This window comes from Pygocentrus nattereri, chromosome 27, assembly GCF_015220715.1.
Source record: "Pygocentrus nattereri isolate fPygNat1 chromosome 27, fPygNat1.pri, whole genome shotgun sequence".
NCBI lineage: Eukaryota > Metazoa > Chordata > Actinopteri > Characiformes > Serrasalmidae > Pygocentrus > Pygocentrus nattereri.
The window spans coordinates 15,581,510-15,723,143 of NC_051237.1; the positions used below are offsets into that span (position 1 = coordinate 15,581,510).

The window sequence follows — 141,634 nt, forward strand, 5'->3', positions numbered from 1 at the left end:
GTACTTTAATGCCTAGTGGATTTGAGGTTTGCAGCAGAGTGAAAATCATTAAAATGCTGAACAGTTAGAGCAAACCTGAACCCCGTTCAGGCTAGAAAATGGTGTCCTTTTCCGTGCGCGCAGGCCCCGATTCTATGGTTCTTCCCTTTTGACCTGTTCACTGATTTTTAAGTCAAAAGCATGCAGGGCGACTCTGAGGTGCAGCGAGGGACCCGGCAGGCCGAAGCATATTGAAAAATCTCACATGACAAGTTGCCCTCGTGCAGTGCAAGAGGGATATGTTTACCCTTTACCCTGCCTCTATGGTTATATTTAGAGTTCAACATGAGGGAGAGTGTAAACGTACTTCCACTGGTATCTGACACAAGTCACAGGTGGAGCACTCTTCTATGACCATTCCTTCCCGTAGAGGCTTGGCATGCTATCAGAGCGCGCACTTTATCGCAGACCTCTGCTTTCACCGTTCGGCAGATTTCTGTTGTGGTTATGTAGAAAGCGCTTTCTCGGATCATTTCAAATAAGATAGCTTTGGGGCAGTTTTATTTCCGTCATTTAAAGAATCTCTGACCTCGATTGAACCGCGCTCTGAATGCGGGGTCTCCGTTTTTCCTCACAGCAGTGACAATGAGGAGCGCCAGCCTCCTGCACTGTCGTTTAAAACTCATTTCCCGAGTTAAGGAACCACCTGCCTTGCTGTGGGACATTTATCAGACCTTCAAGAAATATTCATGTTTCCTTCTCACAAGGTCATGTTTAACTTCATTAAGCACCATGTGGTGTGGTCGCCATAGCTGCTGGTAGACTGGAGGACTGTTCTGTGCAGCAGCGGCAACAGCAGTCCTTCACATGATTGCCAGACCCTGGAGACAAGCCACCTGATGATTCAGCACCAAGCTCCACGGTGCTTCGCAGCCTGCTCCTACATGCAGGCCTGGGAGTAATAGCTCCAATTAAGTCCCACACTGAAGATTTGCTGTAAAACTCCAGAGCCAACAATAGACATTGGACTTTCCCACTACTTGTAGACCATAGAGTACATGTAGATGTGGAAAAACAGGACACTAAGCAATAAAAGCAAAGTCAGTGTGTATTGCATGCAGCAGTTAGATCAGGACAATGCTATGAATGTCTATGAGCTGGCTTTGTGAGATGTCTCTGTAGCTGCTGCTCCCGCATTTAGAGAAAATTGGGTTGTGACATTATGAGATGCCAATGGGAACTGCTACAGTTATTTATTACAATTGAATTCAGCATAATAAGCAATATGTCGCTGTCACATCACAAGCTCATAACTTACAAATAACTCAGAGTTACAAATAGGTGCCGGCAGTATGACCATATTTAGTTATTGCAATAAATTCTGTCCCATTATGCTACAATATGCTTTCCTAGCATACCGTGGCTATCATCAATGCCTGTAGAACACTGAGCAACTGTATGTTTCAATACAAAAAAGGCATAATTAGGCCTGTTTAATTGGATTTAGTGCAGTGCAGTATGTGAAACTTTGAATTAAATGAATGTACTCAGGTTTTTAGTTTTTTTTAACGTGGCATTACTGGTTCTTTTTTCTCTGTTCGAACGTCTTCAACCTCTGAAAAATGACAGTTGTAATAGTGAAGTTCTTTAAAGCATTCTGACGCCATATCACCCACCCCTAGTTACAAAATATGGTGCCCATCTGCTGTGTATATGGGCAAATATTAACCCAGCATGAATGGATACGGTCCCACTTATGCATATCTTACAGACTGTTGTGTGGTTTGGTTGTCTAGTTTTGCTGGTGGGCTTTCTATACAGGGCGTGCATGGATTTGGCTGATCAAATTGACTTGGAGGCAATCACGAGCCTATCATGCACTAGCTACAAACTCCCATGATACGGCAGATTGCCGATTGGCATCTCGGTAGACTCTGTGCTCCAACAAACCCAACACTTACAAACCCTGAAGGGAGGGTATTCAGAATGCCTCAGTCAGTTCCTCTTAAAAGCAGGCAATCTGATGGCAGCCCTCAAACAAGGAGAAGTCTAGTTAAAAGATGAAAATCGTTGATTCTGTAGGTAAAACTTGGTATAATTAGATGTTCACACACAAACGGTATAAATGTGATGAGTTTGTAAAAAAGTAAGGAATGCCTGCCATAAGTTTTCATTTAAACTTCAGCTTGTTCTTGTTAAAGGCGTTATTCGTTTGTGCCATTAGTACCTTTCTAACTGTGTGAAAGATCAAAAGAGTTGAGAAATTCTTAGCAAAATGCTGACTGGCAATACTGACTGAGTGTCTTGCAAGACTTGAATTTTATGGCCCATGCATCCCTTTTCCTGTGAGGGGATCACCCCACAGCAAGCCATTAGTCTGCATTCTTTGTCACTGTGGTGCTCTTTCTGCATGGTAGAAGAGCACCCGTTGCTTTGGTGAGTCATGAGGTCGAGGAGGAGGAGAGAGCTACACTTCGGGCAGAGACGAAGCATGCCTGAACGGTAAAGCCTAGCAGCCTGGCTCCTAACTAGAACCACATGCAAGCCCTTTCACAGCCAAGCCAAATGAATGAATGTCTGTTCCGAACAAAAGCCGGGCCTAGTTCCCTGCACCGGTGTGCTTAGCAGTGATCCGATATTCATTTGCGAAAGCGTTATTCGCATCGCTGACGTTTTTCTCACATTCAGTACATTTCCACTGGGAAGATCCGCAGGTTATAATGGAATCTCACAGCGGCGATCCCCCAGTCACAGCCCCGGCAAATTTACTCGGCTGTTGAGGCAGGAGCCTTTATCAAAGGGAAATGAGAAAATAAGGCAGGGCACATCGCTTTTGTGTCAGACAAGTGTTTCATCCCACTAAATAGATTTATGGATTTAGTGTGTAAGGTGAAGGCAAGAGGACAAGATGTGCATACCTAATTTGGGAGAGCATGATGAACAGTTGGATCCCAGTGGGCACTTAAAGATCAATTGGTTCTCATTTCCCCCAGCTAGTATAAATGACCGGGAAATGGGAAGAGTTAGATTGTTCCTCCTTTAGGCACTGGCTCATTGTTAAGCATGACTGGGTTGGGGTTGTAATAGACTCATATTAGGTTTTTTTTCCCCAGTAATAAAGAACGTCAGTCTAACGCTGCTGTCGGAAGAAAGCCTCGTATCTCCGTTTTTGTTGTTTTCCAGTTTTTGACACGATTTGAAAATGCCTGTTGTCCTTTGCATTGTGTGTAAATTTCATGATGACTGGACCAAAAGCAATGGCCCAAATTGACTTTGGGGGGGGGGGGGGTCTTACATTAAAAGTAAAGTATGTCTTGTCCGTCACCTGTAAAGTTGCCATTTTGGAGATATGAGGTTTTCTTCCGACAGCAGGGATAAGCACATCCTTGAATCAGACGAAAATGTGTTGCTTTGTTGTGAAGAACTCATGATAAACCAAAGCAAACGAAATATAATAGAGTAGAAATGAAATAGAGTAGAAGTATCTATAATGCAGATTTCCCAGTATGTCACATGAGTTATATCAGGGTATGTCACTTGTATCCACATGGGATGAAAGTAAGAATGGCAAATTTCCAAGAAGGATGAATTTTGTCTTTTTTGGACTCTTTTTTTTCTTTTAGACTGGGGCGCACCCCCCCCCCCCCCCCCCCCAAAAAAAAATAAAGCCTTTCTTGTAGATTTGAAACAGGTGAGACAGGTTAAGGCATGAGTCATCACTCACAGAGGAACAGGGGAACCTTTCCTGAACGTTTTCCCAGCCTTTAACAAGTTCAGACATTAACTACGCCATTAAAATCAAACTTCTCATATCCATGTTCATTAGTGATTTGCTCAGTCATGTCCATGAGAATTATCTCCCTATACAGTTGCATTTTTAAAAAAATTGAGTACCTACTTAAGCAAGTGCTCAAAAGACGGCTGTAAACGCGTTTTGAATCATATTTATGAGATTTCTCGGGCTACTGGTATATCCAGTTACACAGTGAGTTTTCTGTTACTAAACATAGGTCTGGTTTCTTAGCCCCAGATTAAGCCGGAGCCTAGACTAATAAGGATTGTTAGAGATGAGTCACCATAGGAATTGCAGTTTAGTCTAAAAGTAGACTTGGTGTACTTTCAGGAATCAAGCCCTAGACGTTTTTGAGGACCGATATCTCACATTTGCATTGTTTTATCCACTTATGACATTCGTGTGGTTTTATACACCAAAATCACTCCCACATTGTTGTCACATGACCATTTTAACCACTTTTTCCCCTTGGAAAAAAAATTCAACAGGCTGTTTTCGTATCTATGCCTTTATGAACAGCGATTATATCATCGCTCGTTGAACAAAACTGTATGCCACAAAAATTCATTCATAATCCATACAAACCAGGCTGTTTGCATAGCTTAATTTCGATGAACTGAAGAGTGAAGTGTTTGAATTATGTTTCCAGTGGTTGAAATGTTTCAGCTGTTTCAGATTTTGTATAGACGTTGATATCAGCGTGTATAGATAGTCTCACATCTCTTTAAGCTCCTCTAACACTGGCTCTTTATCACTTTTCCATATTCTGTATAACATTCATTGTATGTGCAGCATACTTGGTGAAATGAAGTGATTCTGATGCTGATTCTGAAATCGATTTGCTATGATATTGTGATCTTTTAAATGAATTCTATGGAGATTTAGAGCCTGATCAAGCCTCAAGAGCAGTCACTCAAATGTGAAGAATGCACATTTAGTTCAGTAAAAAATAACTTTGTTCATGCAACATGATGTACTATAGACACTAAATGGACACATAGTTCACGGGAGAATGGAACAAGTGTTTGAAACGTGCAAGACGCAAGGTTTTTACCCAGAACGATTTAACATGAGTCATGAGACCACAGGTGTGGTGATGCAACCGCACGTACAACCAGGTTGCTATGCTCCACAAGGCAAACTTCTTGGCGCTGACAGATACTCTTTCGTGGCACAGTTTGCCAAGTTGGGAGCAGAAAGAGCTCCATATGCCACCTATGCTCTCCAGACGCCTGCATTGGATCCATCTCTCAGGATGGGAGAGCCACAGCAAACCGTGATCAGATTACTCCAATTAAACCACGGCCAGCCCCACCAAGTGGCTCAATTGTGTGGTGCTGCCCAGTACAACTGGGGGATTAGAACAGATTTAGTCACAAAGAAGACACAAGAAAAATAACTAAGTCGTTTGATTGGTCCTGCAATCCTCTTTTTCAAAGCCCATTTAATACCCATATTTCCTCTAAACACACCACGTAGAGCTTCATGCTTTCAAGTGCTGAACAATAAACCATGAAAGTAATTATGTGCTCTGCTGTTATGAAGCTAAATGTCTAGGAGGATTTACACACAGCTTCAAAATTACACAGTAGTCTACTTTACAGACTACTTACACAGCAATTACGACCCACCCCCTCAATTTAAAGCTCCACTAAGGTGAAGCGGCCACTGAGACTTGCCTAAATATGAAGCAAATTATTTAATGATGGTAGTACGTACCACACTGAGAAGTGAAGGTACGTGATGTGCTGGGAAAATGTCCCAAATGGCATATTAGATTAAATTAGTAACAAAAACATAGTGTACACATTTTTAAAGCAAGTTCCTTCTGTTGTTGGGGAAGACTTGAAACAGCACTTCACACTGTCTCTTAAGGGCATTTCACCATTAGGCTGCTTTTTACGTTCACTTCTACACTGTGCTCAATCAAGAGCACTTGTAATTACTTGAAATAGAACGTAAAAGCATGTTAGAGGGTCTTTTGGTGCCCTTGCGTCGCCCAGTGCGTACTTTGTCAAGACCAGAGTGGAATTGCCAGGCTTGCATTCTTCTCAATTATGTGAAAAGTCATATGACAAACCATGTGACTAGCCGTTCGCCACTAATATGTTTTATGCGGCTGAAGTACGGAAGAATCTGAGACGAGCTAAGGCTATGCAACTGAGTATAACACATTTGCCTGCACTAATATTTGTTTACTTCAATCTGTAAAAGATGTTATATTGGTATGTGTGTAAAGTAACCATGTAATCCTTTGTCTCATCATCTCTGACATGATGTCCTTTCTATTTTTTTTTACTGTTCCACTCTTTCTTTTGTCTGCGTTCCATTAAACACGCACTTGCAAGAACCTACTTGAGTAATTTCTTGTAACTCCCACCAGCTATTGTGTCACATTTGCTTTAAAAGATTATTGCATAAAGTCACTGGAGAGCTTCTTTCCCAACAGGCTTATGGCACACACAAGCATATTTCTTTATTAGGATGATGGGAACTTGTATGTATTGGAGCTTCGGCTGCAATATTCCTCACAATCCAGCTCTGAGCCCCATGCCTGTTGGAGATGCAGTGAGGTAATTTCATACACAAGGAGTTAAATTAGGTCTGATAAGAAACGCCATTGTCTCCTGCCAGTCACATACAATTTTAAGATGCTCTCAAGGGAAGTAAACAAGCAAACATGCAGACGTGAAATTAAGAGCCCCTTCTGTCCCCCAGCCATGTGACCGCAGAGGCATATGACTTCCATAACTTCCCCGCTCATTATCTGGTGATGGCAGGGCACAATTGAGTGAGTGTTTGTGGAGCTTGGCCCAGATACCCATGTTCCAGCGCCTGCTTGGGCGTCCCGGCAGACTCCCCTCTTCCTCCCTCTCTCTTTCTCTCTCTCTCTTGCTCTCTCTCTCTCTCAGACGGCTTCACCCTGCCTGACAACACACTGCGAGGCACTTCACATGAGAGTCCCATGCGAGCAAGGAGAAAAAATGGGATACAAAGGGCACTACTATCCAAGTGAATATGACTTTTATCAGCATGCACCACTCCGCTAGGCAGTCGCTCAGCAAACACAACCGTATCATAATTCAATTAAAACATCTAGAGCTTGAATGTATAATCAGGTTATTTTTATAGCTGTGGAAGATGTTTCAAGGCAGATGTTCCTGGTTGCTCTTTAGTGGCTGTGTAAGGGGTGGACTGGCTTCAACCCACACTCAAGTAACTGTATTATAGCTTATTTGAAATAGTGAAAAAATACCTTTTTAAAAAAGGGTAAGAAGTAGAGCTCCAGGTCTAACAGACATGGAGCTCCAACTACATCCAGTGTGTACTAGCAAATCACTTGAAGTTTGTTAGGTGCTACTCTTTTCTTTTCAAGATCTATTTTTGGCCTACAATAAGATGATAAACCTTGAAAGTGAGCTATGCAACCAATTGTAAAGTAACAACAGATGCTATGACCAGTGTAACAGGAATTAAAGACAAAATGTTACGGACTAAAATGTAACTAAGCAAAAAGGAGATCATGTTCCTCACAAATGTACTTCAGTAGAAGTAGTATTATGACTCAAAATGCACGAATACATTACATTTTAGCCTAACTGAGTACATGTAACTGAGGAAATGTCACTAGTTGTCCTATTTCTCCATTTCTGTACACTGAGTGACCAAACCTAAGAGGTCAAGATGAGGGCAAAATGAGGAAAATGCACTTCTGAACTGTGAGGGGGGGACACGTGGCTAAGAATTGCTCTTCTCTATTAACCGTCAGTCACTGCAACACATCTGAAGTGTTTAACCTTTGGCTTAAAATCCACATAACACTGGTTCTTCAAGGGTTCTTTAGGAAATGCAGTGGCTCTATAGAGAACCATGAACACTCAAAGAAGTGTTTTGGTTCTTTGCGTGGTGAGATGGCTCTTCAGAGTAAGAATGTGTTATATATGAATCTATATCTATAAAGCATCTGCTATGGTTAGGATGTCAAGCTTGTGACAATAGCAGAACCCTTTTTGGTGCTATATAGAACCATTTTCAAAAAGGCTCTACAACACATTCATCAGTCTGAAGAACCATTTCACAATGCAGTGAGCCAGTAGCCATGCAAATGGTTCTTTATGCCTTCATGATTCTATATAGAACTATTGTCTTTGCCTAAAAAACCCTGGAGGAACCATCTCTTCAAAGAGCGTACAAAGCTCAAATGGGCTCAAAGCGCATTTGGATGTAATGAGATGATTGGCCATTTAGCCAAACGATACCATAAATGAGTTAATCATGCCATATTTTCAATAATATTATGTTAATATGCTGTAAAGTTCCAACTGCCTGTCAAATAAAATTCAAATATGGAAAACATGGTCTGCTGTGTCAGTTACGTGCTGGGTTGCCTGGTCTTTGTTATCACATTAGTGAGTAGAGGGCTCCCTCTACTGGCAGCTCTGTGTTCCTCTCACCATCATTCACTAATTAGCCTTCAGGTGGGCACCACATTCCATGACTCCCGTTTAAAACTGCATTTCATTGTAGAGAAACTGAGAAGTGCATGATACTTATTGCAGTTATGTGTCATCATCCGCTAACAGAGCGACCAGCACAAAAGGAGCTCGGGTCTTCATGTAGTGTACTAGATGGTCAATAGGGGGCGCTCGCCGCACCCCAAATTCTTACAAGGAACATCAGCTCCACAAGGCTAAACATTCCCCGCATTCCCCGCATCTTACCGCATTCATTATGTTTAGAGCGAGCAGCTCACCACGCCAGCTATGGTAACATTCACACTCCCGTAGCCGTCCATTCATCCCGAGGGGCGTTAGAGCCAGAGAGACCGAGCGGATGGCATGTGAATGAACGGCTAACGTATCCGCCCTGGAGCCGTGTGGGTCCGAGGAAAAGAGAAGACAGCCTGTTAAAGTGCCACTCCACTGATTTAGAACCAAATCTACATAAGTCAGTAGTTGAGATGTAAGCAAAGTCATTTAGAGCGGTTTGCTGTGAGATGCTTATAGCCACAGTGGCCGTGGTTGGATTGGAACCACGCCCATCTCTAAAAGCTGGTTATTATGGTATGTATTGCCTGAAGCTTTGAGATAAAGTTTTGACTTATAATGCATTTGAATGGGTATGTGCAGGGTGTTGTAAGGCAAAATAGTGCCCAATAAAATGCTTTTTCTTTTACGATTTATGAATATTTTACCAACATTACTTATAAAACCTAGTGGTTTTGTAGTAAATAAAACTATATGTGTTCTAGACATGATGACCCCTGGTTCCCATCGCCACCTCTGTAAAGAAATCTGAGTCGATGAGTTTCTCTACAGTGAGTAATGTTTACATCTGAATTATTCCGGAATTTTGAAACATTTGGTGGAATTCCCCATTAAGACATGGCTTATTTTCAAAGCATGAAGAAGGCACAGACTCGTTGGGAGTGACAAGGATGGACAGGATTAGAAATGAGCAGATCAGAGGGACAGTGAAGGTGGAGCAGTTTGGAGATAAAGCCAGAGAGGCCAGGTTGAGATGGTTTGGACATGTGTTGAGGAGGAATAGTGGATATATTGGTCAAAGAATGTTGGAGATGGAGCTGCCGGGTAGAAGGAGAAGAGGTAGACCTCAGAGAAGGTTTCTGGATGTAGTGAAGGTGGACATGGAGACAGTTGGTGTGAAAGAAGAGGAGGCAGTGGATAGAGCAAGATGGAGGCAGATGATCCACTGTGGCGACCCCTAAAGGGAGAAGCCAAAAGAAGAAGAAGAAGAAGGCACAGACACTCTAGAGCATTGCTGAAGACCTCTAATGATGCTTAACGGCCTAATCAGAGCAGCTCATGTTATCAGCAAAAGTGATAAGTGTGATAATGTATTATTTAGAGGGTGCAGGCTTGTAGTATTTTTTAATGCGCAGCCAGTTGCAGTATTACTGAGTTTTGGAGTCTCCACTGCAAAACTAAGGAAGCAAAAGTTGGACACCAAGCATGTCTTGGCCCATCGACTCCATCTGGGGTAAGGGAAAAACTGTGCTGATTAAAATCTTTATCTAATGTGACTTAGTGAGGTCTAAGGTTTTGTCGTAAAGGCCTCGATTTACAAGAAGTCATTAAAATGTGGAGTTGTACAACCACATTGTGAAACCTGGATTATGCTGGCTGTCCATTACAGCTTCTCGGTCAGCAGTATCAATTTACTATTAAAAGACTAGGATACTTTACTTAGACTTGGGATAAAGTTTTAACTGCCTGTTTCCTGTAAGATCTTCAGCTTTTTTCCACTTTTTCATGGGAATGTTACTCGAGTTTTTAAACGGGGGGGTAGCATTCAACAGTGAGACGACTGTTCCTAAAGGATACTGTTGTGAACTTGAGCCTTCTGATCCGACTTCTAGCTGATAGACATCCTTGGAACACAAGAAACTTTGTCCCTTTGCCCTTCATAACCCACACTGGCACTGAACAGATGTGAATTCATTCAGTTAGGACTAAAATGCAGGTGATGCCACTTTACATTTATGTCATTTGGCAGACACTCTTATCCAGAGCGACTTACAATTTGATCATTTTACACAGGTAGGCGAAGGCGGTGTTAGGAGTCTTGCCCAAGGACTCTTATTGGTTGAGTGTAGGGTGTTTACCCAGTTGGGGATTGAACCCCAGTCTACAGTGTAGAAGGCAGAGGTGTTAACCACTACACCAACCAACCACTTTATTTGGATGGTTCTCTATAGGTTCCTCAGATAAATCTAACAATCTATTTGATGAAGCTGATCTGATGACTCTTATAATTGTCTAGGAGATTAGGGCTAAGATTTAACCAGGTTTAGGGATAGGATTGGGATTCGACTCCTTGTTAAAGCTGGGGTTACATTAAGTGTTATATTAAGGGTAAAGGAAAAGTTGTGGACCGTAAAAATAGTGTGTTTCCCAAAAAATAAAGAAAGTCAGCAGAGTTGATCTCATTAATATTTCATATTAATGCGATACATTACTGCAGATCAGGTTTGCTTTCAGCTGCTATTCGGTTCTCCTGGCTGATGCACATGATCTTGGAAGATTGCCGGAGTATGCACACACTGACTCAAGCTGGCTATTTATTCACTGTCTGGCACAGAAGGTATGTAAGTGGAAACAACAGCAGATTGCAAAGGGTTCATCACTACTGCTAAAACTATTGTCCCAGTCTTGTTTTGCCTCAAATGGTCGCTGAAGAACACAAAAACATGAATGCTTGTAGTTGTTTCAGTTTATTTATTTCCAAAGAATTGAAAAAAGAATGGTCATTTATGTATAAAAACATTATAACAACTAATGATTATGCTTTGTATATATGAACACACTATGCAGTGGATCTGTCTGAAAAAGTAGATAGAAGGAACACACAAATCAGTATATATTGCAGGTGGGATGTACACATCCGCACATAAAGTCTGGCCAAAGGGCGTATTTCTTGTTGAAAGGAGAATTTCTTAGGCACATGGCTGCTTCTCTGTCACATTGGCAGAGGATCTTTTCACATTTGTCTTCAAGGGAATCTGGAGAGAAGCCACATCCAAACACATCAGCACCGTCTTCATTAAAAAGTATTCTGGAAAACTCATGAAATTGACTCACATTATATTTACACAAACAATGACACTCTGGCATTTAAGCCTTATCGCCTATACGAACTTGCAAAAATAGACATGTGCAATGGTTAGACAGCCCCTGGTCAAATGAAATGCGCTGTTGATTTTTCTATCTATTTCTTACATTTGGCATTTTTCTGCAAATTTCAGTGTGCAAGTTCTGTTTATCTGCTGAGTTTAACATACATAAATAATAATAATAACAAACATAAAATACAAAATGTGCCATAACTTTTGCACAAGCTGCATTTTATGCCTTATTTTCCCCCAATATGTTAAATCATGCAAATAAACAGTACATTTACATTAACATGTGCAGTTGCGTGTTCTCTGTGGAGGATGTGTTGACTTATTTTCACTTAGACTGAAAAAACTATTTTACCAGGGGCGCCCAAACTTTTGTCTTCAACTTTCCATGTTGCAAATACAGTTACAGTTACCCCACCCGATCAAATTGAGCGTGCAAAACACGAAGGAAACCTTTTTTGCTTCCCAAAGTAATGTGCACCACATATTAAAAGATCTGCTGCTTTCTAAAGCGTAAACAGTCAACATCCTAATGAGTGTAGCTTTCACCATGTGTTTAGATGTTCTGTCATTACTGGGCTTAAAATACCATGAGGTATGGGTGCAGAACTACCCTACTTGGCCGGAGTCCCACAGCAGCCACCCATTTATTATAATAGACGTACTGTTTGTCTATTACGTCCTGAACGGGAATTACTAACGAGGAGATTCAGGGCAGTCAGGGATTTTGTTGTTGCTGAATTACTGTTTACCTTTGCTGGTTCTCTTGAATTTAGACAGCTATTTTCAGCGCTTATCTGAATTCAGTTATCACATACCAAAGCTCTTGTGCTATTTAGCCTTTATATAAGGCCTTTAGTTTTCATGCTTCAACTACAACACATACCACAGTCAGCCTCCTTGCCCTCACAAGTCCACTGATATTTGTGGGTCCTCGTTTCACAGCCTGCGAATTCGGCATCCCCGTAGCAGCAGTCGTGTTTGTGGCAACACCTACAATTCCAGGAGGAAAGAGACTGCAGTTTAAATTCAGTTATTTATGGTGGGATAGGACAAAAGAAATAACTCTACTTATAATATCAGCATGACACTGCTATACATAATACCTTCCAATAGAGTTTCGCTTTAGAAACTTTGTAGAGGTGAATCTGACTGACTGTGGCACCTGCATGGATAATAAATGCATAACTTAGAATAGCGCTCAATTGTGTGGCTAAAGTGGGTTGTTAACAGAAAAAAAAAGTTTTTTTGACATATGCAGGTTTTTGTAGCTGCATTATGAATATGAAAGTTCCTTAAAGACAATATTATTTTGTTACAAGAGAAATTTAATTAACTGTAGCCTAAGGTATATTATCAGAACCTTTAGCCAACTATGTTTTGCACACAGAGGAATTAGACCTCTGCATTTAACCCATCCATGCAGTGAAACACACACACTCGCCTGGAGCAGTGGGCAGCCTTATCCACAGTGCCCTGGGAGCAGCCACGTACTGTCAGCTGAGAGAATCGAACCGTTGACCTTCTGGTCACAAGGCTGGTTCCCTAACCTCTAGCCCAAGACTGCCCCTTACTGGATATTTTGAGACATAATTTGGTGGATTTTTTTAGTTCTCCTTTTAGTTCAGTGGCACACTATTTTTTTAAGTCATATACACACTATAGTTAAAATGTTTACAATCATATATTAATTCATATTCATCATTTTATTTATTTAAATTAAATAGCAATGATGGTTATTTGAAACACTAACATAGACTCATAAAACTAATTACGGCTGTTCTCTTAATGTGCTGGTGAAGAAAAAATGGTCTAACAGTGTTTATGGAGAAGTGTGTATCCTCTGAAATACATTGCCAGATAAGGGGTAGATGTTGGTCAGTGTGTAGTATTCAAAAATTTGTTTCAAACAGGAAGACATGTTAATATTCAATTCAAAAACAGATATTATCATGCACAGGTATGTACATTATGACACTATAACCCTATGGTAGCGTATTGCTACTCGCCATGCAGGAGATGTGGCCATGCAAAGCAGCCATGCACAAAGCTCTGCCACACTGGGCAGGGCAACACATCTCTGTCTCTCTTGTCTGTGGCACCTTGAGGAAGGGGATTCGGCCCTGACAGCAGACTGGGGGCGCTCGTGGCCAAGAAATGCACCCCTGGGCTTCTGCTTGAACTCTGTGAGGTCACTGGGACGGCTAACCATAACTGTGTAGCGCCCCACTGCTGGCTCACATGGCCAGTAACGCACACAGGCTTCTCAGAAGAGCGAGTTTTATTGTAAATGAATGCTATTGCCTTGGATATTACATGTACAACAATGCTGTTGGTGCCATTCTGTGCAGGAGATGATAGATCAGAATTTCAGCTTTTATTTCCTGATATGTTAACCAACCAAATTGGCACCTTTGGTGGCAAACCACCAGTTTTTAGCTAACAAGCTTTAGGTGAGCAAAAGTAGTTTGGATTTGCCAGCCTTTGTTGCGTTGGCAGTGTTTTTGGGCCATTGTCTTGCTGTAGGATCAAGTTCCTACTGATTAGATTGGATGCATTTCACTGTATATTAGCAGGCAGAATGTTTCTGTAGACCTCTGAATTCATTCTGCAGCTACCCTCATGAGTTGCATCATCAATAAAGATGAGTGAACCCATTCCAGAAGCAACCATACTAGCCATAACACTACCTCCACTGTGCTTGACCGATGAGTTTGTTGTTATGGATCAAAAGCCGATCCTTTCTTTCTCCACACTTTGCCTTTATATCGCTTTATATCACATCTTGGTCTTATTAACCCATAAAACTGTGTATTAGAACATATTTCTGGTTGTAAGTGTTGTCTTTCTTTTTCAGGACATTCCAAATTGTTGAACTGGCCATGGCCAATGCTTGTGCCGTGGCTAGATTTTGCAGTGATAGATTTTTTTGTCTTTTCTCAGCTTCAAAATGACTTGCTGTTCACCATGGACAACTTTCTCGTCTTCATTTTAACAGCAAATGCAGTGTTCAGAGATGAGACTAAGGGCTCCTTCCAAGAGCAAGCATTCAGAGCTATTAAATAAAGTAAAAATACACTACTTAGATCCCACGTACAGTGGTGCTGTGATCACTGTGTCAAAGGTAAGCTGATCTTTGCTGAAGGAGCAGCATTATCTCCTATCAAAACCAAATGTTGAGGGATAAAACATTTTCCCACACTGAGAACATTCTTTTCTTCTCATTCATTCTTTTATGACTGTTATCTCAGGAGGACTGGTTGACAGTACAAAAAAGATCATCTGCAGACAGACTGATATGAGCCAAGGCCAAGGGACTATCTTGTCCTAAATACGCTGTGACTTGAGCATTCGCTTAGTTTCCATTCTAGACTATACTGCATCCTTGCCAACAAAGGAAAAACAAACTTATCATTCAGCTCACATATGCAGCCTGTCATCTACTTTTATGAAGTCGTTGTTGTTTGGCACTGTACATCTGTGAGGAGGAGTGAAAATGAGTCCCTTTGTTCTAAACTGAGGCTAAAAGATACTTTGAGTTAATGGCTTAGTGTATTGCAATGCTGTGATTAGGAAGCCAAGGGACAAAAAAAGTGCCATTTTGTTTGTGGTGAGTGCTGGGTGGAGTTACTTATAGACGGCCGAGGCCCGGCCGCAGACTGAGTTTCAGTTGTCTCAGTCGTAAACAGTAAGTTCAGGAACTGGCATCATATATTTGACATTGTCACAGAAGGTCCCTATCATCATGGTTCTCATTAAGGCACTACAACTGCATTATAATTCTAATTAAAAGTCATAGACACTTGCTAAGGCCTTACCAGTCTGCCCTGTCTCTGGGCCAGCCTTGCCCTCCGAGGCCACAGTAACAGCCGTACATCATATAGGCCAAGGCTGACCTCCCCGTGCTGCATTTGATGACTCCAGCTAGCTCCAGCAGCCCTCTCTTATTCCGTATGGGCCTCTGGGGCACCAGCGAGGCCATACTGACTAGAACAGAAACAACATTGTCTAGGTGAGACCAGCTCTACGTCCATGAGGAGGCACTGCCAAGCATCGTCCAGTGAAATGAGAGACTGCAAATGTACTCGAATAATGGTATCTACCTGCACGTACTCTTAAAAATAAAAGGTTTCTAAATGGTTCTCGATTTGGATGTTTGATTATAGGACAAAACAGAATCCTTATATCATGCAGAGGTTCTTTAACTTTAAAAAAACATTCATCAGTGTCACACATTTTATTTTAAACATGTATTTTAAAGAACCATTTATTTAAAGCTTCTAAAAGTGGTTATTTCCTATGGTATTGCTCCATAAAAACCCTATGTACACTTCTAATTTTAAGAGTGCACTGTGTAATGTTTATGTTTACTTCTAATATATTTTTGACTTGTGTATGACTTGGCTGGTATTTTAACTTCAAACTGTAAGCTACTGTTTTAGACAAAACCTTTCACTACTTAGTATTTTTTAAATATAAGATCAGGTGGATTTACATGCCAAGAGAAATAACACCATCATGAATGGCTTTTCATTTCTCTGTAAGTGAAAATAAGTTAACACATCCTCTACAGAGAATACAGTTAAAAGTAACATTTTTCTTGCACTATTTCTATAAATTTGTTCCACATATTGGGGAAAAAAATAGAAAACAAATATAAAAAATGCCATAATTTTTGCACAGGCCACATTGTATGCTTTATTTCTTTATACATGTTATAATATGGTAGATATGTGCACTAAAACATGTAGAATGTGCTCTCACTAGAGGATATGTTAAATTATCTTCACATAGAGAGCAACTGTATATATATGATGCACACTGAACCATATGAAACTCCACAGAGTAAGAGTGTTTACTTAGTTCTAATCCATCAGCACTTGATCTTTACTGTCCCAAGATTAAAAGTGCAGCCAACGGAGAGGCAGTAAAGCTGCACTCTTCATCACAGGCCTGAATAAATATTAGCTCTAGATGGCCAACATAGACTTCACAGTAGGTAGTAACTCATTTTCATTACTGATGATTGTTACCTGGCAGGTACCCAAACCATTTAACATGTCACTTAACAGAACCTGGCAGGTGGAATGTAGCCTACAAATTGCACAAGAATCTTTTTTTTAAAAATCAGCTCATTACACTCATCTGAAGGTTTTCCAATACAAACAGCACTAAACATTTTCTTTCACCTGTTGCTTAGGCCTCAGCATAAAACTATTTCAACAACTCTCTCGTATTTACCAGAGTTAGCACCAGCTGTCTAGCCTGTGCCTTTTAGGAAAAACAGAGGTTATAAAATCTTAAAAGACTAACCTGAGAAAAGCAGGAAGGTTCGGTACAGCGCTGTCATTGTGCAGACGTCTCAGAGCAGAGCTGGTGTATTTACACAGGCCTGTACAGGCTCTCAGTTCCAGGTTTTTTTTAGCTGCTGTCTCGTATAATCTCCTGAGCATCACTCCATTCAGAGCTCCTCCTGTAATCCTTTCACTTTCCTCTCACACTTGATTTGCTTCTGCTGTCTCCTCACGGAAACCCTCGAGAATGCTCACATTTCAGGGAATGCGCTTAGGCGTGTGCATAAGCTGCACTTTCACTGGGTGAGCTCAGGTTATATTTTTAAGGACAGCCCACATGGCATCTGGCAGCTTAGACTGCCTCTAGACTGAGACTTTTTTTTGTCAAGTTTGTTATTAGCACTGAAAAAAGAGAGTGCGGTTTCTCCACCTGAAAGACTAAATGAAGGAAATTAAATATTAAAAGCCAAGAATATGTGGACAGCCCACCTAATTACTGAGTTCAGTTGTTTTAGCCCCACTCATTGCTAACAGGTGTATAAAATCAAGCACATAACCGTGCATTCTCCATACACTGGCAGTAGATTGGGGCATACTGAAGAGCTCAGTGAATTTAAACATGGCACTGTTATAGGACGCCACAATTATTACAAATCAGTTCATCAAATTTATGCCCTGCTAGATCTGCCCCTGTCAACTGCAAGTGCTGTTACATGAAATGGAAGCTTCTAGGAGCAACAACCGTTCAGCCATGAAGTGACAGACCACATAATCTCTCAGTGCTGTAATGTGTAGCAAGTAAAAATTCCCTATTCTCTATTACAGAGTTCCAAACTGCATCTAGAAGCAACATCGGCACAAGACCTGTGTGTCAGGAGCAAAATGGGTTTGATGGCTGAGCAGCTTCACACCTGTCTAAGATCACTATGTGCAAGGCCAAATGTTGGCTGGAGTGGTGTAAGGCACACCGCCACTGGACTATAGAGCAAGAAATGTGATCTCTGGAGTGATGAATGATGTCTTACTGTCTGTCTTATTCCAGCAAGGTTGATGGTTTGATGAGTTTGGTGTGACCTCAACACTGCCAAACACCTTTGGAATGAATTGGAACACTGATTGCCAGGTGTTTTTATCTAACACACTGCTCTTCTGACAGTCCAAAGTCTTGAGGAAAGCCTTTTCAGAAGAATGCAGGCTTATATAGCTGAGAAGGAGGGCCATCACCATATTAATGCCCTTGGTTTGGAATAGGATGTCCAACAAACTCACACCTAACACCCTAACACAATGGATTTGAAGTGGTTTTCCAGGGGTTTTGGTGTTTTTGAGGTCACCAGTGCATTTTTTCTTTTTAAGAATCCACTAAATTGTTGACCTAGCCACTTCTAAAGTTTCTGCTATCTCTATGATGGGTTTGTTTTGGTTTTTTTCAGCCTAAAGATGGCCCCCTTCACTTTCATCAACACCTCTTTAGACCAGTTATTGAGGTTTCCCAAGAACAGCTACCTAATGCATATATTCAACACTTGGATTCAATTCTAGACCTTGTATCTCATGAAATAACAAGGGAGCAGGACAATTTAGTATGTGTAAATTGCTGTTGTAACACATGTAGAAAGTGGCTTGGTGCTGTCATGCTGAAATAAGCATGGACATCTCTGAAAAAGATGTCATTTAGAAGGCAGCACGTGTTCCTCCAAAATGTGTTCAGGATTAAGATGTGCAAGTTATCCACTAATACCCCATACCATGACAAGCCCTGATTTTGACTTTTACGCTGGGAACAGTCTGGTCCTTTTCTTCTATGGTCCAGGTAACATGACATCCATCATTTCCATAAACAATCTGAAATGTTGAATGAGCAATAATACAATAAACAATGTTGATAATGCACATTATGTATCTAGTCATTGAACTGTTTTTGTCTAAAAGACATTTATTTTCATTAATCCTGCAGGGAAACTGCAGTGTTACATTAGTGTCACGATTGGCCCCTCCCAGTCCTGTCCATGTGTGTTTTTGTTTTGGTTTAGTCCAGCCCCTTGTTTTGTAACTCCGCCCCTGATTGTTTTCACCTGTCCCTTGTTTTCCCTGTGTATTTAAGTCCTGTGTTTGCTGGTCTTTGTTTGATGTATTGGTCTATGTTTGCTCGTCGTGTTTGTACTGTAGGTTGTATTCTGGTCTATGTCATGTCTGCCCCGCGATTTCTCCATATTGTCTCTATGACCCTGGACTGTTCTGACCATGACCCTGGATTTGCCCTCAATATAAGTCACTTACCTCCGCACATGCATCCGCTACCTCGCTCCCCGTTACAAGTAGCAAGATATATAATTGAGCATAAACTTACCTATATTCAGCAGAAATAAAAATAGAAATATAGAAAAATAGACATTAAAAATAGAAATTAGAGTTACTCTGAGAGAGTAAGAATAGAAGTATATCTATTTGCATATTTACATATAAGACAGATTTGTTGTATTTACATGACAGCAATAAGTGGTGTGAAGTAGTTAAAGCACAATTAGTATAAACATTACTAGGAGTAACAGTAGTATTTACAGTGCCCAGTGAAAGTGTCATTACAGTACCGGTGATTATATATTGCACAGTGTGTATTAACAACAGAGGTAATATAGTGATGTGATTCAGCACAGTTCAGATAGTAGGAGGGCAGTACCATCTCTGCCGTAAGGAGAGAAATTGCAGAGCAATTTTGTATTGCCTTATAGCAGCAAAAACAGGTTAAAGTAGATTTATAAATCACTGCTTTCTCTTTATTTTCATTCATCTATTTATTTTTTACATTTTACCTACGGTTCTAACTTTGGAATTGGGTATGTACTGTACATTCGATTTGATAAAGGCCTGTAATCATTAATAATTTAATGTTTCCATATATATGTATGTTTATTAGAGCATTTAACATTATAAACATAAAATGAAATGATGTCTGAAACTTTAGAATGGCACAGTGGAGTTTTGCTGGATCCATTCAGCTTGTTAGCAACACTGAACCAAAAGAAACGCGTTCATGTAGCAAAACCAAATCAAACAAAATGAAATGTGGCATTGTAATGTAGCGTTTAATGACCACAGCATCTCATGTTTAAACTGTTCAATTCTAGGATCACTGACTGACAGAGATGGGTGATGTGCGCACGGATGGGTGGATATGCCACTGCAGCCATGAGCTAACATTCCAGCCCTGAGCCAGCACACTAATCAAGAGCTAAAGTACTAATCCTAACTAACACACTAATGTGCTAGCTAATGTGCAAAGTGCAAGCTAACACACTGGTCTCAAGCCAAGTCACCTTAGCCAACAACGGGCAACTGGGAATTTTACCTACTAAGAAGAAGAGCAAGTAAACCTTAAGCCTTATGCTGAGATATAAATTTTACACTATATGTGGACACCTATACATCGCACCCATATGGGCTTGTTGGACATCCTGTTCCAAAACCATAGAGATTAATATAGTGTTGGCCTCCTTTACTTCTATGACAGCCTCCACTCCTCTGGGAAGGCGTTCTACAAGATATTTAAGTGTGTCTGTGGAAATACATCCCCATTCAGTCAAAAGAGGATTTGCGAGGTTGGACACGGATGTTGGGCAAGAAGGTCTGGCTCACAAGTGATGTTCCAGTTCATCCCAAAGGTGTCCAATAGAGTTGAGATTAGGGCTCTGCGCAGGCCACTGGAGTTCCTCCACACCAAACACATCATACTGCAGGGGCACAGTCATGTGCTGGAACAGGAAAGGGTCCTCCCCATGTCTTTGTATGTTGCAGCATTACAACTGATGCCTGGAGTTGCATGTTTTGATCTAAGGCTTGTGTGTAGCTGCTTGGCCGTAGAAACTCATTTAATGAAACTCCCATTCAACAAAGGATACGCGCTATGAGCGTCAGTGCTTGGTGACCTCGCTCTGTGTGTCTGCATGGTCTGCTGCTGTGAGGCTGAACTGTTGTCACTTCTAGACGATTGACTGGGGCAGATCTATCAGGACAGAAATTTCACAAACTGACTTGTGGCAAAGGTGTTATGTTATAACAGTCCTATCCTATAACTGAACCATTCTACGGCCAGTGTTTGTCTATCAAGATTGCATGGCTGTGGGCTTAATTTTATCCACCCGTTAGCAATGGGTGTGGCTGAAATGCCTGAACTCAATAATAAGTATGTCAACATACTGTTAGTGGTGTATATATTAGTCATTGCTGACATAAATGAATTTTAAGGGTAGCCATTATTTAGCTAGCCTGCACTATTAAAGCACTACGCCATATTGCTGTTGTAAGCTTGAGATATAAATTTCATTTTCCATGTTGCAGGACTGATTTTTTAGACTTGTTCTATTATAGTTTTATAACAGAAACTCTTAAGAAGAAAGTTCTGGACTGTGGAGCAGCTAGAATCCTACATCAGACAAGACTGGGCCAACATTCCTCTCCCAGAACTCCAGCAATTGATGCGTTGCTGCCATCAAGTTCAAAATGAGTTAATATGTTTTATGAAATGGTAAAATGTCTCACTTTCAACATCTGATATGTGTTCTAGGTTCTGTTGTGAATAAAATATGGGTCTATGAAATTTGCAAAACATTGCTTTCTGGTTTTATTTACATTTTACACAACATCCCAACTATTTTGGAAGTGGGGTTGTATTTTACAAGCTCGCTATGTGTCCTCATTGCACACTCATAGTGTTGCTCTTTATACTACACTACTGTAGGTCCTAGATACAGTTTTAGCTGCCAGCCGTTGCCATTACATAGAAATGTTTAATGCAAAACCTTTTAAATTCACTTTCAGAGTTATTTCACAAGAGCTAGAAAACAGCTACTTTAAATGTCTATACATACAGCCATAAATATTCCATTTGAAATATTATAAGAAACGTTTCACAATCAAATCAGATCTGTGTCCACATCAACACTACATATCTATTTAATATAAACCATTGATTCTAAGTGAAATATAATATCTTAAAGTATACTTGGACTTTTTATTGCTTACGGACATAAACCATTGTCATACCAGATTGTGTGACATAATGAAGAGCAACAACCTTTAAACCCCCATCAGATACTGAAAAATCTGAAAGCTGGTAATACTGATAATTTGTAGTTAACTCTTCACTGAACTGATCAACCTGCTCTAATGAGAGCAGAATACAGAGAATACAGAATATAGACCAGTGTAAAGAGTTAGTTAGCGAGAGCTGGAGATGCAGCAGTGACAAATTCTTCACCTGGTTGCACTTTAATAGGCGCGGATTTCAAAGTTAAGCGCACAGTGAAAATGGTTTGCCTTACTTTAGCTGTTCGGCTGAAACTGTTTAGCTTGTAAGTGAGAGGCGTGTTTAACTGTGTTGCTATGCGTGGTCATGTTTATTGCTCTTGTTCTTATCATTTTGTTTAGTTTAGTTTGGTTTACTGACAAAGTCTTGTTATTCATCTTTTCCCTTTTCTTCCACTCTCGTCCGTTTAGCATGTGGTCAGTGAAGGCTCATACAGGACATAAAAACGCGTGAGAAATGTAGAGTGTTGCACGACGGAGTGAGTTTAGACCCACATGCGTAAGTCTCATGGTCAAAGCTTGAGACTCGGCTGCCCTGAAATTGGACTTTCAATGTTAGTCAATCTCATTAGATTAAAATTACACATCACTAATGTAAATACGTGTAAACATGCTTTGTCAAGTATATTACTAATCAATGCTCTCTACCATTTGCCTTCTATTTAAACCTGCTTCATGTCTGTCTAACAATAAGATGAATTTAGGCAGGAAAATAGGTTAACTTCATTTCCCTTAGGAGTGGATTGGGGGAAACAGTCACAGCACACCTTCTAATTAAATTTCCTTCTGAACACAAATTCATACTTTTCTTCTCAAAAGATGTGATGAAAGTGAGTGATGTTGAGTCTGACTAAATAAAGGTACTAGTCAAACATAAAGTGAAGTTAACTATGTCAACCAGGGTATGTACATAAATGTTTTCATATTTTAGCTATGGAAAGGTGGTTGGGATAGTGTAGTGGGTAACACCTCTGCCTTCAACACTGTAGGCTGGGGTTCAAACCCCAACCTGGGTAAGCACCTTACAATATACCAATAAGAGTCCTTGGGCAAGACTCCTAACACTACCTTGGCCTACCTGTGTAAAATGATCAGATTGTAAGATTCTCTCTGGAAAAGAGCGTCAGCCAAATGCCATAAATGTAAATGAAAGGGAGCTTCTGCGTGATGGACCGAGAGACCTCATGTAGTTAAACCACATTTCTTGAGGTATTCATTAGGAATAGTTTATACTCAGATCTTAAAAACACAAAATAGACCTCAGATTAGGATCAAGATTAAACTCATATATAAGCCTATCTAATGTTTCTGGGTTGCACTCACTGTCTTCATTAATAAAAATACAATATAATAACCACTAAAGGTGGAATGATATTTTCATCATAAACACAAAGTATCTACAGACTGAAACAAGCCCACAAAGGGCTGGGCCCCATATAGAGAGAGATCCTATGGGATGTCCAGTTTAAACACATGTGCTTTTCTGGGCAGCCCAACTGGAACCCAGTAGCAACCCATGTACAAACCCACTCGGCCCAGGAGGAGTGAAAGGTATATTTTTATAGGTTTGCACAGTAAAACTTTTCAAGTGTCAACAATGCAAGAAAAAAATGTTTTCCATGAAATGGCCTCTGAAATAGACAACTAATGGCTGTCAGTTGCTTTGGCCTGTTTCGCAGAGCCAGGTGTGCAGACCCTGCTGAAGAAAAACAGCACAGAACAGCAAACATTTCACGTTGGTCTATGCTGGTCTATGCTGCTATACTGTTGGTCTAGTTCTGGTTTAGCTGTTCACCCCAGCAGGGTCATGCTGGTTAACTAGCATCCCAGCAACAAAACACAACACATCGCTGTTGTCGGAAGAAAACCTCGTATCTCCAAAATTAGAACTTTACAGCAGAAAGAAAAAATATACTGTAGTTTTAATGCAAGTTAATGGAACCAGACATCTTTCCAAGTCATTTTGGGCCGTTTCTTTTACTCCGTTCATGATGAAATTTACACACAATGTAAAGAACAACAGATCCTTTGAAATTATGTCAAAAACTGAAAAATGGAGATACAAGGTTTTCTTCCAACAGCAGCGATATGTTGGTTTTGCTGGTGGCCAGCCACGAGGGTGTCCAGACGCTGTCCTACGTGGACATGGACTCTATTACTTCAGCTTTTTTTTTTTTTTTTTGGTCTTTGCACATATAGGACCAAGGAAATGATTGTTGATCCAAAGAGGAAGCGGGAGCTACACACACCCCTGTATGTTGGTGAGACTGAGGTGGAGAGGGTGAAAACCTTCAAATTCCTCGGCATCCACATCAGTGAGGATCTCACCTGGTCTCACAATACACACCTCATCATCAGGAAGTCCCAGCAGCGACTGTACTTTCTGAGAAGGCTGAGGAAATTTGGCATGTCAGTCAAAATTCTCAGTACCTTCTACAGGAGTACGATGGAGAGTGTTCTTAACAGCTCCATCACGGTCTGGTATGGAAACTGCACTGCTCAGGACAGGAAGGCTCTCCAGCGTGTGATCAAAACTGCACAGTCCATCTCAGGAGCAGCCTTCCCCTCACTACAGCACATTTATCACACCAGGGTCATCAGAAAGGCACAAAACATCATCAGGGACAGTACAGACTCTTCACACTCCTACCTTCAGGCAGACGCTACAGGAGTGTGAAGTCCAGGAAAACTAGACTGATCAACAGTTTCTACTCACAGGCCATCAGGCTGGTGAACACCTCACTCACTACCCCCCCTTCCATTCTGAACTGGTTTAACTTCTGGTCAACCCTGCACTCAGCAACTGCACCTTACCTACACTGTACTGCTGCTGTTAGAACAACACTGTTTACATCTATTACTGCACAGAGTAATATTGTTTACTGTTTATAACTGTTTTCATCTGTCACTTGATGCACTTTATGATCAGCTGCTCCACATATTTGCACATACGCACGTGTAACTTTAATTTTATTTCAACTTTGCACATACTGTACACTTATTTGCTTTTACCTTTTACTACGGTTTTTAGAGTTATTCTTATATTTTCTTTTTTTATTCTCTTAAGAGTTTATATGGTGAGTGGAGGAACAGCAAAGTAAGAATTTCATTGTACAGTGCAGCTGCCTGTTCTGCTGTGCCCATGACAATAAAACTCTTGAATCTTAAATATATTTCTCTCATAAGATCTCTTTAGCCACTGCCCCGTTAGCGCCCCCTGCTGAAGAACAGTCAAACAGTCCTAAAGTTATTTGCTGGTGCTGTTTGGAAAAGTATGATTGGGAATGTGACGATGATTGTTTCTATGTGATGAGCTGATCCTTCTGTGAATAAAGTAAACAGTGAAGGTTTATTGAGTTTACAGGGTTTACACAGCATGTAAGGATCATATTCCTCTATCATAGCTGGACTGCTGGTATCAATGCTACACCTCCAGCAGTTTCTCCATAAATGCAATCTGTTTCAACACCATAGGCTTAATTCAGGTGAGAACACCTGAACCACTGAAGTCATCAATACAAGTTGTTGTTGTTGTTGTTATTATTATTATTATTATTATTGTTGTAAATGTGGGTTTTGATGTAAGGCATTTGGAGCACTCTTGACTTGTAAAGACAGCAGGATGGAGCCGGATAATTCTGCAGTGGTATTTCTAATGGTCGAGCCTTCTCAAACCAACCGTGAAAATAAAGCATATTCATTTTTATTCTTTTTTTTTTCTTTTTACCACAATAAAAGTCTTTCCATATGAAAGAATAAAGCTTTTAATACTATTCAGTGCATTAACCCAAATAAAAAATAATACATTAATTAGATCATTATTAAATAAAATATTTTTTATCTGGATATATTTTCATAGGTTGCAGTGTTCTTTGGTTTATTGTAAAAATATCGTGGGGTATTTTTCATGTCGTCCATGAGCAGATATATGTGTGAAATGTGCAGGTCCGAAGAGGTGAAACGACTGCGTGTACGTGTAATAAACGCACCAACTTGACACCGCGCGTTCATCGTGTGGCGCCCGCTGTCAGTTGGCTGTAAAGCCGCAGTGGTCGTTCTCGGCTGTGGTCAGCAGGGGGCGCGCTTTCCTTCCTCTCTGCAGACCATCACACCACACCGAGAGGACCAAGCGTCACACGTAGCAGCAGATCACACTGCCTGAGCCGAGGAGAGCGGGCAGCTCAGTTATAAAGCGGCTCGGGCTTTATATCCTCCCCCCGCACTGAGGGACTTTTCACACAGGTGGGTCAACAATCAGAGCAACACAGTGACGGAGACTCCGCGGCGGCTGAGCATTAACGGGCATCCTAGCCCGGGAGCGCGGCTGCTGTACCGCCCGCCAGCTGCGTTGTCGGTGAAAGCCTGCTAACAGCCGTTAGCATTAGCAGCTAAGCTAGCACAGCCGCGGACAGGGTCGGGGGTCTCCGCGTATCACGGGAGTTTCAGTGCTCTTCCCTCTGAATGCTGTGCAGTAAATCTGAAGAAAGGCGACAGGGGCCGCTCCCCCAGCGCCGCGGAGCGGTCGTGTTTTCTTTAGCAGCGCTAGCTAGCCAACTGCTAGGAATGTGCTAGCTAGGTTAGCTGGGTTAGCTGGGCTAGGTTCTCAGCCTTTCACTTCCCTGTCCATCACCTGCGGTGAGCTGGTGATTTCCCTGGAATCCGTACAGCATTCCCGGACCGTAGTTGTTGGTCTCGATAGCTCATTTCGGAGAGAATGCGGGTGAATTTATAGCAGTAATGACCTGCGCTCCAAAGCGCTGTGCAGGTATTCGGAGGTGTGCGTGGTGGATAAAGAAGGGCCACCAACTTGTTCCTCCAGCTTTCTCCACACTGCAAACGCAGCCCGTCAGGTAGGAGCAACGGGAAGTCAGTTTAACGGCAGCTGCGTATGTTGGATAACGCCAGTCAGCCGGTGCTCCAGCGGTTTGTCCTGCCAAGCACGTCCGAGTCAGTAACATAGCGCAGAAAGTTGCGTTGTTCTGACTGATCTAGCCGGTCTGAATATATCGTGACTGTTCTTCTGCGCCGATCTAGCCGGTCTGAATATATCGTGGCTGTTCTTCTGCTCGATCTAGCCGGTCTGAATATATCGTGGCTGTTCTTCTGCGGCGATCTAGCCGGTCTGAATATATCGTGACTGTTCTTCTGCTCGATCTAGCCGGTCTGAATATATCGTGGCTGTTCTTCTGCTCGATCTAGCCGGTCTGAATATATCGTGGCTGTTCTTCTGCGGCGATTTAGCCGGTCTGAATATATCGTGGCTGTTCTTCTGCGGCGATTTAGCCGGTCTGAATATATCGTGGCTGTTCTTCTGCGGCGATTTAGCCGGTCTGAATATATCGTGGCTGTTCTTCTGCGGCGATCTAGCCGGTCTGAATATATCGTGACTGTTCTTCTGCTCGATCTAGCCGGTCTGAATATATCGTGGCTGTTCTTCTGCGCCGATCTAGCCGGTCTGAATATATCGTGGCTGTACTTCTGCGCCGATCTAGCCGGTCTGGATATATCGTGGCTGTACTTCTGCGCCGATCTAGCCGGTCTGGATATATCGTGGCTGTTCTTCTGCGGCGATTTCGCCGGTCTGGATATATCGTGGCTGTTCTTCTGCGGCGATTTAGCCGGTCTGAATATATCGTGGCTGTTCTTCTGCGGCGATCTAGCCGGTCTGAATATATCGTGGCTGTTCTTCTGCGGCGATCTAGCCGGTCTGGATATATCGTGGCTGTTCTTCTGCGGCGATCTAGCCGGTCTGGATATATCGTGGCTGTTCTTCTGCGGCGATCTAGCCGGTCTGGATATATCGTGGCTGTTCTTCTGCGGCGATTTAGCCGGTCTGAATATATCGTGGCTGTTCTTCTGCGGCGATCTAGCCGGTCTGAATATATCGTGGCTGTTCTTCTGCGGCGATCTAGCCGGTCTGAATATATCGTGGCTGTTCTTCTGCAGCGATTTAGCCGGTCTGAATATATCGTGGCTGTTCTTCTGCGGCGATCTAGCCGGTCTGAATATATCGTGGCTGTTCTTCTGCGGCGATCTAGCCGGTCTGAATATATCGTGGCTGTTCTTCTGCGGCGATCTAGCCGGTCTGAATATATCGTGGCTGTTCTTCTGCGGCGATCTAGCCGGTCTGAATATATCGTGGCTGTTCTTTTAATGTGGGTGGTGTTTTCTGATGGGGTGATTTAGGCTCCTACCTGTAGTTTCCTGTAGTGTGCTGCCTGTATGTTATGCCCTGTGGTGGAACATTTTAATAAGGTAGCACAGTTTGTCTGAACATGGTCAACGCTTGGTACATGGAGTCTGTACATTCAGTTTTCAGGGAATGAAGACGTTTTTGAAGGAACTCTCAAAGAGCCGTATACTGTTTCCTGTCAGGTTTGGACTGCAGTCTTCGATGAGCAAGGAAGCATGTCGAGCGTGTGTCAGGACCGAAGCAGCCGATGGCAAGAAATTGAGAAAGGGCTCCAGTTCATCCAGTAAGTTGTTTTTTTAACCTCTGCCTTAGCCTTAGCTAAGATAACCTTAGCCTTATGTTTAGACATTTTACCCTTCTGTATAATTGTTTTGTATGTAGAAAGTGCCGTTGGATTGCTGCTCAATTTCGTTGTACGCTGTCCAATGACAAACTCATCGCATCGCGCGTTATCTTGTGTCTTGTTTCGGCAACGTTTCACCGCGCGTTCCGGTCACCGGACTCGTTTCACCACAGTGACAAATTAGTAGCACTTGGCAACAAAGTGAATTCCCATAACTATTTATTTACTAAGTGGGTTGTTGGGAACCTCCCATGTGTTACAGGCAGGACCTGTCTTGTTATATAAGAATAACTTAGTTATTATACGGATGATTGCTGAAAACGCGTAGAACACAGCAAAGCCCTGGGAATTAACAGGATCTAAACAGGCTGCCATGTAGGCCTTGAAAAGCATGTATACCAATCATAGCACTACCCATTGTTATCAGTAGGCCTGTGCCGGCAAGAGAGTCTAGGTATTCAGGGAGCTCTGTGGACAGTAACCGTGCTAGATGCTTAAACTGGACTTCAGGGTATTTTTCTCTTTGCTTTACCTTTTTTTTTTTTTTTTTTTTTTCTCTGGTAATTTTGCGACAATCCCTTACACGAACACAGTGATGAGAAGTAGCAAAGGACAGAATTTCAAATGTCACTTGAACTTTACCATTTGAGAGTTTGTTGCTTAGTCCTTTGCATTGTTCTTTGAAACTGTTTTGCTTGAGGCTGTTTTTAAACGGCCCATCACGTGATGTACGAGAGCTGAGGCTTGACTTTACTCCTGTTTTCCCTGAGACCTTATCTGATGTCTTGAACCTGATGTTATGATCTACTAGCAGTGCTGTGGAACCAAAACAACACAGAAACGTGTTACTGTTCGAATAGTCCTGAAGCTCATTGTTCATGTGGAGCTCAGTGCCTCTAAACAAACTCCACATCTCACCTTTTCTGTTTGTAGGTCCACCCTGCCTTTTCCCGGCCCTCAAGAACAGTATGAGGTTAGCTGCTTTTATTCTCATCATTAGGAAATTAATGTATTTATTCTGTGTGATTAAATGAATTTACATGACACCTGTTTGTTGTAGATATTCATTCAGGACCTGGTGAAGAACCTGTTTGGGGAGGGAAACGATGTGTTTCATGAAGGCGAATGGGCACGGTCTGTTGAGATGTACACTGAGGCCTTAAATATAGCAGAATATGCAGATTCAGAAGATATCAGCATAGCTTGTGCAATTAGAGAGAAGCTCCACGCTAATCGTGCTGCATCATACTTAAATATTGTGAGTATATACTGTGCTGGCTATACAAAATGTAGCCATTTTTACATTTCCTTTGTATTAGCACGTAGATGTTGAAACACTGCGTTTGCTGTTGTGGAGTAGGGCCTGCATGACCAAGCCTTGGACGACTGTGAAAAATCTCTTCAGCTGAATGAGAATAACCACAGAGCACTGTATCGGAAAGCCAGGTCCCTGAAGGAAATGAGAAGGCATCAGGAGGCCTATGAGGCTGTCGCGAAGTGTTCTTTGGCAGTGCCTCAGGTTAGTCCATTTACTTGACCTTCCTTGAGCATTTATGAAAATGTCTTTTGTTTTCCAGGTTGTATGAGTACGTCTGTTATAATTTATAGGATGCCAGTGTAATTCAGTTGACTCAGGAGCTTGCCAAAATGTTGGGACTGAAGATACGTAAAGCTTATGTCAGAGGCAAGGTATGGTATTAATTTATTCAGTGGGTGTTTTCTTAAACTAAATATCTCTTCCTGTGTTATATTCCTATGTTAGATTGGGCGTTAACAACGTCTGTGGCATGTTTGTGGTTGCACTCTTTCTAATTATCCTTGTATGGTTGATTATACAAGCTGCTGATATTCTGATTTATAAAAGGCTTGTTTTTCTTTCAACAGCCTGCCTTAAATGTATTGTCTGGCGCAAGTATATCAGGTGTAGCAAGCGAAAAGGTAGGGTTATTTATTTATTTATTTTTAGGTTAGTGAAGTTTTGTAAAAGTGAGCTTTATTTAACTCATTACGTTTTTTGTGTTTTTAAAAGTATTCACAGATCTCTGCTTCAGTGGAGGACATTGAAACAGGTAAACTGGATTATGCTGGGATGATTTGTTTCTGGCCACTGACGACACCGAAGTTGATTACTCAACCCTTTTTTGTTTCTCAGATGAGAGCCAGCCTAACCAGGGCATTGCTGCTTCATTGCCTGTAAGCATGACAGTGTCCCCCCCCATGTGTGAGAACGTAGAAGTGGAGCCTCAGCCTTCCTCTGTCGCCATCATGTCCACTGTACCCCCTATTGAGCCACATAATCCTGAGCCTGTTCCTTTGACTTTACATATGCCTTTGATGAATGGATCCAGACCCAGTGAGCCTTACCCAGCACCAGAGCCACAGTTAGACTTTGATACAGAGATTATTGGTGATGACCTGGATGAACTGCTAGACAGTGCAGCTCCTGCTGACTCTTCTGTGGTAAGTTTCTAAACTGAGGCCCCGTTTCTGTTCTTCTCTTGAACTTGCCCTCACCCTCTTTGACTCATCAAATGGATGTGTGCCAAACCAGTGTTAGACAAGTGGCAGAGGGGACAGGGAGCAGCAGGTTAATTAAATGGAACGTGTTTGCCCTCAGCAGATTAGCCTAAGTGAGTTAATCGGCTGGCCATGCAAACTTGAGCATAACATGCATAGCATGAGAGTAATAGCTCTGTCTGGCTTGTTGTAGAACTGCAGTGGAGTACCTGTGTGTTTGCTGTTTTTAGCCGGGTAGGACTCAGAAGGCTAATGAGCCAGCTAGTAGAAGTAAGTGATGTTGTATAATCAGTCTTGTATAACAGATGGGGTAGTTTATAACTTAAATCCCAGTGAATCGAGTTTTGAAAGGTTTTTAAATATTAACCATGTTGAAGTACCTAATTGCTAAGGCTTGTGAACAGTTTTGTGTGCCATGGGAAACGCATCAGGTTGCACTGACTTCTGGGCAAATTCTGGTGCTGAAGTTGACGGTAGAGTTCGTGCATTCGCTCGCCTCTGATCATACACCCTTCGCTTGAGCGCGTTTAGCTCAAATAAAGGGTGGAGCTTCATATTATTCAGTTTGAAAACATGTGGAATGGATGCAGCATGGCACTGTACTTTATGATTCCAAAGTTGGACCATTCTGTCTCGTGGGAAGTTTAAAAGGAAGTTAATATTCTTGATTTTGTTTGTTTTCTGTTTTCTTTCTCCACATAAGGTGATTCCTACAGTGACGGGCCCTCTTCCTTTACCTACCAGTATTGCGACTGCGAGTTCCTTGTCCGCTTCTCTTCACTTACCTTCCCACCTAAGCCATTCAATGCTTGTGACGTCTCCGTGCACAGTGAATCTGCCTGCACCGTATAACAAGCCAGTCTCCTCAGGCTACTCCCTCGGCCTGGACTCTTTCACCTCTGCACTGGATTCGCTGGACAGCTTGTCTATTTCAGAATCTCAGCCAGGTGTGCTGGTTTCTGTCTTGTACATTTGATTGTTATTTGTTTGAGGGTGAAAATGTTGAAGTAACTTTCTGCTTTCTTGTTAAAACCCTTTGAAATTGGGCTTTTTATTTAAATGGCTTGATTTGATGTTTTAAAATTGCTTGTTCTTTATTCCAAATGATCCTGAAATACTGCCCATGGGAACAGGCTTTGGCCAGCATACCTTCATGGTAACTCTTTGTTCTTTCATATGTAATTTCTAAGGAATTTAATTGTTTAAGGTATTTTTGACATTGGAACGTAATTTTAATGTTCTCACATTCAGATGGGAAACAATGAAAGAACCTTGCCTTCCTTGCCGCCCATGGGAATGGCCTTTGGCATGCTGGATGGCAGCAGTTATACCCAGGATCTTACACAGCAAGTGGACTTGGCCAAAAATCCTCTTGCCGACACTCATGAGTTTAAACAAGCCTGCTCTACGTGCTTCAGAATTGGTAAGAGACCTGTGCAGTTGCTAAGCAACATTGCTTTGCATGACTTTATGACCATTGTTTGCATGTCTAGCCCTCCACATTACATGGCTCTTGTGTGCCTGCAGGTCCTGGAGTACTAGATTACACACATCATCCCGAGGACCACAAATGTAAAAAGGACCTGTTGCTTGGGAGAATCATACATTCAGATAACCCTACATGGAAACTGATTCGACCGAGGCCCACAAAAAACCAGTATGTGGGGCCATATTATATTTGCAAAGGTGAGAACAACTCTTTTTTTCCCTCTTAACTTTTTACCATTTGACCATGAACTATCAAAGCAGAAAGATTGAATCCAAGGGAAAAACAGCAGACTGGAGCTACAGGCTTGTAATGTGAATGTGGTCTTAGGCCCAATCCCATTTCTTCTTTTTACCCCTACCCCTTACTTTCAAGTGTCACCCTAACCCACTTGGAAAAGAGTTACAAGGAATAGTGGTTGAAATCTTGCCCTACAAAATGCCCTACTGCTGGGCTTTAGTTACATTTAGGGCATCATATGCTTTCAGAGAGGGGGTGCAAGACAATTATTGGGTTTCTTTGGTCGCTCTTGCAGCCATCTTGCTGTTTTTTTGATAACACTTTGCCCAACCCCTCTATCTCAAGTGAAATTGGGACACCCTAACCCCAAACGTACACATGCAAAACAGAGGGTTAAGTGGTAGGGCAAGGGGTGAAATGGGATTGGGCCTTCGTGTCTGTACAGAGTGATGCAAGTCATTCACAGTAGTTTTTTGGTTGTCCATTCAGACCTTCTCAGTGTTATTCTCCAAACATGTTCAGTTGTGCCATGATACTGGGTTGATGATGGTAGGTCATGCATTCATAAGGCCTAAGCCAAAGCAGTGCTGAAATTATTACAGTGCATCACAAAAGTGAGTACACCCCTAAATGTCCAAATTGAGCACTGCTTGTAATTTTCCCTCCAAAATGTCATGTGACTCGTTAGTGTTACTAGGTCTCAGGTGTGCATAGGGAGCAGGTGTGTTCAAATCTGTAGTACAGCTCTCACACTCTCTCATACTGGTCACTGAAAGTTCCACCATGGCACCTCATGGCAAAGAACTCTCGGAGGATCTTAAAAGACGAATTGTTGCGCTACATGAAGATGGCCAAGGCTACAAAAAGATTGCCAACTCCCTGAAACTGAGCTGCAGCACAGTGGCCAAGATCATCCCGCATTTGAAGAGGTGGGGGGTCAGCCTGTCAGTGCTCAGACTATACGCCGCACACTACATCAAATTGGTCTGCATGGCTGTCACCACAGAAGGAAGCCTCTTCTGAAGTCTGTACACAAGAAAGCCCGCAAACAGTTTGCTGAAGACATGTCAACAAAGGATATGGACTACTGGAACCACGTCCTTTGGTCTGATGCGACCAAGATTAATTTGTTTGGTTCAGATGGTCTCAAGCATGTGTGGCGGCAATCAGGTGAGGTGTACAAAGATAAGTGTGTCATGCCTACAGTCAAGCATGGTGGTGGGAATGTCATGGTCTGGGGCTGCATGAGTGCAGCAGGTGTTGGGGAATTACATTTCATTGAGGGACACATGAACTCCAATATGTACTGTGAAATACTGAAGTAGAGCGTGATCCCCTCCCTCCGGAAACTGGGTCGCAGGGCAGTGTTTCAGCATGATTTGGGGGCAGTCGTGGCCTGGAGGTTAGGGAATTGGCCCTGTAACCGGAAGGTTGCCGGTTTGATCCCCAGCACCGACAGCACATGACTGAGGTGTCCTTGAGCAAGACACCTAACCCCCAACTGCTCCCCGGGCGCTGTGGATTGGGCTGCCCACCGCTCCGGGCAAGTGTGCTCACTGCCCCCTAGTGTGTGTCTATTCACTAGTGTGTATGTGGTGTTTCACTTCACGGACGGGTTAAATGCGGAGGTGAAATTTCCCCATTGTGGGACTAATAAGGGTCACTTAACTTAATGATAATGACCCCAAACACACCTCTAAGATGATCACTGCTTTATTGAAGAGGCTAAGAGTAAAGGTGATGGACTGGCCAAGCATGTCTCCAGACCTAAACCCAATAGCGGAAGGTGGAGGAGCGCAAAGTCTCGATTATCCACCAGCTCTGTGATGTCATCATGGAGGAGTGGCAACCTGTGAAGCTCTGGTGAACTCCATGCCCAGGAGAGTTAAGGCAGTTCTGGAAATTAATGGTGGAAACACAAAATATTGACACTTTAGGAGCTGTCTCTTAGGGGTGTACTCACTTTTGTTGCCGGTGGTTTAGACATCAATGGCTGTATATTGAGTTATTTTGAGGGAAGAATAAATTTACACTGTTATATAAGCTGCACACAGACGACTTTTCATTGTGTATAAGTGTGATTTTGTCAGTGTTGTCCCATGAAAAGATATATACTTAAATATCTGCAGAAATGTGAGGGGTGTACTCACTTTGGTGATACACTGCCTAGGTGTGTTAAGATGATGCAGAGCAGTGATTTTTAAAACAATTTCAGTTACTTTTGGTGCTTAAAGATAGACTAGAGATGGACAGGTCAGTACTGATTGCCAGTTATCCTTTAGCGCAATCATTTAATGCGATTCCAATTAGGTATCCGATGACGTGACATAACCACCTGGGCAACAACACCAAACATGTTTTAAGTTGGTTTAAATGCTTATATGCCTATATGCTTACATACAATACATAACTATGCAATATTTGGCATACAGGAGTCTCTCAAACCTATTAAAGTTTGGGCAATAGATTAAAATATTTTAACATATGGGCATATTGTTATACTATGACTCTGAACTTACCATTGAGCATCAAGGGCATATCCTTTGTGCTTTTTTCCCTAGAAATGAATAAGTTTCCCTAAAGTTCTTAACAATGACCTTGAACCTGTTGTCTTCTCAGGAGCACCCTGCAGGTTCTACCCAGCTAGTCATTCTATCTTATCAAAATTTTGCAGATGAAGTGCCAATTTAGAGTAAATAGTTGGTAGTTGCATATGTGCACAAGAACTTGGCAGAAGAAACCAAAGCTTCTTTCAACATTCTCTTAGCAGAGCTGTGTCATAGAATACTTCAACATATTCAGTTGTAGAAAGTGAATTATGTCTTTGGCTGATAATTGTGTGTGATTAGCTGTGGAAAGGTACCTAATGTTAAAACGGTACCTAATATTAGCAGCTCATGGCCTTAGAAATATAAAGTTCTGTCTGCATTCAGAGGCATTGTGAGAGATTGGGGATCAAAGATTTCACTTTCAACATGGCATAACTCTTATGCATTTAATTTAGCATTCACACCTGAATAAAGTAATTGCCTTGATATACGTTTTTTTGTAAGATGATAATTTAGCTAGCTGGCTACCAGTTTGACTAAAATTAGCACAGGGTATCGCTCACTTCTAACTTGGAGAACCAAAAAAAGCATATTTTAGATTTTTTTGGTCAGTTGGAACACCCACAACCTTCTCGACGTACCTTTTGCCACTATGATTTTCTGCTAAAGCCTAAAACCTTTTTACTTTAGTGGTTTGTGAGGATAGCCAAACTAATAGCCAAACCATTAAGCCTTCCAAGCAGCCTACTGCTAAATTTGGAGACGTAGGATTCCTTTTAATGGGCTTTCCTATGTTTATCAGCCACATTCATTAAACTGCAGATAGACCTGTAAAATAAGTTGAATAAATCACCACAGCAACAATGATTGACTTGGCTGACATTGTCAAAACTAGAACCTTATTCTAAGCCCTAAACTGTGCCTTGAACTTCTAAACTGTGAAATCATCAGTTAACTTGGGCTTTTGGGTTGTTTTGTATACCTTTTTGAACATTTCAAGTTTGCAGAATAGCAAAGAATTACCTCAAAATATATACTCTATATTGCCAAAAGTATTCGCTCGTCCGCTTTCACACTCGTATGAAGTTGAATGACCTCCCATTCTTAATCCATAGGGTTTAATATGATGTTGGCCCACCCTTTCCAGATATAACAGCTTCAACTCTTCTAAGAAGGCTTTCCACAAGGGTTAGGAGTGTTTATGGGAATTTTTGATCATTCTTCCAGAAGCTCATTTGTGAGGTTAGACACTGGTGTTTTATCGGGTTGAGGTCAGGACTCTGTGCAGGCCAGTCACGTTCTTCCACGCCAAACTCGCTCATTCATGTCTTTATGGACCTGCTTTGTGCACGGTCATGTTGGAACAGGAAGGGGCGATTCGTCACTCCAGAGAACACGGCTCCACTGCTCTAGAGTCCAGTGGTGGCGCTTTCCACCACTGCATTCGACGCTTTGCATTGTGCTTGGTGATGTAAGGCTTGGATGCAGCTGCTCAGCCTTGGAAACCCATTCCATGAAGCTCTCTACGCTGTTCTTGAGCTAATCTGAAGGCCGCTTGAAGTTTGGAGGTCTGTAGTGATTGACTCTGCAGAAAGTTGCCGACCTCTGCGCACTATACGCCTCAGCATCCACTGACCCCACTCTGTCATTTTACGTGGCCTACCGCTTTGTGGCCAAGTTATTGTCGTTCCCAATTGCTTTCACTTTGTTATAATACCAGTGACAGTTGACTGTGGAATATTTAGTACTGAGGAAATTGGTAGCATCCTATCATGGTAGCATCCTATCACGGTACCATGCTGGAATTCACTGAGCTCCTGAGAGCGACCCATTGATTCACTAATGTCTGTAGAAGCAGTCTGCAGGACTAGGTGCTTGGTTTTATACACCAGTGGCCATGGAAGTGATTGGAACACCTGAATTCAATGATTTGAATGGGTGACTGAATACTTTTGGAAATATAGCCCAAATTGGCACAATGAGGCCTTCTGCCATTTGACCAGCAAGGCCTAAGCCTGTTTGGGCTTTATTTACAGAAAGAGAAAAAATGCAATGAAGTCAGAGTTTATTAAGAAACCTACATTTGCCATAATTTTTGAGCAGGGGTCTTGAAACATAATACATGCCTAATTTCAAAGTATTGTATAACATTATGAAGATTGTCAACATGTATGATAAAAATACATGCCATAATGAGGCCCAATGCAAGAGGCCTTTTTGGCATATAGGAGCTAAGTGAAAGTGAGCTAAGTGAAAGTGAGCTAAGTGAAAGTGAGCTAAGTGAAAGTGAGCTAAGTGAAAGTGAGCTAAGTGAAAGTGAGCTAAGTGAAAGTGAGCTAAGTGAAAGTGAGCTAAGTGAAAGTGAGCTAAGTGAAAGTGAGCTAAGTGAAAGTGAGCTAAGTGAAAGTGAGTCAGAATTTGTCAAAAGGTCTGCATATGTTAATTTTATTCATCAGGGGCCTACAGCAAAGATGTTTTGTTAAGCGTTTTATTCAGATTGACCTTCTGACCTTGGTGTAATAAGCTGCAGTCTTTGAATGAATAAGCCAAAAACCACATATGTAATTACAGAGTTATTCAGGTCTGAGAACTGAATCAAACAGCACATATAGTCTGTCTGTGGAGCGGATAATTTCGTCCTAATAGGAATTTTAATGATTTTAAGTGTTTTTGTGGACTAAGGCAGCCCCAGAAGGCCAATCTGGACCAAACTTTGCACAGTTTTAAATAATCAGACCAGTTGCTCAGGAGTAAATGTTAGAAATGCCGTGGCCTTAATGATTAATTGATGGAGGGAGACAATAATGAGTAAAAAAAAAAAAAAAAAAACCTCAGCTTTTTTCTGTTGTGAGAAGCTACAGAATCCACCAAATGTGAACTTGGAAGTAGGTAAGTGCAGCGCTCGGACAGTCTCTGGCAGCACATAACAAAATCTCACTTGGTGAGCGAGAAATCCGGCCGGCACACTGTGTTAAAGCCAGGTTCAGTCAGGAGTCGCAACCCAAATGTTCAGAAGAGCCATTTTGTCCTTTCAACAAAAATCAGACCAACTTGCAGCCACAGCGTTTGTCCAGTATGTCTGTGTTTGCTGGTGTCCTAGTATAGACTAAAAAAATAATGAATGAAGACACAGACTTACATTGCTCTGCTTTAAGCTTCAGCTCAGCTATAGCCGCTTTCCTCTTGTCTGCCAGAAAACTTTTCCTCAGAAGTAGAGCAAATTATTGTAAAATGTCTCTCATCTCTCGGCTGCTTCACGAGGCTGAAGTCGCTTCTTATTCTCCAGCTTAAATGAGTCCATCTTAAATGACTGAGGCGCTGATTGTAAATGCGGCACCATTTAAGGTGGAACAGGAAAATTCAAAAGAGAAGCGACTTCAGCTTCACAGCTTTTCAGTGTTTGACAGTCTCTCGTTGCAGATTTAATGTTGCTGGAAACCAACTAAGGTGCTTATAAATGAGAATAAATCTCCAAATGTTCGTCTTGGTTAAATCTCTCTCTGCCTTTTCATTCGCTGCTAGCCAGGAGAGACTGTGTTGCTAAGTGACCTGCAATCTCGTTGAGAAACGGGGCTTTCGTGCCATGTTACACACATTCCGTCTCGCAGATACTTTACTGACCGTGTCCCCTGGCTCTCTACAACACGACCAAATTCGGAGTTAGAAAATTGCTAGATAAAGTGGGCAGGACAGCTGTAACGTGCTGCGTGTCCATCCATTATCACTGGGTCTTATTTCACCGTAACTGTGCATTTTATCGTAGATGAGTGGCAGCAGCGTTTAAATGTGCTCCAAACAGCAGCGAATGAGAGCCTTTCAGTTTACTTACATCACTTCCATTTGATGGATAATAACAGATACTGGAAGTAAAATCATTGTAGATCATTACAAATACTTTGCTTTAAACGTGTCAAGTTGTCACACAGTCAGAAAAAAGATCCTGTATAGAAAAAAAGATGCATCGATGCAGCCCTCTGAATCGTAATCCGATCGTGAGGTGCCAAGAAATTCCCACTCCTAGTGTACCGTTAGTGTAGTACCAGTGTAATGGTGATGGTGCACCCTGTTGTGTTACACTTGCATCTGACATTGAGAAGTTTGGCCACTGTGGGAAGTTCCCCAACTGTTGCACAAAGAATGTACCATCTTTTCCTGTGTATAACTAAACTTGTCCACACACATGGAACAAAATGACATCATCTACTGTGTAACAAATCAGGCCATTACAAGCTATAACTTGCAAATTTCCTGAACCCAATGAAACGCATGCTAAGTAGGTCACTTAAAAAGTGAGTTTTCAGCTCTGAAGCTATATTTAGTAAGATCTGTGGCACTCAAAGTAACTTCTACATGTGATGGAGCGCTAATACTACACACAATCAAAATCTTGTTGCAAGAAAGTGGAACGTTTTTTTTTTTTTTGTAATGAAAGATTCTTAGATTTGTTAATGTTTATATTTATAATGTGATTACTGTTAAGCATTCACAGTTTACATCATTACGTTGCAAATTATCCTTAAGGTTTCTTTGATGTTGAGCATTAACCCAATTGAATAATAAGCAGCGAGGTTTAGAGTGCGCATACAGAGAATGGCAAAAATGATGAAAAGGGCCAAACCTCAAAAATTCATAACTAAAGTAGAACTTGGAGTAGAGCTGTAGGATTTTGCATCGCATTCATTTAATAAAAGTATTAACTTTTTTCCCCAAGAAAATCCATGATATGAACTGAAAGGGCAGATTGAGTTGGCATGGAATGACCCACTTAATTACTTACATTTCCTTAATAATAAAGGAACAGAGAGATATTTAGGATGCTGATTCATGCTGTCATACGATGTTCTTTCTAGAATGATTTCTGCACTACATTTACATCTCTATCACGTAATGAGCTTAGATGCATAAGAAATAAGATATTTTATAAGGTTCTTTGCGAAGTCTTGTATCTCCTCCATTGTAACACCTTTTATTTTCTGGCCCGTTTTGCTAAACATATAAATGGTCCAATCTCTTATGCAGATGTAGCTAATGGAGAAGAATGCAAGTACCGTGGCCACTGTACGTTTGCTTATTGCCAAGAGGAGATTGATGTCTGGACCCTGGAGCGCAAGGGCTTCATCTCTAGAGACCTGCTGTGTGATCCGTACGGGTCCAGAATGAAGGTCAATTTGACTGTCCCCAAAATTCTACAGGAGCACCATGGGATATTCATGTTCCTCTGTGAGGTGAGATCATGCATGTGATGTTACTGATGTGTAGATGCCTGCATTATTTGGCTGCAATTAACCGGTGACGTGCAAAATATTTGAATAACATTATAGAATGAAACCTAAACTGCAATGAAAGCATGGAACAACTGCAGCGCATCAGCTGGCATGACTGGCAGCATTTGCTTATTTGCTGTAGTTCCAAAGAAGAGCTGCATTCGTTTGAAGTTGGAAAGTCGTCTAATGAGTTTGTGTGGTCTCTAGGTGTGCTTTGATCACAAACCCAGAATAATCAGCAAACTCAATAAGGACAACCCCAGTCTCTGCTCTCATTCAGTGACAAAGCATGTGTTTGAAGAGAACAAGTAAGCATCTCTTTTCATAGATGTAAATATGAACACCAGCTTGGTGATCAAACGGTGAAATGTGAAGCAGATAACCACTGTTTTTTGTGAAGCCGTAATACATTCTCAACAATGCCTTGATGTTTGGTCAGGTGCCTGGTTCATATTTTGAAGGAGAACACCCTGAGGTACTCCAAAATCCGCCCATACAGTTCAAACTGTCAGCTAGATCTCTGTAGGCATGCAGCACGCTACGGCTGCCAGCGAGAGGATTTCTGCTTCTATGCCCACAGCCTCATTGAGCTCAAAGTGTGGGTGATGCAGCGTGAACAAGGTAGGCCCAAAACTCTGCTGCATTGGTGGAATGTGCCAAAAAGAGCTGCCTGTTGCAGGTATTCAATTACTATTTTTTTGTTCGTTCTGCTCATTTTCTTTAAGGCATTACCCATGAAAGTATTGTCCAGGAGGCTAAGAAGTATTGGAATATTGAGGCCAGCTCACAAGTACAGGTATTTTATTTTTCCTTGCTTAATTGCATATGTACCTACAGCCCTGTTTTCCAGAAAGTTGAGATGCTCAGTCCCATGAAAATAACAAAATAGATTGCAGATATGCAGATCATATCAACTCTCTGTTTAATTGTAAATAGTACAAAGACAGCATAATGAAACGTACTGTTTTTTGAAAAATACATGCGAATTTGCCAGCAACATGTTCCAAAAAAGTTGGCACAGGAGCATATTTACCACTGTGCTTAATCACCTCTTCTTTAACAGACCAGTTGCTGTAGTTATGAAAGTGAATCTTTCCCTGTTCTTTCCTGGTACAGGATTTCAGCTGCTCATCAGTTCAGGAGCTCATTTGTTGTATTTTTCAATTTATAATGCACCAAATGTTTTCAGTGTGTGACCGGTCTGGACTGCAGGCAGGCCAGTTTAGCAACCTAGCTCTCTTATTACAACAGCATGGCTCCATAGTATGTGCAGAATGTGGTTTGACATTGTCTTACTGAAATAAGCAAGACCTTCCCTGAAAAAGATGTCATCTGTTTGTTTATTTAGCGTTTTTGTTATTTCAGCTTGCGCTTGAATCTCCCTATATATTGTTCCCTCAGGAGCTGCCGCCTGTCTTAAAGAAGTTTGGTCCTCCTAACCTTAAGATGCAGTTTGTTTGTGGGCAGTGCTGGAGAAATGGTCAAGTCAGTGAGCCTGACAAGCAAAAGAAGTACTGCAGTGCTAAGGCCAGGCATATGTGAGTTTTGCTTTCTTTCTGTCACTTCTTACACTACCTGTTCTGGTGTGCCTCAGTGGTTGATGGGAAATACTGATACAGAGTTATTAATAAGCCATGGCTTTTGCCTTGTTTTGTCCAGGTGGGCCAAAGATAGGCAAGTGGTCTTGGTTAGTTCAGTTGAAAGAAAGAAGTGGACACACGTTCGTCCTCTCCCAACAAGAAAGCCTGCCCCTTCTCAATTTGAGGTAAATGGGTTTGTTTTTTTCTAGATCTGTGTCAGAATTATCGCTTTTTGACATTGATGATGACGTCAGAATGAACGTTTGGGGAAGGACCATCTGTTGTTCAAGTAACAAAAAAATCTGATGGACATGAATTATGTCAAGAGTGGTGTGATTTTTGCATGATAATATGGGTGCTGTCAATGAGGCCGTTGGGTGCCTAACCTATTAGAGAGGAAATGAATGAGCCTTTTTTTTTTTTTTTTGTCCGGAGAGCTCATATAATAAGTGAATATTTTTCTCATGATTTGTTCTCTTCCAACGTCAGATTTGTATGCATGTGGCTGCTGGCAAGAAGTGCCAGTACATTGGAAATTGCACTTTTGCCCACAGCGCAGAGGAAAAAGAGGTCTGGACATACATGAAAGAAAACAATAGTAAGTTCACAAACCTGATGAATGAACATACTGAATTTTATCAAGTGACGTCTAAAAGAGAATAATTAAGTATACAATTCGTGTGTGTGTGTGTGTAGTTGCAGACATGGAGCAGCTTTATGAGCTGTGGTTACAATCACAGAAGCCAGGCTCTGGTGAACAGAGCTCCATCAGCGTTTCTAAGGAGAATGGGAAGCAGATTCACATGCCCACAGACTACGCAGAGGAAGTGGTATGGAACCTCACACACCATATGCTTATCATTTTACATCAGGCTTTTTAATTGACGCCTGCACATTTGCATCACTGTGACTTGCCTGCCCTACGCTGCTTATGTTAATAATCTCATTTGTACCAGGCTTCTGTTTTTCTGATAAATTACTTATGCTCTTTATTAGCAATCGTGGGCACAATCACATTCAGACAAAAAAGCTGACCATAATAAAAGAAATAATAAGTAAACAAAAAAATGCAGGGAGCAGCCAGTAACCTTTTAATATTTAATCTTCTACAGCCATGCCCGTAATGCGTTGGTAGTTCCTCTTCGTCCATGTTCGGGGTAGTTGTTTTCCAGATTTGCCTATTTTTACGGAAAGCTAGTTCCTAAGGCCGGAGTTTCACTAAATGACTTCTACCCTGATTTGAGTCTGGGCTGGTTGGCTCTAGTTTGCAGATTTTGAGGTTGTTGGAGTCAACAGTAGTCAAGTAGTGTGTGAGGGACGTAGAGATTTTTGCCTCCCAATGGTGTATGACTAGTCAGAAATATCAAACATTCGATTTTATTCAACCTGACTGAGCATAATCTGGTAATGTAAACTGGTCAGTGACTAAATGGGCTTCTCCAGCCAATGAAAACTGAACTAGAGCGAGAAAGAAGAAAACATAGCAAAAAAAAAAAAAAGCACAATTGAGTGCATGTACCTGTAAAACGTGCATCCATGACCTTCATGTCAGTGTCTGTAGCTGTTGCTTTATTACTGTGTAAAAAGAAGCAGCAGCTCAGCATTTATTTTGCATCTATTAGTTACGGGAGTTCAGTAAGTTTGGTTCAGCAAGAACTTTGTTTTTAGTTGTGTTGTGTGTGTGTGTGTGTGTGTGTGTGTGTGTGTGTGTGTGTGTGTGTGTGTGTGTGTGTGTGTGTGTGTGTGTGAGTTTCAGTAACAATGTTTCAGTAACCAAAAAAATCTGCAGCATCCAGTCAGATAGTGAGAGAAGTCACTATTTTATTTTTTTTATCTGTTAGGACTTTGTCACACAGTGTATCCAAGGCTTAAAAGAGCGTAAAGAGAATGTGAAGTTGCAGAGTTGTCCTTCTGTCACATGTTCAGCAAACATTTCTGGCCGTTAGCAGATGCTCTTGTCAAGAACGGCTTACAAAAGTGCTTTGTTGTCCACTCCAGGACTGTATTTAGCTGATACGGAGGTTAGAGTCTGAAATGAAAATGAGCTGAGACTCTGCCCGAAACAAGTCGGTGCTGATGAATAGTAAATATATATTGTATACAAAAAAGCATAGCATGAGTTAGATTAGTGCACCATCTTCCCAAACAATTTACTGATGTGTTTTCGTTTTTTCATTTATTTGCCAGGCCGGCAATCACTGTTGGTTGTGTGGGAAGAACTGCAACAGCGACAAACAGTGGCAGCAGCATATTACTTCAGAGAAACATAAGGATCGCTTGTTCAACTCCGAGGATGACCAGAACTGCTGGCAGTATCGCTTTCCTACAGGAACCTTCAAAGTCTGCGAACGGTCAGTAAAATGTGATTCTTCAGCATCCATGTTGTTGGTGGTGTTGACATTGATGACATCCTTCTCTCTGGACCCAGGTTCCAAAAGGGCTCGTGTCTGGACGGGGAGCTGTGTAAACTGGCTCACGGAGAGGAGGAGCTAAAGGAATGGAAGGACCGGAGAGAATTCCTATTGATGAGACTCGCCAAAGCCCGAAGTGATCACTTGCTAGCACCAAATGATAATGACTTTGGCAAATATAGTTTTCTGCTTAAAGATTTAAACTAATTTTTTAAAATTAATTTGGCAGTCTTCCTGAGGTGTTCTGAAAAAAAAATGTGTTGAGGGAATACAGTATTGAAGCAGATGAGCTTACGTGAAGCTCCCTGCAGTTAAAGAGGGGGAAATGGCCCCCTTTCTCTTTCTCTGTAGAGTTTAATGGAAAGCACAGAGCTGGCCTTGTGTTCTGTGTAATCATAGCTTTGTTGCTTTTCTCACAGAGGAAAAAAGACGCACTATTGCCTTTTATGTTTCTGTTCCTTAGGTGTCGCACGACGGACTGCTTTTCCGAACTTGCAGATTATGTTCGGGCGAAAGCACACCAAAAAAGTAGTTTGGAATTAATTTGGTCAAAACATCATATGACAGTATATAATATTAAGGAGTTTGTTGGTCATTCTCATATGTGTTGATTTTTTTTTATTATTATTATTTTTTTCCTTTACATATTGGAATTTGGGGTCCTAATATTTTATTTTACTTCCTGATAGCTTTGTCTACTTTTATATTCCGTAATCTGTTTGTCAAATTAAGATCCATGTGGTATTATATAGATCAAGTAAATACCTGCAAAACTATAAAATAAATATATATTTATGTGTGCGCTTTGCAGCACCAGACAGACATGCTGTGTAAGAAAAGGGGGGGAAATGCATGAATAAATGTACTGACATGACTGCACTTAATCTGTTAAACAATATTCTTAGTCTTTTATGAGAATTCAGCCGTGAATTCTCAAGTATGCTGGGCAGCTGTTTGATTTTTGCCATTTATGTTTTTATTTTTCCAACCTTGTTAAAAAAGGTTTCGTGTGTCCATTTCCTGTTATGCAGTCCTTACCACGTGATTCTAATTGTGTCAGATGAGCAGTTCACCTATTTATTATGGTAACCCATCTGGATGTCAGTGCCATTAATGTTATTTGCATTGTTGAAATGTTTGCATCAAAGAGCTGGTTGATCATGAGACTAGAATGAACCATAGTACTGCACTTTCCTTTCCCTCTCGGTCATTGGTATGGAAACATGTAGGAACAAATGTATCCGAAATGCCTACTCGTAGAATAAAGCGTATTTTACGGCTTTGTTTGCCTGGTGTGTTCTTTGGAATAACTGGGATTAACTGGAAACATTGCTGAATCACCATGAACTTGGGCTCCGTGCCAATCAATGCTGCATCAACAAGTGCAGAACAAAGAGAAGCAGCCTAGACGTTATTCCCCTTCTCAGCTTCGTTATGCACTTCCATACTGGATAAGATGCACTGTAAATGCTCTAAAACCTCTCAAACACAGAGGTTGTCATGGTTATGATGGTGCTTTGCAGCATTTCATAAACTAAAAGGTTTGCAGAGTCCTGCAATCAACTGACCGTTAAGCAGGCCTTGTGCAAGTGAATAGCAAGGTACTTCACACTGAAGGCCTGAGAAACACTGAAGAACTGTAGTCATCCGTATTTAATATTCATTTCCTGCCTTAATGATGGTGGTCCCTAATTAGGGGAATGTTTATTCAAAATATCTGTCACTGTACATTCCATACTCATCCGCTATTAAATACTATGTGGTGATTTGATTGGCTAATTGAATTATCAACAATGCAGACTGATTATCCTATTGAATTTTCCTTCTGTGCTGTGATTGGGACAGCTGGGATAGGCTCCAGCACCCCCGCGACCCAGAAGGAGAAGCGGCTTTCTCCTTTATTCCTGAGTGTTGATTGGCAAATGGAATGATCAATCCTGCAATGTCATTGGCTAGTTGAATTCTCCCTCCTGCTCTATGATTGGTTAGTTGTATTTTCCATCATGCGATCTCACTGGCTAGTTTCATTTCCAATCTTGCAGTATCATTGGCTGTTTGCATTTTCTGTCCTACAATCTGATTGGCTAGCTGATGCGCATGAACGTCACAACATTGTATTTGTAGGAAGGTCTGTTTTTTCTAAAGCCCCAGGTTTTTGAGTTGGGTGGTATTAAAATAGTTGTGGGGGTCACTGATATACACAATATTGCCAAAAGTATTCACTCACCCATCCAAATCATTGAAGTCAGGTTGTGAAATGTCCTCATTACTAAATATTCCACAGTCAGCTGTCAGTGGGATTATAACAAAGTGGAAGCGATTGGGAACGACAGAAACTCAGCCACGTAAAATGACAGAGCGGGGTCAGCGGATGCTGAGGGTATAGTGCACAGAGGTCACCAACTTTCTGCAGAGTCAATCACTGCAGACCTCCAAACTTCAAGTGGCCTTCAGATTAGCTCAAGAACAGCGTAGAGAGCTTCATGGAATGGGTTTCCATGGCCGAGCAGCTGCTTCCAAGCCTTACATCACCAAGCGCAATGCAAAGCGTTGAATGCAGTGGTGTAAAGCGCCGCCACTGGACTCTAGAGCAGTGGAGACAGATCATGCTTTTCCGTCTGGCAATCAGATTCCAGTGAAATGCTCTTAATGCTTCAGCAGACCAAGACACTTTGGACAATTTTATGCTCCCAACTTTGTCGGAACCATTTGGGGATGGTTCCACCATGACACAAAGCAATTTCCATAAAGACAAGAATGGAAGAACGGTCAAAAATTCCCATTAACACACTCCTAACCCTTGTGGAAAGCCTTCCCAGAAGAGTTGAAGCTGTTATAGCTGCAAAGGGTGGGCCGACATCATATTAAACCCTATGGAATGGGATGTCACTCAATTTCATGTGTGTGTGAAGGCAGATGAGCGAATACTTTTGGCAATATTCTAACTTCTTGCATTTCAGTAAGAAACTCTGCAGGCTAAAGTGTTTTTCCTCTTGTCCAGACTTGGATATCAGATCATGCTGTGTGATTCACTGCTTCTAACAGGACAAAACACAGTGAGCATCCCTGCTCTTCTTTTGGTTCCAGAAAAGTCTTAATGAATGGAAAACACCTCAAAATGCCCTTTTCCATGCTGTCCTTTATGTTTCTGAGCAAAGCAAAATGTCGTATCTTATTAAAGACCTCCAGACTCGTAAGCAGGAGCTTGCAAGCAGCAACTGAAGACAGGCTAATAAAAATGCCATTTCATTATATACTTGGTCATAATAAGAACTGATTTTTATTGTGAAAATTCCTTTTTTTTTGCTATGTAATATGCCAAGAGTCTTGCTCATGGACCTTTACTGGTGATGCAGTGGCATTCGTAACTTTAACATGTTGTTATCCACTGTGTCATGCATGTTATTCAGCTGCATCAACTAACAGACAACTAAATAGGCCAATTAATACGGTCAGTGTGTCTAATGGTTTCTCACAGTACAGTAATACGACAAGTAAAGGGGTTTAATGTCGGGCCCGTAGGTGTATTCAGTTCAGAAACACTATTGAGAAAGTCATCAGTCGATCAAGAGAAATCAATGTGATTTAAAAAGCACACATTGGCAGCTCCTCTGGACAGATAATACATTCTTCACCAAACTGCCCCATGTTTGCTTAGAGATGTGGGGCAAAAAGCGTATCAACTCAAACTAGTGCAAAAATAGTGATTACATCAGGCCATTATTGGAGCTCCTGCTTTCCCTCGTTTGACTGATTATTTGGGGGGAAAGGGTCTTTCACTTTAGCGGCACAGCCATCAGTTTCTGCCTACCACTGCTGTTACTGTGAGAATCATTAGAGGAGGGCAGGAGAGACCGAAAGACAATCATAGCAGAGCACTAGACATGAAACAGCTCACTCACTCACTCACTTTAGGATGGCGGCTGTTGTAGTCTGAAGGTATTTAAACTTTTTCCAACATTCAGCACTCATTGCTAAATTTTCAAGGTACTTTTGTGCAAATAACACATAGGGCCTAGGCTAACGGACAGTCATTTGGTAGAATGTCTAAGCCAGCTGGCTGTGGCAAGAGTGGGAACTCGCATATATCAAACGATGCGGCCTTGTTCTGTATCTTAACTGACCTACACAAACAGGTCATATCTGCCCATGTGCCTCCTTTTCCGATTAGCTCTTAAGAGTGAAGAGCGCTTGTGTGCACAGTAACTCGCATCATCACTGTCTCCCAAACGGTGACTTTACAAGAAAAAGGAAAAAACGTCAATCCAAGTTCATGTAAAGAAGTTGCATTTGAGCACTTTAACCACTTAAACGGCCAGGACCTACTGGCCTCTGCCTGTGCACCAGCAAAGTGGAGCTATGAGGCAAGTGTTTCTAATAAAGCGTCTGGTAAGTGTATTGCTCTGTTCAATACTAGAATAACTTCTTTAACAAAATGACTATTTAATTAAATAACATTACTGAAGTGTATACACAGAAAAAAAAAAAAACAGGCCACAAAGACGTAGAGGTTTTATTTTTCAGTACAGCAGATCACTAGAAATTCTGTTAAGAGTGACATAAAGCAACATAATCGCCTGATTGAAAACAGCACGGTTACAAAGATGTAGGCAGCATTAACATGCCGTACTCTGATCCACGCAGTGGGGTCTTCTCATGGAAATTTAAGTGAACAAGTCTTCAATTCACAGAAATACAATGGCACTCTCAGAAAGGCATACCCTGGCAGTATGCTGGGTCTACGGGTACTACAGGCTACAGTAGTTCTATTAGTACAACAATGACAAAAAATGGCATTTTCAGTCTCCTTTCCACCAGATCTCAACACAAAAAATGGATCAATGAATTCTACAAATGCGGTCTGCATGAATATCATATAAAAATAAATCACTTCTCTCGTTTCGTTTCTCACATGTACAAATGATCAAAAGACAAGAACAAGAAAAAAACAAACAGGCTACAATGTCTGTCATCTTCAATGTGATGAATGTAAAGGTCTAGAAAAATAATATTTACACGCTGACCTTCCACAACGACATGTGCTCAGCCACCATAATGAACACCTCTGGGATCCTGCCAGTGTAACTCTACACACTGGGACCCGGTCATTGGCTCCCTTTCATGACGGCTTCTTAGCAGTGTAGAACTAGGACAGCAACTAACGCTGCATGTATAATGACTTTATGTGAAAAATGCTCGTCTCTGTGTTACAAATAAAGCAGATGGCAGAGAATAACCCAGAAGTGTGACCAGGTTGAACTTCTGAGCTGCACACAAAGCTCTTTGACTGCATGTCAAATCCTATTCACAGACTCAGCATTAGATCTATCTATAATCAAAGGGTCCCGAGTAGCCACCAGATCTTCAGTTACTCGTAATAGGTTTAATTTAGATGTCTAATGCATTATACAATTACTGTCTCCTGTATCAAGGAACATTTCAGATGTGCACCACTTCTTCCTCCAAAGCAAAAGATAAAAGATGTCAAACATTGTCATTTTCTCAGTTGAACCATTGCATGAGATGACTTCACACCAGAGCCAGCTCTGGTTGAAATTAGAGTTCTTCTAAAACACCATGAAAGTGGGCTGACCTGTGCCTTCTTAAGACGCAGTCCGTTATTTGACAGGTAAATAAAGGCCAGCTAGTGTACATAATGCAGAAAATCTTTAGTTTCACATTAAACAGGGTTCCACCGGACAACCACAAAAGGGGGAAGAAATTCAAAGGGTGACTTAAAAGCAGCTAGACAAACGCATGCATTGGTTTTGTTTTTGTGTGGTAGAACCTAAAGTCCCTCGTCTTAAGCGCAAGTGCTCAACGTTCCATAACCTCTAACATACAGTAGAAGCCAGCAGGTCTGATCCCTGTGGATCATCACACAAAACGTGCTTCTAAGGAGAGAAATTAGCTGTGGCTTTCGGTGCCATTAGGGGTGAGCTTGGTCTTATGCTCGACCCGAGGGCCTCGAGCAGAGTACTGCACCAGAAGGAACGGCTCCTTGGTCTCTCCCTCTCCAACGATGCTCTCCTCATCCTCAGACTGGCCGATACGCTGCAGGCGCAGGTAGCACCAGCATCCGAAGATCAGTGCCCCAAGAGCAGCGATGGCAATGAGGATCACAATGATTGTCACCACGCCTGTGGTGGGGCTGTGGTCCATTATCGACATGCTGGTTGCAGAGGAGAATTTGCTCTTGATCTTAAAAAGTCAATGGGAGATACTGGCCAGGGTGGTCTTTCTTAGCCTACAGGGCTTTTGACATCTGATTGAAAAGAGAAAACAGTGGTCTGTTAGTCATGGTCAGTTGTCATCATATCTGGAATCATTGATACAAATTACAACCACATCTCCAGTTTTGTAGACACCAGTGTTTACTGTGATATCAAGGGTATTAACAGAGATCTTGTCCCTCCATTGCTGCAGTAACAGCCTCATCTCTTCTGGAAGGCTCTATAAGGGATGTTGGAACATTGTTGGAAAATTATGGATTTGATTGCATTTAGCCACAAGTGCACTAGTGAGGTCAGGCTCTGATATTCTGGACCTCAAGCACCACTCCAGAGAATGCAATTCCACTAATTGACAGGCCAATGCTGAGGGACTCCATACCCCTCCAGCTGAAAAATGGCATTGGAGATGGTGACCACAGGCCCACCTACAGCTGCTTCAGAGCATCCCATTCAATTGGCAATAGAGATTATACAAGCCGCGTGTGCAGAACTAAGTGTCTGTATCAGCAAGGACTACAACTCATCAGCCATAACATTAAAATCCCTGTTTCTACTTTCATTGTCCATCTCATCAGCTCCACTTACTCCATAGGTCCACTTCACAGTTCTACAATTATAAACTGTAGTCCATCTGTTTCTCTGCATATTTTTTAGCCCCCTTTTACCTGTCTGCAGGGCAGGTATTATTTGGGTGGTGGATCATTCTCTGCACTGCAGTGACTGGTAACGTGTAAATGTGTGTTGTGCTGGTATGAGTGGATCAGACACAGCAGTGCTGCTGGAGTTTTTAAACACCTCAATGCCCCTGCTGGACTGAGAATTGTCCACCAACCAAAATATCCAGCCAACGGCATCCTAGCAGCAGCATCCTGTCAACATTGAACGACTGGAGCAGGGTCTTATCCACAAAGAGCCAGCGCATCTGCAGGTTTTCACAAAGCAGGAGCTCACCTGATCAGCTGTTTTAAGACTGGGCAATTTTACTTCTGCTAGTATGGAATGAAAATATGCAGCCACACTGGCCCTCTGTGGAGAAGACTGGACAACAGACCGGACGGAGGACAACTGACACAAACTGTGCAGCAAGAGATGAGCTACAGTCTCGGACTTCACATCTACAAGGTGGACCAACAAGGTAGGAGCGGAAACACTCTTACAACTCCAGCAGCACTGCCGTGTCTGATCCACTCCAACCAGCCAAACACACCAACACTCCACCACAATGCCAGCGTCACTGCAGTGCTGAAAACGGCCCACCACCCAAGTAATACCTGCACCATGGGGGTCCCGACCACTGAAGAACAGGGTAGAGAGGGGTTAACACAGTATGCAGAGAAACAGACGGACTAGCCTGTAATCGCAGAGCTATAAAGTGCACCTGTATGGAAAGATGAGCTGATAAAATGGACAGTGAGGTGGTTTCACTGCTCTAGCTCGTCGCTGTGCTCTCGCCACCTGCAGGCTCGATCGATCAGCTCCACAAAGCCACAGGTTATGCAACAATCTGTGGTGCAGCACGCAAAGCGCTTATGAGCCCAAACCAACACGACGGGTGACCGATCCGCCACTGCAGACGGTCCAACTAGTCGCCAATCAGCACGACTCTTCTCAGAGGACTGCTGGACTCAAATATCAGCGCTCCAGCGGCCTGTTGGCGCATCACACCACATCTGGCGAAGCGGCAAATGCAGAGCTCATGGAGAGGGAGCCATTTTGTGGAAAGCACTTCAACAAACGTGGCTCCCGGGCTGGTGACCATTCCGCTGTAGAGTCCATGAACTGGTCCAGCCCGAGCTGCACTCACTGCCGTCAGGAAACAGGAACCCGCGCTCAGTGCTGCTCGGCCACCACACGCAGCGCTTAAAGCGGGGGAACTGAAGCCGAGGACCAGCGGCGCTCAGCCGAGGACCACCGGCGCTCAGCCGCGCTCAGTCGTCAACAGCCGCGCTCAGCGGTGCTCAGCCGTCAACAGCCGCGCTCAGCGGTGCTCAGCCGTCAGCAGCCGCGCTCCGCCGACCACAGCTCACCATTTCATCGAGCAGCACTGCCGACGGGCGCTCATGATCTCGGTCTCGACCAGTCCGCGGACGGCAGCTCGGCGACTCATGGCTCCAAACCGCACATGCCCCTCGTCACACCCGCAGCGCTCATAACCGCCCCGGTGAACCGGACAGAGCGCTGAGCGCTCGGCTGAGAAACACTTCAGAAGAAACGGAGACCGAGACCGCTAGGCGCTCGCCTCGCAACAGGAAGTGGCATCACAGCTGCAAGACAGAGCTCCGCCAATCAGGTGACGGGAAGCCGCAGCAGCCGGAGCAACACAGACAGACAGAAAAGATCAAAGACAGACAGACAGACAGACAGAAAAGATCAAAGACAGACAGACAGACAGAAAAGATCAAAGACAGACAGACAGACAGAAAAGATCAAAGACAGACAAACAGAAAAGATCAAAGACAGACAGACAGAAAGGAAGGAAGAAAGACAGGCAGAAAGACAGACAGAAAGAAGGACAGACAGAAAGAAAGAAACAAAGAAAGAAAAGAGCAGAGGAAAGGAGAAACAAGAGCAGAGGAAAGGAGAAACAGAAGAGTAGAGGAAAGGAGAAAGAGAGAATGGTTACCATTAGAGACCACTAGTTTCCTGTAGAACATCTTTAGAAAACCATCAAATGCGTCTGGAACCTCACTGAACACCTGTCAAACCATCACACTCCTTCACACTGTGATATCAATCCATCAGAAAAACACATTACTGACTATTAAACACCACCAGGAACCAGCAGACACTTTTAATGGCTTCTATGTTTTTGTCAGCAGCTTGAGTGGGACTGACAGCTCAGGAGATAAAATGGGACGTTGCAAAATCCATCATCAATAGTCTGTTTAAAGTCTGACAGAAGTCAAAGGTTGTAAAGGTAGTAAAAGGTTGGACCCCCTTTTGCCTTCAGAACTGCTTTAATTCTTCGTGGCATACTTTCAACAAGGTGTTGGAAACGTTCCTCAGAGGTTTTGGTTGGTTATTTGAGTTCCTGTTGCCCATTGTGGAACCAGTCTGCCCATTCTCCTCTGACCTCTCACGTCAACAAGGCATTTTCATCCACACAACTGACCGCTCACTGGATATTTCCTCTTTTTTGGACCGTTCTCTGTAAACCCTAGAGATGGTTGTGTGTGAAAATCTCAGTAGATCAGTAGATTTCAGTTTCTGAAATACTCAGACCAGCCCGTCTGGCACCAACAACCACGCCACGTTCAAAGTCCCTTAAATCCCCTTTCTTCCCCGTTCTGATGCTCGGTCTGCACTTCAGCAAGTTGTCTTGACCACCTCTACATGCCTAAATGCACTGAGTTGCGGCCATGTGATTGGCTGATTAGCTATTTGTATTAACAAGCAACTGAGTACCTAATAAAGTGGTCGGTCAGTGTAGAGTATATCACAAAAGTGAGTACACCCCTCACATTTCTGCAGATATTTAAGTATATATCTTTTCATGGGACAACACTGACAAAATCACACTTTGACACAATGAAAAGTCGTCTGTGTGCAGCTTATATAACAGTGTAAATTTATTCTTCCCTCAAAATAACTCAATATACAGCCACTTTGGTGATACACAGCATGTTATTTGTTTTTCCAGTGCTGATACCAGTTTATCAGTTGGAGATGTTAAAATGGCTGCCTTGACACTGAAAATGCATTTTTAAAAGCTGAAAAGATGGTCATATAAAAAATCTTCATCAGATCCATAACCATGTCACATCATCCAAAAACACATGTTCATATTTACCACACATGCAGCAACATCTAAGCAACCTTTGTTCAAGTTCATACTACATACTCATAAGCTCTAAGTCACACTACCTGAAGTCACCCTAACGAGAAGGAGAACGAGAAGCTTGGGCGATTGTCTAAAAATACTGAAAATGAATGAATTCAGGGAAGGTTGGGTACTTGCGTGGTGACACTGTGCTTTACTGCCAATAAATAATAAGAAATGTCGCTTTGACGTTGTTTCTTTTAAACAAATGTTGCTGTGTGTGTGAGGAATGTGACCTGTTGATTCTTGTGATGTGATCTAGTTGTGGACGTGGCTGCAACCTCCCACTTTATCTCTGCAGTCGCCTGCTCCATAAAGCAGACGCAGCGCATTTCAGCGTGGACAAATAGGCTACAGTTATAATAACACTAATGTTAGTAACTCTTGAGTTATTAGTCCAGTTGACCCACAGAGTTTCAACGGTTCTCTTCCCCAGAACACCTGATGCAGTTCATCGGTTATTAGCAAGCTCTTCACAAGCTGGATGATCAGGCATGTTGGGGCAGATAATACCTGATACTGCAGGGAGAGGACTGGAGTCCTAAAACCACTGCTTTAAACCAAAGGATGTCCAAGTTTATTCCCAAAGCGCTGGTGTATGTGAAGGTTTGCCCTTTCACCAAGCAGAAGCTTGCAGTTGTTTGAACCAGATGAGCTACTCGATTTGATATGAGAACTTGCAGCCACACTGGACCTTTATGGACAAGAGTGGACACCCCCTGCTCGTCCCTGATGATAAACTCATACAGCTCCTGTTGGCTAGTAGTGCTGCCCAACAGTCAGTAATGCTGTTCTCCTCATGAAGGTTTAACTGCTTCAGAGACAGATTCCAGATGCCTCTGGGGGTGTCCTACAGCAGTGTGTCTCAACCCTGGTCCTGCACATTTTAGTGTATTTCCTGCTTTACCACACCCACTTTAACCCAATAATGGACGGTTAATGAGCGGAGTAGGCAGATCAGGTGTGCTGGGAGCAGGGAAAACACTAAAAAGGGCAGGGCAGCAGGCCTTCAGGGCCAGGGTCGAGAAAGTGTCCTACAGGAAACCAGTGGTCCCTAATGATAACTATTAAGCCAATTCCCATTATGAAGCAAAACCATCAGGTTTTAATCCTCATAGTTCTAATGGTGAAAAAGACAGTTATGCCCATTAGGGTTACAACCTGATGGTTCTGCTTTGGCATGGGAAATGGCTCAGTGGTTAACGTCACCATCAGAGACCACCAGGTTCCCTGTACAGCCCATTAGGAAATCATCAAACGTTTCTGGGGTCAGGACACCTGTTAAACCATTAGAGTGCTCTAGACTGGGATACCAACCCACAACACGGCATTAGTGACCATGAGACCCCACAAGGAACCACAGAACCTGTCGCTGCCCGTGTGAGTCTCGGTACATACGGGTGCTTCTCGCCGCTCTTGTTTACAGCGTCAGCCAGGCTCGGCGCTGCAGGCTGAGCCACGTGACTAAACGCGGAACTTGAAGAAATGCTGTGAAAACAGCAGGAAAATGTCAAAGTAGCTGTTTCGGCGTGTTCATCTCGACGGAGCGACTGCAGAAACGGTAAGTAAGACTCCGAGGCTAAGCCGAGCTCGAGGCTACCGTCAAAACCCGCGCCGTAAGCGCTGCGCTCGGCGAATTTCGCGAACTTTCGGTTTGTGTCGCTGGCGCCGCAAGTTGTGTCGATAGTGAAAAATATGGCGACTTGAAAAATGCGAAAAGCAGCAGATCGCAGCGCGTGGGCGCGGGGCTGAGTTAGACCTCAGAGGGTTCCAGTCCCATCAGATGAGCTTAGACCAGGGAGCGGTGCTGATATTCATCATGTCGTTTCCAGAGCTGGTCCCGATGGCGAGCGCACCTCCGCTGGAGACATCAGGTGCGGTGGGGTACGCACCCCCACCACCGTCCTACGAAGAGGCGATGAATGCAGGACCCCAGTATCCGCAGGGGGCTCCCGTCTGTCCACCTCCTGGCTACAGCAAGGCACCTCAGGCTCCATACCCAACTCAAGGCTACACGCAGTTGTACACGCCTCCTCCTCCTGGACCGCCGGTGACCACCCCCGTGGGTAAGGACACTCACCTTTCCGCTGATCTTCATGAAATCAGGCTTTTCTTAAGGCAAGAACGAGAAAACGCGGCATTGCTTTGATAAAAGCCCGAGAGATCCCGTCAGATGTCCAGGAAAAAACGCCCCACACTTCGGCAAGCTAAGGGCAACTCGGCCCGTTTGCCCTGTACTACACGTAGTTACTGAACAAGCCTTAGTATGTAAAAAGACTGGATTTTAAGTCGGGAATAGGACGGGATCAGCTGATCAGGCAGCTGTTCATCTGCTCAAAGGGATAATCCACCAGTGTTTCAAAATTCAGCAGAGTGGTTTGATGTGAAATGCATTTTAGGCCAAAACCATGTCAGAATTATTATAGAACTGTATTAGGCAGCGTATTCATAACTATTCATATACATTTCAATGATATATAAATAATATAATATATATAAATATAATATAACAAACTTATTATTTATATTTTTATATATATATATAAAAGACACAAACACACACACACATTTATTTATATATATAAATAAATATATATATATATATATATATATATATATATATATATATATATATATATAAATAAATATATATATAAATAAATATATATATATATATATATATATATATATATAAAAAAATATATATATATATATATATATATGTATGTATGTATGTATGTATAAATTGTGTGTGTGTGTGTTTGTGTCTTTTAGTCACAAACACACATTGTAAGTTTATGCTTAGCTGATTTCACATGGATTTACATATTTTATTTGTTTGTTGTGTGTATTTCAGAGTTGCTAATGGAGAGACAATTAATGTTTCTGTATTGTGTTTATCTCGGTTACGCTGTGGTATAACAGTGTTTAAAGAGAGCTCAGTAAAACCAAGACTTTTTAAATTTTATATTAATACTTAAATATAAAATCAAACTCTCTGTTGACCTCAGAATAAAAAATAAAATCTGCATCGATAAGCACTGCGATCATTTATTTGAAGGGTAATGTTTTATGCCTTGTGTGCTGTAGTGTCGGTGCAGACCGTATACGTCCAGCCTGGCGCGTCGTTCGGTGAACTTCCCGTGCAGGTCTGTTGTCCCCACTGTGCGCAGTCCGTGCTAACACGCTTGGAGTACAATTCAGGAACAATGGCCTGGCTCACCTGTGCAGGCCTGTTCATTTTCGGGTAAGGTGTGAACGTAAGCAATAAAAATTAAAGCGCTGTATTTTGGTTCTTTGAAATTTCACTTGAGATGTAACCGTTTGGGTTCTCTGCATGTTTGTCTCATGACAGCTGTATCTATGGGTGCTGCCTGATCCCTTTCTGCGTGGACTGTCTGAAGGATGTGACCCACCGCTGCCCCAACTGCACCAGCGTTTTAGGAGTCTACAAACGACTCTGATGTGGCCGTATGGTGCTGTAACAGGAACCGAGCATGTATCCCACTGTATTTTCACCATTCCATGTGTTTCTTTTTGCTGCAAAACTGAAATATTAAAGTGTCAGGAAAGGTATATTTACTTAGATATTTATTTTAATCAATGTCTGCTAATGGTTCCAGGTTTGTGGATTTAAAAACAACAATTGATCATTGTTTAAAAAAAAAAAAAAAAAAAAAAAAAATCCCAGACTTGTGGGGACAGCTTTTTCTCTTCTTTTAATACTGACGTTACTTGTGAGAAGACAGTCGGATCAAAGTTCTTTCATGTAATCCATGTATTCACTTTCTTGTATTCATCCTTAACACAGCAGATTCAGCTACTCAAGCTCTATAAGCTTTTCACAAGGCATGTTATAGTCAGGAAAACGAGACCACTACACAAAACGAGACCAACATTTTATACCGCCCACCCTTAGACACGCATGCCATTAAACTTGAAAGTGCCTTATTTAGTTACTCACCTGTTAATTATATTAGTGTTAAGTAGTCTTGAAACAAGCGGAACCTTTTCTCTCAAATATTATACACATCAGACCGAATGTCTGTCAGTTTACTTAAGCTACATGAAGTTACCTTCACGTTTTAGTAGCTGTAATGTGCTTTAACAGATGAATAAACTAAGTATTAAAGAGCTGCTTTCTTCCAGACTGTTATTGCTGTTTCTTCCAGAACTTTTCTCAACACAGAATACACAACATGTTCTAGTAGCACCAATAAACTAGAGTGGAATATTGCAGTTTAAGGCAAAGTTTGTTGGAGGTCTTCAACTTCATACTTCCACATTTTCCTGTGAATCGCTGCTTTGTCTGAAAGATCTGCCATCTTCACAGCTCGCAGCACTGGCTCTGGACTGTGCGACTGGATGACCCCCATGACCATCACGTATTTACCTGTAGATGAAAGTTAACCTGAGAACATTGCAGTTTTAATGGCCACTCATCCATAATTCCCACTGTCTCGTACTGTGTAATGGTTTTTAGATCAAAACTAAAAATGCAGCATTACTGAAGACTGAATATGCTCTGGCTATTAAAGATAAAACATCGCATTAGGCCTTCTGTACAAGATGGGTTCGGAAATGGGTTAATTCCATTTGGCCTGAGAAACCGCAGGTACTGTGGTGACCTGGCCTAATACAATTTGTGATCACTGGTTAGGGTTTTCTAATTTACCTGAACAAAACTTGACCAAAAAAAAAAAAAAGCCCTAAAACCTGAACGAGGCTTATGAGTGGTGGTAGAACATGAAACTGTGGTCAGTGGGTATCGAGAAGTGGGACAGGATACTGCAGCTGTAGGCACCGATTCCACACCAACTTCAATGGCCAAGTCCGAAAAAACTTTGTTACATAGACAAAATATTAGACGTGCAAGGTGTGATGATCTTACATTGCTGTTCCTCACTTTGAAGCCAGGATAACCTCAGCCCAGTCTGTCCTGCTCTATAATGTCGTACACAGACTGCTTAAGTAACCAGTTCAACTTGTTTAACAACAGAGAAAAACTGGACTGGACTTTTTTAATGACGGAAATCCTTAAAGGTGATGGAAGAAAGGGAGAGCTTGGTTCAGTCAAACTGCAGGGGAAGGTGTAAAATGTTTGCTCAGAATTGTCTTAAAACATTTCTGTACCAGCTTTAAATTATGGCCTTCAAGATCGTGATCCCATGATCCGTAACTCTGATCATCAACACGATTAGCCTCCATGACTAAATGAGAGCTGCCTTACAACCACTGTGCAAAATGTCAAGTTTCATTGCCTCTTAGAAAGTGACACATACCCATAACACACACACACACACACACACACACACACACACACACACACACACACACTTTCTAAGCCACTTCTCCATCAGGGTCACAGGGGACGGCTGGAGCCTATCCCAGCGGTCATTGGGCAGAAGGCAGGATACACCCTGGACAGGTCGCCAGTCCATCACAGGGCAGACAGACACAGAGAGGTCACTCACACCCAAGGTAACATGTCCAATTGGACTGACTGCATGTCTTTGGACCGTGGGAGGAAACCCACGCAGACACGGGGAGAACATGCAAACTCCACACTGAGAGGACCCCGGTCACCCGGCCGGGGAATCAAACCCAGGCCCTCCTTGCTGTGAGGCGCCACCCACTGCGCCACAGTGCCACCCACCCATAATATAACTAGGCCAAAATGAAATTAACACCATCTGGGCTACTTCATTCCTTCCAAGCATCTTGAGAACATTTGAGATATTCTGCAAATGTTTAACCCCTTACACACTTCTATAACCTAAGAAACGCTCGATTAGTTTGCACTGAAGTTCATGTAGGTACTGAATAAATGTTTATTGTTTATTGACAGAACTGTAGAAAGCACTTCTAACAAGCCCTACTAAATACAGCACCACTGTCAGTCAAAGCAGTGTCTTTGGCCTCATATTGCCAGAAAATAATAGAATCTTTTAAATGTTTTTGGAAAAGTGTGAGTCACTTCACTCTTTTGACCGTGAGTACACTTTAAAATACAAATAACTACGACTGAACTACGTCCTTAATCTTCTCACTCATACCTATCTATCTGACTTCTAACTACCACAGAGCATATCTTGGATGATCTCTGTAAAATCAGATGGCCTTTTCCAAAGTATCTCCACCCACAGTTCTGTAGCTGTAAGGAGTCCTTGAAGAGTTACAGTATGTGGCAGGCTGTTTTAGCTGTTAACCCACGGTTGTTTCTTAAAATCAAACATTTAATTTCAACTATTTCAATTGTTCAAACTAGTAGTAGCATACCACTAAACTAAATAGTAGGTCACCAAAACAGTAGACCACTCACACCAGCACATTCTGTAGTATAGGACGTGGGGTAATTAGGGTGGTATGCCACTTTGGATGCAGCCCAGTTACTGAAAGCAGAGGTTCAAAAACCATTTAAAAGGGAAATTCCACCAGTTTTTTTCAAAATTTCTGCATAATTAAATCATTTAGATGTAAACAAGGCCACTCAGAGTGGTTTGATGTGAAATGCATCCTTCCAGAGAAACTTTACTGACTTAAAACTGTTTGCAGGGGTGATGATGAGAGTTTAATGCCACCTCACAAAAACTTACACATAAAATGGTTAACCTAGCGATGCGTTTCTCAGTTCTCGACACATCGTTTTACAGCAGGTTAAGAAGGCTAGAAAGGCTGATTTTATTTCTTCTTTGGGGCGAGGTACGTGCAGGGCTTCTCCTGTGAGGCCAAACAGATAAACTAGTGGTTTTGTGCTGCAGATAAACGGCTGTATTTGTGTCACAGAGATGATGAGCCCTGGTTCCCATCACCACCACTAAAGAAATCTGCAGGCTTCTCTGCCCATGAACCACTTCACATCAGACCACTCTCAAGCACTCGGTTTACATCTCAATTCTTGAACTGTGGAACAATTTTGGAGAGTCGGCGTGCAGATACTCAGGTCGCTCTGAAGGGGTCACACTGTTTCCAGCACCACTGCCCGCCTGCACAGCCAGTTAAAGCGACACCCTCCAGGTGCTCTGTACTCACCAGGGCTGAGGCAGGGTTTTCCTTTCGGGATGCTGTTAACGCCGCTGACCGTGAAGTTGCCGGTCTCGTCCAGCAGCAGCGCCGTGTTCTGATCCGGCTGCACCTCCACCACCGTCCCCTGCATCCAAACCACCGACACCCGCAGGGAGCCGGGTTTCCCCAGACCCAGCCTCTTTATACTGCACTCCGGCTTCCCGCTCCCCGCGGCGCAGCCCTCAGCCTCTCTCAGCTGGCTGGACAGCACTTTCACAGGGGGCTTTCTGGCCTTCTCTCCGCAGATGCTGGACACGCTCGGCCCGCTCATTCTACTCAGCACGCTGCGGCTTAAAAACGCGGGAACTACTTTCAACTATTTTTCCTGATGCCATTTCAAAATAAAAGTTCCAGGAAAAGTTGGAACAATACTACAGCGAACTGTTTCTGCTGTGGAACAATGACTTAATCAGCTGCCTTAGTAACTAAAACGAATAAATAAACCTGCAAATAAAATAAAAGAAGTGTCTGGGTAAGACAGCAGCGTGCCATCATAAATAATGAATGCCTGACGAGGCCTATGAGTCAGCTCTCCTTACCATATATGTGCCCTTTGTGATTCTACACTTAGACCTGTTCCTCTGCATACTTTAGTCCCCTTTCACCCAGTACGTAAATGTCCAGGACCACCACAGGGCATGTACGATTTGGGTAGCAGATCATTCTCAGCACTGCAATGACGCTGGTGGTGTTAGTGTGTGTTGTGCTGGAACGAGCGGATCAGAGAAACGTCTCAGGCATCAGAAGCATGTTTAGAACCGGTTTATGGAATATATTTCTATAAGGAAACTTTCAGAGGCAGTAAGGATGTCTAGTTCATCATCACGGATCTTTGAGAGTCTCTTTATACTGTTTGAACCACGGGAGGCTAAGATTCACCCGGACAGGACCCCTTTTTCTGACAACGCAGAATGTGAATAATCCATTATGGTAAACAAATGAATCAACTCAATTTATAAAAGACGAAGCTCAACGAAGAGCTTAGGTTCAACAATGGCAAGTGAGCATTTTTGTACTGACTCCAGAGAATATGTGAGCGTTGTATAATTCTACCCGTGACATTGAGGACATACTCATGACGAATTACACCAGAGTGTGTCCCTGTACTGATATGTGATGTACAGCCAGTCAGTTTTCAAAAAAAAGCTGAAATAAAGGAAGTAATTCTTTACTATATAAAAGAACCCAATTCAGAAAACGGCTCATGTAAGATAAGAACTGATTTCTATCCGAAGGCTAGCACGCAGGACGTGGACAGAATCAGAAATACTTCATACATTTCGCATGGCAGAAGGCAGGCGTAGCTTAGCTTATGCACTTTATTTACATAATCAGTTACCAGTCAGGCTACATGTGTTTATTAGGATTTGTCAAACATAGTCGTATATGTTGGCGTCTCAAATAAACAATAATAAAATGTCTGTTTTTCTCATTGATTACCTTTTCAGCTAAACACTGTCAAGGAATATACGTGGATCAGCCGAGTTAACGCTCAGCTGTTATCGTATATGATGCTTATTTCTGGTGACATGATGACATACACAGAGGTGACCTGGCTGTATAACACAATCAGAGAATGAGAACAGCGTCAATGTTTGTTAAACTAGAAGTGGTACCTGTTCTTTTCAGCAAAAGGTCAAGGAGAAAGCTCAACTTTGTCTTGATGGCACAAAGCAAAAGTACAATTTAAACACCTTTAGTGAGACCTAGTATGAATCTGTAATGTGTACAGGGCTAGACAAAATAATGGAAACACTAAGCCAAACATGCATACATGTTGAGAAACTTTGAAGTGGCTCAATTTAAAAAAAATAAAAAAAAAACTGCTTCTAATAACACTCTTAAAAATGACGGTTCTTCAAGGGTTCTTCCGTAAAGACAATCATTCTATATAGAACTATAAACACTCAAAGAATCGTTTGCATGCTTGAATGATTCTTTGCATTGTGAAATGGTTCTTCGGGTTGATGGGAGAACGTGATGAATACGGTTCCACATGGAACTTTTTTGAAAAGGGTTCTACTACTGTCACGATGTCAAACTTGTAACAACAGAAGAACCCTTTTTGGTGCTATACAGAACCACACACACACACACACACACACACACACACACACACACACACACACACACAACACATTCTACATCAATCTGAGGAAACATTTCACAATACAAAGTGTATATGGTTCTTTGAGTGGTCATAGTTCTATATAGAACCATTTAACTAAAGAACCATTTTTTAAAAGAGTGTGGAATCCCAAAGCTGATGCATTTTTATATTAATTTGGGCTACTTTAAAAAAAAAAAGGCATTTAATCATGTTACACAGTTGAGAGCAAACACCTTCATAGGTTTTCATTTTCAACCCAGTTCTTTTTTTGAAGCCCAGATTTATATGCATAAAAGGTAGAACGTCCACAAAGCTTCCATTTTCATTCCGTTTTCCCATCATTTCACAACCTTCAAATCAAAATCTAAAATCTAAAAATTTCAAAAAAGGTCTTTTATGACAGAAATATACCACCGCTTTATCTGGTGTTTCCATTTTTCATTTACCTCCTATACATGTGCAGTACATGAACTGTAAACCAGATCCTCATCTTAATATCAAAATGAGTGTATGGAAAAGAGTCTCAAAGAATTAATTGCTTTTAAAAGGCAAATGAACTTTAAAAAAATAGTAAATAATTCAGATTAAACCTGGATTATGTTTACTATTTGCATGATAAAGCATTTGTTTCTTGTAAGTAAACACTGACGGCAAGAATGTAAACGCTTGATACTGTAAGCTGTTAGAAACTTTGGCTTGATTGAATTCCATGGTACGCCATAGAACTTTACAAGATAAAAATCTCCCTGGTGCATCGACTGTTTTCCTTAAATAACTTTTTTTTTTATTTCTTTCAGAATAACTAGGAGAAATGTATTTGCAAGTTCTGTACAATTCTTTGTTTATCCTTGGGGTTGCTTAAAAAATGAGAGGTGAAACAGGTTGAAAAAAATGGGATTCTGCCATTTAGTGCATTTAAACCCCCCCAAAAAGTTCTGTCCACCAGAATTCCTTCAGTTTGTTTTTATATGCTTGGAAAAAAAAAAAAACAAATATCAAAGTTCTTCAGATCATTATGCAGGCTCCAGTTTATGCTTTTGTTGTTTTGCTCTGAATCCCAATTCTTCAGTGTCAATAGAGGAGGCACATTAAAAATACTGCCACTTTCCAAGGACTGTGTCTTTGATTGCATCAACATACTGTGCAGGCACCCAGTAAACCCAATATTGTGAGGCTTCTGTCGGACCCAGCTGAAATGCCTAGGAGAGTAAACAGATACAGTCAATTGTATTATTATTAATAGCAATCTTTGTTTGATTTAGTCAGATTGCTAAGGTACTAGCAAGCAAAGCCAATAAGACCAGTTATTTTGCTGTACCTAAAAACACGGCGATATCTTACGAGAGGCCATAATGATCTTAGGATACACTTGAATCAACTGTACAACAATTCAGAAATGATATTTCTTGTCACTTGTTGAATGATTTCTGAATTTGAATTGAAAATAAATGTGCGCTTATACCGAAATCATACAACTGCTAATGAATAATACCGGCTAAATAAATATTTCCATTCCGAACTGGGAAAAATACTTCAGGAAACTATATTAAAGTTGACTGACAAGCACCACTTCATGAATGGTGTACTCATGACTAGCTTGAGCACGGTAAAATTCACATGCAGTGCAGTATATTACTGTCCAGAGAAAGCTGGGATCTGCCTCTTACTCTGTAAGTTAGTTAGTCATTGGTGCACCCCCAACACTAACCGACAGTGTGAGTTCTGCGTAAACAGAAACTTGACGTCCAAATACTAATAATTGGTCCTAAATTTGTTAACAAAACTGTTAATAAAAGCACACAAGGCAAAAAACATACCATCATGTGATAGTCCTCATGACCTTCTATTGGCTCAGTCACAACGTTTTTGATGGAACCCATCGGGATTTTTTCTGTTCTCTCTGTAGGAGCGAAGCAAAATGAGATCATCAAAATGATAAAACAAGATATTGAGTATTAATAAGAGGAAGAAACAAGAAGTCACCCTTTGTTCCAATCCACAGCTGATCCTGTTCCAGTTTGAAAGTGAGCCGCACTTTTCCACCGGATTTGTTGTACATTCCGGATAAAGGCACTGTAGGTAAGCGCTCCTATTAAGAAATAAGAGATCACTTGGATGTCATTAGAGTGCACAAGGGAGTTATTCAGCGCTTCAAAGAACTCCCCTAACTGGTTCAAGGGTACAGAGCATTGGAAAATCTTTCCATCAATGCACACGGCAGTCTGACTTTTCAAGGCTTACATGGGAATATCACATTACATGCTCTATTCATAACTTAAACTGTTTTATTTAAACGTAAACTGTTTATATAGATACCAGAAACTCTTAATGACTAATAATATTTCTTAAAAGGAAAAGGAATTATTTATTTTAATTTAAGCTAACACACAGCTAGGACTCTTGTAATAACTCTCTGTAATTACCAGTAATATTTTTATCCATTTTTTGCCTGTTTTCTCCCCATCTCTACATCTTAACATAAGTGTTAGTACATTTTAGATAGGCAACCTTTTTTGATCGTCTTTACTACCTTAGCTCCTTTTATTGACGGCATTACATCCTCGGGTTTTCCTTTGTCCAACACTTTTCTGTGTTGCTAGAACAGAGATTACACACAAGGGTAATAGTGCAAATATTATGATCAAAGCACAATATTTTAACTTTTATATAAAGTTTATACACCTCTTTATCACATCCTCTGAGCAACAGCACAATCAGGCTTAATCTTTTGGTAAATAGGGTTTCCCACCTTTTGTCTGCACAAAGGCTCCTTTTTGTTTTCCTCAGCTTTAACTTCTTGTTGAATTACTTCTTTCGGTGTGTTTACGGCCAATACGTCATTTATCGTTGACCCAACCACCATTATTTTTGCACCATTTGTAACTTTAATTTCACGAAGCGTCTTATCCTCCGGTAGCAGTCCTTTGTACATTACTTTCTGCATAGCGGGTGGAAGACCTATACAAAACACACAAATGTGATCACCGTTTCAGAGGAGTGGGCGCTTGTTCTGAACTATTTAAACTGCTGGAATACATGTCTTACCAGTGAGTGTGTGGATTTTCTCTTTCAGTTTAGCTCCAGTTCCATCTAAAGGGATTTTAAGATCATATTTGTTCTTGTTCCAAATAATTTTCAGTTCCACCATCTCTTTCCCCTCATCACTGTCCTCCCCATTGCTGACGGCTGGGACCTGAGGTGAAGAGTTCTCACCATCTGTGAGAGATGCTTCTTCTGCTGCTGCTGCAGCATCTCCTTTACTAGCACCATCACATAATACTTCCAACTCTTTCAGCCCGACTTCAGTGTCCATTCCCAGTCCTTCACTCCCTGTGGGAATAAGGAGACATCACTTAAGAACAGCAAAATGAAAGGACTTCCAAACAACAAACACCAAAAACAGCAGTATTGGGTAAACAGGTGAAGTGATTTAAAAGGTGAGTGAAAAAGCCAACTTGCTGTCAAAGGTTTTTTACTAAGCAAAGACTGCCATTCAACACAACGCAGACCAACGCAATGTTCAATGCAAATACAAACAAAAAATGATCACGCGGAGTTCTCGTTAGACACGTTTCTCAGCCCAAACGTATTTTTAGTCTGCAAAACTGAACCGTTTGCCTTGCAACTGAACTATCTTGTCATTTCCAGCCAAGACAGAAATAATTGAACGCACTGCCCTAACAGAGGAAAACAGAGGACAGCCTCTTCTGCACAGCCAGGCTCCATCTGGAAAACAGCGATGAAGCCCAAGACCTCAACATCGTTAACACTGCGAGAAACATTAGCCGGCTGGCTGTGTGGCCGGCGTTGGCGGAGTGGCGAGCTAACGGGGAACCGTCTAGAAAACTCGCCAGACTCTGTAAAAATACCTGTTAACAGGCACCATAACTACAGAGAGCCCGTCCAGCGCCACCAGGACACACAACGGCTCCTGACACGAGACCGCGACGAGAGCAGCGCCAGACCGGCCGCCTCGCCAAGGGGGAGAAACAGCAAATGGAGTTGTAAGGTGGCCAAAGGCTGGGCTGAGCTGGACTGGGCTGGACTGGGCTGAGCTGGGCTAACCTAACCTAGCCCGCCGCTGCGCTCAGCGTTAAGTTTTCCGCTGAGGCTAGTTAGCTAACCGCCAAATATCAGCCAGAATAACCCTGACAAGCTCGGCGAACAGCTATGTTACGTCGCGGAGGCACGAAGTAACCCGAACTAAGACCCGAAACGCGGACAGGCGCGTCTCAAACACAGCCGAAACGACATTTAAGTAGATTTTCTCCATGCGCCTACCATCCTGCGCCGCCATGATGATTGTGTACAATATGAGGAAAGCCTGCTGGGAAAGAACGCGCTGTCACGGATTGGACCCGCCCGGCTCCCGTAGTGACTTGGCGCTTTTAAAATCTGGAGAAAGTTCAGTTATTTTCTACCGTTAAGTCGTCAGCTGGTTGACGAGGCCACTGCCACCACCTGTTCAGCTGTTATCTCGAGATACCGAGTAATACACCGCACGCCCGTGTGCTGCAGGGTCTGTGGCGTTGCTGAAGCGGTTTAAAGCGAGTTGAGGAGTGAGTGCGTTAGCGGCGGCTGCTGTACGGGGGTTTGTGCACTGTAGTGGCTGCAGTAGAAGGTTCAGGTGGCTGTCTGGTTGGTTCGTGTGAGAAAAGCCCCTCGCCGGGAAACGAGCCGCCTTCAGTGGTGAAGCGGAGAGAGGTCCGTGTTTTAAAGTCCGTCACTAATGTAAACCACGTGCGGTAACCAGCTTAACTACATTAGGGGAAGTTATTTAGCTGTTTAGCTACGCCGCTATAATGCTGGTCGTGCACAGCTGAACTGGCCACTGGTTTTCAGGTTCCTCGGCACGCAGGGTCGCAGAAAAGTGTGATGATATGAGTGACAGCCCGACTGTCGCCTTCACAGCAGCACTGGGGCAGTAAGAGGACCGAGTAAACACAGCGAGTCCAGTGTTTCTCTACAGCTCCACGGGCTGGACTGAAGTGCTCGCAGAAAGCTGCGCTGTTATGATGTCTGACGGTTTAGGCTGAGTAGGCGAAGCCCCCCGTGCGCACGTCTCTTGCTGTTTCTTGCTTTCATGATCTTAACGCCGTCGAGTTGGCGCCTTTGCTGGTGCTGTGGAGAAAGTGATCGCTTTGGCCGCACGTAAACAAGACATGGCTGACTTCAGGACATATAACGTGGTCATTCTGGGAATAGGCTTCTTATTCATTTTTACTGCCTTCACGACCTGCGGAAACATAGAGGTGAGTGAGAGTTTCGGGTTTGAGCTTTTTGACTTTTAACCGGCTTTTTGGGTTAACGCGGTGCTGAATGTTGGGCTGGGCAATGTGACTGTGTTTAATCGCTAACGCGATACATCGCAATGTCGCAGAAAACCGCACCGTCGGTTACGAGCGCAGCATCATTGATAGTATGTAAAACGTTCTTGTCTTGATGGTATTTTATAAAATATGATACACAACTAATGTCTTTTCCAACTCATCTATCTATCTATATATATATATATATATATATATATATATATATATATATATATATATATATGTGTGTGTTAGTGTAATCTGTTCTGAATCATGAAAACTTTTTGGAGTGCTGTGATATTACATGTTTGCCATATCGCTCAGCTCAACTAGCATTCTGTTAAGTTGGGTAGTTTTAATGTACTTTTAAAAACAGGTACAATGTTGCAACACAGTAAATGACAAAACCACATGTGTGCAATGTACGTGTAGTACGTTTTGCCTGATTTGTGCGATTTGTCAATGCATGAATGATGTTTTTTGTTCAGAATAGAAAAATTGTATCTCAGAATTAATAAGGTTTTCACTGAGAACATCCTGTTATTTTGCCTGCATCCTGCATGTAGAGTCTGTATGAGGCCTTTGTTCAGAAAATCCCAGTCAGGCGCATCTCGTGTTTGCAATCTGCTTTTTCAGTCACCCGTTTGTCCTGCCCGAGTAGTAAGAAAACCGAGTGACTTGCCACCAATATACAGTTTCTCTGCCGAGTAGCCTGTTTCATGGTATTAGACTGTCGTAACATTAAATTGCATCCTCACTGTCTGTGCATTTTAACTCAGCCAAAGTATGTGGGAGAATATAGTCAGCATGTGAAGATTACAGTATACTCCTTATAAAGGTGCACTGTGTTGCACAGGGCCGTAGTGTGAGATGTAATAAGTATAGCATATAATATCTGGGCGGTTGTAGGGGTGAAAAAGTGCTGTGATGACCGAGGATTTCAGTAAGTTGTTGGCCAGAAATGCAGCTCTGTGGAAGAAGCTGTTTAAACGTTTGATGGCTCTGTTTTTTCTCTGGCAAGTATTATTTGGAACAATCAGTACTCTCCTCTATAAAGATCATCAGTCAGTGGCCTCTGAAATGTGCTGTATTCTGCTTTTGGAGTTGACAGATGTCAAACTACACCAATCCATAATGGATATGATGGCATTTACAGTTATAAGCTTGAAAACAAACTTTTTTTACACGGTGCCAAAGGTCCATTCTTTGCTGTGCCTTCCTAATATCTCAAGTGATTTTTAGATCTCAGCTCACTCGCTTTTACGAGTTTATGGAATTCTTTGGTTGGTTTGTCTGAACTATAGACAAATTGGTGTGTTGGCGCCCTTCTTCGGAACAAGCTTGTACATTTTACTCTTTACCAGAGGACAGATCTCATGTATCAGAGTTTATTTGTTTCATTTGTGTTCCCCACCATTTTTTTTTCTAGACAGAAAATCCATGTTATAGTATTTTCAAGTGGCAAAGTATGTATGTGTGCAGTATCTGCCTATAATTAGGTGCATATTTATTTTTTTTTTACCTAATTTTTACCTCGTTTTAGATTAGAATGATACAAATGTAATTGTTAAATAAAGGCAAACAAATAAACAATCAAATAAATAGTCATGTGAAAGGAAATGACAATGCTTATTTACATAATATTGGCAATTATGTACAGTATCTGCCCAATACTATGTCATAGTTTTCCTTTTTGCTTAGTTCTCTTTATTCCACATGAATAATTATGCTTAATTATTGTTATTTTGTTTAGCAAACTGTGGTGAAAAGTCTGCATAATGCTACTTTCAGTGGAAGTGGATATCACAGGTAAGGACTGTTTCCTCCTAGGAAATGACTGAGAGAACATTTAAAGGTTTAAAGTATAAAAGCATAAAGTATATTAACCCTGGTTCGATCATGATGTAGATCAGTCTGATGAAGTAATAAAACCCCCCAGCTTTAAGTAGGTTATGATTCTATGGACAGTGTTTAATGTGCTTGAGATGTGCTCCTTAATGAAGTTTCCCTTTGTTTTTTTTCAGCCTCGGCATAATATATGGAATTTTTTCATTTGCAAATTTATTAGCCCCCACTGCTGTAGCAGTAATTGGACCACGGTTTACCATGTTCTTCAGTGGAATTCTTTACAGGCAAGTATAATGAATTGGCCAGCACTTTCAGCAGACATCATTCTGTAATTTTCAGTGTACCTTCAGCATCGTGTCTGTAGTTTTTTCTTACTCTTTCTGTGTCTTTTAGTGGTTATATAGCTGTATTCATTTCACCATCGTCCTGGTCCTTTTATTTGACTTCAGTGCTAATAGGTTTTGGAGCTGCTCGTAAGTATTCACTTTTCACCACCATCTCAAAATCTTTTTTTCATGCAGCTCTTCTATAAAGAGCATTTGTTGCTGCTGTAGATCCTCTTTGTGGCTAAATACAACATACCACCCAGACTTAGATTAGTAGTATTTAGTAGGTTAGTATAATCCAGTCCAGGCTCAAATCCAGTGTTATAGCTGTGATATTTGCTCAGTGTTCACAGGCTTTTGTCGCAATTAGGTTGGATTAAACATTTGGTGTTTTTTTTTTTGTTTTGTTTTGTTTTTTTTTTGTTTTTTTTTGTCCCCAAGTGCTTTGGACTGCTCAAGGACACTTTCTGGTGGAGAACTCTGATGCCTCCACCATTAACAGGAACACTGGAATGTTTTGGGCTTTGTTGCAATGCAGGTAAATGAGAACAGAAGTCACTAAATGTACAGACCACTGCTGACAATGAGAATAATGCCCAATACCTGTAGAAATAAGATGGATAACACTCATCAAGAAGAATCACTGTGAATTTAACCAAAAGGCTAACTTGATTTATGTAGTCGTGGTAAACACCTTACTGACAGAGGAATGTGCCGTCTTAACTCATCCAACAAACTCAGAAATATTGTTTACCATGTGAAGTGTTCCCCTGCAGATTTCATAATCATTTGTTCAATCATTTTTTGTTGGAATTTGATTTCTTTACAATAACCTTGGCTTTTTTCTTTCAGTATGTTGTTTGGCAATCTTTATGTTTATTTAGATTGGAAAGGAAAAACTGAAATTTCAGGTAAATTATATAATCAGCTAAAATCATATCTGACTAAATAAATATATATTTTATTCTCTTTTCTTTTATATTTTTCCTAATATCTTTAAAGTAAAGGAAGCATGCTACCTGTTTTTGTAACCATGGCAGGACAAAATATGGTCAATTTCAAACATAAATTTAGCATTCAGACGTGGGGCTAAAGCCAAATTGGTGCATTTTAATCTGCATGATTTTCACCTTGATATCAAGAACAAGAACTTGGTAGACTTATTTTTTTTAGATATAGAGGAAAAGCGTAGTTATTAATCTGTAGATTTGCGTGCTTCCTTTACTTTGGAAAACTTTCCTTAACCCTTTATCTTCAGTCAGACTGATCTTTCCTTAACTTTCTTTAGAACTGTGTGTCACCATTGTTAAAAGTCTTAAATAGGAAATCAGTCTTTGAGTGAGAGATCGACCGTTCAAGGCACATGCTGTACATTAAGTTTGATACTAGCCTATATACACTTTTCAGCATATATTTACCTTTAAATCTTCAGTCAGTTTTAGGACTGAGCTACGTGTCAGTTGATTGGTGTCAACATAGTTTCTAAGCATCAGTAAATCAGACATTCTCTGAAAAGATCAGTATCAGCTTGTGAATAACTAAATTATCATGCTGTGTTGCTTTTGCTACCGATATGTTGTTAGGGTCCGAAAAAGAGACATTTAGGTGATCATTTTAAGGTTTTAACAGGCTAATTTAGTCCAGAATTAGATTTAATCTGCATCTGAAAATTCAGTCCTTAATGTCTCATTTGGGTTCTTCCTGGTCCCTTACAGACAGAGACAGAAGGATCATGTTTATTGCTCTGCTGATCACCTCTGTGCTCGGAACACTAAGTTTCCTCATGCTGAGAAAGTCTGGTCAGCAGGAGGAAGAGGTTCTCACAGAAGAGGAGGGACAGTCCTTGTTGTCATCTCGACAAATGTAAAGTAGTTAGTAGTATGATAGCAGTCAGTTATTAACTTGATAATCACACCTGACCATTTTAGATCTAGTTTGGTTTGTAAAGGTTGTTCCAACGCCCTTTGTTACAGATATAAGCAGCGAGCCAACTCTGCTATAAAGAACGCCAAGACAGAGTTCAGTAAGTTCTTAAACCCATAATGACAGAACATTTCATTTATTTATATATATATATATATAGATAGATAGATAGATAGATAGATAGATAGATATAGATATGATACATTGTGTTACATTATAGTATGACATCCATCCATCCATCCATCCATCCATCATTGTTGTCAAAAGAAATTGTGTGTTCTGCAAACATGTATTTTGTTTTCACTGCATAATCTAAAGCATAACAAGTCAAAACAGTGTTAATTGAAGCTGATATTTTTGCAACAGTAAAAATATGTAGGTTTTATAATTCATGTTATTTTGATCGGTTATGTTTATTTTTTCTTGTGATCCCTTTAGAAACCATTTTGCACCTTTTTGGAACGAAAACTATATTGCTCTTAAGCTTTTGCATGGCATACAGTGGTAAGTTTGACATAATTATGTCATGCTGAAGACATCAGTGCATTCTTCCTTTCTCTAATAATATGTGACCAACGTGGTTAGTGATGGTAGTGTTCCACCCTTCTAGGTCTGGAGCTGTGTTTTTACAGTGGCGTATACGGAACATGCATTGGAGCTACAACTCAATTTGGAGACACATCCAAAGCCTTGATTGGAATTTCAGGGATCGTGGTGGGATTTGGGGAAATAGTTGGTATGCAAATATTTACTGTGCTTAAGCAAGAAATGCCCTGATTAGTGAGCCCTTGTGGACCGTTTGGCATCACTTTACAGAAGCTTTTACTTAAGTAATATTTCTGAAATCAATAATAATAATAATAATAATAATAATAAAGTGTAAAGAAGAGTATTAGAATCAGTTCACATTTGTGTTATCAGTCAATCAGAATGGAACCGGCAGAAAAGATATTCCGTGTACACGTGGACAGCGTATGAGGCTGAAACTAGTACATCTATAACTTTGACATACAATCATGTTCAAGCCAGTTTTGAGCCTTGTTCACAATTTAATCAAGCTGTGTCCAGTAAATAGCTTCACTGCAACTTGACCATGAGCACAGCTTGACCAAAAATCATGGCTCACCCCTTTTAGGCGGAGGCCTGTTTGGACTTGTGTTGAAGAACAACCGATTCAGACGCACATCGGTCGTCTTCCTTGGTATGGTGGTGCATTTTGTGGCCTTCTACCTGATCTTCCTTAATATACCTGATGATGCTCCAGTAGTGTTCAAAACCAGCATACAGCACAAGCCTTATTTGTCACCAAGGTACAGTACCAAGCTCTGCTCCTACAGTCTGAGTATGTCTTATGCTTGTTTTCGTCATTCTTTGAAAGAATCCCTTTTTTTTTTTTCAGCGTGTCCATCGCCTTGCTGTGCAGCTTTCTTCTCGGGCTTGGGGACAGCTGTTTCAACACTCAGCTCTACAGTATTCTTGGTCGAGTTTACTCAGAGCAAAGTGCTCCAGCCTTTGCTATCTTTAAGTTTGTTCAGGTAAAGTGTGATTCTCCAAACTACGTTTACCACTTACTGTTTTGCTTCATAAAACATAATAAAAAAGAAACCAAAGCTCAAGTGACATGTTATTCCCTTTCAGTCTGTCTTTGCAGCGGTGGCTTTTTTCTATAGTGGCTACTTACTGCTGACCTGGCAGCTCTTGATCATGGTCATCCTGGGTTTCACAGGCACTTTGTGCTTCTTCGTGGTGGAGAGGATGCAGAATGTCTCGGCTGATCTGCCTGAATACTAGCTTTTCTAGTGACATTGTTTTTTTTTAAGGCAGTAGTTTAAAACTCTAACACTAAAGTATTTGCACTGTCTTTGTTACATCACCCAGCGTTGCTAATGCCACAGTGTAGTCATGATCAAGATTCACCTCGTTTTCAGAGCTTTAAACAGAACACTAATGTGCTTGAGCTATATAAAGTAGCCATGAACTTTATTTTAATTACACTGATCTTTGCCTAGGGTGTGGTTTTAATGTACTGGATGGTTTTGCTTGTTCTCTGTAACACTGCAGTGATCTTATGCTGTGGTGCTCTTTTTGCTGTGATGCAGAAAGTATCACTGATAAGTTGAGTCAGAGCTGATTATTCATTATTTTTAAACAAAGTGTTTTGCGAAAGTATTCTGTCTAGTAAATATAGTTTCTTGGCAGACTCAGGTAGGTTCTTTACAGAGTATTCCTCAGTATTTTGTCCCATCTGTTATTTAATTATCTTTAAAAATATCTTTAAAAAGATTGATCCTTATGAAAAGTACACTGTATTGCCAAAAGGATTTACTCATCTGCCTTCACACGCATATGAACTTGAGTGACATCCCATTCTTAATCCATAGGGTTTAATATGATGTTGGCCCACCCTTTGCAGCTATAACAGCTTCAACTCTTCTGGGAAGGGTTAGGAGTGTTTATGGGAACTCTTGACCATTCTTCCAGAAACGCATTCGTGAGGTCAGACACTGATGTTGGACGAGAAGGCCTGGCTCACAGTCTCCACTCTAATTCATCCCAAAGGTGTTCTATCGGGTTGAGGTCAGGACTCTGTGCAGGCCAGTCAAGTTCTTTCACACCAAACTAGCTCATCCGTGTCTTTATGGAGTTTGCTTTGTGCACTGGTGTGTAGTCATGTTGGAACAGGAAGGGGCTGTCCTCAAACTGTTCCCACAAAGTTGGGAGCATGAAATTGTCCAAAATTTCTTGGTCTGATGAAGCATTAAGAGTTCCTTTTGCTGGAACTGAGGGGCCGAGCAAAACTCCTGAAAAACAACCCCACACCATAATCCCCCCTCCACCAAACTTTACACTTGGCACAATGCAGTCAGTCAATTACCGTTCTCCTGGCAACCGCCAAACCCAGACTCGTCCATCGGATTGCCAGATAGAGTAACGTGATTCATCACTCCAGAGAACATGTCTCCACAGCTCGAGTCCAGTGGCGGCGCTTTACACCACTGCATTCAACGCTTTGCATTGCACTTGGTGATGTAAGGCTTGGACGCAGCTGCTCGGCCATGCAAACACATTCCATGAAGCTCTCTACGCTATTCTTGAGCTGATCTGAAGGCCACTTGAAGTTTGGAGGTCTGTAATGATTGACTCTGCAGAGTCATGTGCCTCAGCATCCGCTGACCCTGTGCTGTCATTTTACGTGGCCGACCACTTTATGGCTGAGTTGTTATCGTTCCCAATCGCTTCCACTTTGTTATAATCCCACTGACAGTTGACTGTGGAATATTTAGTACTGAGGAAATTTCACGACTGGACTTGTTGCACAATTGGCGTCCTATAATGGTACCATGCAGGAATTCACTGAGCTCCTGAGAGCGACCCATTCTTTCACTAATGTCTGTAGAAGAGGTCTGCAGGCCTAGGTGCTTCGTTTTACACACCTGTGGCCATGGAAGTGATTGAAACACCTAAATTCAATGATTTGGATGGGTGAGTGAATACTTTTGGAAATATAGTGTATAATACTGCCACCATCATGCTTGAAGGCCGGACTGATTTTCAGACTGGGAGTTACACTATGTGAATCGGGACACCCCAGCCTTTAACTGAACGTCCTATGCTACCTGTTCTCTCTGTTTCATCAGCTCGATTACATTCTGTGGCTGCAGAAATGTACAAGAACATCAATGCAAACAGAATATAAAGCCCTTAATGAAGCATATGAAGCATACAGGATGCACAACGTAGACATATTTGACAGCTTACAATAAAGGCAGCATATTAAGTAACTTGCATGCCTCAGTGACTTGGAGTTTAATTGTAAACACGTACACATGAGATCATAGATATGATATTGATCCAGTCACTTTTCAGTAAACTTTATTTTCGCCTCAACATTCACTCTATATTGGTGATGTGCAATGTCGCTGGCACACTGGAAAATGGGGTGCTGTTTCTTCAGTCATGGGCAGGATTGGTTTGTTTTAAGGCTTGGCTTTCCCTAGTGTCTCATTGGTTTGATGCGGCCTCCATTTCCTGATTATTGATCTGACCGTGATTTCTAAGATCCAAACCGTTTTTTTTCCTCATTCTTCCATTGTACTTCAATATCTCTTATTTTCAGTCAGTATATTCTTAGTGGTATGGACCAGTGATCCTTAAACCAAATGATTTCTTTTAGAAAATGTGACAGTTACTGTAATGGTTTCTAGGTAAAAGCAAAATATGTCCAATAAAGAGGTAATTATGCTTGTTAGTTTTTTTTTTTTTTTGTTTTTTTTTTTAAATCTGTGAAACATATGGAGCATATGAATTCAGTGTCATTTGTAATCCAGAAAATGCTCAGAACATAAGAATATTTTTGATGCTCTAGTTGCTTGAGGTCAGTTGTTTATTGATTTATTTTCCATATTGTTCCAGGAAAGCCATTTCTTGGTGAGCAGCAATGGGTAATGACAGTGCATTTACTAGCATAAAAACACTAATCTTGTCATTGAAAAAGCCTTTGGTTTTTTAACTTTTCTACTTTAGAGATGCAAATGTGTCTGGACTTTATTTTAGATATTTGTTTCTGCCCCTCACGCTCTCAGGGTTCTGATTACCGCTAGATCTGCTGACCATGCTTGTGTGTTATGCATGACCATGCAGTGTGCATGAATTTGGCACATACAATGAGGTCCTTTGGCTGTTGTAATGTTTGTTATAAAATGCACTGCCGATGTACCTTTTTAATGAATTTTTTAATGATGAATATAATTGACTATAGTTTTTGTACCCATAATTGGTCTCTTCAGAAATATAACATGCAAGTAAGTGACACACTAAACAGACTGAAGTTATTTGCCAAAGTCAAATGCATATGAGGGTCTTTTTACTGGTTTAAAAGTCTTGACTGGTGAGCAACATGGAGGAAGACTCGCCAGTTTGCTGTGTTATATGTGCCGTATGTAGTGCCTTAATGTTCAGTGTTTAAGCATTTGTTATGAATGGTAATTAATATTGTTTAAATCAACTCTGTTTTGTCTGTAATCTATAGGAAGCTAACTACTGGTAGTCAAGCAGCATTAAGTAAGATAGGGTGTTGCAGTTTACATGGTGCCATAATCCAATTCCAGTATCAGTGTAAAAAGCCTGTTTTAGTAATAATTAAGGTCTAAATTGCCAAATCACGTAACAACTATGCAAGAATAAACAGTAATTCGTGTCATATTGTGAATGTAGTTGATTATATTCAATAATGTACCTGCAATTCTCTTTTTTTGTATTCCAGCAATGTAATCTTTTGATCTTGTCAGCGGACAATCATTAATAGTTTAGTCTTTTATATATCATGCTATTTCAATAAAGTGAAGTATATACTTTTTAATAGCCATGTTTGTTTTACCGTGCTTATATGATGTACTGTCTTGCATTTTGTGCATTTCGGGTCTGATGTCCAATAAATAATCGTCTTTGCAAAGCAGGTTGTCATGGTTTTGCATTGCAATGCAGAGAATGATGATTCTCAGATAAGAGAAAAGCTGACCATGTCCTGTTCACTGTAGCTCAGACACACTATTACCAGTCCGTTTGTATGCTATCAGTGGTCGTTCGAATAAGAATTGGTGTGGAACCTTTTATGTCGTGGAGTTTTTTTAAACTTTCTACAGAACCATGAATTAAAAGGTTCTTTAGGGAACCAAAAGTGGTTCTTTTATGGCATCATTCCAAAAAATGTGAAGTTTAAGAAAGATAACACATTTGTAGTCATATGCAAAGGTTCAAAAGTCTACAGTAAAATGACGTTTGACTGAATTTTTAAGTGAAAATAGGTCAACAATCTACAGAGAGCCCATTTAAAAATGGGACTTTTTTGGCAAATTTTAACAAATTCATAACACTTTGCACTGGTCAGCCAATAAACAGTACTTGTGCATTAAGATGTGCAGAAGTGTGCTCTCTGTAGAGGATGGGTTAACTTTTTTTTTTTTCACTTGCATAAAAAAGAAAACAGTGGTACCCAAATTTTACATATGACTATCAGAATGGAAATGGTCCCCAGTACCTACTAGTCCATCAGGAGGGCCGTTTTTCTGGTTGTGTCCGTCTCTGCCCAGCATGTCCAGCAGATGGCAGAGATGGCAAACTCAAACCATTGAACTCAAACCTTCTTAGAGACTGAAAGAGGAAATGTTGCAGTAAAAAAGTTTTGAGAAATTGAGATTTCAGAGTTGTTCTGAGAACTTCGTTTGGCCGTTTCTTTGTTCGCGTGACTCACCAAAACAGTTACTATGAAGAAAGACTAAAATTGTGTGCTTGAACGCAACCATTGAGAGAACTGGAAACATTTATGTTCTATTAGCCAGATCAATATCCCACAGTTACACATAAATAATGGAGTATTGATTTCTCTGTAAGCAGCTCCTAAAAGATTAGCTATTACCTTAATCCATGCTGCCTTTGGGTGTAGTTAAACCAGGGAAATTGAAATAGTTTGAAAAGGCTACTATGTCAAAGGTTAAATACTGAGTAAGCCTTTGTTTCCTGGCAATAGAACAAGTAAATACAGCGCAATAAACTATTTCTAGGTGCTTGTGGTGACGAGCTGCAGAGCTGTCAGCGAGTTTCAAAAAGCCCTGCTGAAGGAAGTAAGTCATTTACCCGATGTGTAAGCTTCTTGAAGATGGTATATTTGTGTGGACTGATGATATATTAGGTGGTACAGCAAGTTGAATCCCTAACCAAAGCTAATTATGAACTTAAGTGAAACAGACAAATCAACAGTACAGTGGTAGAATTCCTGCTACTGTAATAATAATAATTAAAAAAAAAATCTTAGAACCATTATTTGTCCTGAGTTCGTCACTGAAATGTATGGCTGAATGATTGTACACTACTGTAGCCTGTACAATATGAACTACAGTAACGAAAACGGACTTCTGATGATCTGGTAAGACGGGCTTCTCTATTCAATTAGCCGATCAGATTGCAGGAGGAAAAAATTAATCAGACAATGGAACCGCAAGACTGATGATTCAAGGAAGTCAAACAGATTGCAGGAAGCGATAACAGGCCAAACACATTAAGGAGTAGAAAATTCCCTTCATCAGAATGCAGATGGAAGAAATTAACTAGCCAGTCAGATTACAGGAGGGAACATTCAGTTCTCCAATCAGATTACTGGAGGGAAAATTCTACCTCTAATCAGAACACGGAGAGGTTAGGTTTTCCTGCTTTCGTTAGTAATAGCCTACCGTACTCTCAAATGCTTAATGCTTCAAACGCTTTTACTCTTATTATAGAGTGAATAAGTATTTCAGGTAGCCTCCCGTGGCTTTTCAGAGGATGAAGTTTAGTGCAATAGACTTAGGTAGCCAAGGACATTCTTCATTGCAATTACAGCTTTTGCTGTTACTATTAATTCTTTTGAACAGAATCAGTTTTAATAGCATTACGTATTTACAGTGACACCAATGTGAATGTACTTTGGACGACATTCTTAGACATCCTTTGACTGAGGAATATGTTTTTATTAATGTGAATTATTAACAGTGATTGAATAAGAATCTTGAGTGAACACACACCTAACTGTGATGAAAGCTTCATATAGGTTGTGTTGTTTTCAAAGTACTTTACATTCAAACAGGGAAATAGTTGTCAGTCAGATATAATCCATGGGTCAGATACAGTCTTATGTTGATAAATCTGAACTACTAGAGTGAGTGAATGTCAGTTTTACTGCAGATCTAGAGTGAGCAAAGCACAAACAGACACTAGAACTTGCCTCAGCATGTCTTTAGTTTGCCAAGAGGGAACTGGATGGTTTTACTGTGTAAAACATGTTCACTTACTTCTTGTTAACTCTTAGCGACTCAGACAGGCGACATTACATGACTATAGAGGGCTGGACTGATTTTTTTCTAACAATTTAGTACAGGATCGCTCCATGAAGCATAACAGTGGCGAGGCTGACTTCTTTTTTAGAAAGTTATGGAATTCCCCACAGTCTGCCATGACTGCATTCTTGCATAGACATAATAAAACCTTTGGGGCAAGGAAGTGGAAAACAAAACAACAGTTGATCTCACTTCTCATTCATGTGCAAAGATGCACAAAAAGCAGAACATTTACTAGCAGTATTGTTACGTACATTGTTCCCCTGAGTGAAACTTGATCCTCCAGATTATGAGATTGTTAAGCAGTCAAAACACACAGTGCAACGTGCCGGCTAACACACCTGTTCATTGAAGTAATTCCACATGAAAATGAGCACATCTACACTATTCTGTTATTCGGTTGGGGCAGTCGTGGGCTGGAGGTTAGGGATCTGGCCCTCGATCCCCAGGGCTGAGAGTCCATGACTGAGGTGTCTTTGAAACAGCAACCAAACCCCAGCTGCTCTCCGGGCGCCGTGGATAGGGCTGCCCACCGCTCCGGGCAAGTGTGCTCACTGCCCCCTAGTGTGTGTGTTCAATAGTGTGTATGTGGTGTTTCACTTCATGGATGGGTTAAATGCGGAGGTGGAATTTCCCCGTTTGTGGGATTAAAAAAGTATCACTTAACTAACACACCACCTTCTCACAGTGCAGGCTATCATTTTCAAAGGTGTTAAAAATATGAATTGAATTAAATCCCCACTGTTAACAGTATACAGAAGAGATTTAATATTTGGTTGGACAGAGATTTATCCAGCCAAGGTTGAGGCCTGTTGAATTAAGCAGGGGGGGCTGCTTATGCGTTTTCTTCTGTAGAAGTGGCTGAATAAGTCGCTGCACTTTAAGATAAAATGATGTTTGACTTCTTTTGGAGAAACGAATACCCTTCCAGTTATCAGGCCTTCACAGACAAGCTTTGTTAAGTTGTTTATTAATTATTAACAAAGTTTAACCTCAGCAGTCTTTGCTTTGGAACAATGAAAAGGTTACCTGTAAGTGAAATCACTGTTTTTTATTAATGCTCTGACAACAATTTGGGAAATATCCATTCAGATACTGAATACAAGAGGGGGTGTGACACTGTCCTTGATGGTCTTCTCTCTTTATTTAAAGGTAATCACACAAGTAAATGGGGAAGACTTAGCTGACTGTTTAGGCATGTTTACCAGGGGTGCCAATATTTGTGGAGGGCACTGTAAATGGTCACTTCCAGTAAAATAAAGTTTTAAGAAAAGAAAAACACTGCCAAAGCTAACTTAACGTTACTGCCACACCGGACAAAGATTTCTGGTTTGCAAGGGGGATTTTGGTGAAGTTGCCAGTCAATTCATCATAGTGTTGTTGGCGGGGGAGAGGGGGGGGCATGATGCTAAGAATAGCATGCTAAGAAAATCGCCCCATCACACAGGGAGTTCGGTTTCTCCCTGTGTACAAATGTCACTGGCCATTCTGAGTATAGTCAAAATGTTGATTGTGTGGAAATGAAGGAATTTTTACTAATTTCTAAGTAAATGTAGGATTATATGCATTTTAAGTATAACAGATGATAGCAAGATGTTCTGTGATTTTGAAGATGTGTTAACAAGGTTGGGATGTAACGGGATACAAGTATAATAGCATATAATAAATCAATGTGATGATCAGTTATTAATCTCAGTGTTACTGAGCTCTGCTAAAGCCTGAGTAGACTGATAAATCAATGTGATCAGTTATTAATCTCAGCATTACTGAGCTCTGCTAAAGCCTGAGTAGACTGATAAATCAATGTGATCAGTTATTAATCTCAGTGTTACTGAGCTCTGCTAAAGCCTGAGTAGACTGATAAATCAATGTGATGATCATTTATTAATCTCAGTGTTACTGAGCTCTGCTAAAGCCTGAGTAGACTGATAAATCAATGTGATCAGTTATTAATCTCAGTGTTACTGAGCTCTGCTAAAGCCTGAGTAGACTGATAAATCAATGTGATCAGTTATTAATCTCAGTGTTACTGAGCTCTGCTAAAGCCTGAGTAGACTGATAAATCAATGTGATGATCATTTATTAATCTCAGTGTTACTGAGCTCTGCTAAAGCCTGAGTAGACTGATAAATCAATGTGATGATCAGTTATTAATCTCAGTGTTACTGAGCTCTGCTAAAGCCTGAGTAGACTAATAAATCAATGTGATGATCAGTTATTAATCTCAGTGTTACTGAGCTCTGCTAAAGCCTGAGTAGACTGATAAATCAATGTGATCAGTTATTAATCTCAGTGTTACTGAGCTCTGCTAAAGCCTGAGTAGACTGATAAATCAATGTGATCAGTTATTAATCTGTGTTACTGAGCTCTGCTAAAGCCTGAGTAGACTGATAAATCAATGTGATGATCATTTATTAATCTCAGTGTTACTGAGCTCTGCTAAAGCCTGAGTAGACTGATAAATCAATGTGATGATCAGTTATTAATCTCAGTGTTACTGAGCTCTGCTAAAGCCTGAGTAGACTAATAAATCAATGTGATGATCAGTTATTAATCTCAGTGTTACTGAGCTCTGCTAAAGCCTGAGTAGACTAATAAATCAATGTGATGATCAGTTATTAATCTCAGTGTTACTGAGCTCTGCTAAAGCCTGAGTAGACTGATAAATCAATGTGATGATCAGTTATTAATCTCAGTGTTACTGAGCTCTGCTAAAGCCTGAGTAGACTGATAAATCAATGAGATCAGGTGTTTATTTCAGTGTTACTGAGATAAATACAATTAAATGTAATAAAAATGACACAGTACAGTTTGTATCGTATTAATATATGCTCTACTCCAAATATGTTACTTTTTCATGTATTTTAATAGAACATGTTAATAAATACATTTAGGACAGTGTATTAAATATTCAGCTATCACTATGTTTTTGAAGTATTCTGCCTGACTCTCTGTGTTAACATTACCAAAGAATGACTTTGTTATATATCCGAACATGCTAACTATCTTGTTTGCCATCATCTTAGGCACTTGTCTTGGAGCAGATGTACGTGTTCCATGTGATTTCTGACAGGTTTAAATGCAGTCACTGTTAAGTTTAGACCCTCTTGTCTTCAGTTTAAGAAGTGATTTAAATTCATCTCCATCCTTTTAAACTCTTGAAATGTTAGTTATCAGGTTTACAGAACCCCACACAGCAGTGCTGCATACTGCAAATCTCTGAAAGCTTGTCAGAAGTGCCTGTGCATTAAAAGGATGGGATTCTATGACACTAGGCAAAAGACGGCAACGGGGCCCCCTGAATGCACATATTTTAATTAGTGACACAACTTTCTACACTGCAAAAGCAATAATCTGGTGATAATCTGACTTCTCAAATAATATTTCTCATTTCAAGATTGCTGGAAGACTGAAAATGATTTAACTCATTCCTAGACATTTTTTACTGAAGTAATTTTGTTAAGTGAAATTATAACACTGTACTTGTCAATACTGGCATGAACTCTAGCATTATTTACGTCTGTGTCTGTCTGCTGAGCCTGTTCAACACTATGTCCGATAGTGTATTGACATTTTTTAAATTTATTTTCTTTCCTCCAAATATATATATATGTACACCCTCCAGCCACTTCAATTGCTTGTTCAATTGCTTGTTAACACAAATAGCTAATCAGCCAATCACATGGCCACAACTCAATGCATTTAGGCATGTAGAGGTGGTCAAGACAACTTGCTGAAGTGCAGATGATAGAAGAGTAACTCAAGAGTAACTCAAATAACCAACCAAAATGTCCGAGGAATGTTTCCAACACAACATTTCCTCACTACTAAATATTCCACAGTCAACTGTCAGTGGTATTCTAACAAAGTGAAAGCAATTGGGAACGACAGCAACTCGGCCACAAAGTGGTAGGCCATGTAAAATGACAGAGCGGGGTCTCTCACTACAGACCTCCAAACTTCATGTGGCCTTCAGATTAACTCAAGAACAGCGCAGAGAGCTTCATGGAATGGGTTTCCATGGCCGAGCAGCTGCATCCAAGCCTTACATCACCAAGCGCAATGCAAAGCGTGGAATGCAGTGGTGTAAAGCGCCGCCACTGGACTCTATAGCAGTGGAGCTGTGTTCTCTGGAGTGATGAATCATGCTTCTCCATCTGGCAATCCGATGGACAAGTCTGGGCTTGGCGGTAGCCAGAACAGTAATTGTTTGACTGCATTGTGCCAAGTGTAAAGTTTGGTGGAGGGGCGATTATCGTGTGGGGTTGTTTTTCAGGAGTTGGGCTCGGCCCCTTAGTTCCAATGAAAGGAACTCTTAATGCTTCAGCAGACCAAGAGATTTTGGACAATTTTATACTCCCAACTTTGGGGGAACAGTTTAGGGATGGCCCCTTCCTGTTCCATCATTACTGTGCACCAGTACACAACGCAAGGTCCATAAAGACATGCATGAGTGAGTCTGCTGTGGAAGAACTTGACTGGCCTGCACAGAATCCTGACCTGAATTAGAGTGGAGACTGCATCCCGGTCTTCTCGTCCAACATCAGTGTCTGATCTCACAAATTGCACTGCTGGAAGAAAAGTCAAAAATTCCCATAAACACACTCCTAACCCTTGTGGAAAGCCTTCCCAGAAGAGTTGAAGCTGTTATAGCTGCAAAGGGTATAAAGTATATATATACTGACTGGAAATAACTCCTACAGTTATTTTTAAAATGGATATACATTTCAGAATAAGTCCTTTCACAAGTTCAGTATATCTAATCTGCAGATCCTAGGCAGCTGCCTGACTGTAAAGACTGCCCCTGGTTCCGACCAGAAAAGGTCTCAGATATTACATAACCTAGATGTTACAAGAAAGGGATGTTAAGTAACATGAAGCAATGCTGCTTACCATTTGTCACTTCAATGCTTGTATCTATCTTGTCAACTCTAAAAAACAATTAACAATTTTAGTAAAAATTGTGCATTTCAAACACTGGCAAGAATATAGTGCCAGTGTACCCAGCATAAATGATGCTTGAGTTCTTCAGGCTTTTGTGTAGAGTTTTACTTTTATGTGTGGAATACAATTTGGGGTTCAAAAGCCACTAAAAGGGACAGAAAACTTTTCATTAAGTAGTTTGATAATGAGAAAGAAATGACTTTCAACAGTGCCCTGCTAATGTTCAGTCTTTCCTGTTAGATGTGGGAATTCAGAACCGATGAAACCCCATGCAGCAATGGACTGTTACGTTTATCTATCTATCTATCTATCTATCTATCTATCTATCTATCTATCTATCTATCTATCTATCTATCTATCTATCTATCTATCTATCTACCTACGTACCTACCTACCTACCTACCTACCTACCTACAAGATATTCAATGAATTTCACACAATTTTCCCCTTTCCCTAACAGCTATGAGGTTAATGTAAAAACAGGAGGCTTCACAGAATTCCATTAGCTTTATTTACATTAGACTCATTGTTCCAGGGCAAATCTAAAGAAACAGACTTCAGACACCAACCATATCTTGGCTGATCAGCTATGTGTGAGATAAGGGATTTTTTTTTTCATTTTCATGAACCGACATCAGAATTATTGGAATACATATTTTTTCTTCAAATTTGTTATTTCTTTTATGATAAACATAAAATATTAATTTAAAGCTAAACTGAATGAGAACAAAGATTATTAAAACAAACAATGACTGTATTATCATTATTTTTATTATTGCACACAAATGTAAAACAACATTCTTTTTCTTCCAGACTCATATCAGTTCCAAAAAACAAAATGTACAAACTGTACAAACTCGGATTTATGGCTAACCAATGAAAACATGCTTACTGTTTAATTTTGAGCTGTGGCATCACACTTTTTGATAAGAACAGTCGATTTGAATGCCTGGAGAAATATTCAAAACAGGACCACAAAGACTTTCGAATGTCGGTGCATGTTCCTGCTGACTGACACAGCTCATGTTGTGGTGGGCCGGCTGAGCCACAGCCTGAGCGATGTTCTGCTCTAGTTCAGTGCTGCGGTCAGAGCTCCATGTGTTTTGGTCCAAGCTTGGAAGAGATTGATATCCATCATCAACAGGGATAACCATGCTTTCACAGGCAGGTACAGCAACATCCTGTGGTTTATTGCAGCAAATAGGCTTTTCTCTGATCGGATTAACGTCATTGTGAAAGCTGACAAATTCTTGGTTCACAGATGCATCTGCTTCTGGTTTGTTTCCGTGGTCCAAGACCTCATTAACACTCTGATATCCATGAACCACAACAATCTCGGTTCTGGAGGGTGCGGACTGAGTTGAGTTAGCATCTAGAGGCAATGAACACGGATGATAGTCCAAGTCCGTCTGTATCGCTGGATCCAGGTTTTCAGATAAAGCTGGGAATGAATTGTCATTCCTAATAGACTGGTGCAGAAAGGAGGAACTGTCTGAATGTGATTCCAAAAAGCATCTGTTACTGAGGGATGAGTCAATGTTATTCCCACATTCCCTTAGGATTTCAATCTTGGCTCTGTCTGATCGCAGACTGTTATGAACTTTGTAGGACACTGAGATAGGAGCAAGGTTCATTGAAGCAGGGAGTAAATTCTCTTTCTCAGAAGAGTCGGAGGGCTGGGTCAACGAAGAGAAGCCTGCATCAAAATAGCACTTGTTGCTGAAGGACAACAATCCTGAGCTATTCCCTGAATCCTGTCCAGTTCCAGAGGTGGAGTTGACTGGGACAGTGGCTCTTGATTGATTTTCAAGTGCACTGTAGGACATTGATGTTTCCATCTTATTTACTGTGGCATTTACAGTGACTTTGTCCTGACCAACACTGCCAGAGTGCACTTGAGCATGACCCCCTGAAGCTGAATCAGCACTGCTCCTGATACTCTGGTGATTATGATGTTCTCTGCTGACATCTGCTTGAGAAGTTGAGCTTTTGGAGGAAGAACAAAGGAGTTTCAGAGCAGAGTTGAGATTACAAACTAAGTCATTCTCCATTAATAGATTTCAAGTCTATATAAGAAAACCTTACCAAGTCTTGTTCCCAATCAGTTCCAGTGAGGAATGTTCAACATGGATGGGAGAGAACTCATTTTCAAAGGGAAGCAAGATGTCAATCTGATAAACAGTAAAGCAAAAGCAAGGCAGATTATGATAATAAACTCCACTCCAGGAATATACCATTACCATAATCAAACATAAAAGAATGTATTTCTGCTACAAGGTTTTTACCTGATTTTTAAAACTTGAAGTGATTTTTGGAGTTGGATATGTATCCCACAACTCTCTCTTCATTCTGTAAAAAAGCGGTGAAAACAGCCGTCATTTAACTGTCATTTACAGGTCCAGACAAATCGATCTGAATCCATCAAATTAGCTTGGCATCAGAACATATGAGCAAATAGGCATGAGTATCTCTCCAAACAAAGCACTGTATCATAACATAAATGTGAGTGTGGGTGGGCACACACAAGAATATTCAAAGTTATTGAAAGAAAAAAATATTTCAAAATATTTCAAAAATATTGAAAGTGGTCTTACTTGTTGTAACAGCAGAAAGTGGTGGATATAAATAAGATCAGTATGACGCATAACATGGGAATTAATATCTTGAGAACAGTCTCTATAGATACGGCTGGGGGCACAGAAACATGTAACCCAGTTAAATACACAGTCATTCCTCAGTGCGTGGTTTACTGGAATGTTTATTGAAACTTACGTGTTCTGAACTCGTATGGTTGACTATAGTCGCTAAATATTGAATTGTTGTTGAATTCTGTCCTCACTCTCACAACATAATCAGAGTTAGGCTGAAGAGTTAGTCTGCTCAGAATCTCATAGTGAGATCCTTGAAGCGAATTTTTCGACATCTGTATGAACAAAGGTGAAAAGAATCATTTTCTGTGTTTATTTTTAAACATTACAACAATATAAAGTTTGTGACGAGATGTATGATTATTCACGCATAATCAGCTCACTTAGGTTGTATCTAACTCCATTGACATTGAAGATGAGCTCCATACTCAGACTTTCAGAAACTTTTTTTTCAGCAGGTGATGTATAGTTGGTGCCGCAGATGGTTAGTTTATTGTACTTTTGTAAAATGGTGTTCACTTACATTGACCTTGCTTCCTTTAATGCCGTAGGTGAGCTTCGTACTCAGACTACTAGAAAATGGTTCATTGTAGTTGGTGTCCCAGGTAATAAGGAAATTTCCATTTTCAGTCAGATTGACTGATACGATGGTTGGTGGTTTGGGTTTGACTGCATTAAGAAATACATAGTTAGTTATGTACATGCATTATGCACCGTTACAACTCTTGATTACATATATATAAAACTCTGAAAAGCACAGAGGCTGGACACAATAGTGGAAATGGCACATGAACAAGAAGGGAACAGTGATTATTGTACATCATGTCAACTATAGAAATCACAATAAACACTTTTATATACAAGTTTTTAAACATCTCAAAGGAGGAAAAGTCATTTTACATGCACCCTATGGTGGTACTTAAACAATAGAGAACGAGAGGGAGTGTGTTATCGCAGTTAAATAAAAGAAGTCCTGAGCAGCTTTTCAGTCGGCAGCTGTGACAGAAGAACACCTAAGCAATGTAGTCTCATCTTCAGAGTCTGACCAAATCGGACGGACCCATACAACCGCCGGACCCATACAACATATTCTCCACCATGTGGTCAGAACAGTGTGATTTACATTTAAAACAAACAGTAGCGCTATATACAGTCAGCCTAGGTTATACAGTCTGTTACTGGTAAGTATATTGCTTTGGCCATTAGCTTATAACATCTTAATTATTTTATTTCTCCCCATAGATGGATCCTCCTGATAAGGGTAAGGTAAGTAGGTCTCCCTGTTATCCCCCTTTTGCTGTTTCCCCTTCACAGGCAGACACAGGTAAGTGCCTTCATATAATCATATACACACACATGTATTTTATGATCTAAGGGATGTTGTTCATTGGTGATGGGGTAGGCCCTACCTTACCACATTCTGTGTGTTTGTGGAAATGGACATAATAACAGAAACATCCAATGTTATATTTCTGAAGAGAACCTAATAAGGAGTAAAGCCGTCTTTAGCCTTAAAACTGTTTCAGTTTCATCCCTTTTTGGAATGATGTCATACAAGTGGAGGGGGTTTCTCCCCGTAACTCATCACAGCTCAGTTTTTCAATGTTTGCTAAGTCAATATTAATATTGCTTTGTTTCAGCCAGTCTGGCATTTTACAGCCCATTTTGTTTGTTGAATGGTATTCAGTTCATTTCTGGGTAGTTCCAGGTTGTTTCGGTGTTCTTTTGTCACAGCTGCCGACTGAAAATCTTGCTCAGTGGTAGTGAAATTTTCTGAATTTAGTGCAGTCTCATCTTCAGGGTCTGATCAAATTGGCTGTGGGTCAAATGTGATCTTAAAAGTGTCCGTTCTCTGTTTGTGCACAAAATAAGAAGTGAAAACATTCAAATGGCTTTAGCGTCTCCTATGGCTGTCAAAGCCGTTGCTTAGCAATGGTGTCTCAGTGGAGTAATACAGCGTTTGTGAAAAAAACGTGACGTCAGAACGCTTCTCAACCAATCAGCTAGCCTGGCTGGAACTAATAGTTGTATAAAAAGGACTACAGTTTGAAGATACTGGTACAAGAGGTGAAGAAAACATTGATTTACATGATTAAAAATTAAATAACTTTAGAAATGTAGCAACTCCATTAAACTCCAAAAAAACAAGCTACATACAGTGTACAGATGCCACTACATCTACCTGGACAAACACTACTGAGAAATATGTCTTTGTGTAAGGTTATAGATGCAGTCAAATAAATAAAATGCAGGTATTTTAGAGCAAGTACCCAGCATTGCCTAAACAATATGCTCTTAAGTAACACAATAATTATGTCATTACATGTTATCCATGACTTTCACTACTTGGACAAATGAACAGACAAAGAAACATTAATTTTCATGACATTCAAAAATATATATTCCGTGATTTTCTAGAAATTATAAAGCTTGTAGCAAATGTGTACAGTGACATTTCATTCAGCGTTATTAGCCTGAAATAATAGGAACATGACCACTGAAAAAAGAAGCCAGTGCATAGTGCATTATAAGAAAGTAATGTGTGCAATAAAAGAGTGAGATGATTAAGCAACATGAAGCAACAAATGGACAGTGCAGTAATCACAAAAACAGGAAAGACAAAAACAGCAGGGTGGCTTTAGAAATAACCACAGAATTGAACCAGCACTCACTTTGCCATTAGTTGAGCAATCTCCATACACGCCGCTAATTCAAGAGTGCTTTCATGAACACGAGAATAAAGTCAGGATAAATGCCTACCTGCCCTGAGTCACCAAATCTGAACGTCATTTAAGTGTTTTAAGATGTTCTAGAGTACAAAATATAAAGTAGTCTCCTTACACTCTTCTGGAATAATGGGCACACTGAAGAAACCCCCTCCACTTGTATGACATCATTCCAAAAAGGGATGAAACTGAAACAGTTTTAAGGCTAAAGACGGCTTTACTCCTTATTAGGTTCTCTTCAGAAATATAACATTGGATGTTTCTGTTATTATGTCCATTTCCACAAACACACAGAATCTAAAGATACTGATTACAGATTTCAACAGGCTTTTACAAAAAGACACATGCAATAAAAGCCTTGCCACTTCAGTGAAATAACACTTTTCCAAAAACAAAACTTAGAACTGCAGTAAAACCTCTTAGCACATCAAGCATTTGTTTGATAGGCTCTGTTTCTCTTATTTTGGTAACTTTCTGGTCTACAATAAATTGATCAACCTCAAAAGCCAGTGGTGTGACCAATAACCAAGCAGTATAAAATTTCAGCATAACATATTGAAAAAAATGACTTTCTAAATATTAATGATTGAAACATAACAGTATCATTTTAAAATAAGACTAACCTAATGTAAGGTTTGTGAATGCTTTAAAATGAGTTTATTCCTTGATAGAATTTAGATCATAAGCACTTTCAAAATCACAAATAAGCATTTATTCTATTAATAGAACACATTAATAAAAAGGGCAAAAGTGAGCTGTTATATCTGATGAATATGTGATAAAGCTGACAGGTTTAGTGCTGACTGACAAAGACAAAGTAAGATCAGTGTAAAAAAGTGTTCCACCAGTTCTGACTTACTGCTTTCACCAGTCTTGATGGTTTTAGTGAACACAAACTTCTCTCCTCTATACAGAGTAGCTGAAAAGGTCTCTGTGAGGACAAAGCCTGGCACTTGGAATTTACATTCACAGGTTTTGGGAGGGAAATGCTCAAAACTACAGGAATATCTGGAAAGTAGGAAAAGACAATGTTACACACAGAACTAATACACTGTAAGGAAACGTTAACTGAGTTTGTCTAAGTCATTACTGACATGAAGAACTCACGTTCTGTTTATTTCGTGAAATACACTGAGTTTGTATGCAGGACAGTGGAGTTTGTCCGAAATCATGTGACACTTCATCACTGCATCATAATCGTTGAAGCATTTCAGATCACTCTCTGTGGGCTCTGAAACAGTTGTTAACACTGGTCATGTAAAAGCTCATGTGATCTTTCAGTTAATAGTAACATGTCATTTTACTGATCTGTACTGAGGTTAAGTTTGATCCTTCACTCAACAGATTACAAGAAAGCACCTTGACTGAAAGCTTCATTTCACCTGTATTTCAATCTGTGACTTTATCAGAGTGATATTATTCTTATTGACGCAAATGAAAACGACCCATAACAATGGCAGAGAACTTACCATAAGATTCTGGGAGGGAAAAAGGAATGAAGAGTTGCAAAAGAAGAATTGTGATATGCATTCTAGTCAAAAAGTCTGTGCTTAATTTCCCTGTAAAGGAAAGTGAAAAAAGTTCTTTGATTCACAGTGAGCAAACTTAAGTGTAGAATTTGTAGCACATATGAAAAGTCACTGGCTAAGGAAGCATTTTTGTCCATTTCCTGTCTACAGTAGGTCTCCCTCTCTTTTAGGCTTGTAGAAGCATAAAAAAAACTTACCCATGTAGATGTTATAACACTGGAGAAACTAAACGAGGAACATTCACTGTTAAACTGAGGACCAGTGTTTTCATAAGACAAGGGAATAACAGAAACGAACACATCTGATTGTACGTCTCATCTGAAGAAATGAATGGTGTAATGTGTGTGTTTCTCTGTAATATACTTGCTGTGCAGTTCCCTGGAAGCTCATTGCACAGCCATCATCTGAAAACTCCGCCTCTTCCCGACCGGCTCACCTTTCCTGTAAACACTACAGCACGTACAGTGGCACACTGCTCAGACCCTTCGCTGCTTCAGTGTAAAAAAGACGGCTCTGTTTGAGAGGCTTTACTTAACTGCTGTCCATTTTCTCACTCAGCTTCTGTTTGTTCAGCACCTTCTACAACGTTTCTTCCCTTTGAATCCACTAGATGGAACTCTTAAAAACTAAATGGGGGGAGAAAGTAAACATGATAGGAACAAAGGAATGTTTCTTGTTTTCTGTACTGTCTTTGTTATGGTGCAGGGGAGTGTGATGTGTAAAGAATTTGGGCTGAATTTACAGAAGAACTAGAAAAGTTTATGTTGTACTGACCAGATAAATGTCCCCCAGTCACATATAGATAATGGAGTATTGATTTCTCTATAAGCAGGACCTAAAAGGTTTGTTAGTGTAATCTATACTGCATTTGGGTGTAGTTAAACCACTTCAACTGAAACAGAAAAAAGCTCATACAATTAAGACACTGGTGCTGAATTTGTGGTTTGAAATAATGGCTTCAGGAACAAACAGATGTTTTAGGAGCTCTGTTGAAGGACTGAGGCCAGTTTGTCCCGCCCATCAAGCGGTCCTACCCCACATATGCACATCATTAGTATAGTGATTCAAAACGATTCAGTGCAATACTTTTACAACTGTGAGGCGCCCAGGAGCCAATCACATACCAACTGAAAGAAGATCAAAGAGGCTCTGACTTCACACCTTCATACGTTCTCCACTTCAATAAGAGTTGCCTATGTTTAGATTTGTTGCTCAAATCAGGTCTTTTGAGATGTCCGTCCACAACGTTACTGGCAAGTGATGAGATCGTATTTGTATGTTAAGACATCACCACCCACACAAGCATCAGTTGCTATTGCTGGTGATTTCGGCTGATACTTAAGGGTTCAGTACTGGTAAAGAAAAAGTCATATTGTGCCGTCTTTAACTTATACATATGTTTTAATACATGTTGAGTGTGTAAAATAAAAGTATCACCACATCTTAGCCTTAATAATCCTTTAGACAGACTTCACTTGTCCAGTATCAGTTCAATACATTTACATTTATGGCATATGACGCTCTTATCCAGAGTGACGTACAATCTGATCATTTTACACAGGTAGGCCAAGGTGGTGTTAGGAGTCTTGCCCAAGGACCCTTATTGGTATAGTGTAGGGTGCTTGCCCTGGTCAGGGATTGAACCCCAGTCTACAGCGTAGAAGGCAAAGGTGTTACCCACTACACTATCCAACCACCACAATACTGAACACATCTTTCAGTTTCCAATAAGGAGGGGTTGGCAACCCTTATTAGCTAGTTGTGCACATTTACACATTGGATGATACGGGTGATAATGTTAATTAAAACTACAGAAAATCCTTAAAACTTTATCCTCTTAAACCATGCTCTTGTGAAATTTGTTATAGATTGTTGGTGGATGAAATTTATTGTGAATAAATGTATAATTGCCAATTTCATTCAGCCTTAAGTAATCTCCTAGGTAGCTAGCTATATGTTTTATGTTGCACGGCTTGCAAAACAGTCAACTTCACGATTTAGCTAGCTAGTTTGATTAAAACGTGATGTGATTACACAAACATTTCAGAATGCATTGGCATTGTAAAACTTGCTAATTTAAAACAGCAAATAAAACCGAGCTCCTAAAGCATTATAGACAACAACACTGGCACAGTGCTGGCATAATTCAAATGTCCATATTTTATGTTTAGTGTTATTTCCACAGAAAATGAGTACTTTGAGCACATTGGTCGTCATTTAAAAGCAAGAAACTATCATGTGTTTTTAAAAATTGTCATTTCAGAACAAACATTTATGGGATATGTGTGCCTCATAGGAGCTGGAAACGCAGTCCTCACTCATCGGACGACTTCAAGGGTGAGTTTTTGCAGAAGAAAAGAGTGAATCCTTTAATATAGATGATGATCTTGATGATGAGGAAGGTGTTCAGAGAGCAGAAGTGGAGTATAGCATATAGCATATAGACCAAATCAAATTTATTTGTATTTGCGCTTTTTACAACTGATGTTGTCCCAAATGTAAAACTCCCAGGTGAGCAAGCCAGGGGCGCCAGTGGCAAGGAAAAACTCCCTCAGAGCTGAGAAAGAAAACCTGGGAGGATCCAAAGCTCACTAGGGGGGACCCATCCTCCTCTGATCAAACTACCTACAAATTATTGATAACAAAGGACCCTGTACATCACACAGGTCTGCTGTTATGCTCATGTGTACTGATATAGTCATAGTATATATAATGTAAGCAATGATGATGATGATGATGGTGTGTCCACTGTGGTAGACTGACATTAATGAATAATCTTTTTGTACTTGTTTGCATTGTTCTTGGAACTATTAAGGGTTTGTTTCCTGGTCAGGGGACAAGCCCAACTCTGCATTGAAGTTTTCTTTTAATGGAGGTTTAGACTGAAGTGTAATTCAGTGCTGGGCATAGTCCCTGCCTTCATTTTACGACTTCAAGAGTCTACTGCTACTCTTGCAGTTGGCTCATGTAGTTGACCACTGCAAGTCTCCTTTTCTTCTAGAAAATACAAAAGAGCCTGCTAGTTGAACCAGAAACAGACATTTAGATCTCAGTGTTTTGTGGCGTAATACTACCTGACTTAATAAAAAAAGTGAACAGTAAATATTAACCAACTTAAGAAAGAACTGACATTCATGATGGTAAATCACTGCGAGTGGATGACATATTTTGAGGACTAGTTTAAGAACAATTTTGTTTTATTATTGTGTCTTTTATTTACAGTAATGTATGCTAGTACCGTGAAAATCTTAAGAATATCTTTCATAAAACTATTTATGGAGGCAGTAAATGTTTGATTAAAAAACATGCTACCATTAGTATAAATACAGATAAACAATACAGAATGATTATGTGCACCATTATGTCAGCTTAACCATTTCCAAAGCTGTCCTGGAGGAAGTCCAGTGTTTACAGTTACCACCCAATACCTCTTTTGCCCGACAGCCACCAAAATGCATGTACTCAGTCAGGGCAGGTCTCCAAGCTCTAAGCCACAACTATACTGACCCGCACTCTTCTATTTGTCGTTTTTCCATCCCTCATTCTGCCCTTAGAGTCCCATTCATTTTCTAACCAAACAAAGCCTCAATCTGTCTTTTTCCAACAACGACCAAAGTACATGTACATATTCAGGGCAGATCCCAAAGATCTAATCCAGTGCCTTACCTGACCCGCGCTCTTCTATGTGTTGGTTTTTATCCCTCATTCCTCGTATAGACTTACATAGTATCCGCTGCACAACTATCCTGCGTTTCCTTTAGGAAAGGCACTTTTCTAGTTTAATCAGTCCTTCATTAAATTAAATCAGTTGTACTGCTGATGGAACCCCCCCCCCCCCCCCCCCCCCCGCGACCCTGAGGGAGAAGCAGCTTAGAAAATGTTAGTGTGTGTACTGCTGATGGAGTTTAACCCTTTTGATGCCTGTTCGAGGCTAAAGCAGAGCGCTAATAGTAAGTTTTACAGTCATCTGGCTGTGTTTGTTCTGGGTTGGTAATGTTAGAGCTGGTTTCTTTCATTCTGGCTAGCGATGGCAGGCTCCTCTGAGTGTTCTGATGTTGCTGTTTTTAACCCTTTGTTTATAAGATGAAGGCTAAAAGCAGAGATGTAAAAGTAGTGAGTGGGGTTTTGGTGATTTTGGAGCTGAATTTCTGGCTGATGGATGGTCTCAGGTGGATGTAATCACTCTGGATTGTGAGGGCAGAGTCTGATGAGTGATCTGATTTTGGAATCATGTCACTGTTTTAACCTTTTGTTGGAATTTGAAGGCCAAAAAAGAGCAATAATATAAGGATTTTGAGTGATTTTCAAATTACTCACTGATGTTGACATCACAGCTCAATCATACCATGCTAACTATTTAGAGCCAGATCTGCTGAATCGCTTGGATGCCCTGAGCTTGAAATGAACTCTCTCAAGAAGAAGCGAGCACATGAGAAGTTAGCTGCAAAAAATGTAAAGAAGCTGAAAAAGGCAGAGGTAAACTACTTGCCACCTCATCAACAAGGCAGAACAGAAGACAGTTTGGAGCAGGTCAGACTGGAGCTCCTGCATGGAGTAAAGACGTGGAATAAAGCTTAGTGAGAAAATGGCAAAGGCCTCCATTCACAGTTAGGAAGTTGTCATCTTAGCCCCACATGTTAGTGCTTTCAGATAATGCTGGTCTACATTTTATGATGCAATGCAGCTGAGTGTCAATGAAATACTGCCCATATCAAACCTGGTCCTAAAGTATCCCTCATCTTGCACATTGTAGTGTTTCCCTGGAGGGAAAACACAAAAAATGCAGGGCAGGGTAAACACTAGGACCAAGGTTGAGATCCACTGGAATAGCTGATACATTTCGGGTTAAATGAAAGCATCATTTTATTTTGTGTGCTACAGGTAAGTAAAGAATTAAGAGAATCCATTGCAGAACTTATTTTGCTCTATGCAAATGCATTTATTTTGGTACAAACATTTGTTATACACACAACTTCAAACGTACAATGAGAGGTGGGATTGCCAAGTATGTCTTCATCTTCCCTAATTAAACTGACATGTAGTTAATGCTTAAAAAAAGATTGAACAATTTGACATTTGTGAGTGGAACAGAAATGGAACTGAAAGTTGGATCAAATTAATTTGTTAAGCAGATTCAAATGATCTGAGTGTTCTAGTATTAAGTAGTAAGAAAATCTAATTCCTGGAGCCAAGCCAAAAACTTCTTAGCCCATCCCAGCTTAGGAATCGAAGTTTGTTAGGCTCTGTTATTCTGATTTCATTTTTTCAGTCTACAGTAAAATCTCAAAAGCCAGCGGTGTGATCAATCGCAAAGCATTACAAATTTTCAGCATGACACACTAACTAAATATTACTGACTACGCCTTAACACTCAAGAAACATCCATGGTGTAATGCAGCAAATGTAGTTAGTCACTAAATCAAATCATCAAATTTATTTTTATAGCGCTTTTTACAACGGATGTTGTCACAAAGCAGCTTTACAGAATTTCAGAAAAGACAAAGTTTCAAGAGAACTGTAAGAATGTACAGAAACCCCCCAGTGGGCAAGCCAGGGGCAACAGTGGCAAGGAAAAACTTCCTCAGAACTGAGGAAGAAACCTTGGGAGGAACCAGGCTCACCAGGGGGGACCCATCCTCCTCTGGTCAAACTACCTACAAGTGATTATATTACTAATATTAACCGCAGTAATATTGGTATTAGGAATAACTAGGAGTCTATGAGAACATCAGCGTTGCACTACTGAGCATCACAATCATACAATGTTTGTATTAGGTGTTTCACCAGTTCTGACTGACTGCTTCCATCAGTGTTGATTTTTTTTAGTGAGCACAAGCTTCTCTCCTCTATACAGAGGAGCTGTGAAGTTCTCTGTGAGGATAAAGTGAACGCGTTGGAATTTCCTTCGCAGGCTTTGGGAGGGAAATGCTCAAAATGCGCATGAATATCTGGAAAATACGAAAGGATAATGTTACACACAGAACTAATACACTGTAAAGAAATCTTAACTGAGTTTATCTGCTGCGCTGGACTAAATCATCAATCAGAGTGATATTATCCTTATTTATGCAAATGAAAATGACCCATAACGACGGCAGAGAACTTACCATAAGATTCTGGGAGGGAAAAAGGAATGAAGAGTTGTTACAAAAGAAGAATTGTTCTAGAAATATCACAAATATTTATAGTTTGTTTATAGACTATGTGAAACCGTGTGAAAAGAGTCACAGCCTAATAGTGTTTTTGTACATTTCCAGTTAGCAGTAGGTCTCCCCAGGAATGTAGAAGCATAAAAAAAAACTGCTTACCCACGTAGATCTTCTCAGCCATCGCCAGAAAACTCCGCCTATTCCCAACCCGGCTCGCCTTTCCTGTAAACACTACAGGGCTTGCAGTGGCACACTGCTCAGATCTTTCACTGCTACAGTGTCAAAAAAAGAGAGATGGCTCTGTTTGAGAGGCTTTACTTAACTGCTGTCCATTTTCTGTCTTTACTCTCTTTATTCCTTCCAAATCCACTAGATGGAACTCTTAAAAACTAAATGAGGGGCAGAAAGTGAACATGAGAAGAACAAAAAAAAAGTTTTTCTGCACTTTGTTTTTGTTATGAAGCAGGGGGGATGTGATGTGTAAAGAATGTGGGCTGAATTCACAGAAGAACTAAATGTCCCCCGGTCCCATTTCATAGAGAAATGATTTCTCTATAAGCAGGACCCAAAAGGCATGTTCATACTGCATTTGGGTGTAGTTGTGTAGTCATGGAAGTAAGACCATGACGTTGAATTCATGGTTTACAACTTCAGGAACAAACAGTGCATAGTTTTAGCAGCTCTGCTGGAGGACTGGGGCCAGTTCGTCCTGCCCATCAAGTGATCCCGCCTTTCATATGCATGTCATTAGTATAGTGTACCTCATGTTTGTTCCTAACATTTTTTGTATTTTCCGTGTAAATTCTGACTTCATGTGTTTTATACAGACTCTGTTTACTCTGATTACTTAGTCTCTCATAAGGTGATGCTCATGTTACAAGCTGCAATTCCTGTTTTTTGTTCAGATCCCATATTTCTAATTTGATGGTTCACATTTGTGTAGGTAAATGATGTAAATCTGTCATTACTGTGAATGAGCCTGCATCCTGAAATGACCAGCATGTGCACGTCCTAATAAGGTCACATGAATGACTATCATGTATCATGAACAATAAACAAACTAGGCAGCTCTGTGGTCTGAGCAAGTTGAGTTGGCACAATGTGGTCTGAGCAAGCGGAGTTGGCACAGATCTGATATTTTGTCCTAATGTGACACAGACCTGATGTTTTCAGCGCTGTTTGGACACACAAACAGGCCTTATCAAATCAGTTCTGAGCCACATTCGGCCTTGTTCAGATTGCCAGCCCAGAACTAATAATTTTCAGCATATCCAAATTGTATCCAGATTGATTTCTAATAATCTGGACAGCAAAAACATAAAATCAGATTTTTTCTAATGTGATCTAAACCACATTTGGAGGTGGTTTTGGATGCTCTGGCTGCTCAAATCAAATTTAAAGTGTCTTTTGCACCATTTGCAACATGCTGAACAACAACACTGTTAAATGGGATTCCAGCACTTGTGCCACTCTGGATTTGGCATCATCGTTGAACATAGCCAAAGTGCCTCAGATCTGATTAGCGTGTGCACACAAATCAGATTGGTTTTACATTAAGCCAAGGAAACTTGTTTTGTGCCACTTCAGCATGGTAATGTGAACATAGCCTAAGGCCATCAAAATATACTACTGTTGATAGCATTTATTGATAAGATGATTAGACTACCACAGTATCCTACCTATTATTTTAATATGGGTAACATTTTCTGGTGAGGTCATTTAGGCACTTATAGTATCCTACCAAAAGGTTTATGCAGTCAGCAAGCTATGAATATGCGCTATGGATGGACATGTTAAGAAGGTCCTAGCATGGACCCTAAGGTTGTCGGGCTCATCATGTCATAGCCTATGTAATGCCATTCATAGCCATATATGATTCAAATGTATGGCTATAAATATCCTTACATAGGCCATGGCATGTTGAACTCTACAACCCAAACGATGCAAAATAAGGAAAACTTAAAGCCATTTGTGTTTCAGCCAACATCAATGTTAGCTTAGGGTTTGTGCTAGGACCTTATTAACATGTCCATCCATAGTGCATATTCATAGCTTGCTGACTGCAAAACTGAAGTAAAAAAGTTTTCCAACATTTTTGATCTACAGACGTTTTGCTATTTTTAAGCCCCCATGGATAAATGACCCATCCTTTTAGGCCACCTGCTACTATGTCTGTATGGAAGGCAGAAATATAATGTACCTCATTGCTATTGTACTTGCCCAGTCTGATTCTGAGCATTTTAACGTCTTAGGCCTATTAGAGTGTCCTGCACATGTTAGAAATATTTAGTAGGCCTATCTAACAAAAACTATTAAAATGTGTCACATGGAACTATAAAATATAAGAACAAGCACTGCTTGAGGAATTTTCTAATTAATGAATATGTGAGTTCTTATTACTGATGTTGTACCTATACAATGGTTAAGTCTGAGACTCTGACAGACAACTTTATTCATTTTTTGAGCAGAATCTCCTTATTGATGAATGCACATCGTCTTGTCCACAGTTGGTGTCATTTTCACATTTGGCAGTTATTTCATTCACCCACAGAGACTAATCAGTGTTGAACTGTGTAAATGGCAACAGACAAATTGTACGTGACCATATGTGGGCTGCAGACTGTGTAGCATAGTGCAGTATAGAGTCTTGTTATTGCAGATTTGAAAACGCCGGCTGGCCTTTTCATGGTTTGAATGGACCAACAGAAACGGTCAAAAAAAAAAAATCACGATAAACAGACAGATTTTAAATTGAAGCCGTTTTGAAGTTCAAGTTACCATTTTTGAGATGCAAGGTTTTGTTCTGACAGTGACTATATTGACTACATATGAAATATAAACTGCTCATCACTGGTATGAGGATGGTGAAGGATAAGACCTTGATAAGAACTTGTTTTAGTCAGGTTGTTTCAGGTAGTAGGACCACTGAACACACCACATTGCGCAGTCCAAACCTGCACCTGGGGCTTCTATGGAGAGCATTTGCTTCCAAAGTCCTGCTTTGTGTTTATAGCACCGGGCTATTAAGGTAGGTTAAATGATCTAGTTGTTCTCAGTCAGTGCTGTAATGATTAACCATATTTAGCCCTGTGGTTGTTCAGCCATGTGTTTAGGTTTGGAGGCCTAATAATGGCCCTGGTGTCGTGTCAGAGCTTCTGACTTTATACTGCTCTCTAACACTAAATATCACTACAAATGATACAATACCACCTTTTTCTTTTCCATACTGATTCAGTACCGACACTGAAACTATTGGCCAATACCAATTGTCAAATTAGCTCATTTTAATTGAAGAACTTAAGATGATCATCTCAAAGTGGGTTTCATTCTAAAACTACTAAGCATGTGACAATACAGCGTGTCATATTGTATTGAATTATGTCACAGTGTATTATACTGTATCACGTTAGGCGTAGAGCATTACATATGGACACTGTATGTACAATTTCATGCTAATTATTTTCTGAATTTAACATATTGGTTTTGTGATATATTCATATTTTTTTTCAGGGTTAAACTCATTAACTCATAAGCACAAATAAATAGGGGAAGCCTCTGATTTCACTCTTTCTGAGGAGACAGTGGAGCTCTGCCTGAGCGGGGGGATCCAGGGAGGCAGTAGGGCACAGCAAAAAAATTAATTCATTAAAAAATGGGAGGGCAGGATTGGAGGGGGAGTCCCTGAAAGAAGCCATAGCATCTCACATGCCTGCACAGATATCATGCATCATAATATCTACTGTATTATATAAAATAAATTGAATTACAAATATACAAAGTGTCCAAATACATATATGTGTATACATGTACATATACACACACTGTATATTATTATTTGTATATAAGTACTTGTATACATATCCACAGTGATATAGGTAATTCTATAAGTAATGGAACTGTATCTTTGACTAATGATTCCTACTTCTGAGAGGTCACGTAAGAGGCATAGGGAGGGTGACATGCTGCTCCCCAAATACAAAGATAATTGGGTTTATTTTTTCCCAGAATTGGTGGACTGGCCTGCAAATCCAGAACATGTGAAAAGAATCATAAGTTTTGCTAGTTGTACATTGTGTACATATGCTTGAATTGTTCAAAAAGTCCCATTTTGAACAATTTACATTGCATAATACGTGTCCTATGAGTGATTTTATATTGAATTAGTTGTGTCTTAATGTTCTTACTCATTCTAAAGATATTTTTATAGATTTCTGTCCAGAACTGTGCGTCAGTGCTGGTATCTAAACACCTCAGTGTCTCTGCTGGACTGAGAATAGTCTACTAACCAAAAATATCCAGCCAACAGCGTCCTGTGGGCAGCGTCCTGTGACCACTGATGAAAGACTAGAGGACGACGACCACAAACTGTGCAGCAGCAGATGAGCTGTCGTGTCTGGACACAGTGTTTAAAGACTCCAGCAGCACTGAGAGACCAATCAGACCAGCGCAACACACACCAACACACCACCATCACATCAGTGTTACTGCAGAGCTGAGAATGATCCACCACCCAAATAGTACCTGCTCTGTGAGGGTCCGTGGGGGTCCTGACCACCAGACTACAGTCTGTAATTGTAGAACTACTAAGTGCACATATATAGTAAGTGGAGCTGATAGTAAATGGGCAAGGAGCATAGAAACAAGGAGGTGGTCATGATATTATTAGGTCTTATAGTCATTTTCAAAATTTCATTTATTATTTTGGGATTTTGGGTATTGTCTCCTGACAAGTCTTGCATGGTGGTTATAGTGTGTTTTCCTCTGTTTTGTGTTAACCGGTTTGCTGAAAAGTTGATTTGTCATTATGCTCAAAGTGGTTTTGTCTAAGTCGTAAAAAGTAAAAGCTGTGTTTTTTTTATTGATAAGAGTATCTTGCTGGGCTTTAGTCTCATTTACTGTTTATAAGAATTTTTTCAATGGGATTTTCTGCATATGAACTCTGGAGTTGCTTTAATTGCTGTTCTAGGTCATTTTGCTTTTCTTAATCCTTCTTTTTTCTTATGTACTGAATATATGATTTTGCCTCTCATCACTGCTTTTGATGCTTCCCATAATAATGCGGGAGACTTTTCTTTTAAATCGTTGGTTTCCATAAACAACGTCCACTAATTTTTAAAGTAAATATCAAATTCTTTGTCTTTGATGACCAATGTATTAAATCATAGGAGTGCATAGGAGTGTATTAGCAAGAATGCATATAAGAATCTCCACATAAGAAACCTTTCAGTATACAGTAGTATGCAAAAATTTGGACACCCCTGGTCGAATTACATGTTTGACTAATGCACAATTACTGTATTTTGCTGAATTTAGCATGATGGCAAATATAAACATTAAATGTGATTGTAGAAATATTATAGGACATACATGTATATTCAATTTACACTCAGTGTTTTACTTTTTCCCCCCAATATGTCAAACTCAAGCAAGTAAATAGAAATGGTGCACTAAAATGGACAGAAAATGCCATATTGTTCTCTAAAAGATGCGTTACCCTATTTTTGCTTAGAAATACAACTACAAGAAGGTTAGGGATCTGGCCCTGTGACCGGAAGGTTGCCGGTTCGATCCCCAGGGCCGACAGTCCATGACTGAGGTGTCCTTGAGCAAGACACCTAACCCCCAACTGCTCCCCAGGCGCCGTGGATAGGGCTGCCCACCACTCTGGGAAAGTGTGCTCACTGCCCCCTAGTGTGTGTGTTCAGTAGTGTGTATGTGGTGTTTCACTTCAAGGATGGGTTAAATGCGGAGGTGGAATTTCCCCGGGTGTAGGATCAAAAAAGTATTTTAGAAGCATTCTATTCACATTCTATGTTACAGTGTATTGCAACTATGTTTAATTTTGAGCTGTGACATCACACTTTTTAATAAGAACAGTTGATTTGAATGCCGGGAGAAACAGGACCGCAAAAACTTTCGAATGTCGGTGTTGTGGTGGGCCGGCTGAGCTACAGCCTGAGCAATGTTCTGCTCTAGTTCAGTGCTGTGGTCAGAGCTCCATGTGTTTTGGTCCAAGCTTGGAAGAGATTGATATCCATCATCAACTGGGATAACCATGCTTTCACAGGCAGGTACAGCAACGTCCTTGGTTTATTGCAGCAAATAGGCTTTTCTCTGATCGGATTAAAAGTCATTGTGAAAGCTGACAAATGCTTGGTTCGCAGATGCATCTTCTTCTGGTTTAGACTGGTGCAGAAAGGAGGAACTGTCAGAATGTGATTCCAAAAAGCATCTGTTACTGAGGGATGAGTCAGAGTTATTCAGAGTAGAGTAAATTCTCTTTCTCAGAAGAGTCGGAGGGCTGGGTCAACAAAGAGAAGCCTGCATCAAAATAGCACTTATTGGTGAAGGACAACAATCCTGAGCTATTCCCTGAATCCTGTCCAGTTCCAGAGGTGGAGTTGACTGTGACAGTGGCTCTTGATTGATTTTCAAGTGCGCTGTAGGACATTGATGTTTCCATCTTATTTACTGTGGCATTTACAGTGACTTTGTCCAGACCAACACTGCCAGAGTGCACTGGAGCATGACCCCCTGAAGCTGAATCAGCACTGCTCCTGATACTCTGGTGATTATGATGTTCTCTGCTGACATCTGCTTGAGAAGTTGAGCTTTTGGAGGAAGAACAAAGGAGTTTCAGAGCAGAGTTGAGATTACAAACTAAGTCATTCTCCATTAATAGATTTCAAGTCTATATAAGAAAACCTTACCAAGTCTTGTTCCCCATCAGTTCCAGTGAGGAATGTTCAACATGGATGGGAGAGAACTCATTTTCAAAGGGAAGCAAGATGTCAATCTGATAAACAGTAAAGCAAAAGCAAGGCAGATTACGGTAATAAACTCCACTCCTTTTTTGAGGAATATACCATTACCATAACCAAACATAAAAGAATGTATTTCTGCTACAAGGTTTTTACCTGATTTTTAAAACTTGAAGTGATTTTTGGAGTTGGATATGTATCCCACAACTCTCTCTTCATTCTGTAAAAAAGCGGTGAAAACAGCCGTCATTTAACTGTCATTTACAGGTCCAGACAAATCGATCTGAATCCATCAAATTAGCTTGGCATCAGAACATATGAGCAAATAGGCATGAGTATCTCTCCAAACAAAGCACTGTATCATAACATAAATGTGAGTGTGGGTGGGCACACACAAGAATATTCAAAGTGAAAGTGGTCTGACTTGTTGTAACAGGAAAAAGTGGTGGATATAAATAAGATCAGTATGACGCATAACATGGGAATTCATATCTTGAGAACAGTCTCTGTAGATACGGCTGGGGGCACAGAAACATGTAAACATGTAGAATAACCTGTAAAAACATGGCTGAAGACACAGAGACGTGTAATCCAGTTAAATACACAGTCATTCCTCAGTGCGTGGTTTACTGGAATGTTTAATGAAACCTACGTGTTCTGAACTCGTATGGTTGACTATAGTCACTGAACCTCAAAGTCTGGTTGTAGTCTGTGCTCACTCCTGCCGTCACGACATAATCGGAGTTGGGCTGAAGATTTCTACCCACAATCTCATATTCCGTTCGTCCTTTTTCCAAACGTATCACCTGTGTGGACGAACAATAAACGATCATCTCCTGTGTTTATCATGCTTGTGTAAAATGTCATTTAATGTATACTGACTAATCGACAGTGATCACAAAAAGAATAATTTGGCCTCAGAAATAGCCACAAACCTGAACCTGCACTCAGTTTGTCATTAGCTGAACAGAGATGAGACAATACCACTTTTTCTTCCCAGTACCAAAACTGAAACCTGACTACAAGTCAAAGGACTAAAAGAATATGATGACCTTTTGTGCGCCCTGTGGAGTATACACTGTTCCTAATGTTCCTGACTGTGTGTGATGTGTTCATGGGTCTATAGATGTGTTCTATATTGCTTCCATACACACTGCTAAACAAATTCAAGAGTGATTTCCATGAGAACAAGGAAAAAGTTAAATGCCTTTCAAACCCCCTGCAACCCAATCTAAACATCATTTCACATTGAAAGCGGCACATTGAAGAAATCCCCCTCCACTTATGTGACATTGTTCCAAGAAGGAATGAAACTGAAACTGTTTTAAGGCTAAAGACTGCTTCGCTCCTTATTAGGTGTTCTTCAGAAATGTATCTTTGGGTGTTTCTGTTATTATCTACTTTTCCACAAACAGAATCTAAAGATACTGATTACAAATTGCAAGAGGCTTTTATAACAAGCCCTACAGATTTGACAGCAAAATGTAAATTTAGAGGAACAGGATAGCAGGTAATGCATCACTAGAGGAGAGCAGGGCAGCCTAAAGCCTCAATAAAGGTATTGTTACTTTTGTAAAATATAATGAGTCAAATAAAAGTAAAATTACCCTTCCAAAAAACAACCAGGGTAAAAAACACAATGATACCAGGCCAATAGCCCACCTATGCACTCAGTAACCCTAAGAACCGCAGTAGAACTTCTTAACGCATCCAGCGTAGTATAAAAATTTAAGTTTGTTAGGCTCTGTTTAAAAGGATATATCTGAATAGCCAGTGGTGTGACCAATCACCAAGAAAGTTTCACAAAATTTCAGCATGACATAATGAAGAAAATTATTAAAAAACAAATTAAGAAAACTAAATATTAATGATAAAAATAATGATGGAGTAAAACTGAGATTCTTTTTCTTTCCAAAAGTTTCTCTCCTCTATACAGAGGAGCTGTGAAGTTCTCTGTGAGGATAAAGTGTAACCGTTGGAATTTGCATTCGCAGGTTTTGGGAGGGTTGAAGATGCAAGGAGTAGAGGTCGTAAAGGTGGATGACTTCAAATATCTTGGGTCAACCATCCAGAGCAATGGACAATGCAAAAAAGAGGAAGAGGGTGCAGGCAGGATGGAGTGGGTGGAGACGGGTTTCAGGGCTGAAGTGTGACAGAAGGACAGCAGCAAGAGTGAAAGGGAAGGTTTACAAGACAGTAGCGCGTCCTGCTATGATGTTTGGTTTGGAGACTGTGGCTCTGTCTAAAAGACAGGAGGCTGAGCTGGAGGTGGCGGAGATGAAGATGCTGAGATTTTCGTTGGGAGCGACAAGGATGGACAAGATTAGAAATGAGCAGATCAGAGGGTCAGTGAAGGTGGAGCAGTTTGGAGATAAAGCCAGAGAGGCCAGGTTGAGATGGTTTGGACATGTGTTGAGGAGGAATAGTGGATATATTGGGCAAAGAATGTTGGAGATGGAGCTGCCGGGTAGAAGGAGAAGAGGTAGACCTCAGAGAAGGTTTATGGATGTAGTGAAGGTGGACATGGAGATAGTTGGTGTGAAAGTAGAGGAGGCAATGGATAGGGCAAGATTGAGGCAGATGATCCGCTGTGGCGCCCCTAAAGGGAGCAGCCGAAAGAAGAAGAAGAAGGTTTTGATGTAGTGAAGGTGGACATGGAGATAGTTGGTGTGAAAGTAGAGGAGGCAATGGATAGGGCAAGATTGAGGCAGATGATCCGCTGTGGCGCCCCTAAAGGGAGCAGCCGAAAGAAGAAGAAGAAGGTTTTGGGAGGGAAATGCTCAAAACGACATGAATATCTGGAAAATATGAAAGGATAATGTTACACACAGAACTAATACACTGTAAGGAAATGATAACTGAGTTTATCTGCTGTGCTGGACTAAATCATTTCTGACACGTAATGCCTCTTCAGTCACACTGAGTTTGTATGCAGGACAGTGGAGTTTGTCCGAAATCATGTGACACTTCATCTCTGCATCATAATCGTTGAAGCATTTCAGATCACTCTCTGTGGGCTCTGAAACAGTTGTTAACACTGGTCATGTAAAAGCTCATGTGATCTTTCAGTTAATAGTAACATGTCATTTTACTGATCTGTACTGAGGTTAAGTTTGATCCTTCACTCAACAGATTACAAGAAAGCACCTTGACTGAAAGCTTCATTTCACCTATATTTCAATCTGTGACTTTATCAGAGTGATATTATCCTTATTGACGCAAATGAAAATGACCCATAACGACAGCAGAGAACTTACCATAAGATTCTGGGAGGGAAAAAGAAACGAAGAGTTGTTGCAAAAGACGAATTGTGGTATGCATTCTGGTCAAAAAGTCTATGCTTAGTAAGATAAGATAAGATAAGATCAACTTTTAATATCCCATTGGGGGAAATTTGCATTGTTACAGCAGAATACACAGTAAGCAGATAAAGAGCAGTAAGTAGGCAAAGATGTGCATCATACAAAATACAAAATATAAGATATACTATAGAAATAAATAAACAACCAAGGCGTCTGTTAGCAGAAAAATATAAAAAATAAAAAGAGACTTGAGAAACTGTGCAAATTTACAGTTTACACATGCAGTTGTATGGATATTGCACATTTCTGAGCAGGTAATGACTGGATATCGCACAGAAATTGTAGATATTACACAGAACTTGCGTATGTATTGCACTTGTACCATCTATCAGCAGCAGATATTGCACATTAATTAGAGGTGGGATAAGATACAGGTCTATGTGGTGTGTTCGTGATGGAGTGCACTATGATGATAGAGTGACGTGTGAATCCATAGTGTGTTTATGAAGGAGTATCTGCTTGGGGAGGTTCTGATTGCAGAGCCGAACAGCAGTGGGGAGAAAGGAGCTGCGGTATCTCTTTTCCGCATTGCAGGTGGAGGAGCCTGTCACTGAAGGAGCTGCCCAGTGCTGCAACTGCCTCCTGTAGTGGGTAAGAGGGGTTGACCATTATGGATGCAAGCTTGGCCAACATCCTCCTCTCCAGCACCTCCCCCACTGGATCCACCGCACAGCGCAGGACAGAACTAGCCTTCCTGATAAGCTTGTCCAGTTTCTTCCTGTCTGCTGCTGTAATGCCACCTCCCCAGCAGACAATAATATAAAGAGTGGAGAAGTCCACCCTGTGTTCCAGAGGACCGGAGCCTCCTCAGCAGGTGGAGTCTGCTCTGGCCTTTCTTATACAGGGTGTGTCTGTTGTCAGACCAGTCCAGTTTGTTGTTTAGATGAACACCCAGGTACTTGTTCACTGAAGTGGGTGAGGAGAACCTGCGGAAATCCACCACCAGCTCTTTGGCTTTAGCCGTGTTGATCTGGAGGCAGTTCTGCTGGCAACAGTCCACAAAATTCCCTGTAACTTCTCTGTATTCCCTTTCATCGTTGTCTGAGATGTAGCCAACGATGGCAGAGTCATCAGAGAATTTCTGAGGTGACAGGTTGAGGTGTTGTGGGTGAAGTCGGCAGTGTAGAGGGTGAAGAGGAATGGGGCCAGGACTGTTCCCTGTGGGGCCCCTGTGCCTTAGAGTAGTGTTTCTGATACACAGTCCTTAAGTCGCACGTACTGCGGTCTGTTTGTGAGGTAGTCCATAGTCCATGTGATGAGATGATGATCCACCCCTGCTCTCTCCATCTTGCACCCTAGTAGAGTGGACTTGATGGTGTTGAAAGCACTTGATAGATCAAAGAACATGATTCTAACAGTGCTTGATGAGCGAGGGATCTGTGGAGGTCCGTGCCACTGCTCTGTAGCCATGCAGATCACTGGGGTATGCAGTTCTGTTGCAGCTGGCCTTCCATTCTCTTCCTGTACTGGTCTTTGCCCTCCCTGATTTTCCTCCACAGCTCCTTCCGTACTCTCCTCATTTCCTCTTTGTTTCCAGATCAAAATGCCCTCTTCTTTTCTTCCAGAAGGGCCTTCAGATCTGGCTTGTTATTGGAAAAACACTGTACAGTTAAAAAAAAACACCATACAGTAATTTCCCTGTAAAGGAAAGTGAAAAAAGTTCTTTGATTCACAGTGAGCAAACTTAAGTGTAGAATTTGTAGCACATATGAAAAGTCACTGGCTAAGGAAGCATTTTTGTCCATTTCCTGTCTACAGTAGGTCTCCCTCTCTTTTAGGCTTGTAGAAGCATAAAAAAAACTTACCCATGTAGATGTTATAACACTGGAGAAACTAAACGAGGAACATTCACTGTTAAACTGAGGACCAGTGTTTTCATAAGACAAGGGAATAACAGAAACGAACACATCTGATTGTACGTCTCATCTGAAGAAATGAATGGTGTAATGTGTGTGTTTCTCTGTAATATACTTGCTGTGCAGTTGCCTGGAAGCTCATTGCACAGCCATCATCCGAAAACTCCGCCTCTTCCCGACCGGCTCACCTTTCCTGTAAACACTACAGCACGTACAGTGGCACACTGCTCAGACCCTTCGCTGCTTCAGTGTAAAAAAGACGGCTCTGTTTGAGAGGCTTTACTTAACTGCTGTCCATTTTCTCACTCAGCTTCTGTTTGTTCAACACCTTCTACAACGTTTCTTCCCTTTGAATCCACTAGATGGAACTCTTAAAAACTAAATGGGGGGAGAAAGTAAACATGATAGGAACAAAGGAATGTTTCTTGTTTTCTGTACTGTCTTTGTTATGGTGCAGGGGAGTGTGATGTGTAAAGAATTTGGGCTGAATTTACAGAAGAACTAGAAAAGTTTATGTTGTACTGACCAGATAAATGTCCCCCAGTCACATATAGATAATGGAGTATTGATTTCTCTATAAGCAGGACCTAAAAGGTTTGTTAGTGTAATCTATACTGCATTTGGGTGTAGTTAAACCACTTCAACTGAAACAGAAAAAAGCTCATACAATTAAGACACTGGTGCTGAATTTGTGGTTTGAAATAATGGCTTCAGGAACAAACAGATGTTTTAGGAGCTCTGTTGAAGGACTGAGGCCAATTTGTCCCGCCCATCAAGCGGTCCTACCCCGCATATGCACATCATTAGTACAGTTTAGTACCTAAGTATTTTCTAATGTTTTATTGTGTTTTTTTAATTATTCTGACTTACTTCACATGTTTTATACAGACTCAGTTTACTCTGATTATTATTATGCTCACGTTACAAGTCTCATTGCTCAATTCCGATTTTTTCTCAGTCCCAATCTTTTTAATTTGATGGTTCATATTTGTGTATTGAAGCAGCTCAAATCTGTCATTAATTTGAATGAGGCTGCATCCTGAAACTGAAACTGAAACATCCTAATAAGGTCATGAACCATGTGCGTCATGAACAACAGACCTGCTCTGAAAAAATCTGGCCTGCTTTCACATTACCAAGCTGAAGTGGCACAGATCAGATGTTTTGCTGTTATGTGACACAGACCTGATGTTTTCAGAGCTGTGTGGACACACAAACAGATCTTTTCAAATCAGATTGGAGCCATTTTGCCTATGTTTAGATTTGTTGCTCAAATCAGGTCTTTTGAGATGACCGTCCACAATGTTACTGGCAAGTGATAAGATCGTATTTGTGTGTTAAGACATCACCACCCACAAAGGCATCAGTTGTAATTGCTGGTGACGTTGAATAATGTGAAAGAGTCTGCGTCCTGAAACACACCACCTCCTAATAAGGTCTTGAACCATGTGCGTCATGACCAGTGGTGGACAAAGTACGCAAACCATGTACTTGAGTTAAAATGTAGATACCCAAGATAAAATATGACTCCAGTAAAATAGAAGTTCCTCCCTTTAGACCCCACTTCAGTAAAAGCACAAAAGCATTTGCCTTCAAATGTACTTAAGTACTGAAAGTAAAAGTACTAAAAGAGTAATTATGACTCTAATGTCCTGTTGTCATTTTTGTAACAAGACTGGCTTCATGAACCCATTTTAGGACAAAATACTCCAGCGTCTCTCTTGGTAAACCAGTCTTTTAATAGAACGTCATTAATTAGTCAGACACTGATGTCTATTAAAGTATCATAAACATAAAAATACAGTGGAAGGCAATTTTCATGAGATAAAATATATTTTATAAAATAAAATTTAGTTTTATGTAGTGAGCAAGTGATGAATATGCACTATGGATGGACATGTTGACAAAGTAGGACAACTTGCATATGCTGACTGAAACACAAATCTCTCAAACCTTTTAAAATATTTTGCATCATTTGGGTTGTAGAGTTCTCTGTCTTGTATCATGTCTCTGCCTATGTAATGTGCTGCATAGCCGTGTGTGGCTCACCCAAAGACTGAAATTTAGTGAGCATTTTCCTACTTTGAACTCTAGCAGCAACAAGCAAGTGAAAAAGTTCCCCAACATTTTTTAAAAACTTGCTCACACTTGAATAATGACGGCTATTTGAGCAACGCAACATGTAGCAACGTGTAGCTTGCTGTCTCGTCTCATTATCAGCAGCCTTGTTGCTCTTTTTCAGTCCCGGTGGATAAATGCTGCATCTCAGCCATGCTGTTACGCCTCCCCCTTCTATGTCTGTCATGTACACTATTGTTATACCTGCCCAGTCCCACTTTGACTGAACATTATATCCAACAAATAACCTTAAAATACAGTCATTAACTAATTAACATTAATGAATTTGTGAGCTTTTATTACTGGTGGTGTATGATTTATGATGGTGGTCTCTGACTGTGACAGACAACTTTAATGTAGTACTTTTTTAAACAGAATCTCCTTAGTGCTGAATAAACATCCTCTTGTCCACAGCACAAATAGCATTAAAACGATAACAATCACATCATGGCTTGTTCCAAACACACTCACCCATAGTGCTTAGGCGCATTACAAGAAGATAAATGCAGTCAGTGAGTCACTGTGGCCGAAACGGCTGGTGCTCTGAACGCACACACACATCAGCCACTTAAGAAATGCTTCCAAGTGGTGCACCTATGATGATTTAAAGTATTTAGACTGTAGCCTGTAATATGTTAGCTGGCGTCCAGCCCTTCATTAGTGGGCATTGTCTGACCACAAATGTTGGACCACTGCTGTGCTTGATAAACTCACACTAGCATCACTCCCACCCATAAAAGCTAATCAGTGTTGCACTGTGTAAATGTCAACAGACAAATTGTGCATGGCCATATGTGGGCTGCAGACTGTACAGTATAAAGTCTTGTTATTGCTAATTTTAAATTGCCAGCTGGCCTTTACACTGTTTGAACGGACTATTGTCCAAAATTACAAATGGTTTACTCTATGTTTATTCTACGTTACAAAAGTCAGAGACTACACTTTCCTTTATTAATTTCCAGTCTAAATAATCATTTAGTACAATTTCTTCATTTTGCAAGGAAAAGAAAAAAACGTTAGTTTTGGAAACTCCTATGTTTTTGTTGACGTTCCCCTTCCATATTTAAGTGGATTATTTTGCACCTAATCTGAAGTATATATATTGAATAGTTCTTGTCATGCAAAAGCCTTGTTGAAAAAAATCCATTTTTATCCTTTTTGCTTAATTTGAAAATTCCAGTTGCCCTTTTCATGGTGTTAAAATTTCATGATGGACAGAAGGACAGAAATGCTCATTTCCCTCTGGGATTAATAAAGGATTCTGATTCCGATACGTCCAAGCAATGTTGGAGTTCAAGTTTACCATTGCTCTGACAGTGACTATATATATAAAATACAAGCTCTCTTTTTCAAACAGCTCATCACTGATATGAGGATGGTGGGGGATAAGACAGAACTTGTTTTAGACAGGTTGAGGTTGTTTCAGGTAGTGCGACTACTGAACACACCACATTGCGCAAACCTCTATCTTCTATGGAGAGCATTTGCTTCCAAAATCCCACTTTGTGTTTGTGGCGCAGGGCTATTAAGGCTAAATGATCCAGTTATTCTCAGTCAGTGCTGTAATGCTTTACCATATTTAGCCCTGTGGTTGTTCAGCCATGTACTGCTTGCTGTTTCTGTTTCACAAGAGTAATTTATAAGCAGTCTGAAACAAAGTCTCATGATGGCCCGGGTGTCATGTCAGAGTTTCTGACTTTATACTGCTCTCTAACACTAAATATCACTACAAATGATACAATCCCACCTTATTCTTTTCCTGTTTTAAAATGAGCTGTTTTAATTAAGGATCTTAAGATGATCAGTGGGCTTTCATTCACAAACTACTAAATATGTGACTATACAGCAGATCATATTGTGTTGAATTATGTCACAGTGCATTATATTGTATCACATTGCATAATAATGTACCTTTGTATCGTGACTAACATGTTAGCTTGTGGCAAATGGGTTAGGTTGTAGCTAAAGCACTATATAAGGACACTGCTTTGGTCATTTGGAAAATGGTAATTTTTAATGCTGAATGCTTTAATAAAAAGTGGAAACACTAAAATAAGGCAGCATTCTCTCCTATCATTAAACTCAGTTCTGAATTTTGTGAACCCCCCACAATCCGCTCATTTTACACTCTCCTTCCCCAAAAGAAGAAATAAACAGCTATCATGACAACAATATGATTGTGTGCTAGCTGTATCGGATTCATTCTTACTGGCCCTTTAATTTTTTGACTAATATTGGCCAAATATCCAAATCGACACCAACACGCCATCTCTATTACCAGCAGTTGAACACATATGAAGTAGTTAGACCGCCTGTTTTCTTTACACTCAATACCACAAGAAACATGCGACATGACACATCCTCTTAGGCAATAAAAAGCTTTTTTAATGCCTTTCCTTTGTAAAGAGCTGTGAAGTGCATGATAACATAAAGGTACATAAGAACCCACTTTGTATATAATGTACATAGTCTCATACAAGGCAGTTTTTTATTTAGTAGGATGACATTCACAGAAATGACTCACCAAACTGGTGTAAACTAAACAGCCTGTGACAACAATTACAGTAAAATCCAATCACCAGCTCTGCCATATACAATCATTTCAGGCTAGTGTGCTGTATACATTGGTAGTGCATGTAAACATAACAGGGAAATTTCCTCTTATTCTTGCTTCTAATTTGTTCTTATATTTTCCTCTAATAGTCATACTTTGCAAAAGATATATTTGAATCTGTTCCCTTCAATAATCATATATTTGATGAATTTTACAGCTTTAACTCACACAGACTTTACATATTTGTGCATGTCTATTTATCGAGGTGCATAAGAGTGTATTAGAAAGAATGTACATAAGAATCTCTGCATAAGACACACATTCATTACACAGTAGTATACAAAATGTTGGGCACCCCCTGGTCAAATGCCATGTTTGACTTATCCACAATTACTGTTTATTTGCTGAATTTAGCACAATGGAAAACATAAACATAAAATGTGGCCTGTACAAATGTTATAGGATATACACACATATATACATTTTATTTTTTCCAGAATGTGAGGAACTCAAGTAAACAGAAACTGTGCACTAAAGATGCCAGAAAAATGCCATATTGTTCCCTGTAGATGTGTCACCTTATTTGGCTTAGCTTAACAGAAAGTGTGTATTCTTTTTGGGCTATATTCATATTCTGTGTTACAGTGTATTGTACATACAATTTAATATGGCTTATTTTCAGCTGTGACATCACACCCTTTGATAAGAACAGTCGATTTGAATGCCTGGAGAAATATTCAAAACAGGACCGCAAAGACCTTTTAATGATGGTGCATGTACCTGCTGATTGACACAGCTCATGCTGTGGTGGGCCGTCTGAGCTACAGCCTGAGCGATGTTCTGCTCTAGTTCAGTGCTGTGGTCAGAGCTCCATGTGTTTTGGTCCAAGCTTGGAAACGACTGATAAGTATCATCAACTGGGATAATCATGCTGTCATCACCAGGTGAAGATACGCTTAGTGGATTCTTTGGAATAGTCTTTACCATGATCAGATTAATATCATTGTGATAACTAATAAACGCTTGGTCTTCTGGTTTGTTTCCATGGTCCAGGAGCTCATTCACACTCTGATATCCAGGAACCATAATAGTCTCGGTGCTGAGGGGTGTGAACTGAGTCGAGTCTACTGACACTGAACAGCTGTTACACGGGCCGTACATAAAGTCTGTCGGTATCACTGGGTCCAGGTTTTTGGACAAAGACGAGAATGAATTCTCACTCTCATTAGAGGGATAAGCGGAGTGTGTAATAGACTGGTTCAGAAAGGAGGAGCCGCTGGAGTCTGATCCCAAATAGCACTTGTTGCTGAAGGATGAGCCGGAGCTATTCCCAGATTCCCTTTGGATATCAACGTTGGCTCTGTTTGATTGCACTTGGTTTGCTGATTTATATTCCTCAAGCAGTTCACACTGATCTTTGTTTCCATTGATATCTTCTGCATCCTCAGAGACTGTTTGCGCATAAATTACCTGAGAGGAATCGCCACTTTTTCCAAGACTCTGGAGACTGTCTTCACAGCTGACACCTAATTGAGGAGTTGATATCCTGTGTACAGAAGAACAGAGTTTTAGAGCACTGTCAAGCCCAATATATTTTGAGAGCTAGGTCAAAACACCATACCCATACCAGGTAAAGGAATGAATTTAATTAAATTAAAAATTAAATTAATGTTTGAGTTCTAAGTCCTTTCTATTTTTTGTTGATCCACACTTCTTCAGCAAGGAAAGTTAAGAAAGTCAAACAGCCCAATAATTTTAAATAGTACAAACTGAGCTGGCAGTAATTGTTCGTCAGTACTTTGTCTCGATTTAGTCAGGTTAACCTGAGTTAACTGTGCTTTGCTGCAAATGTTTAATGTGCAAAGCACTGTGTGGCATGCACCCGCCCCCCAGGCCCCGACGACGACGGCCGAGAGAGCCGGCAGGAAGGCGGAGGCCCGAGCACTCAGCGGCGACGAACCTCTGCGAGGACGCCAGGGAGATTGCTGCGAGTGTGGAGGGGGTGGAGAGCAAAGCCCAAGTTCCCCCGACGTGCAGGAGGAGAAGGACAACACTGGTGCCGACCACTGGCTGCATACCCCTTGACTACATATTGTCTTATCCACTTCCTCTTACAGTAATGAAGAAACAAATGAAATACGAGTTGCCCGTTTCTGAGGACTCAACTAGCTTCAAGAATCTTTGCCATTGTGTTCAAAAACTGCTTGTGGGCTAATATTCACTAAGTAATTGCATCACTGGCTTAACCTAAATACAAAACACCATTATGCAAAATGCATCCAGACTTCTCAGTGCTTTGTTTAAAAACAGCTAATTTTGAAATGCAGCAGTTTTTAAGGAAATGATATTGAATCAGTATTGCTTTTGGCCAGTACTCAAGGTTTCACTACTGGAAAAGAAAAAAGTGGTATTGTGCCATCTCTAACTTCCACACATGCTTTAACACAAGTTGAGTGTGTAACATAAAGTCTCACCACATCTTGTCCTTAGCGGGGTCCAGTTTTGAAGTTTCAAGATAGACATGGGAGAAGTCACTTCCAAATGATGACAAATGTGGAACCTGGTAAAGTGAAAAAAGCCATCAAATGACTTAGTTCTGTAGAAGGAAAACTGTGGCCATAATTCAGTGTTTTGCAATAGGTGACTATTACTCAGTTTTAGCACAGTCATTTTAGACAGGAATTATGCACAAAATGAAACATTTGATACTTTTCATTGGTACTGACTGTGAAGAAACTACAGTGATGCATTCGTATTAACCACAATTTTTTGCTTCCAGGTAATGCTTACAGATCCATTTCATAGAAAGGCTTATTATTCAGTAACTACGGGAACTACAATGCAAACTAATGGAGGTATCAGGTTATAGAAGTGTGTAATAAACTTCTGACTTGCTAAAGTGTTAATACCTGTTAATACCTCTGTTGCTGTCTACTCAATAGTAATTACATTAAGGAGAATAATTTAAGGAAATAAACAGCTAATGTAGCTAAACTTTTCATGCAAGTACTTACTGTTCCATCATATACTACAAACAAGTACACCTTAAGAGCATTTAAATGTATGTTTTAACTACTCAGTTTATTTTTAACTTTTAAAAAAATCATGTTAGGTGTTAGAAATGTCCACATAGAAAGGTCCATAAATATCTAAGGATATATCCATGACAGGAGAAATGGCAGAAACATTGTGCTGTTTACCGTTTTTTCAAAACTATGAGCTATTTTTGGAACAGGAATCTTGTCCCACCACTGTTTTATGATTCTGTAATGAAAAGGTGAAAAGAGCATTAGTCTGATGCAAGACACATTATTCTGACAGTCTCTGACTTCACGTTTACATTATTAGACATTTTAGATTCATTATTTTTGACTTAATAATGGACAGCAATGAAAAATAAAAAAAGGCAGTCACTATTTCAGAGTTCAGTTATATACTGTCTCTATCTCAGAGAAGGTATGGGTTTAGTTCCCCTTTCACAGATTACTGGTCCACTGTAAAGGAAGAGCTACTGAGAGCTGATTAAAATGAATAACTAAAAAAAGTGAAAGGCTCTTACTTGACGTAACAGTAGAAAAGAATGGATATGAAGATGATCAGACTGACACACAAGATGGGAATTAATATCTTCAGAATAACCTGTAAAAACATGGCTGAAGACACAGAGACGTGTAATCCAGTTAAATACACAATCATTTTTCAGTGCGTGGTTTAATGAGAGTCTTACTTATGAAAACCTACATGTTCTGAACTCGTATGGTTGACTATAGTCGCTGAACCTCAGATTCTGGTTGTATTCTGTGCTCACTCTTGCCATCACAACATAATCGGAGTTGGGCTGAAGGTTTCTACCCACAATCTCATATTCCGTTCGTCCTTTTTCCAAATGTATCACCTGTGTGGACGAACGAAAAATGATCATCTCCTGTGTTTACTGTGCTTGTGTAAAATGGTATACGTGAAGTGATGTATACTGATTCATGTTTAACCAGTTCACTTACATTGTTTTTGCCTCCTTTAACGCCGTAGGTCAGCTCCGTACTCAGACTATCAGAAAACGTTTTTTGAAGAGGTGATGGGTAGTTGGTGTCCCAGGTAATAAGGAAATTTCCTTTTTCTGTCAGATTGACTGATACGATGGTTGGTGGTTTGGGTTTGACTGCATTAAGAAATACATAGTTAGTTATGTACATGCATTATGCACCGTTACAACTCTTGATTAAATATATAAAACTCTGAAAAGCACAGAGGCTGGACACAATATTGGAAATGGCACATGAACAAGAAGGGAACATCATGTCAACTATAGAAATCACAATCAACACATTTATATACAAGTTCTTAAACATTTCAAAGTAGGGAAAGCCATTTTACATGAGCCCTACGGTGGAATACTATAGCCTAGTTATAGTTAATATGATATACAAAGGACTACAGTTTGAAGATACTGGTTATAAATGTACAAGAGGCTAAAAAAACATTGATTTTAATGATTAAAAACTACGTTAACAATAACAAAGCAGCAACTCCATTCAACTCCAAAAAGAACGAACTATATAACTGTCACGCATGTGAGTCCGCATTCGGACTCGGACTCCAACTCCCAGAATACGCTGGACGTCAACAATACCTCGGATGTCAACATGCGCTCCTATCAGCGCTCGCAATCACCTGACTTTTAACTGTCTTCACCTGTGAATCGTCATAGCTGAGAGTACAAAAGCCCGGGCTGTAGACTTAGTCTTTGCGAGGTGTTGTTTCACTGACATTACTAAGCGGTCTCTCTTGTGTGTTTATGGGGTTGACCACGTTTATGGCCCGCTGTTTTTCTTTATTTGACTACGTCTTTTTGCCCTCCGTTTTTGCACCTTTGCTGTTTTTGGGATATTGGTTTCGACCCCTTGCTTGAACTCTGATTACTCTTGGTGTTTTTTTATTTGGTTGACCAGTTTATCATTAAACTTATCTATCTTCTATCCACAAGCGTCTGAAATTCTGTCATCGCTCGGCGTTACAATAACATACAGTCTAAAGATTCAACTTCATACCCCTGGACGAGTATTAGTGAGAAATACGTCTTTCTGTAAGGTTACAAAGTTATATTTTATTCAGTGCTTCAGATCTGATATCATAGGGACATGATCACTGAAAAGCCAAGAAGCCAATAAAAGGATGAGATGATTAAAATGAAACCAATCACGAGCCACTTACTGCTGCTTGCAATATCGATCTCCTTAAACAGCAACTCCTTTTCTCCTCTGGACAGGTTTGCCTTAAATCTCTCAAGAACGAAGCCTTGCATTTCGAATTTGCATTCGCAGGCATTGGGAGAGACATTCACAAAGCTGCATGTAAACACTCTGAAAATTAGAAAGGTGTAATGTTATGATAGAGCGGAAGATTTTTAAGGAAAAAAACATTTCATATTGTTTGCCTACTAACTGAATCATTACTGATACTCACTCATCAGGGATTGTATACAGGGATATATTGAGCTTGTATTCGGGGCAGCTGTTGAGTCTTTCTGACCACAATTGGCAAACCATCTCTGTGTCGTAGTCATTCAGGCATTCCAGACTGGGTTGAGGTTCTGAAATTTGGAAAGAATTTTTAAAGATTAGTAAGACAGCACTTTATGTGGAAGTCTTTGATACAGCAAGTGCCACTGGGTTGAGCGGCAATTAAGTAGTCAAGCTTAAAACGTATTTTCTGGAAAACTTCCCACTAATGAATAAACTCCTTAAATTGTAAAGGTCTGTATTCAATTCCTTACTACTCACACGTTATATTTAAAGTAGCTGGCTGGAAGAGACGTTGTACATGCACTCAGAACGAAAATATGTGTTCAATAGACATTTGTATGTGAAAGTTAAACACCCTCCATCAAAAGACAAAGACACTTAAAATAAGTCAACATTTGTAATGGGGTATGAGTCACGGCGAGTTGCGCCATTTGACTCGGCTCACAAAGAAGCCTCTTCATTCTGCAGCAGGTTTTCCCCTCAAAATTACAGAAGTTAGAAATATTACATATTTAAATGTCAGATTATTCATCTACCTTCTAATGAAGTTCAGAAATAAAATCTGAATGTGTATACTATAAAAAAAGTCTATACTGAAAAGCAGTTGTACTGGATGGATTACAAGAGGTAGGCAGATAGACGGGCTAAATGCGGACCAGTCCATCAACCGGCTGTAAACAAACAAAGGTCGAAAACAGCCGAAAACCAGAAGAACTAGCCAACCAGGACACAACTTAGGATCAAATTGACAGCCAAACAGTCAACAGGTCTTGGGGATAAACAGGGACAAAAGTTTTCATCTTCAAATTGAAACTTTACGAGAGAAGGAAAAGCATACTTTCACTTTACCATACTTTTCCTGCTGGGCCATACTTTCAGGATAGCAGTTACTAAATCATAAACATTTACATTTATGGTATTTGGCTGTCGCTCTTATCCAGAGTGACTTGCAATTTTGATTATTGTTACACAGGGAGGCGAAGGTGGTGTTAGGAGTCCAAGGACCCTTATAAACCTCAGTATTAATAGGTAACTCCAGAACTGAAGGAGCTCAGCCAGGTTGCAGTTGACTAGTTGTATTATCCTAACTTTGCCACCTATAAATAATATAAATAAACAGTAGTACAGTGCACATGAATACTGATAACCTAAATAAACAGCAGACTCACCATTAGATTCATCGGCTGCTGTGAGTCCAGCGCTGATGAGGAACAGGCTGAGCTGTACGATCACACTCATTGTGAACAGTGGCTCCAGAAAGTCAGTGCTGGAGACGCCATGAGCGAAAGCAGAAGAGCGTGGAAAAGAGAAACACAGGAAAGTGAAGCGAGCTTTTTCTTCTTTTTTTTTTATCTGACGTCGTTTGTCAAAGTTAAATGACGTTACATGTAAACATGTAAGTTCTGTAAAAGTCGCCAGGAGATGAGACGCGTTTTCCTTCTTAAGAACCCACAGGCGCGCTTTAAATGTAACTTACCCATACGAGCCGGGACGATGTCGAGCCGAGGGAATTCGAGTTTTTCCTACTCTGGAGCGCTGGAATGTGCGCGAGATCCTGTATTCCTAAGTTTAAACACAGGCTACTGATTATGTGCGCTGAGCATATGGAGTTAGGAAACCCAGCACCTTGTCCTGCTTCCCCTTCTAAGTCATGGATTTGTATGGCTGTGTGGGCGGGGTTTCTGGCTTTACTGGAATGATTACGCTCTTCCGAGGAAATCCACGCCCGCAGTGTTTCTACCCCCGCGCCGAGACAGCGGCGCTGGAAAAGTAGTGTGTTTGTGCGCTTTTGCCTCGGCTCTGCGTCTGCGCCTGTGTCTCCCTGGGCTGGAGGACATTATATAGGGGCCGCCTATTTGGAGCGGTTTTGTTTCTGTGGTGAAGAGTGATAAATGAGTGCTCTTCTCTTTTTCTTTCCACCCTCTGCTGTTGTATCTGGTGTGCGGTGGGAATCCAGAGCGCTGGCCGCTCTCACTGCTGACATCTGGTGGGGAAAACTGAAGAGCTGCACAGAGCGACTTCACCCTGCACGCATGGCTCCCACACACGGAGAGGTCATCTGTGGGCCTTTTCCTGTCAGTTTAGCCGTTAGCGTCGCCCACTCATGAGACCTGAATCGTGAGACCCATTCACCATCATATGTAACTAGTCCAAGCCAAGATCGGTTGGATTGTGTAGTGGGTGACACCTCTGCCTTCTCCGCTGTAGACTGGGGTTCAGTCCCCCGCCTGGACAGGCCCCCTACACTATACCAATAAGAGCCCTTGGGCAAGACTCCTAACACCACCTTCACCTCCCTGTGTAAAATGATCAAACTGTAAGTCGCTCTGGATAAGAGCATCAGCCAAAATGCCATAAATGTAAATGTAAGTAATAAATGTAAGATGCCTGACGACAACAGGGGAGTTGTCTCTGGTATATTGGCCTACACTGACAAGGGCTTGTTTTAGTAAGTGAAATTGTATTGGCAGATACTGTTGCTTTTTTGTGAGAAATGTGTTTGAAACAAGCAAGATTATCCGCCAATATACTGAGATCGTTTGCCTTCCTACTATCACTTAAAAGAAATACGATGTCTAGAAATGAGCTAAATGATCTTTTGAAAAGATTACACCAATCTCAAAGCGAGAGATATTAGAAATATTTACAACATTTAAGATGATTTCACTTCACAATATACCTTTTTATTGCTGTATACACAATCTCATCAATGAACATAAGCTCAGCGACACCACTGAAAGACAAACAGGCGCAGGCTTTGATGTGCTTTACAGACTTTGACATGAGCTTTACAGTACACTTAGTGCAGCCTGGTTGGACATCCTCTCCAGGATTTCTCCGTAGAGTTTACTAATGTTGTGCTAAAAGTGCTTTTCTTCAGAAAAAAATATCAATTTGTTAAACATTTAATGAACTGACCTAAAGAACTTCGGTAGCACTTCATAACACATACATAAGCACTGGATAATATATTTATGAAGCAATATTTGAGTATTTATGAACAGCTTTTGCCAGCAATTGCAAGATGCCATAAGATGCTCTATGAAGCAACTAACATTGCATTGACATAAAGGGCATTAAACTACAGTGATGGACATTTGTTCCATTTATAACACTGTTATAAAGCATTATTACCAAGTAATAGAACATCTGGTTCTGTATCCAGATCCAGAACTGAAACACTCATTAAAAAGCAAAGTCAGAAGTTAAACTTTCCTATTTAAAATCCTTGAACTTATAATCTTTGTTTAAGTGTATTATGTTTTCCACAGTAATGATAATGATATCAAGTACAGCACAAAGTGAAGCCAGAGTTTGTTGTACGCCTCAATGCGAAACCAAAACCTACACAGCTGAGAAATTGTTACACAATGTTTTTTTCAACTATTAGTATTGTTTTATACTGGAAATCATATAGTCATATCCTCCTGACTACCAGGGAAAAAAAAGTTTAAAAATCTTGTTTTTTACTTCCCCAAATGTTTTAAGGTAAATAAAGACATTGACAACATTTAAAAAATATCTTTTTTTTTTATTTTAAAGATATAATGTGTCCACTACAGTGGACATGGGAACTTCAAACATGTGAGCTGTGTTTACCGTGCCTCCTGCGCACTTGGCGCTAATCTTCCAGGTTATATCGCGCCTCCCCTGTTGCGCGTCCGCCTAACGTGACACCTGGTTGGTCGACAGGTTTGATTGACGTGTCGTTGGAAAGGGGAGAATCTCAGCTTTACGACCACGTGTGTTTGAAAGCGATAGCCCAAGGAGAACATATTTTAATTTGGGTTTAAATTAGACATAAAAGATTTTTGCCTTCTGTTTTTTACAAGCACTCTTTGCACAAAAAAGAGGATTACTACCGAACGCATTATCGGAAATACACGGGTGTGGTGTCATTTTGAAGCCAAGAAGTGAGAGGTAACCGGATCTGTAAGCGGTTTCCGTGTAATGTGTTCCGCCGACCGCCAGGGGTCATTACGCACGGCTTCTGAGTTTTCGCAAAAAAAAATCTCCTGTTTGAAATGCCACACTCTTTTGGCTCTAATTCGGAAACCCTACGTCGTACAGTAAAACGGATCATCGCATCGTAATCCGGAGAGCCAGACGGTTTGAATGATGTATAACATGCCCACATTGGATCAATGTTTGAATTTCCCTCAACAATTTTCAGCAAAATCCTCTCTGCCTCTGATAATGAATCCTGCCCTTCTCATGTTTAAAAAAACAAAATCAAAAACATAACTACCAATGTCCACTACAGAGGACATGTCTTAAAAGCTTAAATATTGTGATGAAACAGGGTCACACTGACTTTTAAATTGATTTAACATGTTCCTAAGATATTTATTTAAAATATATCACCAATATTTCAAAACAACATTTGTTGAGATTTAAGTATTTTGCACTTACTTTTCCTTTTGCCGTAAAATGCCCCCGTGGTGAAGGACGCCATTTTCTTTGAGAGAAAAAAAAAGTTCCTAAAACTCCACCCCCACAAATGGGATATCATTCAAAAGGTCTAAATGTCCTCTGTAAGGAACAGCATGAGTTGGTTTAGTGTTATGCAGGGGGTGAGAGATATTGAAGTTTAAAAAGGTCCTCTAGAGAGGACAAAAATGAACTGCTGGTAGTCAGGAGGATATGGGTCGTGCCAAGTAACACCTGCCAATAAACATAAGGACATTAGATAATTAAGCATGCACTGATAAACTCAGCATAACAGAAAGAACACAGTCAGTTAGACACAGGCTTAAAACCACGCCTAAAGACACAAACTGCTGGAAAACAGCAGCTCATTGTTTCTCAGTCAAAGAAACCCTTGCGGTAGGAAACCTCCCTTGTGAATCATAGTGAACTGTTTTGTTATTTTAAGTGTCCTGCCAAGAATTTCTCACTCTGATAGAGACTCTCCTCACAGCTCTGTGGCTTTGCTTAAAATCAGCCTGAATCAAAATGTTGGCTATTTTGTTAGTTCATGTCCCTGTTCATATTAATTATGATCCATCATATTATATATCATATCATATCATACCTTACCATACCATACCATACCATACCATACCACACCACACCACACCACACCACATCACATCATATCACATCACATCTTATCATATCACATCACATCACATCATATCATATCACATCATATCACATCACATCATATCACATCATATCATATCATATCACATCACATCATATCACATCACATCATATCACATCATATCATATCACATCACATCATATCACATCATATCATATCACATCATATCACATCATATCATATCATATCACATCATATCATATCATATCATATCACATCACATCATATCACATCATATCATATCACATCATATCACATCACATCATATCATATCATATCATATCACATCACATCACATCATATCACATCATATCATATCATATCACATCATATCACATCATATCACATCATATCATATCACATCATATCACATCATATCACATATCACATCATATCACATCATATCATATCACATCATATCACATCATATCATATCACATCATATCATATTACAACATATCACATCATATCATATCACATCACATATCACATCATATCACATCATATCATATCACATCATATCACATCATATCACATCATATCATATCACATCATATCATATTACAACATATCACATCATATCACATCACATCATATCATATCAAATCACATCATATAATTTCAAAGACAAAAAAAAATTGTTTTCCAAAGTGTGGTGACTTATGTCTGCCTCTAACACATCTTCCAAGTTTTGATTAAGGCATCATGCGCAAGCAGGCATAATATTATGGAAGAATAATATTAACCTCCATGTCCCACCACCCCTTCCCGTCATCGAGCAGAAAACAACCCTGCCATCTCAGAGACCACTCAGAAAGATGTTTCGCTATGGAAGAAAATATGCGATATGATTTCTGATTCATGTTGACTTTAAGGGGTTCCCTATCCAACTGATATTTTAAGTTCCCAGAATAACTCTGTGGGTAGTTTTCAATGGGAAAACATTTGGTTATTGCCACACAGATAGTAATAACAAATAAGATAAGGAAAATCTCTTTCGGCCTTTTGCATACATTTCGTGCAACTTATGCAAAACATTTTCTGGGTACATATGAAGATGTTATCAATGTCAATTGTGCTTTTTGCACAACACGAACAGAAACTGTGCCCCATCTTTTTTTCCCACTGACTTTATATAAAAAATTATGGAAAGAAGTCTCCAACCTTATTATTTAGTTTTGTGTGTTAACATCTATTGGTTTGTGCTACTTCAGTTATGTCAGAAATGGGAAAAAGATGTATATTAGAATGTATTCATTATTCTTATTTTTATTATAGCTTTTATGTAAAGTTCAAGGTTTTTTTGTGAAACTGATGGACATACAGTCGTTTCTTTATGTCCAATATGTTCAATTCAGCAAATAGTTAAATCGTGCATGAGTTGTGCCTTCCGTTAGAGAATGTGTACTTATTTTCCCTTAGTCTCGGGAGAGTGAGAAAATTATTATTATTATTATTTTGTATTTTATTTTTATTATTTATTTATTTAGGTAGTTAGTTAGTTAGCTAGTTATATTACCCCCCCCCCCCCCCCCCCCCCCCGTTATACATACTGTGTTTTATGATCTTCCCGGTACATTTAGTGTGGGACATTGGGACTTTTATTTTAAAATAATTAAAAGAGGCCAAGATTTTTTATTTTTTATTTCTGGCTTATCACATTTTTATCGTCTTTCTTGAAATGCTACATACGTGTAATATCAGCTGAGTGTAAAATAGCCCGCCTGCTCGGCCATGGCGAGATTTTAAGCGCTGTTTCTGTGGGAAGAAGTGCGCCGTTGAAATCCTGCACCCCAGAATGTGTTGACGGTTCACCAGAGCGGAAGTGTTTGAGCGCGGTTCTCTGGTGGTGCGCGGTAGATTGAAAGCAGCTGCAGACAAACTCTTGTAAAAAGTCATGCGAAGTGAGTTGCTGTGCTCGTAAATACGGTCTCTTCTAGATACACGAGGAGAATAAATAAAAGCAGAGTATCCTGGGCAGTTTGGCCGATGAAGCGAAGCGTTGAGAGGTTTTTGTGAAGGTAGCATCCTAGCTAACCTGCTGTAAACAAACACGGCGCGTCTTTCCCACAGAAGGTTCAGTGGCGTTTTCCTTACTTACTGAAAACACTGGTAATGTCATGGCGTGACACTCGACTGCCTCTACTGTAGGTCAGCTTACTGGTTATATCACTGTCGCGACACGACACATTAGTGTGTGTAACCGTCAGCTGGGTTTGCTGTCGCCGTGGGCCGCAGCGTTAGGCGGGGAACGGACCTTAGACTAACGTCGATTTATCTTATGGGCTCGACACGGTTCTCGGCTTTAAGACATGCCTGATACACATAATACCCAGACTTGTGATTTAGTATCGCAACGTAGCCTCGTTGCTTCGTTTACTGCTGATTTGTGACCGATAAAACACGTTTTGTAGCGCGTTAGCTCGCTGACTAATTTATATACGTTAACGTTACGTTACGTACTTGGATGCAAACGTTTTACATTTATAGCATTTGGCTGACGCTCTTATCCAGATCGACTTACAATTTGATCAATTTACACAGGGAGGCAAAGGCAGCGTTAGGAGTCTTGCCCAAGGACCCTTATTGGTATAGTGTAGGGGGCCTGTCCAGGAGGGGATTGAACCCCAGTCTACAGCAGAGAAGGCAGAGGTGTTACCCACTACACTATCCATCGTAACTGTTCCTAACGTTGCACCTTATGTATGTATGTATGTATGTATGTATGTATGTATGTATGTATGTATGTATGTATGTGCGTGCGTGCACCTATTTATGTAGGTAATTACAATCCTTATGTCCTGCTTATCCTCCAGAATGTCTCGACCAATGGGAGACAGTCATAAAAGGTTCTTACAAACATTGATGAGTAATGGGATCGTCAGTAGCCTCCAGGCAAAGGCACTTCATCGACATTGCTGTGAAACCCATGGAGGTGTGTAACCAACCATTGCCTAGTTTATTAGCTATACCTACCCTGCTTGTATCTAAACTCACTGTCCATTTCATTAGGAATGGTAACCCTATAGGCAGTTTCAGTTCTAGGTATAGATGGTTATACTATTACAGACTGCAGTCTGTCTGTTTCTCTGCATACTCCGTGTTAGCATTTTCTCAGTACATACATGGTCAGGACCCCCCACAGCATCACCACAGAGCAGGTATTATGTGGGTCGTGGATAATTTTCACTGTCAACTTTATAAGACCTTGTCGGTAGATATAAAGTTAGAGATTAGAGCTCCTCTGTTGCTGCACAGTTTGTGTTAGTCATCCCGTACTTCTTCATCAGTGATCAAAGGACCGGGTAGGCTGGGTTTTTTCTGGTTGGTGGACTGTTCTCAGTCCAGCAGTGACACTGCTTGGTGTAATGCACTCGAACATGCCACTGCTATGTCAGCATCACTGCAGTGTTGAAATTAACCCACTACCCAAATACTGCATGTTCACTGGTAGTAAATGGGGTGGAGTAAGGTTAACAAATTATAAAGAAACAAGACTACAGTCTTTTAATTTTGGAGTTCCAGAATACACATATTTAGTAAATGGACCTGGTAAAATGGACAGTGATTACAGCTACAAGGTACCTAATAAAGTGGTGAAAGTATATACCATTGGATAAAAAAGTGCTTGGTAAGAAAAATGCTTTTTGTGTTGTTTAGCACATTACTCACCAGATAGACTGGATGAATTCATCGATGTCATCAACGCTCAACTTCAGCCCATGTTCATGCACATCAGAAAGGGCATGTCAGAAGAGGATGGCCTACAGTATTATGCATTGGTTAGTAATAATATGTATGCATGTTGTGATATCAGCATGAACATGTACGTGATACTCTGGGTCCTTCTTTTTCATTCAGGTCAACATGGCTGAAACGGACGTAACAAGAATGTCCTCTGATTATGCTGATAATGAATTGGAACTGTTCAGAAAAACGGTAAATCATTTGCTGTACTGGATTTGCTTATGGAAATTTCATGTTCGCCTTGATATGCTGCTAGAACAACAAATATGTGCATGCATCTCCAAAGCCATTTAGGTTACACGCTATCGCTTTGAAGCCGCACAAGCTGGATATTTCTAAATAATTTATTGTCATTTCATCTTTCTCCACAGATGGATCTGATTGTAGATTCAGAGAATGGTACTGCCTCCTCCACCGATATTCTGAATTGTGCTGACAGTCTCAAATCAAAAAAAATGAAGAAGAAGGAGACAGAACATGTACTGAATAAATTTGTTCAGGACAAATGGTTAAACGAGGTATTTGTTTTAGATTATTATTTCATATTGATGCAGCTAACTTGGTGATTTATTTATTTATTTTTAAATACTTGTAGGTGTTGAATACAAGACTTATGCAGGAGCGTTGCCTTAGGCATCTTGCACACGCATGCATATTTAGCCTTTTTAAACCAACAGCATAATTGAAAATTTCTCTGTTCACATGAGAACTGACAAATGATTTGTAAAAGCTCATATGAGCTTGAAAGCGTCGTCAAAAAAATGTTTTGCCTGCACACACACACCTGTTAAATAACACACACCTTTAAATAATTCACCACCCTGGACAGTAGTAGGGATGCACGATGATATCAGAATTATATTGGTATCAGTGGATAATTGCTCCAAAAAATTATCATCAGAACAAAGTTTAGATTTGACTCACATTTCAAATTAATATTTGATGTCATACAGTTTCTCACAAAAGTGAGTACACCCCTCACATTTCTGCAAATATTTTATTATATATTTTCGTGGGACAACGCTATAGAAATGAAACTAGGTTATAACATGGTCAGTGTACAGCTTGTATAGCAGTATAGATTTATTATTTACCATTTACTATTTAATGGACATTTATGGTTGGCATTAATGGCTGTGTGCTGAGTTTTCAGAGGACAGTAAATCTATAGCACAAGCACCTCACACCTCACAGTGAACATATTCAAATTGTGTGCATAGTGGTGGTAGCATCATGGTGTGGAGCTGCGTGAGTGCTGCCGGCACTGGGGAGCTGCGGTTCATTGTGGGAAACATGAATTCCAACATGTACTGTGGCATTCTGAAGCAGAGCCTGATCCCCTAACTTCGGAAACTGCCGCATGACAGTTTTCCAACACAATACCTTGCTAAAGGTAAAGGTGATGGGCCTAAACCCAGTTGAGCACCTGTCGGGCAACCTCAAGCGGAAGGAGGAGGAGTGTAAGGTGTCTAACATCCACCAGCTCCGTGATATGGAGGAGTGGAAGAGGATTCCAGTCGCAACCTGTGCAGCTCTGGTGAATTCCATGCCCAAGAGGGTTCAGGCTGTGCTAGATAATAATGAAGGTCACACAAAATATTGACACTTTGGGCACAACTTGGACACGTTCACTGTGAGGTGGACTCACTTGTGTTGCCAGCTATTTAGACATTAATGGCTGTGTGCTGTATTTTCAGTGGACAGTAAATCTATACTGCTATACGAGCTGCACACTGACTACTTTGTTATAGCCAAGCTTCATTTCTATAGTGCTGTCCCATGAAAAGATATAATATTTGCAGAAATGTGAGGGATGCACTCACTTTTGTGAGAACCTGTATTTATTGTACTTCAGAAGAGCAAACATTTAAGTGATGCTGTATAACTGCTAAAATGTCTGCATTTTATTCATCAGTGCATTAATAACCATAAGGAAATAATTCTTACATAATGTTATAATGTTAATCAAGTTACTTTCAGTTACATTTTATTAATATGTATATATTGATGTAGACATCAGCATTAACAGATGTGTACATGGAGAATACTGAATTTCAACACTGGCCCACAATTCCCATGCTGGTGCATCCCTAAATAATGGTTTGCAAAAGCTGTTTTTGTTAATGAAAATGCTTTTGTATGGATGAGAGGTCAAATAGTCCATGTTTGGACAGGGCATTTGCCTATTGCATGGTCAAATCAGGTGCTTTGGGTTCCTTTCTGAGCATGTTACTGAGCTTGGTGATGCTGGTTGAAATGTTGCAGTGACATGCTTCATATGCATCAAAATTAAGGCGATTCATATACATCTGTGCAGGCTTACACACTTCCAGACTGTTGCTGACAACCTTATTTGTAATAGGCTGTGGTTAAGACAGGAGAAAAGAATGTGGTTTAACTACATTTTAAGGGCAAAAAAAATAGGAATTTTTAAATGTGCCCTACAGCTTGAATAGAGTCTGAGGAGAGCCTAGAATAATTATGTCTATAGTATTCTACATTAACATAACACATAATGCACAAGCACTGAAAGTCTTACGTGGCCTTCACACGTCCAAAGATATTTAAAAGAATTTAAAAGTGGAGATGACTTAATGAGCAGAGAGAGCAAAAAATAGGACAGGCGAACAGGGCTCGGGTCTCGCTCCAAATGTTTTGATCCCCACACCTTCGCTGCTGATTCCTAAAAATTTTCGATGCCTTCATTTAAACTACAAATTGAAAGTGGCTTAAACTTAAAATGAGGTGGGAATTTTTATTGACTACAATGATCTGCAGACTAATTAAGAAATGCTGTCAGTCTAAAACATTCTAGATTTTGAACCAGTCGTGCTTATCGGCTCAGTAAGACTGACTACTGAAATAGTGAAATTTGTTACTGATTTGTTTAGATAATGCCAGAAAAACAAACTGAGTGTCTGTCCATAGCTACAGATTAATGCTACTCTATTTTCCTTTGTTCTGTCCTGTTATATTTAACAGAACCCGAACTCTCTTCCCTTAGAAACAAGGTGAATACACTCTGAGCACTCGCTGCATTATTGAGATGGAGCAATATATGCGCATGATTTACCAAGACCTCATCAAAATGTGTTTTGTGTGCCACAACGTTGCCTTCCAGGTGAGGATTATAAATGCATTCAGATAAGAGTATTTTTTTCTGTATCTAAAGAAGCACACTAGAAATTTACAGTAATCTTGATCTTTATATTTACATGTACTGTAGCTCTTTAGTTTGCCTCATTGCTGTATGATGTTGGAAAATGCGATGTTTGATAAATATATAACGATGATATGAGAAGTGATGTTATTAAAATAACGCATGACTGCATGCAACGTGGGTAGGCTTTTTTTTAGGTATAAACAGAAATCTAACTTCTCCTTCAAGCAGAAATCATTATACAAAATTACAAAATCACCGTTCACTATTCTGCAAAATATGAAGAAATATTAACGGCTTCTTGCATCAGAACTGTAAGCACATTTTTTGTGCACTGAAAGGCTGAAGAACAATCAGGATTTTTAATTTGCTTTTTGTATATTTAATGCATGTATATGTATATTTAATATAATGTATATTTAATTAATTTAATGCAATATGATTGTTGCGACTGTAGCTATTACTTTCTCACACGCTTAAACACAATACTGGTCCTGAGAACAATCCTAATGCTTGATGCATCTTTACAGGTTTGTAGTTTAGTGGATGGAGTGCTTTTTTTCTTCAACTGCATGTTTTATAATTGACTGCTTAGCCTAATGTAAGTTCAGTCTCAGAGCAGAGAATATCTCATTAGGTTTGCACCGGTAATGTACCAACATCTTTCTGGTGCTCTGTGTATGAGGTAATTTGATCTGTTCTGTCATCACCGCTCTCACAATGTGTTCATCACAAAAACTCTTATCACAATAGCAATAAAAGGTGATTTAGCATACAGCCATTATAGGACTAGTATCAAACTCTAGCATTTTGGCTGTTTACAGATTTCATCCTTTCTCTTAACCATTTGTACCTTAATCATAGTGTCAGTACTGTGTCCTCAGTACCAGCAATACAGTGTTTTGACCTCATTATGGAGACATCACTGGAAATACTAAATAATTTATCAAAATGTATATCGCCTGTCTAAATAATAACTTCATTCCTCATGTTTTCAGAGCCAAATATGTGAAAATACAACCTGTGGCATTAAGATGCACCTGCCTTGTGTTGCCAGATATTTTAAAGGCCGTAGTGACCCTCACTGCCCTTCATGCAATGACTTCTGGACTCATGAAATTCCAGGTTAGGAAAATGTATTCGTATTTGCACCAACCTAGTGTTATTTGTGTGTGCAGCAGCACCATTCAGAGATGTCTAATTGCAGTCCTAATGCTTTGATTTCTCAGAAATCCAACAGGCCCAATCACAGGGCTCACAAAGCCAGTCTTCATCTGCAGTGCCTGCGCCCAATCCCACACCCTCCACTTCTTCTACACGCCGCTCCAGAAGGTCCTAACATCGAGTTAGTTTGCCACACCTAGCTGTCAGGGTTTGGCTGTGATGAAAAGCACATCAGGATATTTTTTAGAACGTGCAAAAGGCAGCAATCTCACGGAGATAAGGTAGAGTGACAGTCAAATGTTATAAACTGAAAAAAGAGCCCTCCGACTTCTGATTCTGAAGTGTGGAACCTTTAAATGAAATGTAATGCCTGTACAGTTGAAATGCCATGTGTAAAGTGAACACTTCGAAAGGCACTCTCAACCCTGCTCGTGATTATTAATATTTAGACATGTTGATGTTCAGGATAAGCCAGAAGCACATTTATTTACTTTTTCATAACATATATTTGTGTTTAATTCAGATTTGTATTTGTATAATTTTGAAGTAAAAGCAACATTTTCAGAAGTGGTATTTCATTTCTTACATTGTTGGATAAGGGAACTTGCAGCTAAGCTGCAGCAATAAATGTTTGAAATATTTAAGTTCTAGTAGACATTTGAATTCAATCAGTCATTTTCATTAATTTTTTATATAAGTTTAAATTGGATGGGAGCTTTACACTGCCTTCTGCCCGATGACTGCTGGGATAGGCTCCAGCACCCCCCCGTGACCCTGACGGAGAAGCGGCTTGGAAGATGGATGGATGGATGGGAGCTTTACACTAAGAAAAGCCCTGTTCCTATTTTTATTTGACTGCTATTCTGTCACCTATTTTACTCTCTATTACTCTATTACTGGTTTGGGGGAAAATGAGTAATAACAGCACAACAAGAAATTTAGCACTCACAGTATTTATTAATCCTGAGCACAAAGTTGGAACATTTAATAGGAACACATTATCAAGACCACCAAAAACTAACAGAGAAGCTGAGCTGCAAGGAGCGCACATAATGCCAGTGCTGTTTGGGAATGAAAAGGACTTCACCAGGTTGAAGCACACACTCCTGATAAGACGCTTTCATGAAGTTTGGAAACTGCACCACATCTGGATTCTCGACATCCACCTGAGCAGGGAAGACCACACATTATCGCCCTCAGTACAAATGGCTGCATTTGCAGAGTCAACAGCAGGGAGACTGGTTAGAGGTGGAGATTATTACAACATACACTATATTTCCAAAAGAATTCACTCACCCATCCAAATCATTGAATTCACAGGTCATTGGCCACAGGTGTATAAAAACCAGCACATTGGCTTCTACAAACATTTGTGAAAGAATGGGTCGCTCTCAGGAACTCTGAATTCCAGCATGGTACCGTGATTGGACAGCAACTCAGCCACAAAGTAGTAGGCCACGTAAAATGACAGTGCGGGGTCAGTGGATGCTGAGGCGCATAGTGCGCAGAGGTCACTGACTTTGTGCAGTTAATCGCTACAGACCTCCAAACTTCATGAGACCTTCAGATTAGCTCAAGAACAGCGTAGAGAGCTTGACGGAATGGGTTTTCATGGCCGAGCTGCTGCATCCAAGCCTTACATCACCAAGCACAATGCAAAGCCTCGAATGCAGTGGTGTAAAGGGCCACCACTGGACTCTGTAGCAATGGAGATGTGTTCTCTGGACGAATCGCGCTTCTCCATCTGGCAATCCTTTGAATGACTCTGGGTTTGGTGGTTGCCAGGGGAACGGTACTTTTTTGACTGCAATTTGCCCGAGTGTAAAGTTTGGTGGAGGGGGGATTATGGTGTGGGGGTGTTTTTCAGGAGTTGGGCTCAGCCCCTCAGTTCCAGTGAAAGGAACTCTTAATGGTTCAACACCAAGAGACTTGGACAATTTCATTCTCCCAACTTGTGGCCCTTCCTGTTCCAACATGACTACGCACCAGTGCACAAAGCAGGTCCATAAAGACATGGATGAGTGAGTTTGGTGTGGAAGAACTTGACTGGCCTGCACAGAGTCCTGACCTCAACCCAATAGAACCCCTTTGGGATGAATTACAGTGGAGACCAGTGAGCCAGGCCTTCTCGTCTAACATCAGTGTCTGACCTCACAAATGTGCTTCTGGAAGAACGGTCAAAAATTCCCATAAACACACTCCTAACCATTGTGGAAAGCCTTCCCTGAAGAGCTGAAGCTGTTATAGCTGCAAAGGGTGGGCTGACATCATATTAAACCCTATGGATTAAGAATTTAACTAAATTTCATATGCGTGTGAAGGCAGACGAGCGAATTCTTTTGGCAATATAGTGTACTTTTTTTTTTTTTTTTGGATAAAGTCAGTATGTGGATATAGTCAGTACATAAAGCTGATCAGCTACATTTTGCAATAAAAACATTTGTACAGGGCTCCTAAGTGGCACAGCTGTCTTAAGATTTCGTCCTATTCGTAAATGGAAAGTTCATTATTTTTGTCTTCCCACTGGTGCATAGTGACATAATTAAAAATAAGAATTGGCCAAATGTCATTACATTTTGATGGAAGATTACTGTAAAACAAGAAATTTGTCTTTTAAATGACATGAAGAATTGTGTTTAATATGAACATTAACCTGAAAGTCAACCTCAGATATTTGTTCATACACTTTATCCAAAGTGTCATGTCTGGACCATGTCTATTAGTCCATGTCTATTAGTCTATTCATCATGAAATTTTGATACTATGTAAATAAAAAATGTCACCAACGGAGATAAAATATTTTGTCCTAACAGCGTAAATAAAAATGTCTCCCAGCATCATATTTTGGTATATTCCACATCACTGCTTTCTAAAATGAGTCTTACAGTCTACTACACTAAAAAGACAGTCCACTGACATGTGGGTGATGTATGGTACCTGGCTGGTGTTGTGCAGGAGCTGAGACTGATACGGATACAGATTTTCTGTTTGCTCGAGACTGTAGAGACGGATGTATTTCTTCCCAACCACCTGTTTTTCAGTTAGGAAGGAGATCAGGACACAACTCTGGATTATGTAAGAGACAACATAAAAACAAAACATGTCAGAACATTTTGAAGTGTGCCTTTTGTCACTAGGGCTTACCTGAGCCAGAAAGTTTTGCTGTGGATCTTGATGCAGAGGAGAGACAGTCCCGCCTGGTCCAAACCAAGCATTAATCGTGATATCATCTTCATCTCCCTCTCCAAGACAACAGTAGTCAGGGATACGGATGTCTTCTTTCAGCTCTGGCACCTGGAAGAAGGAATATCATGTTGCTTTTTATAACCCAAGTAAGGGCTTTATGTCAGAACACAGACTGTTATGACAGACTCTTCCACAATGGTTTTTGTTCACCATTCTGTGCCAAAGACAGTTACATCAAAAGTGTCAGCGCTGTGGCTGTACGTGATTCTGAAATAATGCAACAAACAACAATGATTGTAAATCAACTGTTTGTTGAGCTCTATGTATTAATTTTTAGAAATCAGACTACCCATAAGGGTAGTTTGTATTAAGTACATGACCATGAAATCACTACAACTCAAATGTTACCTGATCAAATAACTGGTGCTGAGCCAAGTATCCCAGACCAGCAGCTGCCTACAAGCAAATTAAAAAACATATACAAATATAATCATATATCCATATCTAAGCATATATACAACCAGTCTTGTTTATAAGTCACTGCCGTATGACCACAATTATAGTATATATGAACTTGTAATCTTACTTCATCCATAATATAGCGGTCTATGAATTCGTTTACTGTGAGGAGCTTCTGTGACCACTCTTCGTCAGTGTATCTAGATCCCAGCTCCACAGGAACAGTGCGGCAGCCTGCCACTACTCGTAGGTAGTCTATGCTTGCAAGAGGATGCAGATGTAGGGAAAGACGGAAAATTTCAGAGGGTAACTCACCAATCTGTGAAATACAGCAGGCTGATCTAAATCTATGAAGAATGGTACCTCCACATGTGCTCTCTGAAGGCAGGCCAGTGTTCAATTATTCCTTCCAGTATGACTGGCTTTTGGGGCACCAGAAAATCTGATCTGAAGCTTTCCAGAGCCGGACACTTAACTCTCGGTACTGACACTGCAGCATCAATTTGGAGCTCTGGCGTAACGTTCCTCTTGAGTTTCTATTGACAAAGGAGACAGAAGTGTGCTTACAGCTCTTGAAAGCTGGATTTCTGACAAGCTGACAGTAGCTGAACATTAACAGCATGATGCTGATTAACACTTGCACAAAGAAAAGCCAAAGCTTTGTCCTCCGATTAAAATGAATGGCTCACAAATGAATAAATCACTGATCTCACAGCGGTTTGATTAAATCACGATTCTTTTCAGTGAATCATGAAATCTCACATTTCAATTTCAGTGACACACTGAAATGAAACTTCTTGCACGATTCAGGACACACTTGGTTGAAAACTGAACAAAAGACAGTCTACATACTGAAACGATGTCAGTAGGTTGGCTGCGGGCAGTTATGTGCCGTGAAATCCAACATCTTTAGACACTAGAGAACGGCTGGTCATCCAAGCCAAGGAACGCCATCATTTGTGGGTTTTTTGTGATTTCAAAAACTGTGGCTACATGTGGCGGTGGTGTGCTACCAGGGACGTTTTCAAATTGTCAAACCCACAATGGAGAAGGTTTTCAGTCTTCAGTTTCCTCTTGATATATGAACACAGGAAAAGCGAAGAGAACAAAGGCTGTTTTTAATCACAATTTCTCATTTTCATAAAATTATGTCTTAGATTTTGACACGTTGTAGACCTATTGATCAGTTTCTGATCACAATTTTCAGAAACTACACGCATCCTGCCTGCGCCTGATTTGATTAACCACTCCGACTGACTAATTTTCAATTTTTTTAACTAGACAGGATACACAAAGGTGACTATTACACTTCTGCACTTAGCAGACGATCTTATTCAGAGTGACTTGCAATGTAATCATGCAACAGAGATAGGTGGGTATAGTGTTAAGAGTCTTGCCCAAGGACCCTTATTGGTGTATTGTGCTGTGGTGGTGTGAGGACAAGGAGCTGAATGCCAGTCTGCCACATCGAGGCCAGCCGTATTACCAGTCCTTTACTATTCACACAGTAGTGGAATAACCATATGCATTTATTTTTAGATTTAGGCCAGTAATGGACCAAGAATTCCCTTTGGGCAAAAACAGCACATTGTATTCAATACCGTTATAACCTGATTCCAAAACTGACAGGTTGATTCACCACCGTCGAATCAACACCTCAGATCGATCATTACTGCTTTTACACCCATCATAGTTCACCTTGGGGCAGGGCTGGTCTTCCGCTTTGCTGGGAAGCTGCATCTTCACTTTATTTTTCAGAACAGCCACGAGTCTCTGGAGAACATTGTCCATAATGGAGGCCCCCATCAGCAAACCCATATCACACGTGCTTATGGCCGCTTGGATCTTGGCTTGAGATGCATCTCCATTACACATCCCAACAACTTTGAAGAGGCACCCATAGGAGTAAACACGCCTCCACTCTTTATCCACATCTCGCCAGGTTCCTGTGTTGAGCTTCTCCCAGGCGTAGTCGACGATGGCCTGGGCGGTCTCGGCACGGGGGTCAGACGCCCGGTACAGCTGCTCTCTGCTCAGCTCCAGCAGGGCCAGCACACTCGCTTCAACCGCCTCGCTGAAGACCAGAGGGAACTCCGGCTGAGCGGCGGGCAGCAGCGCCCGCACGTCCCTCCACACTTCAGCCATGACTCACGGCGTTTTACAGTTAATGGGAAGTCCAAGCCGCGGTGTTTATTTCGAAGTTCGCTCACATTTTAAACCCGACCGACCGGCCGACCCGCTGTGTTTACCGTGAACGGCATTAACGTCACTGCAGAACGAGCAGGGACACGCGCACGTTAAGTCAGACTACTGGACTTAAAACCATCTTTTCGCAGCGACGTAATGCCTAAAGTTTATTTTAAATTAAAAAAAAAAAACAGCGTCAAACATGACAGCACATCGGCTAAGCCGCCCTGAATACATCAACTGCCGCATTAAAAAGCGTCCGTATAGAAACTGCCTGTACAGACAGCGTTCCGCCTCGCTATTCCCCATTTTCCCTGATCAGTGAGTTGGCGGTTAACTGACAGACAACTAACCAGAGCAAACATGTACAGCTGGAACCAGGAGCAGAAACATCTTTTTATTTCCTTTCCAATTCACAGAGGTGGACGAATCATGTACTTGAGTTAAAGTAGAGCTACCCAAGGTAAAATATTACTCCAGTAACAGAAGTTCCTCCATTTAGACCTCCACTTGCGTAAAAGTACTAAAGTATTTGCCTTCAAATGTACTTAAGTATAAAGTAAAAGTACTAAAAGAGTAATTCTGGCTCTGATGTCCTGTTATCATTTTTATAACAAGACTGGCTTCATGAACTCATTTCAGGTGAAAGTCCTCCAGCGTCTCTCTTGGTAAACCAGTCTTTTAATAGAACGTCATTAATTAGTGACGCTGATGTCTATTAAAATGATCATAAGCACAAAACACTGAAGGTAAACAGTTTCCATCAGGGAGAACCGAGTGGCTCTGAAATCACTTTTACACACAAGTAAAGCTTTAAACTCAGGTTCACAAATAAGTTTTCCTTTACTATGTTGATCTGTAGGCCTCTGTTCATAAACATAAACTAACCCAAACTAACTATATTTACTATAAAATGAAAGTGTTTGTATCAGTCTCGACTGCATATGTGGACATATTTCTATATTGTGCCCTATTTACACAAAGTTAGGTTAGTTCATCATTTATGTTGAACAGACTCTCCCAAAGTTTTACGCTGCTGCGCTGACGTTGAACCGCGTGCTGCACTGGGTCGGTATGACCAACAGGTCAAAACCAGCTCTAAACAGAGTGACCGCTGGGCCCTGATTGGTGCTCTGGCTTTGCGCTTCTTTCGTTTTGACATGTTACGTTTTTATACACACAGAAAACAAAAGGAACGACAGATTTCTCAAAATGTAGGAGGAAAAAGTTGGATATTAGACTCTGAAATGTAGTGGAGTGAAAGGAAAAAGTCAGTACAGTAAAGTACAGATACATGAAAAAAACTACTTAAGTACAGTAACGAATGACATTTACTTAGTTACTGTCCACCACTGCCAATACATACTGGATTTTTTTGTCAGAGATAGTAATGGCAGTTATGATTTCTCAATCAAGAGAAAATCTCAAAAAAAAGGAAAATTGAGAGACAAATTCTATACTTTATATGTGTATCAGAATTCATACAAATTAATGGACAATCCCATAACAAAATTTATCTCTGCAAGCTCGTACAGGCATTTTGACAATGTCCTGACACTGTAAAAGAACACCACTCA

General features: G+C 40.6%; 11 protein-coding genes and 1 long non-coding RNA gene across 20 annotated transcripts; 4 read left to right on the forward strand and 8 right to left on the reverse strand.

Moving 5' to 3' along the window:
- Positions 1–10,990: 10,990 nt before the first annotated feature.
- zgc:92162 (group 10 secretory phospholipase A2) lies at positions 10,991–16,996 on the reverse strand. The gene is made up of 4 exons (XM_017707519.2): positions 16,728–16,996; positions 15,233–15,401; positions 12,301–12,407; positions 10,991–11,294 (listed from the first exon to the last, which is right to left on the reverse strand). Exons 1-4 carry the CDS (start codon positions 16,762–16,764, stop codon positions 11,146–11,148), a joined length of 462 nt encoding a protein of 153 aa, XP_017563008.1. The 5' UTR covers positions 16,765–16,996; the 3' UTR covers positions 10,991–11,145.
- Positions 16,997–25,895: 8,899 nt separating this feature from the next.
- zc3h7a (zinc finger CCCH-type containing 7A) lies at positions 25,896–45,658 on the forward strand. The gene is made up of 23 exons (XM_017707521.2): positions 25,896–26,035; positions 28,169–28,269; positions 29,263–29,302; positions 29,390–29,587; positions 29,690–29,848; positions 29,938–30,018; positions 30,214–30,267; positions 30,359–30,398; positions 30,482–30,789; positions 31,550–31,793; positions 31,980–32,002; positions 32,098–32,269; positions 32,374–32,532; positions 40,141–40,346; positions 40,593–40,693; positions 40,825–41,006; positions 41,111–41,181; positions 41,787–41,923; positions 42,045–42,150; positions 42,455–42,563; positions 42,662–42,795; positions 44,153–44,316; positions 44,394–45,658. Exons 2-23 carry the CDS (start codon positions 28,202–28,204, stop codon positions 44,581–44,583), a joined length of 2,946 nt encoding a protein of 981 aa, XP_017563010.1. The 5' UTR covers positions 25,896–26,035; positions 28,169–28,201; the 3' UTR covers positions 44,584–45,658.
- A 3,213-nt stretch (positions 45,659–48,871) lies between these two features.
- Positions 48,872–56,674, reverse strand: snn (stannin). 4 transcript variants are annotated; one of them, XM_017707525.2, is made up of 2 exons: positions 56,510–56,674; positions 48,872–50,641 (listed from the first exon to the last, which is right to left on the reverse strand). In XM_017707525.2, exon 2 carries the CDS (start codon positions 50,545–50,547, stop codon positions 50,284–50,286), a length of 264 nt encoding a protein of 87 aa, XP_017563014.1. In that variant the 5' UTR covers positions 50,548–50,641; positions 56,510–56,674; the 3' UTR covers positions 48,872–50,283. The 4 variants fall into 4 exon arrangements, with proteins under 4 accessions (XP_017563014.1, XP_037391322.1, XP_017563013.1 ...); XM_037535425.1 differs by lacking the exon at positions 56,510–56,674 and adding an exon at positions 55,747–55,873; XM_017707524.2 differs by lacking the exon at positions 56,510–56,674 and adding an exon at positions 52,637–52,983.
- On the forward strand, positions 55,861–58,561 carry litaf (lipopolysaccharide-induced TNF factor). Its single transcript, XM_017707522.2, has 4 exons — positions 55,861–55,990; positions 56,262–56,495; positions 57,520–57,676; positions 57,785–58,561. Exons 2-4 carry the CDS (start codon positions 56,273–56,275, stop codon positions 57,891–57,893), a joined length of 489 nt encoding a protein of 162 aa, XP_017563011.1. The 5' UTR covers positions 55,861–55,990; positions 56,262–56,272; the 3' UTR covers positions 57,894–58,561.
- Positions 58,098–61,916, reverse strand: rmi2 (RecQ mediated genome instability 2). The gene is made up of 2 exons (XM_017707523.2): positions 61,462–61,916; positions 58,098–58,822 (listed from the first exon to the last, which is right to left on the reverse strand). Exons 1-2 carry the CDS (start codon positions 61,763–61,765, stop codon positions 58,671–58,673), a joined length of 456 nt encoding a protein of 151 aa, XP_017563012.1. The 5' UTR covers positions 61,766–61,916; the 3' UTR covers positions 58,098–58,670.
- A 2,288-nt stretch (positions 61,917–64,204) lies between these two features.
- On the reverse strand, positions 64,205–68,117 carry ubfd1 (ubiquitin family domain containing 1). 2 transcript variants are annotated; one of them, XM_017707529.2, is made up of 7 exons: positions 68,026–68,117; positions 66,650–66,934; positions 66,354–66,562; positions 66,135–66,200; positions 65,588–65,693; positions 65,422–65,504; positions 64,205–64,803 (listed from the first exon to the last, which is right to left on the reverse strand). In XM_017707529.2, exons 2-7 carry the CDS (start codon positions 66,915–66,917, stop codon positions 64,693–64,695), a joined length of 843 nt encoding a protein of 280 aa, XP_017563018.2. In that variant the 5' UTR covers positions 66,918–66,934; positions 68,026–68,117; the 3' UTR covers positions 64,205–64,692. The 2 variants fall into 2 exon arrangements, with proteins under 2 accessions (XP_017563018.2, XP_017563016.2); XM_017707527.2 differs by lacking the exon at positions 68,026–68,117 and adding an exon at positions 67,886–68,013.
- A 589-nt stretch (positions 68,118–68,706) lies between these two features.
- Positions 68,707–75,374, forward strand: LOC108433148 (UNC93-like protein MFSD11). Its single transcript, XM_017707526.2, has 13 exons — positions 68,707–68,856; positions 70,667–70,722; positions 70,938–71,045; positions 71,155–71,234; positions 71,529–71,625; positions 71,940–71,998; positions 72,803–72,950; positions 73,061–73,110; positions 73,449–73,514; positions 73,621–73,746; positions 74,146–74,320; positions 74,410–74,545; positions 74,649–75,374. Exons 1-13 carry the CDS (start codon positions 68,767–68,769, stop codon positions 74,799–74,801), a joined length of 1,344 nt encoding a protein of 447 aa, XP_017563015.1. The 5' UTR covers positions 68,707–68,766; the 3' UTR covers positions 74,802–75,374.
- An 11,197-nt stretch (positions 75,375–86,571) lies between these two features.
- On the reverse strand, positions 86,572–93,165 carry LOC108433150. The gene is made up of 10 exons (XM_017707530.2): positions 92,923–93,165; positions 92,666–92,755; positions 92,304–92,427; positions 92,056–92,204; positions 88,994–89,139; positions 88,595–88,745; positions 88,417–88,510; positions 88,108–88,171; positions 87,908–87,993; positions 86,572–87,808 (listed from the first exon to the last, which is right to left on the reverse strand). The coding sequence occupies exons 1-10, from the start codon at positions 92,924–92,926 to the stop codon at positions 86,737–86,739; spliced, it is 1,980 nt and encodes a 659-aa protein (XP_017563019.1). The 5' UTR covers positions 92,927–93,165; the 3' UTR covers positions 86,572–86,736.
- A 12,231-nt stretch (positions 93,166–105,396) lies between these two features.
- Positions 105,397–106,028, reverse strand: LOC108433120. The gene is made up of 3 exons (XR_001858273.1): positions 105,792–106,028; positions 105,585–105,670; positions 105,397–105,485 (listed from the first exon to the last, which is right to left on the reverse strand). It is a non-coding gene; the product is annotated as an uncharacterized LOC108433120 (long non-coding RNA).
- Positions 106,029–115,433: 9,405 nt separating this feature from the next.
- Positions 115,434–125,481, reverse strand: LOC108433151. Its single transcript, XM_017707531.2, has 10 exons — positions 125,461–125,481; positions 122,217–122,314; positions 120,989–121,115; positions 120,737–120,885; positions 119,527–119,684; positions 119,267–119,420; positions 119,085–119,178; positions 118,726–118,789; positions 118,000–118,085; positions 115,434–117,071 (listed from the first exon to the last, which is right to left on the reverse strand). Exons 2-10 carry the CDS (start codon positions 122,284–122,286, stop codon positions 116,216–116,218), a joined length of 1,758 nt encoding a protein of 585 aa, XP_017563020.2. The 5' UTR covers positions 122,287–122,314; positions 125,461–125,481; the 3' UTR covers positions 115,434–116,215.
- A 2,362-nt stretch (positions 125,482–127,843) lies between these two features.
- nsmce1 (NSE1 homolog, SMC5-SMC6 complex component) lies at positions 127,844–134,792 on the forward strand. 5 transcript variants are annotated; one of them, XR_001858275.2, is made up of 8 exons: positions 127,844–128,058; positions 128,971–129,089; positions 129,815–129,936; positions 130,016–130,093; positions 130,273–130,419; positions 132,906–133,022; positions 134,119–134,186; positions 134,291–134,357. XR_001858275.2 is itself a non-coding variant. In XM_017707532.2 (8 exons), exons 2-8 carry the CDS (start codon positions 128,972–128,974, stop codon positions 134,398–134,400), a joined length of 819 nt encoding a protein of 272 aa, XP_017563021.1. In that variant the 5' UTR covers positions 127,852–128,058; position 128,971; the 3' UTR covers positions 134,401–134,792. The 5 variants fall into 5 exon arrangements, 4 of the variants coding, with proteins under 4 accessions (XP_017563021.1, XP_017563024.1, XP_017563022.1 ...); XM_017707532.2 differs by having other exon boundaries at positions 127,852–128,058; positions 134,060–134,186; positions 134,291–134,792; XM_017707535.2 differs by lacking the exon at positions 127,844–128,058 and adding an exon at positions 128,082–128,175 and having other exon boundaries at positions 134,060–134,186; positions 134,291–134,792.
- A 369-nt stretch (positions 134,793–135,161) lies between these two features.
- On the reverse strand, positions 135,162–140,311 carry kdm8 (lysine (K)-specific demethylase 8). The gene is made up of 7 exons (XM_017707537.2): positions 139,569–140,311; positions 138,234–138,406; positions 137,998–138,130; positions 137,820–137,867; positions 137,370–137,519; positions 137,163–137,255; positions 135,162–135,391 (listed from the first exon to the last, which is right to left on the reverse strand). Exons 1-7 carry the CDS (start codon positions 140,013–140,015, stop codon positions 135,227–135,229), a joined length of 1,209 nt encoding a protein of 402 aa, XP_017563026.1. The 5' UTR covers positions 140,016–140,311; the 3' UTR covers positions 135,162–135,226.
- Between the last annotated feature and the right edge of the window lie 1,323 nt (positions 140,312–141,634).

Excerpts from the sequence above, each read along its gene's own strand:
- zgc:92162 (XM_017707519.2), bottom strand. The coding sequence starts at position 16,764 with ATGACAGCGCTGTACCGAACCTTCCTGCTTTTCTCAG. Across the intron at positions 15,402-16,727 it reads AACCTTCCTGCTTTTCTCAG|TCAGTATGGCCTCGCTGGTG; the intron begins GTTAGTCTTTTA and ends TTTCTGTTCTAG. Across the intron at positions 11,295-12,300 it reads GGGCAAGGAGGCTGACTGTG|ATTCCCTTGAAGACAAATGT; the intron begins GTATGTGTTGTA and ends GCTTCTCTCCAG.
- zc3h7a (XM_017707521.2), top strand. The coding sequence starts at position 28,202 with ATGTCGAGCGTGTGTCAGGACCGAAGCAGCCGATGGCAAGAAATTGAG. Across the intron at positions 31,794-31,979 it reads TATTTCAGAATCTCAGCCAG|GCTTTGGCCAGCATACCTTC; the intron begins GTGTGCTGGTTT and ends CCATGGGAACAG. Across the intron at positions 44,317-44,393 it reads ACCTTCAAAGTCTGCGAACG|GTTCCAAAAGGGCTCGTGTC; the intron begins GTCAGTAAAATG and ends CTCTGGACCCAG.
- snn (XM_017707525.2), bottom strand. The coding sequence starts at position 50,547 with ATGTCGATAATGGACCACAGCCCCACCACAGGCGTGGTGACAATCATT.
- litaf (XM_017707522.2), top strand. The coding sequence starts at position 56,273 with ATGGCGAGCGCACCTCCGCTGGAGACATCAGGTGCGGTGGGGTACGCA. Across the intron at positions 56,496-57,519 it reads GCCGGTGACCACCCCCGTGG|TGTCGGTGCAGACCGTATAC; the intron begins GTAAGGACACTC and ends TGTGTGCTGTAG. Across the intron at positions 57,677-57,784 it reads GCAGGCCTGTTCATTTTCGG|CTGTATCTATGGGTGCTGCC; the intron begins GTAAGGTGTGAA and ends GTCTCATGACAG.
- rmi2 (XM_017707523.2), bottom strand. The coding sequence starts at position 61,765 with ATGAGCGGGCCGAGCGTGTCCAGCATCTGCGGAGAGAAGGCCAGAAAG. Across the intron at positions 58,823-61,461 it reads AAAACCCTGCCTCAGCCCTG|GTAAATACGTGATGGTCATG; the intron begins GTGAGTACAGAG and ends TTTCATCTACAG.
- ubfd1 (XM_017707527.2), bottom strand. Across the intron at positions 66,201-66,353 it reads AGCCTTTGTGCAGACAAAAG|CAACACAGAAAAGTGTTGGA; the intron begins GTGGGAAACCCT and ends TCTCTGTTCTAG. Across the intron at positions 65,505-65,587 it reads GCTGTGGATTGGAACAAAGG|AGAGAACAGAAAAAATCCCG; the intron begins GTGACTTCTTGT and ends TCGCTCCTACAG.
- LOC108433148 (XM_017707526.2), top strand. The coding sequence starts at position 68,767 with ATGGCTGACTTCAGGACATATAACGTGGTCATTCTGGGAATAGGCTTC. Across the intron at positions 70,723-70,937 it reads AGTGGAAGTGGATATCACAG|CCTCGGCATAATATATGGAA; the intron begins GTAAGGACTGTT and ends GTTTTTTTTCAG. Across the intron at positions 71,046-71,154 it reads TTCAGTGGAATTCTTTACAG|TGGTTATATAGCTGTATTCA; the intron begins GCAAGTATAATG and ends TGTGTCTTTTAG.
- LOC108433150 (XM_017707530.2), bottom strand. Across the intron at positions 92,428-92,665 it reads TTCCCTCCCAGAATCTTATG|AGCCCACAGAGAGTGATCTG; the intron begins GTAAGTTCTCTG and ends CAACTGTTTCAG. Across the intron at positions 89,140-92,055 it reads CATCAAGACTGGTGAAAGCA|TCAAACCCAAACCACCAACC; the intron begins GTAAGTCAGAAC and ends TTCTTAATGCAG.
- LOC108433151 (XM_017707531.2), bottom strand. The coding sequence starts at position 122,286 with ATGAGTGTGATCGTACAGCTCAGCCTGTTCCTCATCAGCGCTGGACTC. Across the intron at positions 120,886-120,988 it reads CTGTATACAATCCCTGATGA|AGTGTTTACATGCAGCTTTG; the intron begins GTGAGTATCAGT and ends TCTAATTTTCAG. Across the intron at positions 119,685-120,736 it reads GATCGATATTGCAAGCAGCA|TCAAACCCAAACCACCAACC; the intron begins GTAAGTGGCTCG and ends TTCTTAATGCAG.
- nsmce1 (XM_017707532.2), top strand. The coding sequence starts at position 128,972 with ATGTCTCGACCAATGGGAGACAGTCATAAAAGGTTCTTACAAACATTG. Across the intron at positions 129,090-129,814 it reads TTGCTGTGAAACCCATGGAG|CACATTACTCACCAGATAGA; the intron begins GTGTGTAACCAA and ends TGTGTTGTTTAG. Across the intron at positions 130,094-130,272 it reads TGGAACTGTTCAGAAAAACG|ATGGATCTGATTGTAGATTC; the intron begins GTAAATCATTTG and ends CTTTCTCCACAG.
- kdm8 (XM_017707537.2), bottom strand. The coding sequence starts at position 140,015 with ATGGCTGAAGTGTGGAGGGACGTGCGGGCGCTGCTGCCCGCCGCTCAG. Across the intron at positions 137,520-137,819 it reads AGCACCAGTTATTTGATCAG|GTGCCAGAGCTGAAAGAAGA; the intron begins GTAACATTTGAG and ends TCCTTCTTCCAG. Across the intron at positions 137,256-137,369 it reads AGCAAAACTTTCTGGCTCAG|GTGGTTGGGAAGAAATACAT; the intron begins GTAAGCCCTAGT and ends ACTGAAAAACAG.